Below are 142,499 nucleotides of genomic sequence, written 5' to 3'. Positions count from 1 at the left end.
TAATTATTAGCAGCTGTGAAACTATGGAGTTACATAAGCATAGCTAAAAGTCAGTGGAGCCTTGCATCATTCAGCAGATCTATTCATCACAGTAACAGATCGGTTTTGTAACCCACTTGACATGGGTATCTAAATGCTAAGAGAGCATCAACAGGCATGGAAAGTTGGGAAATCCTTTAAGTCATAGAAATCAGATATGATAATGTGTTACTTGATTGTCGCCACAACCTGTTGTCCAACTATACATGTGTATTGCTGTGCTGTGAAGAGAGCTGTGTGTCAGTGATACCCTGTAACAGCTGAGCCTGCCAGCTACATAAAACTGAATTGTCTGGGCAGCTTTGCTTGGAAGATAGGTATGGGTGCTATGCCTGGCTGCAGAGGAAGCAAGACAAGTGTGAATGCTTGTGAATGTATTCCAAATTAGCCATGCTCAGTGATATGGCTGAATACAACACACTGTCTTAAACGTTAGAAAAGGCATCTTTACAATGGGACATGTGTAGAGCTGAGAGCTTGGGATTTCTTGGCAAGGGAAATGCCTGCAGCGCACATGAGAGCGTGCTGGCATGGGCAGCCTGAGGCTGGCAGGTCTAGACTCTGCCCCCAGGTTTTTAACACTGGCTCAGTGCACCGCAGGATTTGGTTACCAGCATGAGTTTCTTCCCACTGAACCTTGAGGGTATATAAAACTTAATCTCCTGTAGTTCTGAGTATTAAATCATAGACTATGTAATGAATTTTCTGATCCAGACACTGGTTTTGTTTTCAGATTATTTTTTTTCCTTGTCTTCTCTTTTGCTGATGTAAAGATCTCCATAGGCAAGAGAGACTGTGAAAGGGTAAGTGCCGTGTTATCAAATGTGCAAAATATAATCCTTAAAATACTTGTTCTTGGGAATTAAGAAGGTAAAATGAGTTCCGGCGGACACAGTGTACCTCCAGACCAGTCTGTGCACCCAGTGGCTCAGATCTGTGCCCTGGCCCATTTTTCAAGTGAAAGAGGAGTTTGCCTAAGCTTCCATTTTTTTCCCTCCGACTCTTTTCTTTCCTTTTTTCTTCTTTAAAACAATGATGTGAACAGTTAAGTTTGAGAGCTGCTGCCCTAGATCAGTGCTGTCTTTGCTATTTCTGCTGGGAGCAACAGATGGTGCCTTGTTAGTTCACCTCACCAGCAGGCTCTGGAAAAGGTGGGACCTTACAGCTGCCCTAAAATTACCATGGTCCCTGAGGAAAGATGTAGGTGCTTGGAGGCAGCTTGCCAGCTCCAGCTGCTGAGGTAGCACTCCATAGCTGTAAGAGGGTGGCATGAATTGGGAACCTTCCTTTCATGAGTAGCCTAAACAGGATGGTAATTGGTTTTGTAACTAGCATCAGCTAGGTAGTTTTTTAATAGAAGGACATGGATGATGAAAAATATTTGGTGGGGAGAAGGATTGCTTATTCTCCCCCCTGCCTCCTACCTCAGGAAATGTTCCTCAGCTAGTAATTCAAGGATACTACTTTGACACACTTTTGGATCAATCTGGATTGCAGTTTGGCAAACATGGACAGCATCAGCCACGCAGTACTAAGCTCTACAGTCCTCTTATCAGTTTGCCCCACCTCATCAGTCCTCCTGTGGCCATTGCATCAGTCACTGCTCTCCTCATGTCCCGATTTACCCAACATCGACTGTCCCACTTTGCCTAACATATTTCCAAAAGGTTTTCTTTTTTTCTGGCATGGAAATGCAAAATAGAGAATTTTCACTCTTACTTTCATGTTTGAAACTACTGAAAATAGTTTTTAAAGGAAATATTAAATGTAAACCATAAAACATATGCAACACACAGCACCCTTTAAGTAAACAAACCATATGCTCACGCATGTAAGTGAGTTTGCATGACTCAACGCATTGATCTCTTTTATATGTATCTCTGTTTGGTCAGGTGTTCCTTCTTGATTTTCATATGGTCATACATCTTGTCTTTGATTTTTAAGAGCCCTGAGATAGGGAATGCATTTGACCAATGCCCGGTAGAATACATTTTCTGTTCCAATGAGATAAAATAAAAAAACAAATGATAGCAATGTGATGTTGAGCAAGGTATACAAGCATGGCTATTTTGGTTTTTTGAGAGACTGTTATTCATCTGAGGCCACAGAGGTAACACCTACCAGTATATTATTGTTCCTGTCTGCAGGTTACGTTTTCAAAGCACTCCACACTAATGCTACTTTGGGAGAAAGATATTCCTTAAACATACAACTTTTCAATCAATAGTTCTGGTGGTATCTTGGAACCTGAAACTCTCAAATGACAGCAGACAGCCCCAAAACTCTAATACTAGGCAGCAACAAACCACAAGGAAGTAATTCTCCCTTGGACCTTCCTACTGTATTTTCAAATACAAGCTCTGCATTTGATCTGAATAGGTGGCTTAGGGCGGGACAGAAAACTTGTTTCATGGCACAACTTTAAATAGATTTTTCTTAATTGAATTGACTAGCATCCCTTGGGTGTAAATGAACAACTCATGTTCTTGTCTTGTTTAGTTTTAATTTCAAATAAGATGATGCTTTTCAAAGTGAAGCATCTTACTCTTTAGGGTTGCTGTATACTTACTTGTCCCCTTAAGTGGAACCAGAACAGTATTTATTTCCTCATTTATTGGTTATCCTCTTCCTAGCAGCTCTCTGCAGGATCAGTGTCTTCAAGTTTTATTATAGCTTTTTCTTTTTTCATTTGTGCGTCCTTAAAAAAAAAAAGTGCATGCTGACTGAAGTCAAGAGGAAGACAAATTAACTTGAGCTGCTATAGGGAACTAGAAAATGAAGTGTTCCATAACTGACAAACAGTTTGACTGGACAAGTTCCCTCTTTATTCATCTAAAATGTGCCAGTTGTTTAGCAGAACATCCCTGATAATGCAAGTGAATTGCAGGGTAAAACCCAGTTGGATGTCATCATGTGCAGTACTTAAATGAGAACACTGAGGGATTTTTTTCTTCCAAGGGAAAGAACTGTCATTGTTGTCTTCTGGTTTGTGTTATTTTAAAAGTTCCCCAAGAAAGTTTCCTCTTAGGAGTAATAATGGAGTTTATAGTTGTTTACAGTAAGAGTGGTATATGACTGCTCTTTTTTGCTTAGACTGAAAGCTTGTATGCTTCTCACAAATATGTTTGTTCACCATCCATTTGCTAATCAGTGAGACTGATGAGGCATTAAAGAAACTATGGTAATGATGCCACATGGTATATAATATCACAGCATTTACAGCTTCCAAGGCCTTTGCTCCAGGCCATCTGCTGTGAGGTAAGGACAGAAGCAAATGAAAATAGAATGGAAAAACCCTGCAAGAAGGGAAAGTTTAAAACAAACAAAAAAAACCCAACAAAAAACCCCGCTATATTTTTCACCTTCTTCCCTTTATATAGAGATAAGGAAGTGTCTCACTGCCATTTCTTAGACAGGTGTGACTTTATGCCCTAGGAAGCGAGCGAGCACAGACACACATACGCACACACACACACACAAAATCACTCTGTACTAGCAAAAGGTCTGGTAGGTGCAACCATGGGTCCAGTCCTGCCCTTGATGTAAGGTTGCTGGGGCGCATCAGTGTTGAGAAGGGACCAGTGGAGCAGGATTGCTCCAGGCAGTGTCAAGACAGCGTTTCCCAGGGCTCTTCTCTGGGCTGTGTTCCGTTAAGCTTCTGGAGGTGCTCCTTCTGTTCTCTGGTGGACACTGCTGGTTATTTTTGGAAATCACCATCCTGAAGGTAGGATCACTGTTCCGCTCTAAAGCTCCAGTGCCCTTGACATCTTTCTTCTAAAGTTTTGGGGGGTTGCTGTGATGTGACTGTGCCAGGGAGGAAAAAAGCCCAGAATATCTGCAGGCATGTTTGATGCAATAAACCTCAGTTCTGTCCAGTGAAATTGTCACAAATTGCAGTCTCACTTCTCTGTATTTAACTCTGCATGTTCAGGTCCCGGTTTCTTCATTTCTCAATGGAACACATGACCCTGGTATCACTGTCATTTTCTGTAATGTGCATCAGTGCAGGATCTCAGACCCTGTCACTAAGGAATCCTGTCTGGTACGAGGGCAAGTATAAAATAAGGGATTTTTTAAATAGTTCTTAAGGATATAACTATGGAAATAGCCTCATGGACAATTCAAAATTGGAATTTCCAAGAGCAATGCAAGGTGCTGGCTTTGGCATTAGAAGTTGAGAGAACCGCCCTTGTCCCATTTAGCAGCAAAAAGCCTGAAGTTAAATATGTCACAAAGTTTACTTAAATCCAAGTAATCATGAAACCTCAAGTAGGTATAAACAGCCTGTATCACAGCTGGTGCAGCCGAGCCCCCACTGGCAGTGTGTAGCAACAGGGAAGCGGCTGAAGAAACACCTTTAGCCTCCTGCAGTGTGTGGGGATGCTTCGAGGCATTGCCGATGAGAGCCGTAGAGTATTGGCTCGCAATTCATCCTCTGTGAGGTACCGTGCCGGGACATGCTGGCTCTGCTGGGACATGGCCCACAGACCAATTGGAAGCATTGGGCTCTACTGAAATGCCCGTGACTAATCTTCTCACCTCCCCCAAGGGGGCTCGTGCTGTAGTCATCCCCCTGTACTCTAGGGCAGCCATAATTTTTCAGGCTGAGCAGGAGGGTTTTAGGAGGCCCCTGCCACTTCCCTCTGTGCTGTTCTCTTAGGTCCCTGCTGTGGCACAGCCTTGCAGGGGAGCCAGCCAGCTTTGCTGAATAGTCTAGAAATTGGACTGTAAGGCATTTCTGCTCTGTTAGCAGCAACTTCTCAGACAGCCATGCTTCAAAATACAGAGAGATGCAGTTTTCTGTTGTGCATAGGTAACGCCCTCAGAGCCAGAAGCCACATACTTTGCTATAAATTTAATTATTCTGTTCTGTACTGAGTACCTGGCCTTCTGCTATTGGGAGAGGAAAGAAAAAACAAGATGCATGCAGAGTTGGATACAGACAGATGATTGCATGTTCTGTTACGTTGTTGTGTGGAGCTTCTGCTAATAGGGAGACCTGGTGCCAAGCTATTTCAAGCCAGAATACCAAACTGCTGCCTCCACTCTCAATCTCAACGTGTACATTCAGGGTAACCTGAATGCCAGTTCCCAAGCGCATTGTGGGTACTTGCATAGTCAAGGCATAGGAAGCCAAGCTCCTTTTATTTGGCTAGCTGAGGGGACAACAGCATGTCCCCATGCTGGTTTTGAGGTAAAGGTGTTGCTATGTCCTGCGAGTGCAGTGTCCTGTTAACTGATCCAGTTTCAGCAGTTGATGTTGGTTTTGGTGATTTGCAATATAGGGCATTTTATTTCTAAACCAGCAGTTTATCTCTAAGCGAAGTGAGCTATGACTAAACATTGCTTTCTATCAGGTTTAGCATAGTCTAAGTGCAATGAGTTAGTAATCCCAGGTCTACAAGACAAAAGTTTCTGCTCAAAATGGCATTGAATGACTTCCATGCTGAAAACCATCATGAAGTAGTCAGATGGTGAACAAGGATCAAAACTGTTCCCTGATGGCTAGCGAGTGATCCTTTCAGATCAGGGCCAATACCGGGCACAGGGGTGTGAGCAATCTCGCTTGGATGTAGCTACCCCTTATGTGTGAATGAGATATAGGATCCTTCAACGGGGATGCATTTTTCACTGTCTAAGGAAACGGAGACCTTTAGTCTCCAAGGCTGTTATCTGTATGCTTTTCATGGACCCTGCAATTCCCTGTTAGTTTTTTAACTACTGTTCTTCTAATTCACAGTAATAAACTCTCCTAATTCATAGTAATTGCATAGATAATTAAATGAGAATGTGGCATGCAGTAGATATACATATTCATGTACTGAGCCTCCCTTTCTCCTGTTTATTCTTGGGAGAATATTGTTTTCAATAAATATTAATGGAAGAAAAATGCATGATCTTATCTCTCACATGATCTGATCTTGCTCATCTTACTTGGGCGTTGTTCCAGTCAGTATGGGATTGCTGGGACTTGTACCTAAGCAAGGAATAAACGATCTCATCTGTTACACAGCAGAGAAGCTGCTTCTATTTTATAATCACCCAGGAAGTATGCACAGACTCTGATCTGTGTGTATATTTGGCATCCGAGTATTCCTGATGTGGAATATGCCACCCATGGGAAGAATGCAAGAAATGGACTAAAGTTCCCACTGGTTGGGACTTATTTTCCCTTTAAAAAAAAAAAAAAAAAAGAAAAAGTAAAAGGGTATGAACTTTGGATAGGATGTTCCTACTATAAAATGGTGCACAGCTCTTTTGACTCCACTGAAATCATGCCAATATATGCTCCTGTATTATCCTACTTGTAGCTAGCTCCCTTTCTATTTTCTACCTAATAGCAAGTTTTCGGTGCTTCCAGCATGAAAATTCAGAGTGTAAAGGGGAAGTAGCAGCTTGAAACTATGGCCTGTGTCAGATGAAAAATTGCTCTTGTCAATGAATATTGTTTCTGTGGCTTTAAAATGTGTGGATGTTGTGGTAGGTCATGATTTCTAAGGTGCAGATTTGTTTAGCTTTTTCCACCTGTACATGTATTTATGTATATATATGTACACAAATGCTGATGGGAATTTTGAATATAAAGTATCTCAGCTTTAAGTGTGATCTTTTAAAACAGTCGATGCTTTCTACTGAAATAAGCAAGTAATAAAAACTCTGTCGTATTGTTCATACTTGAAACTTTGTAGACTTTAAGACTTATGCTAATAGTTGAAGACAAACTGCTCAATAATAAATATCTTTTAGTATCACCATCATAGCAATGCTCATATTGAAAAAGATACTTGAAGACTAGGCATGCCATTGGCAAGGTATAACAAACATTGCTCTATAAAAACAGCTAGGCAATTTTTACAGAGCTTAAATTGTTGAAAATACTCTTTGGAAAGATAGCATACATTGTTTCTTATGTTTGTGGACCTGTTGAGTAATCCTATATTCTTTGATCAGGTCAAAGAGAAACTGTGTCTCAAGCTTATTGTGTAAAAAGGCTGCAAACCAAGAAATTAGGCTTTATGTGAAATTAAGTACTGTAAGCAATGACCAGTGCCATTCCTTTTAATAGAAGTTCTTTTTTGGTTCCTGAGAACAAATTAAGGTTGTTTGAAATATCTATAATGATATGAAGAGACTGCCACAAAGATAGATTTCTCCTTTTAGAAATATATGTTGTGATATATTTCATAATATATGTGCAGTGCAGGACTTTATGAGTCTGTTAATATCTCTATTATTGGGGCAGGAAGGACAAGTAACTTTCTGAGAGCAAGGTTTGTCAGTTCAGCAGTTTTCACTCAAGTCAAGAAATTTGTAGTCATTTCTAGGCATGTTTTCTTAGTAATGGCTTTTACTTACATGGCTGTCCTCTGAAAGGGTAACCTGTGGCTAAAACAAAGGGAGATAGCTGAAAAAGTAATGTCTCATACGCACATAGCTATGTAAAGGTTTTTGTCCCATAGTTTGTTTTTTCTTGTTTCAGACAGGAATGGAGCAGTGTGAAAACTCTTCATCAAAACACACATGGCTATAAAGGGGGGATTTTCCAGAAAATTTTTGACCGTCAGATTTTGTTCATATCCCAGATGAAGGTCAAGATAGACTGTTTTATCTGAAATGATTCTCCCACCCCCAAGTAACATGCTAATATTTCATTGTGCTGAAGAAACGTAGTGGGCAACATTAAATATTTACATCTCTCTACGAAGTCACACGGATGCCACCAGGGTACCTAGCTCTACATCACACATGCTCTAATTCACCCCAAACACCCACTGTTTACTAATCTTCAGCCCCCATCTGTGCCGATAATGAGCAAGAGGAAATGGAAACAGCAGGGATTATATGCTACTGAGAAGTCCCAGTTTCCATGCCTGGTTGTAATTCTTTCAACAAACTCTTGCCGACTGTGCTCCTGCTTTGAAGTTTGAACACCTCTGTGTTAGTGCTTGGCCTGGTGATTTGGCAAACAGATTTGGGGTGGTGGGTTTTGGGTGTTTTTTTTTGTAGTTGCATATTAGCAGCTCCACACGACGGCTTACTCTTGCACTCACACGTGTTGTGCCCGCTCAAGGTCAGGAGCAGTACAGATTGTTTTGCCCAATCACTGAGATGTTAATTGCTCATATTTGCTGGTGACAGGTACCAGACAGAAAACAGTCCCCACTATATCCACTATTCTCTGTGTGTGTATAGTCTTAGCCATATTGGTGAAGGTGGTGAGTTTCCATATAATGAGTAAATAGGGCCCATTTTTATAAGGCAAGTGGTACGTGTGGGTTTTGAATGCTGGGATTCAGCATGCTCTGTTAGCCTGGATTACCATGTCCAGTATACTCAAATGTGTGGATGTAGGGTAGTGCACATTTCTAATCTAAAATTCTAACCTCAGAGCTCATGATTGCCTTTTTATACCCATAGCACAGGACAGCAAATTATTTGTGTAAATGGCTTTACAGCTGTGTCTATTAACATCCCTGTGTAGCTTATCTGTCAGGCCACTGTGCAACTTGTTATTGCTGCCGGGGTGGTCCTTTATCTATAAATCAAATGCTGTTTGGCCTCGTAGCAAGTGAGGGGAAGTCAATTTACAGCCTTAAAACCAACTTGTGCCATCTACAGGGTTACTAGCATGTCTCCATTAGGTACCCAGGTGTACATAAGGAAGAGCTTCAGGTATGCTTTCCACTCAGAAGATAGAGATGGGTTTGTCTTGTATATATACAAGGTGAGATACAACATTAGTTACAAGCAGTTGGCTTATCCTGTAAGATTACTGCCAACAAGCCTGTCGAGGCTCGGTCCTCTAGAAGGTGCCAGTCAACAGATTCCTCATTTGTGACAAGGATGGAGAAATAAGCGGTTTGTTTACAGAGGACAGAATTTATCAGGCTTCAGATGTTTCCCTTCATGTCTTAATGGTCCGTGGTCAGAGCTGACAGATCCTCTGGTGGCTCAGCAAACCCTGCTGTGTGAGAGCTCTGTGGACACGGCGAGTCCCCCCGGTGTCACACAGCTGCCTTTGCTGTCCCAGCAGTGCCTTCTCCTGCCTTTGCTGTCCCTGCAGTGCCTTCTCTGTGGCCCCGCTGAAGGGCACACCGAGGTGCCGCTGCGCTCTGAACTTGGCTGAAGCAACACCCTGGGAGGCTGTTTTCCTTGGGTGTAGCTTAAAAGCGGCTAGGAGACTGCTGTGAGTTACCTGCTGGGCGAACAAATTCCTCCTGTCTTGAACAACCCGGAGTATCTGGGGGGATATAAAAGTACATTTACCCCCACCAGCGACTCCAGGCACAGCTCTGGCATGGTCCAATGTACGCAGCTAGATCCTCACCTGGCGGCTGACACGCTGAAAGTGACTTTGTAAATGTAGGCTCTTCTTAAAATGGAGAGAAATAACCCGTCTCTTGTGAGGGATTCAGGCTGTCTGAAAGCCCCTGGGTGAGCAGCTGGGGGAGGACAAAGAGGCAGTGTGCTGAGAGCAAACGTGGCCACTTCCTGAACTCTTCAACTTCCCCTCGGCGCCTCTGAAGCTTGGGGTCCAGCGTATCGTGTCTCTGCACGATTACCAAGGGGAAAATGCTTAAGCTGCGTGTGTCTCGCAGTGCTCTCGAGTGCCTTCCAGTGTAAATAATACCTTGGCCATTTGGCCCAAAACTTTAAATGGGGGCAGAGCAGGTGCATCTGTGGACATGTGCTCGCACATGCACTCCTGCTACAACCGCAGGAGCTCAGATGTGCATGCACACGTAGGCGTGTGTGTGCCCAAAAAGTCCGATGCAAAAGCATCCATTTTGTGGACTAGTCTTTTTGTCAGTCGTGCGTGTATTTCCTTTTGTGTGGGTGTCTTCTGTATGTTTACACTTAAAATACTTATATCTCTTATTAGATGGGTGTGATTTGTTCAATGCTTAGCTACTTTGGAAAGGTTGGTGCTGGTCTCACCTTGTCAGTCTGAATGGGTCCTGTCCTTTTCTGAGCTTGTCCCTTTAGCCAGCATCCTTTTATACTGTGTCTGCCAACTTCCAGGGGAGGTAGGATTATCCTTGTGCAGTTACTCTTGCATAAGCACAGAACTTGGCAGCCAGCGATCCCGGCAGCAGGCGCGTGCTGCTCTGTGAAATCCCGTTGTTTGTTGCTGCCTCTTTGCCAGAGGTCACTACCCCCACATCTCTGTGGGTAGGAGGGATCCTCAAAACCATTGCCGCTTGGTTTCCAGCGGGATCAGTCAGATTACTTTAACCCACTGGTAAAAATTATTGGAGCTAATTTAGATTGTTTGATTAATGAGCAGTCATAGGAAGCCCCAAGGCAACAGACAGGGAGGTGATCCCTGGCTGGTGGTCACTGGGAAGCTGCTCACGACACTGATGTCTTCATCTGGCACAGTTTAATTTAAAATATTACTTTTTTAGTGGAAACCTCTTAATTTACATAGAAATTACACAGAGCGCATCAACCAATGGGTAAAGAAGCAGCTCCCATTGGTTTGCTCTGGGCCTCTCACTGTAAGCTGTGGTTTTGTGTTACAGCCTGGGTAGAAGCAGAGCCAGCTTCATGCTAGCAGTTGCCTCCTGCTGCCTGATAAAAAAAAAAAAAAAACTAAACTTTTGAACACTAGATTATTCCTCAATATGGTCTATGGCACAGGCTGTAGAACCACTGTGCCAACACACCTGAGCGAGCAGTGGGACACAGTGGCAGAAATGAATGGTGGTGGGAGGACAGCCATAAAGGAGTGTTGCTGCTGAAAGCTTTGCATCCCAAATGTGCAGCATCACTGTCTGTTTGTTCACTCTCTTACTGCCTTCAGGGTCTTCACACCCATGCTTAGGTGCAGCTAAGACCAATCAGTGCCCCAGCACATATGTTTGCAATCAGTCTCCAAGGGAACCCTTCTGGCTGTGTAACCCATCTGCCTTCACTCAGTCCTTGCCAGGCTGATCAGTGCCCCAGGCATTGGCTGTTGTTATTTCAGCTCCCACTAAATAAAGGGACATTTAATTGATCTCCACCCTCAGCCTAATTGAAGGGTGTTTAACGTGCTCCACGAGGAGCATCTTCCAATAAAGCAGTATCTCCTTACTGACCCTGGTAAGACCATTCTGCCTCTCCTTTGACCTGGGAGTCTTCAAACTTTATCTCTAGGCTGTGGTCAGCATTTCTGGTGTTGGTACCACTTAGGATTAGATTGCCTTTCCAAAATTCACGTGTCATTAAAAAAATTCTGCTAAAGCACCACCTATTGACTAATCCTATAAACATACTCTTCTAATCCAGAACTTGGCTGTCCTTCCTTTTGTGACATATGTTCAGGCCTGCTTGTCCCATCACTAGATGATAATATACGGATGCACGCTGCTACAACTGAGAAGAGAACGTCTACTCTTCTGAAGTTATAAACTATTTTTCATAGGACTCAAACTCCTGTGAAAGCTGTTTGCCATGTTCCAATGAAAAATATTTCTGAAAATTGCAGATAACTACATCTATTCAAACACATCAATTTGTTACCGCTCTGAAAATTTGATAAACAAATATCCTGGAACTGAAATTTCCCACGCCTGCAGCATAATTGCATTCTCCAATTGTTGTATTTGTTTCCTCTTTAAAAGAAGGGGGTGGGGGGGTGGGGGCCACTGAGCATACTGTAACAGAATCACATTCAGCGTTTGGTATTAATACAAAGAAATAATACAAAAAGGTCCATTGAATCATGGAGTGACTCAGAAGGCGATAGAGGAGGGCGCTCTGGCTATGCAGAAATGTCAGTGGCTCAACATGAGAGCAGAGAGTTCTTAAACATGATGTAAGGGACAGTTTCTTCGTCTGGTTTTAAAAAGTAAGCAGAGCAAGCCTAGCAAGGTGCGGTGAGGAAGTGTGGTGTCACATGCCGCTCTACAGGAAATGAGATTGAAGCTGCTGGGGAAGTTCAGAACCGGGTGACCTCCAACGATTCAAATAGCACAGGTTAGTCCTCTTAAAATGTCTCTTTAACCATCCTACAATGGTTCTGCATACATATTTTTATGTATTTTTGATGGAGGTGGGTAAGAAATGGTCCGTATGGCCCTTGTGTTAGCAGCTAGCAAGCGGCGTGGGCTTTCAGAGCAAGACCTTAGGGGCAAAAATAGGAAGTTCTATGAGTTAGCCCGCTTTGTGAGAAGCTCAGAGCCAGCCTTGCTGTACAACAGCAGTGTGGACCTGAATCACCTGTGAAAGAAATCTCTGTCTTGTTCAGACTTTCTTATAAGGAGCAAAAGGTCTGGATTTTTAATAGAAGTGTTCAGTGTTAATAAATACCAGAAAGTGCTTTTCCAAGCACAGGTTAAAGCTATTGATCATAGTGAGAACTTTACTTTGTTTTGGCTGAACTGAGTATATAGCTGTTCTATTTGATTTTATTGGTATAGTCTCTTGTAAGGTTTTCTCTCATTCCTGGTGATTTCTGTTGAGGAATTCCATCCCAGCTTTTCTGTGCTGGAGGGTTGTGGCTTGAGAACATGCCGTTATCAGGAATGAAAGTTTAGTGCTGGAGAACTTGGAGCTCTCAGAGGGAGGCTGTTTAACGGGATGTATGTTTTGTAGTCCTACACAAAAAAAAAAATCATTATTTTTAAATATTACCAGACAACCGTGATTGATTAAGAATTTTGAATGCAAAGTCAGAGTGAAAGTTAAAATAAACATCAGGATGATAAATGTAGAATATAGTAGTAGTGCTTCACAGAATCTGAATTAAAACTAAAATCCAGCGCAGGGCACACGTGGTGCTGGGAGAGTGTGGGGAGAAGAGGAGGTGGCGGCTGCGCAGCCTGTGTGGCAGCAACGGGGGAAGGCAAAGGTGCTTGCTCCATGCAGCGACTCCCTGGCTCACTAGGCAAGGTCACAGCTTGCCAGGCAGGGGGGCTTGGACTAATGGAAGTGGTCATGATCTAGCATGAAATGCAGCTGTTGGGGATGACAGATGCTGCACCAAGGGCATGCCAGAGATTAAAATCAGAGATTTGAGTGTCAGGCAAGTATTCCTAAAACTGTCTATACTTCTCAAATATTTTAAAAAATATTTCCCTGAATCTGCAGAAAAATAGACTAAGTTGCACTGCTGTTTTACCCTCCTCACATCACCTAGTGCATTCATCCTGATCTCAGCATAGAAACTTCTATGTAAAATGAACGCAGCGGCTCAGGAAGGACCACGCCGAGCGAGTGGGGAAGTCCTCACCTCCTCCTGCCCGGAGAGGTGGATGCTGGGTCCGGCTCCGCCATGGGGTACCGAGGGTCTCAGCAATTTGGAAATAACAGGGCCCTCGGCAGTTTACAGCTCTGCAGCTCTCATTATCTGCAGCCTTGCAAAGCTTGCTCTTGGGTTTTGCGCTTTGGAGTTCCACGTGCAGAAGGCTCTGACCTTAGCTGGCCTTCTCTGCTTCTGTAAAACTGGCAAGTTTTGCAAAGAGAGACAGAGTTCTGCCCCAAATCAGCCTTTCTGCTTTATTAGGGTTTATAGCCTTTACCAGAACACTGTGAAACTCAACTCTTTTTAACAAAGAATGTGATTTAAAAGGAATTTAGTAAAATCCTGCTGCAGACATTTTCATTTCAGCCTAATCCTGACTTATAGCAGCTCATCTCAAATAGATGAGTTGTTTTAAGCTAAATATAATGGCTCATAAATAATGTATTTGAGCCTCCACACAGTGGTTTGCAGTGGGTATTTGAAATTGAATTAAAAAATAAACTGATACAGTTTCCTAAATAAATAAACCTAACATTTTACTCTGCTGCCAGGAGTGAGCACAGACAACCCAGGACTGAAAGAGGAGGGAAAGAATGGGAGAGGGTGTAGTAGAGGGGGAATTTCTGAATGGGCCTGTTCTACTAGCTTGCATTATGAAAACCAAGGAAAGAATGTTTCTTTCCCGAACAAATTAAAAAGGAAATCTGCAAAAAGAGGAAAGGGAATAAAGAGTACAGACTAAACAAAAGGAAATAAATATGGATTGGAATGAGAGAGAAGGAAACCAAAAAAAGAAAATAGTAAAAAATGGAACCAGATGGGGACAAACTCTGTGCTCAGGCAAAAAGCTGCCTCTTTCACTGAACTTCAGAAGGAAGGGAGAAGGTGTTGTATGTGTTTGCACATATTCATAGCATCTATGGAAGAAAATTTTATTTTTCTGTATGATTTTTTAAAAATTATTTACTTTGGTTTCTTTCCCTTGGGCAGTATTAGTGTAAAAGATTGTAAGTTTGAGAGAGCTTCAAGGTTAGATGAAAGCAACTTTAAAGTATCCTTAATTCTGTAAACAAACAGAATAAACCACTCGGAATGCCACTTTAATCACTGGCCAGTTTTGCGCCCCAAAAGCTACTCGGCTGGACTGCTCTGTTGGCTTTGTGTCCGCTGTGCACTTGGATCTACAGCACAGGGTTGTCCTACTCTGTGCAAGGGAAAAAGTAGGAGTTAAGATGTGCAACACCAACTAATGCAAACCTGAACTGCATAGGCCAGCTTCAGAGAGTTTATAGCAGGATCCCCTTGTGGGTTTCATTTCACCACATAGTGTATGCAAAGGTTTCATACCAGGGAGGGATTGGAGTCTTGAGACTTTGATCTCTAAATAGAAGTAGATCCATAAAATGCTGAATGGTTACTGTTCTTATATTTTATTTTAAATTGACTTGATTGTTAAAGACATTTTGTTATTTTAATATTAAATACATCAAATGGACAAGGGTATCTTTTGCTGGGACATTATTTGCAGCATGTCTCTGTCACGTCTTGCTGGCTGTTCCCTCCCCCTTCCTTCCCCCCCACACTTAAATGCAAGTTCTGCAAATCATTTCTGCAATTAGCTGTTAAAAGCATCTAGAGATTGAAGGAAGTCGGTTTTACTTTTTAGTTGATTTGTTTCAGCTTGTGCATGCGTTTTTCTCTAGCCTAAACTATAGAAACCTCCTTATTACAAAGCTGGTCGGTGAACCGTGGCTCTTTTAAGAGGAGCAACTGTAGCAGTGGATAATTCCATTCAGTCTCACCACCACATCGATCCACACATGTTTTTAGGCTTTTCTGCTTTCATTCCACCATTTATATTGGCTTTTACTATGCTATGCTGAAGTCAGGGGAATTATCTTAAATTTGTTTGAGAACAAATTGGGCCCTTTGGCCTCAGGGACTGATACGGAGAGCACAGTCAGTGTATTTCCCTGTTCTGATTCCTCTTTAGATGGAGGCGGGCTCCTCTTTACACGCTGCCAATTTCTCGTGCAGAGCTTCTGCTTACGCAAGGAGATGCATCAATAGATACGTACCCAGGCTCTGTGGTCCCCAACATTTTGGTTTCGCAATTAATAGTTCTTTCTTTTTTTTTTTTTTTCCTTCCTTGCAGGAATGTGCAAGCTGGGCAATGTTACTGAGATCTAATTGACTTCAGCAAGTGTATTCTGGACCGAATTTGCCAGGCTTCCTATTCTGTGCAACCATCTCTCCTGGCGGTGACAAGGTACAGAGCCCACGGAGTTTGCGCGGGGAGAGGGACGGCGGTGGGGTGGAGTTACTGTGTGAGCAGCAGCACGGGGAAACACGTCTCCGGCATGCGTCATCCCCGGCCTGTTAACAGTCAGAAGGCATAGAGCCATCTCCTGTCTTGATTTGCAGTGTGACAATATAGGAGTCGTTCTTCTCCAGGGCAGGATTAATGGCAATGCCAGTTTACCGACATACTCTGATATGACACACCTTTCCTAATGTCATGTTTAGGTGCCTTAGGTTAAGTCAAATTTTCTGCCAAATCCACAAGCTTTTAACGTGTGTGTGTTTGTGTGGGTTCATTCCAGTAGCATGGGGCTAACAGTGGAGGGATTTAAGACTTCACAAGTAGGTCAGGAGACCTAAGATATGATTTGACCAAGCACTGTGAATTTGTAGTTTTCCTGACTTAGAGCAAATGGCGTTACACTTGAGAACTGCACAGTGAAGGCTGCAATGTTTAGAGTTTGGTGATAATAAACAGAAGTAGTATGAAAAGGTCCACTGAGACACATAGTGAATCAGAAAGAAGTAACAGCAAGTTTACTTTTAAATTTTTTTTCACTGCAGCAGAGGCTCAAGCAGAAAGCATGTGCTGTAGATAGGCTGCAACTTGCTGACCTAGAACTGGTGCAGTCCAGCAGATCAAATATTATTTCCTACCTCAAATGCACTGTGCTGTAAGCCCTGACTGTGGCTTCTTTGTGATTAGTGGGCCAGGTAGAAACTGATGCTGGGAGGGTCCCAGAGGCACTTGGGATTTTGGTTCTCTGTATACATGAGCACAAAACCATTCTGGGCTTCTTGATAGGGCCTATTGCTGGCCCGTGTTGGTTGATGCTTTGGTGTAGTTTCAGCAGTGCACTTCCTTTGGAAACCACAGCCTGGAGAAATCTGAGTGCCAGGCTTGGGAGATGTGAGAGGGAGGAGTTAGCCCTAGGAGCAGACAAACGCCTCACTTCATTTGTGGCTCCACAACTCATACCGAGCATGATGAACTGCTGCCAGGATGAGGATTGGTGTCAAAGCCTAATGTTTGGAGAGTTATTCCATATTAGAGGACCAAAAAAGATGGTACTACTGTATGATCAGTAGCCAAACACCTGTTTGGACAATGTGTGTTACAAAGGATGGGCTGTTTGCAGGAGGGAGACATGCGTATAGGGAAAATATGAGTATTTTTAAATTGGCATTTATATTTTATTTCAAATTAGTAAATTGGATATTGCAAAAGAACATACAATGCAATACTGAGATAAAAAGATGGTGGATTGTATCACCCTCACCCATTTCAAATAGGATGCGGGATTATGGAATGTCCTAGGAACAGCAGTAATGATGAGAGATGGACCAAATACAACCCATGAGGAAAGACTGGAGGAAATATGATTGCTTAGCCTAAAGAAGAGAAGATCAGAGAGGCATGTAAACAGTTTTCAAATAGCCACAAAGAGGAAAGGAATAATGATGTCCTCTTCCAGCCCTGCTGTCTAGCATTCTGTATATCAGTCTCTTTGTTTGACAGTGACTTTAATTTTTTCTGGTTATTGATGAAAGCTGAATAGTTATTTTAAAGGCAATAAACATTTCCATATGTATGGTACAGTATGTCCCGTACTCCGCTTTTCAGGGAGGGAAGGTGACATGCTGTTCCTGAGTTTCCTGAGGCGATTTTACTCTTCTAATTTGGGAGTCAACAGATAAAATGAGTGCATTACACTGTGCGCTGTGGGAAAGTATTGAGTTGTTATCATTAGCAGCTAGTAAAGTAACGATCAGGTCTGCTCACGGCGTAAGAGGAAGACCTGAAAAGGCAGGCTGTGCTGCTTTCTCAGGTGAACAGTTGTGGGAAGACAGAAAACTGCTCATTTTTATCATGGTTCTCAAAGCTCTGATACTAATGGCAAAGTTCAAATTCACGCTGGCTGTGCAAAACCAGTTTGGTCTGCATTGAACAGTGTTTCCTAATAGCAAGTTCAGATGGATCAGGGCTCGCCTGAAGCAGTGTTTGGCTCCAGAGTTCAGGCTTTGTTCACGCAGCAGCCCTGGTGCTCCTGTACCCCTTCTGCGCAGAAACGGGGCTTTTTCTCTGTGCAGTGGTGCCTGGACCGGCACGACCTGTAACCACAGGCTCACCCCTGTGAGCCAGCCTGCTTATGAAAAGGGCCTTGGCAGACACAGAAGAAAACAGTGATCCTTGCGCGATCATTTGTTTGAGGACTGCCAGTCACCAGGACTGCAGTTTAAGAGAGAAAGTAGACTTCGTGAGAGCGATGTCTTATGATCTGATAAAACCAACACAAAGCTTCCTTTCCGCTGTGGGTTTGATCCCGATACAACGGCTTTCTTAGTTCGGAAAAAGTTTTCTTTTTATGTGGAAGCTTGTGGCCTCAGATATGAAGTGGTTCTTAACTCGCCATTTAATTACCAATTCTGGTTTTGAAAGCAGAGATGTTAGGAGCTGTATTTCAGTCTGCCATATGCTAAACTTAGTCTTCAAACTTACTTAAAATAAACCCATGCAAGCTAGCCAAACCGTTCAGCCAGTTTGATCAGGGTTTCAGCTGTATTTACAGGATCTTGCAGATGTGATGCTAACTTTAGGGTTTAACAACTGCGACAACCACTCTTATTGCAAAGATATTAAAGGGGAAATTGGGTGCCAGCCTCCAATACCTGCTGTTTCAGGGCACCTGCACTGAGCACTCCAGCCTTCAGTGACTGATTTGTTTTCTCCTCTGAGTGTCTGGTAGATTGACATTAGCAAGGACAAATTTGAGCAGTCCTGTGGAGTAAGAAGACTTGGCAGTGAATGTTCTAAAGAGGAAATGCAAGTGTTGAATGATGGTATGTGGCTGCTTTTGGTTTTGTGGGTATGTTTTTTTCGTGGCAGTGGTATGCCATGCATACTTTTTTTTTAGATTAAACAGCGCCAAAATACTACTTTTTATGCAAAAAGCTGCATTTGGTATACCAGCAGGAGCTCAGCTAGACCTGCTGTCTTGCATGGAGGCAAATAACCTCCAAAATCACTTGCTCCCTGGGCTCCCAATGAGCCCCTGCACGGCCTGTGGAGCCCGCTGTCTCAGAGCTGCCAGCTAAAACGGAGGTGCGGTGCTGGCTGGGCACTGCTTCCAAAAACCTGTCAGGAACCAGGAGCCGCTGCTGGCCCCAGAGCAGCTGGCCGGCTACCTTGTCTCTCCTCAAGCAATGACTTGCAGCTCCCACCGAGTTTAGGCAAGATGTGGATTTGTCCCTCTAGTGCATTCACCTGCCTAGCGTGTCTGCCTGGGTCTGACTGACCTGCACAGTCAGCTAGATATGACCTCATGTGTGATGTCACTAGAGTCCCCTGAGCCTGCTGGTAAACACGTGCCCTCCAGGGCAGGTGCCAGTATGGCACATTGCCTTTGGCTACACTTGCTGCATGGAAATCCTTGGTTGTCAAAGGTCATGGAAAATGGTTGGAGATATAAATATTTAAAATAAAATGCAGATAGCTGAATGGAATCTCTTTCTTTTCATTAACAATGACTTGGGCAAATGCTGTCTTTTAATATGTGTGGACTCAACCACCTTCCTAAGTAGAAAGTGGGGGTGCTGCCAGTTTCCACAGGGTCCAGCCCGGGTTGCTGCAGAAGGTGATGCGGCTGCACTGTATTTCTTCTTGGGAGGGCAACACAGGACATGCCTCCTGTTTGCATAGGGGAAGATTGACTAGTTCTTGTGCTAAGCCACAAAAGGCTTTGCCCTGCCTATTTTTTTGGCAGAATCCATTAATAATCATTCTTTCCAGCTTCTCTTCTTCGCTCGCTAGCTAAGTACTTGCCATATGCAGCTGTAAAAAGTTGTTTCCAAAGCGAAAGAAATTGGAGCAAAGACTTCTGTAATCGGAGACGTGGAGGAAAGCAGAAGGGCGTTTTCACTTTGTCCTTGGTTGCTTTTGGTTTGATTTGTGCCATGCTTTAAACTAGTCCCCTTTACAGGACTTCGGGCCCCTTGCTTGTCCACATCTGTGTCCTCCCAGTGTTGGCTCTAGTGGCACCGACTTGCCCCGTGTCCCTCCTGGTACCAGGTGATGATCAAGGCAGTCAGGAGTCACTAAGAGAGCCCTGTGCTGGGTCAGCAGCACCATGTCAATACACTAGCAAAGCTAGGAAGACGTAAGCCTCTATCAATAGGATTTTGATGCATAAGTTGGAAAATTTCTGTTTGGATATCAAAGTTAATGATCACAATTATAGTTTTTCAGGACGTTTTTATTGAAAAGCTTTTCTAATTAAAACCACCAGTTTATCAAAACCTTTTTTTTTTCCCCCTGAGATTGAAGGTGAATTCAGTACAAAATTTAAATTTTAGAAAAAATCTCTTCATGTCTCAAACTTTGACAGGAGATAAAATTAGTTTCCAACTTCTCTCTATTTTTTTTTTTCTTCTTAATCCCAAACACACGTTATTAAATCCTGTAGTATACCAACATACACAAATTTTTAGTGCCTCTCCCCGTAGAACAGGGAATCTAAATTCCTAGACTGAGTTAGTCTTTGATATAACATTAGAATTGCTTTAAGTCTAAAAGACCCGTAGACTGATGCAAAACAAAACTTGTACCTTGCCATATATTAGATAATTGCCAAGATAAGTTGAGAAGGATATTTCATAAATGAAATCTCGACAAAATGTCTTTAATTATAGGGCTTTCAACTGGACAATGAAAACACTAGGTTAAGTGTGGACAGCTTAACTGTGTGCCCTTACTGTGGTTGTTTAAATTGGCATCCTCTGCTGCAGATGGGTACTGTGTACTCAGATGCATATGTGCAAATTTCGTAATCCCAGTATCAAGACTGAGTCTTCAGTTAAAATGCCAGCTGTAAAATCTGAACCCTCTGTTTCAATGTTAGCTCAGCTATATTTCATAAATATCTATACTTCATAAATATCTAGCCCTGCTGCAAAAGTAGACAAAATTCCAAGGTGTATGTAAAAATGGCTTTACAAAGCTATTTTGAGTTGAATTGTTGTTGTAGCTCTACTGTAGTAAATGAAATAAAATGTAATTGTGGTTGGTCAATACTCTCATCTCTGCCTAGCTTATAATGGTATAATTATGAAGAATATTAGTATTGCCTGGATTTTACTCTTTGCATTTTGGCAGCTTTTTTATGAAATAATTGAAACATGTCTTAGCTGTACCTTTCTTTTCCAAGTGACTTTTGACATTTTTTCTTGCCAAAAGGCAGTGTTGGAAATACTTAACAGAAAAATTCATCCTTGTATTACTCAGGATGTTTTCCAGATTGGACCAAATGGAAATTGTCAGTGATAGGAACAGTGCATGAGCACTGCGGGTGACTTGCACACATGCAAACTCAAATGCTGAAGGCTAAGGTCTCTCCTGTTACGCATGGAGAGGTATTCAATGCACCGTGGATTAGATTTTTACTGCTTTGCAAAAAGCTGAACTAAATCCAGAGGAAGCAAAATTTCAGGTCTGTCCTTCCACTGCTCCAGCTCTGAGATAACAACCACTAGGACACCAGGCTCCTTGCCTGGGGATCTCTCTCAACACCAGTCCACCAGTTCCACCTCCCTCTTGTGGTTTCAATTCATGGGGTTGATCTAGAGCTCGTCTCAGGGCTGTCCAAAGAGTGAGGGTGTCTCCAAGCACCCTCGCCTTTGCTCTTCCACCCATCCCTCTGGTTGGTCCCTGGCTTGGAGGTGACCTTCTGCAGGGCGGTCACCAAACCACTAATTTACTCTGGAGCTGCTCTTCCCAAGAAGCAAGCTTAGAGCAGGAGATCCTCTGCAGGGTTTCTATACATATTTCCATTAGGTAGCAGTTTGTTTCATCCAGTAACTGGTCTTGGAGGTGGGGAAGTGCTGGTCAGCTCAGAATAAGGCATGTGATGGATTCAGTGGTTCAGTATCGTAGGAAGAAAAAAGACAATTCTTCGTCTTCTCTGCTGGTAGTCTGCTTTAGCCCTAGAGCTTCAACTGGCAGCCCTCATCATTTATCATACAGATTTGCATTACTACTTTTGGACCATATCTTCCTCTGGTAGAAGACTTCATAGGTCTGGAGTGAAACTAGAGCAGTTTCTATCGGCTAAGGACAGCATTTTTTAATTTTTATTAAAAAAATAGACTTTTAAAATTAAGCTTTTCTTGACGTAGCGATAAAGGTGGTGCATCAACACAGTTAATATGTTATATTATATATATAATATATGTTATAAAATCTGTGTGTTTTAAAACAGAGGAAAAGATGGTCTGGTTTATTAGATTTTATATATGATACAAAAAACCAAACAACACAGAGATAATAGCAACCTTCAATCTACTTAATCGTTATCTGGTCTGTTAGTTTTGTACAAGCTACCTAAAGATAGCTTTCGAGTTGTCTTATTGGACAATTTTTAATAGCAATAATGTGTTGCTTCCTCTATCTATTTCTCTGAAGTTGCAGGAGAAGTTTCTTGCTGGATTCCGACCAGGCAAATAATCTGGTGGTGCAGGAACATAACATTTTGGGCTTGTTTTTAATATGGATTAGAAAAAAAATCGTTTGCCAGTTCTGCCAGGATATTAGGTGATTGTGTAAATTCGCATGTGAAATAATGTGTTTTCAGTAACGCTGTTGCGTTTCTTTGTTGTTTTTAAATGAATCCATTTCAAACCAAAGTATGTACGGTAGGATATTTAAGATTAAAATTAATCTCTTTATCCTTAATTCACCTTGGGTTTTGGGGTGGGTTTTTTATTGCTTTGGATGCAGTTTCTAAAGTTTTGTAGAGCCTTTTGAAAAGATGATCACCTTTTGGCCACAGTATCTGAGAGGTTTGAGGTGAGCGAAGGTTGGCTCCAACATGAAGAAGGGGCGATTGAAGTCCTAGAGTTTGGGGAGGGGAGAGGTTGTTTGCTGAAGCAGACCCTCTGTTTGTTTCAGATTACTTTTTGCCTCCTCTTCCCACCCCCCCTACTCCCTTCATTATTTCCATCCTGATTTTAAAATCTCTTCCACAGATTTGTTTTTACATTGCCGAGAACCTTTAAAAATAATTACTGAAACCATAGCAGCCCATCTGAAAGCTTTCTGAGACGCAGTATGAACTACACAGCAGGCCAAACCTCAGAGGGCAGAGGCCCTCTTCCAAGCAAGCAAGAACGGATGCTGCGAGTCGCTTTGATTGCTTGTGCAAATGGACACTTTGTCCAACTCTCTGCATGTGCAGATGCCCAGCTTCATATACGTCAGGGTTTTCAGGCTTTGAAAGTGATACTCATTTTTAATTACTGTAAGCTAGTTATTATATAAATTATGTAAGAGAGTGTTTCATTTTGTACCTATTCTCAGAGGAGGATCTATGATAACGTACCAATCATAGTAAATACTAAAAACTCTTAAGCGTGCAAAATAACGGTGTATTTTGTGTATACTCATTTATACCTCAGTACGCTGAAAATTTTCCATTGCTTTATTTGCAAACTTGCATTAATTCCTTTGGGAATGTGAATTATAAAAAAGTAATTGTTTTGTAACAGCCCAGCAGAGTCTACAAAGAACTTAACTTTCCCTGGCCGTGTTACTGAAGTAAGCGTTTAAATGGCAGATGAAATGCTATTTTATAGCTTTTTGCATAAGAGGTCAGAGAAGGTTTGTGAACACAGGGGATACAAGTCATATGCAGAATGAGTCCTCGTTTAGTATCTAGGCAGTTTGTAAGGTCTGAAGTGAGTTTCTATTCAGTTTGTGGTCTATGAGCAGGGCACAGAGGGGAAGTTACAGGGACTTTTTCAATAGGTCGTGGTCCTTTGAGACAGATGACAGTATATCTTTCTGGTTGCTCTCCCCAAGTTCATGAAGCAAGATGCGAGCAGTGCTGAACACAAGTGATGGCATCTCTGTGCAGACTGTGGCTGTGGTCCTTGCTCCACCAGCCTTCTGCATCCAAAAGATGGTGGTGTGGGAGCCAATACCAACCGTGATTGCTGACTCCTCAAATTCATTACTTATGTGCAAATATGATTCAGTGCTCACAAATTATCTGGTTTAATTGACTAACCCCAAGCTACAGTGCAAATCTCTGCACAGCAGAGAACATCAAGGGACTTCGCAGGATGCACTTTTCTTAATCTTTAAATCTGATCATCCAAAATAATTCAAACACTTTCAGCAAAGTCATAAGGTACAATGGGTCTCATCCAACCCCCTTCTGAAAACTGGCCTGAGCCTTTCCACGAACTCTAATGAGAGTAAAATGTGACTATCCATCTCCACCCATTTTAGTGGAAGTTTGGAGTCTCAGCACTTTGCAGCCTCAAATCATCCAAAATTAACTTTTGGAATGGAAAATAAGATTTTTTGGGTTTTCTTTTTAATTAAAATCTCTACCAGACCTGGTTGCCTCTTTCTCACAAAACTGATTTATGGGGCTTGCCGCACTGAACCGAGGCTTTTATTGACAGTAACCTGGCTCCGAGGTGGTATTTGTTTTTCTGAACTGTCTTTGGCAGAGCAGGCTGCCTTACATGATGCAGATCTGGGGCTGGGTTTTGTTTTGTTTTTCCCACACTCTGGGCAGATCAGTCTTTGATTGCTCCTCTAATGACAGGTATTCAAGTTACTCTCTAATTCATGTCGACACCTGGGCTGTAAAAACTCTAATGCACTCTTGCTTGTGTAGCTGCTCTTTCCCTGCTGACTGCCCAGGCCACTTAACTTTTTGTTTGGGCTTTTGATGTGAAATCTGAACTAATCTCTGTGCACTGTAGTATTTCAACATTTTTATAGGAATATTGCAATATTTACAAGAGAGAGGGATTGGAAAACGGTGTTTTAAATACATTCCACATGTCTGGCCCTTATATGCCTCAGATTTCCCCTTTAGACATAGTCGCTATTTTAATAGTATTTTATAGATGCTGGCTTTAGTAGACCAGTCACAGTTCACTGCAGGTTTAGGAAGACTTAGTTGATTGTGATGAAGATAACACTTCATGTTAAAAAATCGAATTCTAAACTTACGCCTACTGAGAAGTAAAATAATCTGACAGTGAGTGAGATCCTTGATCCTTTTCTGTATGCCTTCATTACAGTAAAATGCTTTCAACTGCAGCTTCATGTCGTCCTACTAGTCAGAAGAGAAAGGTGAATGAAGACAGCTTCAGAAATGGCGTTACGCAGGTCACAACGTAATTAATTTTGTGCCCTGGGCACGGAGAGGATGCGGTGTGAGGTGTCGCAGAGCTCCCACAATGTAACCTGTGGCTCCAAACAGGCTCTTTTCATCCCAGCCTCAGGATTTGCAGAGAGAAGCCCCTCTCCTTATAACCCCTGCTGTGAAGGGGACCCATGGCATGCCAGTGGGCAACTGTGGTCAGCAGAAGTCCACCAGCAAAATCCCAGGGCTTGCTCACCAAATTTGGTTCCTATGACTTCTTTCCACGCTGGCTGAAAGTTGCAACAGCTCAAGTGTCCAGAGAAAACATTCAGACTAATTTCTGACACTTTTTAGCCTGTTATGCCATAAAACAGTGGAGAGAAGGGAAAAAAAAATCCTCCAGACTTCTGTCAATTTGATTCAAATGGCAGAATTGCTTTCATGCCACACAAAGCAAACAAGTGGTCAGATCTGTAACATCCTAAAAAAAAAATATGAGGCAATAGGTGGAAAGGCAAAAGGCGGAGATGCTAATGTGAACAAAAGTTATTTTCCTGTGGTAACAAGCTGGGGGCTCCGAGGGCCAGCCCATGCCTTTCTGCCTCTGGGTCACCAGGTGCGGGGTGCAGGAAAGATCCCTTCCTGCCCTCCGCCTGCCTCTCTGTGCAGGCTGCCAGCCGCTGTCAGGCCACGAATGACCCTGTCTGGTTGGAGAGCTGAGCAGTGCGTTGGGAGGATAAGCTGGTAGAAAAAGTCCTGTTCTTCAGGATTTCTTCTAACTTAATGCAATGCTTTTTGCTCTGATTTAGGACTGAAGAAGCTGCAGGCAATACTCCGAAATCCTTAATTTCTGAACTAGCCTGTTCACCCTGCCAACAGTTCCTAGAGCCGAAGACGGCTCAAGTTTTGGGGAGAAAGCTGTGCAGCGAAGCGCATGCTGCTGAGCAGCCACATGATGCTGAGTGATCACCTCTGCAGTAATGAGGCACTGGAAAAAGCAGCCCCATCGGAGAGAAGCTCTTGGGCTATGCATTAGGAACAGTGTTTTGTGAACACAAAATGTTCACAAGGAGGAACAGGCAAGGAAATAAGATGGAGATAGACATCAGGTCCTTGTAGCCCCGGGTATGTTGTCCCTATGTGGAGAGGTTCTCCCTACAGCCTCTTCAGAGCACGGTAACAAGGGTCCCTTTCTTTAGGGCTGCACGCTGAGGTCGCCTCCAGCCTGGGTGAATCCCTCGTTGGCTGTGTTGGGCAGCATGCCTAGGATAACACAGCCTCGTGCGTTGTTTCAAACATTTGGGTTGACTAAAGGCTGCCTTGGAGGGTAGGTGATTGAATATTGCAGGCAGCTGTGCTCTGGACAGCTGAAGTAAGAGCTTGGTCACAAACAGCTTGGTCCTTAACTATCACTTCTGCCTGGGAGAGAGGATGAAGCTGTTTGCTGTGGGGCTTTTCTTTGTGGCGGGGTTGGGGAGAGGGCTTTTTGGTTTTTGGCAGGGAGGCAGGAGCGGAGGGGGAGCTGTAGGAGGTTGCAGTGTCTCAAGTTGTGTACTCCTGTCCCAAGGGCTGGGATACAGCCCAGTAACTGTAGATTTCTCCGCTGCATTTGGCCCCGACCTCCTGCTGAGGAATGACACACACGTGCTTGTTTTAAAACACCAGCAAGACTCCCTTCTGCGGTGCCTGGTGCAGGGGCTTTGCTCCAGGCGCCATTTGCAGGGCTGAGGTCCCACTCCCCAGGGCAGGGTCGCTGTGGCTGGGGGGCGGTGAGCCGACTCTCAGAGTCTGAGCAGACAGGAATATTTCTGTACATCTCCTCTGAAAGCACTGGCTGAAAGAAATTGTAGGAGCATGGATTGGATGGAAGCAATTTCTGTTTTCAGTGAGTCAGAGATACTTTCCGCTACAGTGTATTTGCTCTCACATTATCAGCTTTTCTCAAGTCAACATCCAAACACTTAAACTGACCAAAAGCTTTGCTGCTTCGTCCAAATAGTGACTATATTGGTGACTGGGGGCAGTCTTCCAAAGCTAGCCATTGCCTGTGATCCTCTGCATATCTTGAAAAATATGTCACTGAAAAAGAAAAAAGTTTTTAAAATACTTGGATTAAAACAACATTCTGACACCATAGTGGCCTATTTCTTAGCTGTAATTTTCCATGGATGCAGCACCACTGGATTTTTGCCATATAACTCCTGGTTGCCTTTGACAGATGGGGTTTGCTGGATGCAACTTGCCGTGGACCATGAGTGCATCTGGCTGTTACTGCTCTTGGCACCCCACAGTCATGTGCTGGCTCAGTGGTCTGATAGTTCACCTGTCATTGACACCCCACAGCAACCTGCTTTGTTACTGTTTTCCTCTGATGGTAAGAAGTAGATTCAAATTGTTTAGGTAGTTTTAAGACTATGGAGAATTGCCCAGTGTGAGCTGCAGCCAGTGCTGCCTGCAGGGTCACTGCACTTGGCTGGGTACTCAGGGATGAGGGAGGTGAGCATGAGGGGTGGAGATGCCATAGGGTTGGCAGGGCACAGGTGCCTGGGCTAACACCCACAGAGACGTGAAAGCACCTCACTGCATCCTCTCATTGTTTTTTCTGACTAGTCTTGTACTTTGTTTGCTATTGTGGTTATTTATCTTACTGCTCCTCACTAGCCCTGCCACACCTGCACCTTTCATGTAGCTCGGTTATGCTGTTGTAAGAGGTAAAAGATTAGAACTCTGCAATTTATTGAAAAGTGTATATCTAAAACAAAACAAAATAAAAAATGTATCATCTTTCTGCAGCCTAAGTAGGGCTGAAAAAATGCTCACTGTGATACTGGCTTGACATGTGTTTCTTCCCCAAGAACTGCCCTGTGCACTCCTGTCAGAGACTTCCAGGCTCTGGCTTTCCTCTTCTCTCCTTTTTGGCCCCTGACTGCAGCAGGATAATGTTGCAGCCCCCAAGTCAGTCACTGCCGAGTTTGTAAAGGTGCAGTTCCCCGTGGCAGATCTTCCTGTTATTGCCAGCTCCTGTGTGTCATTCAGGCTGGGCTACGTCCTACTTCGGGGCCACATAGACATCATCCACTTTACGCGTGTGCCCACTGTCCTGGTTTCGGCTGGGATAGAGTTAATTTTCTTCCTAGCAGCAGGCATAGTGCTGTGTTTTGGATTTAGTAGGAGAAGAATGTTGATAACATGCTAATGTTTTTAGTTGTTGCTGAGTACTGCTTATGCTAGTCAAGGACTTTTTCAGCTTCCCATGCTCTGCCAGGCGCACAAGAAACTTGGGAGGGGGCACAGCCAGAATAGTTGATCCAAACTGACCAAAGGGCTATTCCATACCATATGACGTCATGCTCAGTATATAAACTGGGGGGGGTGGCCGGGGAGCAGCGATCGCTGCTCAGGAACTGTCTGGGTATCGGTCGGCGGGTGGTGAGCAATTGCATTGTGCATCACTTGCTTCGTGTATCATTATTATTATTATCATTATTATACTGTTACTATTAGCATTACTATTTTACTTTATTTCAATTATTAAACTGTTCTTATCTCAACCCAGGAGTGTTTCTCACTCTTACTCCTCCAATTCTCTCCCCCATCCCATCGGGGTAGGGGGAGTGAGCGAGCGGCTGCGTGGTGCTTAGTTGCTGGCTGGGGCTAAACCACGACACCCACGAATGAAGCCTATCGTCTGTCACCTTTCCCAGGGCTTTTTGTGGAAAGAGAAAGGAAGCTCTGACTCGGGGTCCAGGCAACAGCTCTCTGGCATCGCTGGTACCGGCCACTTTTTCTGCCCTGGCATTTTGCATAGGGGATGGCATTTTTCAGTCTGGATGGAAAGTCATACTCATACCACTCATTTCAGGTACTGTGGAGCATTTCTTTGAAATGCGAGAAGTCCCCCAAAAAGTTGGCTTCCTCTCTGGCAGCGGCAGCTCCCCAGAATTTCCCTGGGTCTCATGCATCCAAAGTAACTTCTCTGTTGGTCTCTCTTTTGGCTGTCTGGTTCTCTGCAAGTGGTTTTAAGGGTGAAACATTAATGCCTCCTTTCGCTATCACAGCTTCCTCTGGAAAGGGTAGGACAATTTGCATTCTCACACCCTTGTGATGTTCTTTCTCAGGCCACAAAGTCTTGTAATCCCTGCATGAAAAGGAGTGTTGTTTCAGGCAGAAACCATCCTTAAGAAACCCGTCACTGATGTTAAATGACCCAAAAATACTGAGAGTGACATTTTAGGTGTCACTTTCTTCCTCCAGAGCTGCTCGGCTTCAAAAGGTTTATCCCAGTTAGGGATGAGGAAAGTCCAGGCTCTCCTGCTGAGTATAGGGTGGTTATACAGCAGCCCCCCTGTGTCTCAGTTAAAACTTGTATCAGGTTACTTTAGCATCTGTCAGGCTTTTCACTCCTCTGTGTGTGAGTGACTGAGGCCAGAGTCTCCTAAATATTCTTTCTTCACCCTGTAGGGGAATTCCTCTTCAGTATATTCAAGTAGCTTCATGCTGTACTGGCTTTGGTTTGGTGCCCTTGTTGAATTCTTTAGGGGCTTAAAACCATCTATCTGTATATTTATTTATAGGTTTCTACATATTTAGAAACTTCAATAAAAAGAGAAGAAGAAAAATACCTGATTTTTTTTCAGATGAGATTTACTGGCATGGTGTTGCATGGGAGGAGTGTCTTCAGCATCCTCTAAAGCTCTCGTTCACCCCTTGCCGCACTCTTAATGCAGGCAGCCCCTCTGGCCTTTGGAGGGTACAGCAGTGGAATGTTGGAGATGCACACTAATGACTCAGGTCCACCAAGGAAAGTGGGAGCGGGGGGACTTGAACAAATTTCATGACACCATGGTAACGTTTTGGTTTTTTTTTAACAAATGGTTTAATAGTTCTGTACTCTCTTAAAAAAAACAGCTCATGAAAAAATATTGTGGTCTGTTTGAAACTGATTTTAAACCATTTTCCAACTACTTTGAAATGTGTTTACAGTTAGTTGTCCTTTTTGTTTTGAGAGCTACCTTACTAAAGTGCTTGGTAACCTAGTGCAATTTCCTCAAATTCAGATTTTTAAAAATTTTCCCTTCTTTTATTAGCAGGAAGTAATGCACTTTGAAAGAACCAAATTAATACTGGTTTGGAAGTTAGGTCCTTTTGCATAGAGGGCCAATCGGCATTTTAATTGGCAACTTCGGGTTTCTTTCCCCTTTAAGTTCTATCAATTCTATTTTATTTCTACAGTTGTTTGTTCCTTCCTCTTTTTTTGCGTGGAAATTAATCATGCAGGAAATGATTAACCACAGTGAGCTGTCTGTCTGCCTCTGACTCAATGTGTTTAAGAGGGGGTGCCTCGAAGCAGCTCAAAATGGCTGACTAGATGCAAACAGCGCACTTGCTGTCCAGTTGTTCATACCGTCCATCCCACGTTAAATGTCACATTTCTTTTTAGCATTTGTAATGCTTCTGAAATGATCTCTGAAGTACCAAATTACGTCTGAAATGCCCAAAGGTGTGTTTCATGGAAGTCAATTAGGGCCACTTCTGCTTATTGCTCCTTAAGGATTACTTCACAGAGCAGAGGGCTCTTTGCAGAATGCAACATATACTTCCTCTCTCCTCTCTTTTGGTTTTTAAGTGGAATTAGTTTTTATCAGGATGTATTGCATATCATAATATTTTAATACCATTTCTGAGAGTGACTGCTGGGTGTGCCCGGTAGCTTGCAAAAATCAGAGCTTCCTTATGCAGCTCTGATTGCATGGTTTACCTGGGATTAGGCGGGCAGCTCCGGGGCATCTCGTTTGCTAACGGCTGGGGTGGCTTTCTTAAAAGGCAGCGGATGCAGCCTGTGTGCACACCCCTCTGGAGAAGGTTGCCCGTGGTCTGCAGGGAGGCTGCCCTAGCACCCGGGTTGTAGCTGAGGCGGTGTGGAGCACGTGTGAGGACCGCGGTGGGGTGCGTGCTCATGGCGATGGCAGCCCTGATTGAGGCTGGACCTCCAGAGGAAGCGGCGGTGTGCACGGCGCTGCTGGCGCCTGCCTCGCAGCGGGAGAGCAGCTGCCGCCGCTGCTCCCAGCTGTGGAAATCCTTCTCTCTTGCTGACAATACAGACCTTTGTGTTTGGGGCTTTGTGGTGTACGCGTGTGAGTTAGCTACCGTAATCCTTTCTGCTGCGCCACCAATACTCATCTAGATATAACATTTCCATATAGCTTCTTAAAAGCTGTGATAACTTACACTACTGCCTAGAAAATACGCAAGGACGTGCATCCTGGGTTTCAAAGTACCGATATGCCTTCAGCCTTGGCCTTTTGGAATTGGTTCCTTTTCAACACCCTGCAGGACCGAGTGTTACAAGCAACTTGGTTGTTAACAGATTTGGTAGGTAAAATTTATTACTGGGTGGGTTGGTTACTATTTCAGGTATTTTATAGTGTCAGCTGTTAGCAACTGAACATAATGTCCATTTCTTAAAGCCAGCTCTTTCCCGCCAGCAAGCAAATAATGAACTGAGTCTATTGCTGAAGTGTAGGACAGTAACCAAAGCTTTCCTCTAATTACAGAGTTACGCTTAACATCTTAAGGCATCTCTATACTCTGCGCAAAACAGCGGTCCTGTGAATTAGTGATGAACAAAGCAGCTGCAGAATTCAAGTTCGGCATTGTGCTGACTCAGCTGCTTTGCTTCTGCAGCCCAAGAGGTGCTGCTCATCCCAAGGGTCAGCCCCAGCACTGCACTATGCGGTGTGGGCAAGCCCCCAGGTTGCTGCATCTCTTCAGTACATTGTTACTCTTCATACAGGCTTATAGTGATCAAATTTAAAAATCCAGAGTGCGCCATTTTTTTTGCTTACAAAAAGTCAGACACAGAAATAGATTCTACAAAATCTAACAACCGAACAGCAAGGATGAGTTAGAGCTTCAAAGACAAAGGTGCTGTTTCTTGCTGCAAAGTTTCAGCTTGAGTTTCTGAAATTCTCCTTCTCAGCAGCAGGAGCAGAGTCAGAGAGTGAGAAAAGTAAGTGTGAAGCAGTGTCGTAACTTACGTTTTAAGCTAAATTTTGACAAACTGGGGTGTTTTACTGGCTCTGTGAGTGTATGCGTTATACTTTTGTGTGTGGGCATGCAGGTTTCTGAGTCATGCCACATGATCTCTTTTCTGATGGCTCCTAAAGGAAGTGTGTGCTCTAGAGCATCACAAGTAAACAACTGCAGGATGCTTGCATTAAACTTCATGCCAGGTCTGCCTGAGTTTGGCCTATTACAGAAGCTTGTCCTGTGCTTCCAAAATGCCATTTCCCAGACCCCCCCCCCCCTCCCCCCCCCCCCTGCCAGTAACTGCCCTGGGGGCTACAGGGCTTGTTCAGCAGTAGTTAAATGTGCTCACCAGTGTGCAGCTATGTACTTCATTTCCCCTTGTGTTCTGTTGAGAAAGCCCTTCAGTACCAGAAGAGGTACTAGCTAGTGTGCAGCTGGTGACTACAGGTACATCAGAGGATGTTATCTCTCTGGAAGATGGGATAGGGAAAGAGGGGGCACCCAGGGCCTTTCTCCCCCTTACCTCCTTGCAAATAATGTGTGCAGTGAGGGTTTTGGAGAGGCTGGATGTGTCCGTGGGTAGTGGCTTCCCCTTAGAGAGCTGAGGCTTCGAGCATTACCTTGCTTTCCCTCTTTCCCCACCAATTCCTTAAGAAGCTGATCTAAAACAACCCAGCTAAAAGGAAAAAAAGTAGAACAGACCAGCACAAGCATGCAGAAAGTAATTGCTTAACTGACAGGGAGGTAGACAAGTTATGGCATTTGCAAAAATACTGTTTTTTAGAGAAAGCACTTCATAGACCAACTAGCTCGCTTGCTGCATTTAGGTCTGAGCTGCCTTAAGGAATTCATTTAAAAGTCTGATACCAAACCAAACTTTATTCTGCCTGCTCAAGAAGCTTTCATAGACATGGAGTGCTGAGAAGACTTACAGCACATTCTCCAGACTGCTTTGGCCTCTTATCAAAGCAGTGCAAAGAGCAGAATTTCTCTTTCTCTTTTTAAATCAGCTGAAGGAGTTAAAAGCTTGGTGAAATAGCCTAATGGCACAGTTACGCTAGAGACAACTGCAGCTGTGAAAAGACTGTGTTAAGAAACAGGATGGTTGTGGTCTGCTGTAAGAAATAATTTTCCTGTTGACTATTTTTTTAAACAGGAAGCTGAAGAACAAAGCAGCATTAGTCCTGGTGCTTTTAATAGGCTTCAGATTTCAAATATTGCATTTAGGATAAGCAGATCGGGAAAGGATAGGGCTTTGTGCAGAGTTTTATGTAACAGCTGAAAGCTAGAAATATGGAAGACAGGAATATAACTGAATTCAAGCAGATGCTCTGAATGTGAAGCTGGCGCTTCTGTGGAGACGCTGTAAGATGCGCAGTAATGCACCAGGGGACTGAGGAGAGCACGCCGGTCCGTTTGCAGCACTATGGGAATGCGTGTGTTTGCACAGTGCTGTGTAAGCTCGGCTTCACACAGTTTCCTCTTTGTCAGTCTGTCCATCTGCCAACTTCCCCTCTGCTCTGCTTGTTCTTTCGCAGTAACCGGAAAGAGAAACAGTTTCTGCAGTACGGGAGAAGAAAACCTGCAAACACTAGAGGCAGTGGTAGTGCCTCATGCCACTTTGAACTCCATGTTTTTTTCTAGGTAGTCAGCCAGAGCTAGAGGTGATGTGTCTGACTCCTTTCCAAGCCCCTTCCTCCCTAAAGATTTTAGACAAAATCCATTAAAATCTTATTTCATAGAAGTTTTCTTCCGAGGAAGGTAGCTCAGCAATTTTTTTTTGGGGGGGGGGGTTTATAGCTGTATCCTAATTCTTTTGAAGCATGAGCATCTGACAAGATAGATCTGTACTGCTAACCATTTTTTTCTCACACAGATATCATGGATCATCTCAGAGCCGTTACAGACTTTGTAGGCGGTGACTCGCCTCAAACCCTCACTGCAAATGCCATTTTGTTCTATTCAGAACATTTTCCTAATGGTCATTTAAACTGTAAAGGGTACTGTACCTAGCATGAAGTTGATTTGGCAGATACTGTGCTATTACAGTTCTCCTTGGTTTTATCAAAAACAATTAAGTGACTTCAGAAAGTAAGAGTTGTGTATTCTTGTAAATAACTGCCCTGGGGACCTCAACAGTTAGCCTGAGGTTGTCTGGAGAATAACCCTTATTCCTATTCCCACTGTGTTTACCTGTCTTGTGCAAACATTATACAAATGGTGGCAAATGACTGTTACTAAAGCTGACTCAGGTGAGTGGGCAAGAGCAAAGGACATGCTGAAATGCCATAGCACCATTAGAAAAGCCCTGGAGCCTCCGATGAGCATAGTTCCAGGGAGCAGTGTGCCAAAATGCCACAAAAAGCCCTTGTGACTTGAAAAAAATTCCTTGATGCTTGTCCTTTCTTTTTTTTTGTTTAATGTTTTCGTTGTAATGAAGATCTACATCTCAAGTGTGACCCTCCTAGGAGTGCCCTAGGTTGGAAGTTCTGCTGGGGGTGGGGAAAAGCAGGAGCCGGGTCTCCTGCAGGGAAGCTTGGGGAAGGCTGAGCTTTGGCAGCCAGGCTTTTCCCTCTGCGGCTGAGAGGCCGGGCCGCCTGCTTGCTCTTTCTCCTCTGGGAAAGTGCACAGAGCATGACTGTGTGCTGCTCCCGAGGAGGAGGAAGGTGCATTCAGAGGTGATGATGGAGCTTGGAGCCTTCAGAGCAAGCAGGGAGAAAGGAAGAAGCATGAGTCTTTCCTAGAGCTCTGCTGTTCCACCCTACCCATAATAGTGTGCGTGTGTATCTTCCAGCAATTTAAAGACTTTAAGTCAGCATCTCTTTCGTAGTATGATCTTAAAGAGATGATGCCTTCTTGAAGTAAGGGTTGATGCCATAGCTATGGGATTATCCTGAAGTACTTCCACAGGAACAAGACTGTTGGATTAAACAGAGTTTGATTTTGTTATTGCATTTTTGTGTGTTGCCATAGCAATGCATGGGTTGTGTATGTGTGCAAAACTGGATATGTATGTCTGTGAGTTTGTATGGCAGTGGGGATCATGTAGGGAGCCCCCATTTAAGGATGCAGCTGGTTTCCATATAATGAAACATGAAGTGCTTTTTACAGATTATTTAGACTTAGAAAATGTATCAGATAAACCTGTTAGCTGCAAGGATGTTTTTTAGCTGAGTAGAAATTTATTTACTAAGATTTATTAATCTCTGGGCCTTGTGTGTTTCTGTGTTCTGCTGTGCAGGTTTCTTAGCAAGACCTGACGGAGCTCAGCCTTCCACCATGCCTGTGCCTCCCCCTCCAGCTCCCCCTCCGCCCCCAACACTGGCCTTGGTAAGTTTTACAGGAGGTAAACGTACTGCATGCATTGTCCTCTGTTACTGCTTGTCATATTGAACGGGACATCTGGAGGCATCGAGGTGTGGATGAGGGTGTGTGTGGTATTTGGGGACAGCTCTCTGACTTTTTTTTTACGGTTGATGGTGGATCCTACAAGAGGGACCATCGCTTCCACTCCCTTCCAGTGCCCATATGGATGTCACTAGCCACACTGACTCTCCATCCTCCTCTTCCTCCCACATTGGTGGCTTGATCTGGTGTAGGGATCCTGGGTGGAGAGGCACAGCTCCTCAGCAGCTTGTCTAAGTCAGCAGAATTCAAGTCTTGCTCTTCCATTGGCTTTCTCCAGCCAAGTACTCTACCTTCTCCCTTGTTCTACTCTAGTACTTACATGACCCAAGCTGGAAAAAATCAATCCTATTGTTTAAATTTGGTAAGGATAGTTCTTAGCTAGCACAGCTCCCTCAGCCAGCCTGTGGTATCAGAGCACAGGATCCACTGCTGGCACAGCATGGTGGGTGAGACTACATCAGACCTGACTTAAATCAGCCTAAGCTGGAATAGAGCTTGTGCTGTGTTTGTCCTGCAGCAGTCACCTACCTCACTGACACGGAAGAAGAGGCTTCTTGAAATGCCGTTGTAAAGTACTCGGATGTTTTCATAGCAAAACTGTAGCTAGTTACACAGATAGGTTGGGCTGTACCACTGAAGAGTCTTTCCCTCATTTTCCACGACAAGCAAGATATGGACTCTGTGCTTGGTCCCTCCATGGCAACTCTCACCACCTTTCAGGCAATTTCCATAACACTGATCTGATAAGTTAGAAAGTTTTTCAGGAACCACCATTTCCTAGAAGAAATAACCATATATACGTGTGTGTGCATATGTGTATGGGTGGTTTTTTTTTTTTTTGTTCTTCCTTGAAAAACTGTGTCACCAAAACATAAAAGAGAGGACGATGGAGACCAACATCACGCATCTAAAGGTTTTATTTGGTCTATTTGAAGAGGTCTATATTGTTGAAGTGGTGATTGCCGTTTTAAAGTATTTCTATTAAAACTAAAATAGTAGATAAAGCTCCATCTTTCTTCTGATTTTTCCAGAATTTCTATATTAGAAGTTTTCACTACAACTTGCAAGAATGTCCACCTTTCTGTGTAATCAAATTATGTATGTAGTTTGTTCTTGTTTGGTCTCCAAAATGGCAATTTGCCACAGGTGTGCCTTGGCTTTAACAAATCAGAGACTCTAAATCTTGAGTTTAAAAAAAAAAAAAAAAGGGAGTTCATGTAAAAGCGTTCTGTTTCCAGTGAATAGTGTGGGTTAGAATAGCAGCAGCATTGGGGCCTCGAGTCAGTAACAAGGCCGGCTACCTGTAACGTCATTCACAAAATCAGACGCAGCATGCTACCCGCTCCAGTGCTGTTAAAACAGAAATTGAGGTCTCAAGTAACTACTATATTTGAGCAAAGCTTTTGCAGCTAGAAGTTGAGGTTTATTTTGCCTCCTCATTTTTAATTTTATTTTGCAGGCAAATACTGAAAAGCCATCCCTAAGCAGGTCAGAACAAGCAGGGCGAAATGCTCTATTATCTGATATTACCAAAGGAAAAAAGCTAAAGAAGACTGTTACTAATGACAGAAGTGCTCCGATTCTAGACAGTAAGTATAATTCTGCATGTTGGAGTTTCTGTGTGCGTGAAAGTTCCACATATCTGAATGCAGAAAATTATTTTGTATATTGTCAGATGAACTGCCATGAGAGAAGTAGGTAAAATAAAATGCGGGAAGTTGGCATGCATGAAAATAAGTTCTGTTCATCATGGATTAAGTCAGCTGAGAAATCAAGTACTGCTTATGAAATGTGAGTGTTAATTTGTTTGCTTACTCTCATAAAGCAGTTCATTTTCTCATTTGCTTAAATCAGAAAACTATGTAAACCCCCATCAGGACTGAGGAGAGCACAGAGAATCAAGTGGAATTTCAGACTCTACTTTTGCATAAATAGTATAAAAATAAAGGCCCCCCTGGCATGACACCATTGGCTTGTTAATGGCCCCAGTACCACTTAAATCAAAAACAGAGCCAAGGAGCCACAGCCCCACATGTGTGTCACTCTGCTGCACGCAGTTTTGCCACTCCTGGAGTGACTCAGGGGTGTTATCTTTTTGGCTGAACCTTGTTGCTCAGCCTGCCCAGTGGTGCTCTGGCACAAGGCAGCAGCTCCACTTACCTGAATGGAGACAAGGTGTCCATCCAGCTGTGTCTCACTGTTCGTCTCGGCAGGTGCTGAGAGGAGGCTGGAAAAGCCCATGTAGCAAAAGTATTGGGAAGACATAACAGAAATAGGAGAATAGCAAGGAACAAGGGCCTGCTACGTCAGAGGAACAGCATTTATTGCCTAGGGAAAGAAGACACTTCTACAGGCTGATTAGCAAGTGTGATACAATTCAGTCCAGATCTGGCCATGCTATTAAAGGCTAGACTGTGTGTGATAGGAAGATGATAGGGAAAGGAGGAAATGCCCAAAGGAGTGTGGCCAAATAATACTAATTAAAAAAACCAGATACAGTCCTGCAGTCAGCCAGGTACTTAGTTTTTAAGCACTTGAGTATTATCTCTGAAAGCAAAGTTACATGTTCTAGTTATTGTAATGAGCTGGAGAAAAGCATTAAGGGGATTAAAGGGAGGGGTAAACAGTAAGATTAAAATGATGCAGCCTATTATCTTGTTTACATGAATTAACAAATCATGATGAAAGACTAAACCATAGTAGCAGAATTTCTCCAGAGGTTCACACCCTACGTGAGTCAGAGCTGAACAGAGCTAACATGCTTAAGAACAGAGAAGGATGATGTGAAACATTCCCCCATGAACGCATTCTTCCTCCTTTTTTCTGGGTGGGATTATTAGAAGTGCCTTTCATCCACAGGTTTTAATTACTTTAAAGTTAGTGAAATTTTTACCCACCCAAAGCTGTGGAAATCGAGATGCCAAGAAATTAAGCAATTGATCCTCAGCCAGGTAGCCTGTCATCTGAGAGCTGATCTCCACAGATATCCCAACCTGTGGGCCTGCTCATTTTGCAGCGATGCTCTGAATAGCGCTCTTCTCTGTATTTGCAGTTGTAGAAACACTTTCATTTTCCTTTTAGCATCTCAGTGTTGTCACAGCAGAAATAATGATGTTAGAGAAATTGCAGAGGAAGGGGGCGCTGATAAAATAATTCCTGCCTACTGGAAAAATTAGCAGCTAATGATCCTGTCACTGCATTTCTGGACCTACAGGAAAGTGGCCAGAAATGAAATCTCTTTCCCTACTAGGCTTTGTTTAAGTAAGTAGGTATGTTGCAATGTCATCAATAGTGACAGAGTTCTGTGCATTCCCAAAATTGATCACCAGAGACACTTCCAAGAGGAGGGACACCTCTGTCTTCCTCCTTCCTTCTTCATTTCCCATGAGATTGCCCTGTCTCTTGGTTTGCTTATGGAGAAGTGGAGGGGAAGGATAAGAGAGCAAAGGCATGAAGAAATGGAAAGCAGCTACAAAGATGCTAACAAAGACAGCGTGATATTCTCAGAGGTCCCATCCATGCTCAGTTCCAAATTCTCTATAGTAACTGTTTCTCTGCTTTCCAGTCCAGAGCAGACTAAAGGAAAGTGATGGCTTAATAAAATACAGTGGCTATGTTTATTGCACCACCTCTTCCATGGTGCAATAGTGGTGGTGCTGGTATCTGTGATGATCCAACCTGAACTCGTGTGTTTTGAAAGCTCATCCATTTTTCCTCAGCTGCAAGAGTTGCTCTAATGGAAGAGATGACTTTGCAGGATCAGTCTCACTTCTCTGCCTAACGTGGGGGATTTTTTTCCCAACAGAACCCAAAGGACCTGGTGGAGGTGGCGGCGGTGGTTTTGGAGGAGGTGGTGGTGGCAGCGGCGGGGGTTTTGGTGGTGGCGGCGGTGGTGGTGGTGGACCACCTGGCCTTGGAGGCCTTTTTCAAGCAGGAATGCCAAAGCTCAGATCTGCTGCGAGTCGAGATGCCGGTAAGAAAGGCCTTGCAGTTCCAGTGTGAAAAAGTAAATGAAATGTAATTTTCAGCTTGAATCTTCTTTTATTTTTAATACTAGGTTTTATGAGGGAGAAGTGAGACTCCTCTTTCCACCCATCCTCCTAGTTATTGATGAAAACCAAAGAGCTCAGTAATGTTGAATTGCTACCTGCAAAGTACAGTCAGGCAGACTAGGTCCTGCCTTAGCCGTGGGTGTGCAGGACCAGAGGGGAGCATAAGAGGATTCCAGGTTAATACTGCCTTGTGCACCAGGAAAAAGGATCTAGTTTCCAAATGGAAAGTCCATCTGCGTCTGTTCCACAACAGCATGATTTACCACTCGGGGAGCGCATGAGGCATCCCAGCCAGCTGGTACGCACACTGCAGTTGGAGGCTTGTCTGGGGCACACACTGTATTCTTCTGGCTGGCGAAACAGCTGCCCAAAGCCTCGTGCCCCTTGAACCAAGGGAGATCTGGGGCCAGTGAGGTTTGTAAGGTTAAGGACATAGGATATCACAGTTGTTGAAGGAGGACTGGGCAAAGGGGGTTGGAGGGTATTATGAACCTTACATATTTTATAGACTAACGTAATTTTTCAGCACATGTACAAAACAATCTGTCAGAGCGGGTGTTTTCTATTGTGTCATGGTCTGTTTTGGGAACTTGTATTAATACAAAAGTTCCTGGCATCACAGAACAGTACTTCTTCAACTGCAAGGCTGGCTGCCTTCTTCCTGACGTGCACAAGGACATCCTTAGATAACAGCTACTAGAAAGGGCTGAAAAGAGCCTTTTGCCAGACTGTCGTCGTTAAATACCATTTAAAAGCTGAGATTTCTTTGCTTTCAGGTTGATGGTACCAAATACTTCACCATTTTTTCCCCTCCCTGTGTCACTGCTTGCTGCGTGACGGCCGCATCGGTTGCGTTACCTTGCGGCCGCTTTGGCCTCTCACAAGTAGTTCCTCGTAAGCGCTGTCAGGATGTCACCCGCTACTCCGGGGCGGCTCCCCGATGCTGTCAAAGCCGCTGCTAACTCTTCTGGGTGCCAAGCCCCGCAGCCTTGCGTGCCCCGTCCCGGGGCTGACCCCCTTAGTGTCTGCAGAGCCCGCCCGGAGGCCGCTGCCCGACGCACGCTAATGCCCGCTCCTCTGTCCGCAGACGCCGGGGGAGGCCGCCCGCCCGCCCTGCCGCCCGGAGGCCGCTCCGCCGCCGCCAAGCCCTTCTCCGCGCCCAGCGGCCCGCCGCGCTTCCCCGGGCCGCCCTCGGGGCCGCGGACCTCCGCTCCCGAGCCGCAGAGGAGCCGCATGCCGCCGCCGAGGCCCGACGTCGGCTCCAGGCCCGAGGCCGTGCCGCCGCCGGTGCCCAGCACCCCCCGGCCCGTCGCCTCCAGCCTGCACAACCGGGGCTCGCCGCCGGTGCCGGCCGTCAGCCGCCAGCCCAGCCTGGGGCCCTCGCCCCCGCCCTTCCCGGGCGGCCGGAGCGCGGGGGCGGCCGGGACCCTCCGGCAGCCCGGCCCCAGCGCCGCGCCCCCCTTCTCCGGCCGCCCGCCGCTGCCGCCCACCCCGGGCCGGCCGGCGGAGGACAAGCCGCCGCCCCCGCCGCCGCCCGCCGGGCACAGGCCGCCCGCCGCCCGGGAGGCGGCTCTGCCCCCGCCGCCGCCGCAGAACAGCAAGCCGCCCGTGCCCTCCGCCCCCCGGCCCGCCCTCGGCGCCCCGGCGCCCCCGCCGCCCCCCAGCAGGCCGGGGCCGCCCCCCGTCCCGCCCGTCCCCGGCGGCAGCGACGAGATGCCGCGGCTGCCCCAGAGGAACATCTCGCTGGGGTCCTCCTCGGCGCCCGGCGGCGGGGGGGGGCCGCTCCGGACCCCTGCCCCCCCCGCCCAGCGAGAGGCCCCCGCCGCCCGTCAGAGACCCCCCCAGCCGGTCAGGTAGGGAGCCGCGGGGCGAGGGCCCCGCTCGAACGGGCGGGCGCGGTGGGGTGAAGCGGCGAGTCCGTAGGGAAAGGGGGAAGCTTGGGTTTGCCCAACGGTGGCGTCGGCCGTGCCCCTTGGAGCGTAACCCAAAATCTCCGGCCCGCCTGCCCCAATGCAGGGCGGCAGGTGCTTCACCTGCCGTGACCCAGAAGGAGCAGCGTCCGATAGCCTCGGCCGGGGCGTCGCTTTTCGGCCACCTGTGATGCGCAGAAGCGCCGGCGGAGCGCCGTGCGGCGTGGGCGCCGGCGGGTGCTGCTGGGCACGAGGGGTTCTGCATTTGGAAATGAGGGGTTACGGGCACCACGGCGGCTTAAGGAAAGTCACTGCGCATCACTAGCCCGCTCACGTCTACTTTTGCGGATCTCAGCAACTTTCGTTACAATTACCGGAATTAAAATAGGTTGCGAGCGGGGTTTCCCCATTATGTTCTTTGATGCAAAGAAGCTGTTTTATCTAGCTTCTGATAGGTGACAGCACTTGCCTTCCTGAGTCAACCAGCGTCACGTTAATGGTGGCGTTCTCGTGAATGGAGGTTTGCAGAACCCGGCCTTCTACGTGCTGGGAGACACGAACGCTTACAGCCAAATTAATAAAAGACCTAGCCAACAGCTGTTAAATATAATGGCAGTTGTTACAGCGTGACTAACTGTTGTTACTTGCTGTACGCAGATTTCAAATGAGGCTAAAAATAGAATTGTCACCTTTGAGTTACTTCATAATATACTTTGTCCTCTGTGACAGCTGTTGTTCATAACTTTTAAGAATTGCACATCGTAACTTAGCTCTCAATAGCTGATGGTTCTCCCTTTGGAGGTGAAAGAATTTAGGCACAAACAGCCAGGCCCTGTAACATCGGGAAGGGAGAAGCGTTGCACAGGAGGCAATGCTGGGAAGCTCCATAGAGTTGCCTTTCATTTCATCTTCTGGATTAAAAATCTGGAATCGTATCAAACCCTCTCAGTCCTGGACAATAGAGATGAATGTCAACGCAGGCGACAGCCATCCGTGTTGCTTTCCAGCTCCTTGAACCAGCCTGGATCTCCTATAGCACAGCACCTGCAGCAGCCGTGCAGCTACAGAAAATACTGGCCCCGAAACCATGCTTTGTGGAGCCGGTTGCCAGCCCAAAGGATGGCACAATGCCAGCGCAGCCTGCAGTAAATAAATCAGAGAAATCTTGTCACGTTTGACTGGGAGCACGGATCAAAGTTGCAGAGAGGGTCTGAAATTATTCAGACACTTCCAAAAGCTTCTTCCGTGATGGCCTCTGCTTCCGCTGGTGCTTTCCTGGTTGGCTCTTTTCTGAGGCACATCGTTTAATAATTCTGCACTACCTTTCTGCTGGCTTAATAAGTAGAAGGAAGTTGCAGCAATAAATTACAAATGTAAATACTCCTATTCTGTAGCGGTTCAATATAGATGCTCGGGTTTAGGTAGGTTTAGAGAGAGAGCAAGCAAAACTATTTTGGAAGTTGCTAAATGCTTCTTATTCTTAGAAACCATTCCCTGAAGGCAAACTTTAGTAATTTGTAAAAAAAGAAGGGGGGGGAAGGAAAAAAAAATCCAAAGTACAGCATGTTTCTTGAAGCATGTTTCAATGCTTGTTGTTGGAGACACAATATCTGCAGCTCTCTTTTTCAAAATGCACATCTGTAGCTAGATTTCATCAGGACAAGGAAGCCATTTCATAAAAATGGACATAATTGTCAGTTGCCCAACTGTGCCAAATGGAGGCAGTGAGACCTTTGAACAGGCACAGCCCTCCACACCCTCTGGTTCATCTCCTCATGTCCTAAGCATGGGTACCTCTCTCCCTGGCAGCAGCAGCTTTCTTGCCTTTATTTCCTGGTTCCTCTGGCAGAAGTGCCCTTCCCCTGCCCTCAGGACAGCCCTGGTCCGGTGTTACGTGGGCTGTGCCTTCATATTTGACCTGTCGTATCACCATGCCAACTACTCGGATACACAGACACTGGGAATGCCAGTCTACGTGTGAGGTCTGTTTCCAGTTTTAGCGGGAGGTGGATATGCTCCAACTACCGAAAAACCTGGCATGCAGCACGTATGTTTATAAATGAGAGCGCTGATGCCATGCTGCTTAATGCTGCCACTCCTGGCTGAATGACCCTGTGTGCCACCACAGACCCTGGCTGTGACACTCAGAGGGGACCACCCCTATGGACAAGGAGCCTCTGAGGGTAGCAGAGCTCTTCTGCTACACGTCCTCTTGCCTTGGAAGGGAAATGGGCTATGGTTTGGACCTCCACAGTACCCTCAATTCCAGCTGTAACTTCTGCTTGTTGTGGCCGACATGATTTAGAGTGGTTTATAAGTGGCTTCAAGGGCCAGCAACTCTACAGAGGCTTCTGTAATTGAGGGAAATGGGAATATGGGCGCTGAGATATATTTATGCGTAGATATACCCTGCTCCCCTGATCTCTACTGTTCAAATCAGCACCAACTCCCTAGAGAGCCCCGGAGGGCAGGGAAGTGGGTGCTGAGGGCGATTCGCCCTTGGGGTCGAGGGTCCCAGGCCAGCCCACCCCCTCTGGTTTGTTAGTGGGAGGCTGTGGGGCGCAGGCAGTGGCTTACCACTGGCAGAGTAACCCCTGGTGCAAATGGTGTTTGTGCGCTTGCCTCTTGTCTTGCTCCAGGCCCCCTCCCACCACCTCCTCCCATAAGCAGGAATGGAAGCACTTCAAGGGCTTTGCCCGCTACTCCCCAGCTGCCCTCCCGGGCAGGGCTGGACAGCCAGAGAGGTGGACCACGACCGCCGCTTCCCCCCGACCGGCCGGGCTCAGCAGCACCGCCGCCGCCACCGCCGCCTTCATCAGCCATCAGAAACGGCTTCCAGGATCCAGGTGATGGTAAGCCATCCTCCTAGCTCTTTGCCTTTGACAGAGACTGTGTAGTGGCTCTTGGCCTTAATATGTCAAAAAACGTTTGGGGTAGAGGCTTTTTTTCTAGTGTAGACCTTTGATTTCTGACCAACAGAGGTGTCATTTGAGTCTTGATTAACCCTGTAAGAACAGAGTAAATATGCCATTGTTGTGGTTTAACCCGGTAGGCAGCTAAACACCATACAGCCATTCACTCAATCCCCTGCTCCCCAGTGGGATAGGGGAGAGAATCAGAAAAAGAAGTAAAATTCGTGGGTTGAGATAAAGATAGTTTAATAGGACAGAAAAGGAAGGGGAAATAACAATAATATGCAAAATAAGTGATGCACAATGCAATTGCTAACCACCCACTGACCGATACCCAGCCAGTCCCTGAGCAGCAATCTCTGCCCCCCAGCCAACTCCCCCCAGTTTCTATACTGAGCATGACATCATATGGTATGGAATAGCCCTTTGGCCAGTTTGGGTCAGCTGTCCTGGCTGTGCCCCCTCCCAGCTTCTTGTGCACCTGGCAGAGCATGGGAAGCTGAAAAGTCCTTGCCTAGTGTAAGCACTATCTAGCAACAACTGAAATACCAGTGTGTTACCAGCATTATTCTCATACTAAATCCAAAACACAGCACTGTGCCAGCTAGTAGGAAGAAAATTAACTCTATCCCAGCTGAAACCAGAACAGCCATACATAGAGCCGAACTGCGAAGTCATCAATACAGTCTCCAAAGTAACCCTTTGAAAAATAGCCTGAAAAAAAGAAATACATTCACCATGGTTTGCTTTGCTACAATACAGAAATAAGGCCTAAGGGGATTGTTCTGACTGTAATACAAATTCAAACCATAGCTACACTAAGACTCTTTGGAAGTCAGAACAAGTTAGATGATGACTCAAAAGCTGAAAGCTGAAAAACAGATGAGGGAAGAGATTGTCAGAATGCTGCTGAAGATGTCAAGTATTTCTCTTTTTACTAGTGTTTATTGAAAAGGTGAGGTCGAAGATTGCTGTGTTTTAAAGATTCATTTTGGTTTTCTTTTTAATTGTTTTCTATTTGCAAAGGACAGATAAATCTTTCAGCTAATTGTGGGAGGCCAAAATTGGTATTTCTGACATTTATAAGGTTAGAAAAAAAAAGCAGAAAATAAAACTCTTAACTCAGGCTTTTGAAGCATCTTCACATATCAGATAAGGCAGGTGGGTCACAGATGCATTTTTTCCTACACAAGTCATTTGCAGGGTTCAGAACCTGTAGCTCCTTTACACACTGGTTTCTAATTGCAACCATTGGGAGTAAACATAGAAAAACTGGATCCCAGCAAATAACCACATGTACAACTGCCAGGCAAAACTTACTCAGCTGTTCATTACATTATGCAATAAAATATAACAGTATTGCAAGAAAGTTATGGTTGCGAAGTCCTGAAGCAACCAAGTGAAGAAATGACGAAGTTTAAGATAGTCCACACTTTCTTCCTTGAGCCTCCAAATTCAAGTGCAGAACAGAGCTCTGTAAACATTTCTTGTTATTTCAGTGAAGACACTGATCAGCTTGCTTTATTCTTTAGAATCCTATAGACTCGGTAAGTACATCAATAGGGCCCGTGTAGTCTCAAGAGATAATAGTTTCATTGATGTGTTTTTCCATTTTTGACACTAGTTATATACAGGTTTCTCTGTCATCAAAAATTTTATCGTAATGGCCCCAAATCTTCTTTTTCCTGTGTAAAAATTAAGAAAGAAAAAACACCACTTATAAGTCAGTGTGCTTTTAATGATGCTTTTGAGCTCTCTATATCAGCAAATATACGATATATCAGTACGAATATCAGAAAATTCTATACCCAGGAACAAAATAATGTTCTGAAGTAGGATACACTATGCATTTCTGGTAACACGTATATATGTATGCATGTGTGTGTTAAAAAAACAGATCTGTTATGCATGGAAGGGAACATAGCACTTATTTCAGTGGAATTATGGCCATTTTCTTGATCTGTGATTTTGCATTAAATTGGCTAAGTGATCAGTGAATAAGTATTTCCATTCTCAAACTAACCTAAAGCATCTTCTTCCCTGACTTCCCAATAGGATGCTGCTTCAATACTCAGCTATGTAAGCATTTTGCAATATAAAACATGTATTAAACATGATGTTAATGTCAATTTACTCTCCTAAAGCTGTGTCACAAAACTAATGGGTAAATCGCATGGGATTTTTTTCAGATGAATGGGAAAGCAGATTTTCTTTTCATCCTATATCTGATTTGCCACCTCCAGAGCCATATGTACCTGTGAACAGAAGTTACCCCAGTAAACTAGCAAGAAATGAAAGCAGAGGTAAGTTTGTTCCACTTCTGCTGTTGGAATTTCAGCGTATCATCATCAAGAGACTGGATGCTGAGGTTTCAAAACTTCTCAGACTACCAGCCTGATCACCCTTCCCCACCGCACAGAAAAAGCTAAATGCAGGTTCTCAGGCACAAGCCCTCTTAAACTTGTATTTGAGGGGGGGAATTGTTTGGGTTTTAAGTTGGAATGTGTACTGTAAGAGACCACCTCTGCCATTATAGTCAGCCCTTCTGCTACAGGCAGCCAGAACCACATCTAAATTCATGCACAACTAATTTATTCTTGTGCCAACACCATCCTTGAGTTTAGTTATCCTCCCTCCTTGGTGTGTTAAACCCCTAATATTTTTTAAGACAACAGTCATATTCTCCTCTCAGCTTTTGTTTTGCTGGGCTGATTAAATCAGGATGTACTACTACTCTCTGCTTCCAAGCTATGTTCTCTGATCATCAGGGTTGCTTCTGTATACATTTCAGGTTGATTTTGTCTTTTCCAGTCAGTGTTATGTGCTTTTCCAGTGCAGGTCTCAACCACGTCTTCTACAGCAGCATAAATGTTTCCTATCTTCATTAGAGGTATTTTGCCTGATACACCCAAGGATCAATTTACTTCTTTCACAACCAGTGACATCGGTGGCTCACAGTTATCCTGTAATCATCTGTACACTCAGATGTTTCTCTCTTTCTCTCCTGTTTCCAAATGATGAGGTTTTGGTTTGGAGCAGAAATTCCTGTTTAGTCTCTGACCCTTCACTTTGTCCTGTTAGCTTTCATCCCATTCATATTACTCCACAAAGAAAGGCAAAGTAATGTATGCATTTTTTATGTTTCCCTTCATGAGTTTGCAGTGAAAATCTTCATACAGGGAAAAACATGAAGAGCTTTGAAATGTTACTGTACTTAAAGCTTGCCACTTTCATTGAAATTTGCATGTGTTGCAAGTAGCATGGAGAAGGTATGTGTTCACATAAAATAGTAAGGCTAACAAGAGCTATCAGTTTGTTTTGAGAAGGGGACAAAGGACTGAAATAAATATGCTTTCCAGACATTTGGGGATAGCATTAGTTAAAAACTTTCTTTTACACTGCTTGAAGTTCTGATGATGTTTAGCAAACCAGAAACTCTACAAAGATTTTCTAGTAAAATGGCTAGGCAAGAAAATGAATAGATCTGCACCAGTTACTGAATTAATGGCTTGGATATAAACTCCCCCTTTAAAAGAAACCAGGAAGAGTAACGTAAAGAACTTTCTTTCTCTTTTAGGTGGCTCTGGCCGAAAAGAAAGAGGTGCCCCCCCGCTCCCCCCTATACCAAGGTGAAATGGGTTCTGGCCTATCTTTGGGCGACGTCTGTTTTCAAGTTTCCTTCAAGTCAGCTCTCCTGTCCACATCATTGGAAAGTTGTCTGTTTTGCTTTATTTCCACTTTTGGCTTGTCAGCTGGAACAAACTTCAGTCTCTGTTACAGAAGTAATAGATGCAGCTTATGAACTATAGTTGCCCAAAGCTATAAATTTTATTTGCTTATACTGCAGGCTGTCATGAAAGGCATTTTGTGGACCGTGCACAACATACATGCATCATGCTTACCATGTCCAGCCCTGTCCCCTTGAGAGCTCCACGGGAGGTCTGGCTTTGAATTTAACAAGAGCTGGAACAAAGCTGTTTCATTCACTTCGGGTACAGTGGCTGTATTATTTGAATGATAAAGTACGATCTATTTTCTGTTTAAAAACAGTTGCTGGGGAAAACCGTGTAGCCAAGAGTCCCTTGGATCCTTCTTTGCATGCCTAACTTGGCCCATCTGCTTCTGCAAGCCATAGACCTACTACATGGTGACCAAGAGTTCATCTTAAACCTTTTCGCTTCAGCTTAGCCAAGAAAATGTTATTTTAAATAATAGATAGCGCATCCTGCCCCGAGGATGGAGTGTGCCTGGCCTTGTTTTTATCTGCAGAGAATCTTCCAAAGAAAAGCACAAGTGAAGAATTCAGCAGCATAAAAATAGGGTTTTTTTTAATTCCTCTTTCCTTGTTTTTTAATAGTGTTATGCTTTTAGTCACCTAATTCTTTCCTACTCTGATGTGGACTAACCCACAGTCATCCATGTCCTGGATTATTGTAACACCCTCTACCTAAGACTTCATGCAGAGAGTCCTCAGAAAGTATTCTTGGTGCAAATGCAGCACTTATTGTAGTTGCGGGCTCCTTCTGTAAAGCGTCGCTAACATCAGTGCTCCACAGACTGCTTTCCAGTTGTTTCTTTGGTACAATTAAATTATGGGTTTTGACTTAAAAAGCTTCCTGGGGCTTAGGTCACAAGTCTGAGAGAGACTGTGTTTGACTTAACGTTACAGTAGAGCAGCTGAGGTCAAAAATGTGCGTAAGTGAAAGCCCTTTGATGTAGTGAAAGAGGTCTGGGGTTTGTGCGTTCAGGTGACAGCATCAGCTCCAAAATTTGCTGTCTGCACTTGGTTCAAGAGAATGGGAAGATTTGGCCTTCTGAGTTTACCATGAAGTTTGTCCTTTCAAACTTTGCTGAAAGGAGTCTCCGCAGAGAGCTGCAAGGTTTACGTTAATAGAAGAGAGAGTAAAGTATTCTAGCATTGTGACAATTGGTTAATATGCTTAATGGCTTTTGAATTTTGTGTTTGAGAAATGAGTTCATTGTATGAGTGCATTTTACAAAGGGATCTAAATGTATATAAAATACTGTTGGAAATTAGAGGAAGATTATAATTCTGGATTTGAAATATTGCTGGATGATAGCTCTTTGTTAATTGGACTTCTGAAGGTTAGCTCTGAAAAATTTCTCCTCTGTCTCCTCAACAGTTTCTGTTTCTTCAGTGTACTCCTTGGGATCCCTACCAAGCCTGTATCAGCAGCCATGCTTCACAGGATGTTGCTCAAAAAGAAAAAAAAAAGAAAAACTAGTCATGTAGGTTAAGAAAATGTTTCTCTAGCATGGGAGACACGATCCTAAGTACACTCTGCGGCTAGAATGAGGTCAGTCCTTGAAAATCTAGGGAATTTAGCCAAAGAGAGTCTGGACCCCACTGAAGTGTTTGTGAGTAGGGCTTTTTGCTCTGTCAGCGGGCGTGCGGGGGCAGATCCCCTTTCCGCCTGACAGCCTGGACAGTCACAGTGAATGGGATGAGACAGAGATGGACTTGGCCAGATCAAATTTAATTTGGCCTTTGCAGTGTTTGTTTACAAAAATCTTGTTAGCTGTGATAGTATTTGATTATGTACCTGTTTTTTACATTTTTGTATCTAATGACCTATTTTAAGTTACAATTTATGGTCTTGAACCTGCAATTAATGCGCAGGCGCAGGGATGTATCTACATCTAATTGCAGGATCGTGGCTGTAAGAGTTTCTTAAACAGATATTAGTGGGACCTCCATGTGACAGGTGCACCTTGGGATCAAACCTAGAGCAATACTGAATTTGTATATGTATTTTATGGATGTCACTTAAACGAAGTGCCTCTCCCTTTGGGATACTACTATGTGACTAGAAGTCCAAATAAGATTTTTAGGATAATAACTTAAAGGATAAATTATTGCATTCATGTTTTTAAACTGAAGCACTTATAACTTTCTAAGGAACAAAATACAATATTTTCAGTGCCTTGACCTGCCAAATCTTTATTAATATCCAAAAAGCTATGCAGCCAAAAAAAAAAAAACCCTCGAGAAACTGTACCTTTTTTGTAACTTACCTGCTCCCAACATGAGTGTTTTACTTCGAGTAAGTCAATGAAAATGCTGTACATTGTTCTGCCAACTCTCTGCATCGTGCAAAATATCCTATATTAGACCTTCTGAGCAAGGTTTTCTGACCAGAAATTCCGGACCACTACCAAAGACTTGGCAAACCAGCTTCAGTCTCAGTTTAAAATATGCTGTGCCGAAGGCCCTCATTCAAAAAGCCAAGAAACCTGAGGTGCTTTGGTTTTAGCACTTCTTTGTACTATAGAAACTTCTTCAGAACGGATGTTTGGCATATATGTAAAATAGCTTAACAATGCAGAAAGAGGTATGTTTTCACCTAACAACAACTCCAGTATTTATATCTTTTGCTGTAAAAGTCCCTGGATATATTCCGGAACAATTTTATCATTCATTATATTGCTTCATATATGAGTAGCTAATTAGAATATGATCAGTATTAAAGTTATTTATTTCACTATGAAGTGTTAAAAAGGAAGAATGCAAAACATACTGAATCAGTGGTGCCTTATGACTTTTTTAGTCAACTTTGCTGTGTCTCACTAGAAAAATTCATAGGCGTTACTCTTCCAGGTCCTAATGTAAATAGTGCCAACGGTAGCTTTTGCAGTGTTTGAGCCAAGTCCTGCTGTTGTAATGTGCTCAGTCTGCTAACTTCAGATTGAGCTCAGTGTATGGAGAGACTGTTGGATCAGTCTTTAGGTGAGATGTAGGTGGGCACTGGTTAACCTCACAATCAATTGTCGGTATTGCTCTGGAAATTTAACCCTTTCCCAAAACCAGTGTCTCACTGCTGTCCATACAGCCCAGCTGACTTCAGCATGGTTGTGTAGGTTATTAGAGGACTACATTTGATTCACTGCTTGCATGTAAGATGTAGTGGGTTTGTTTCAATGGCACTGTATTAGAAACCCTCACACCTCAGACTATCCTTTTATGTCATCACTAAGACTCACATTGTGTGACAATGGCCACAGATGTTCTTTTTTGTTTAATTCAAGTCAGTAAATAAAATGGGAATAACTTTCGTACCATGTGGCAATAATTTCTGCTCAGTATTTTTGGAAGAAAAGCACATGTTATGTCTGTTATGACTTTCTGCACCAGCCATTGGAAGAAAAGGTCACAGTGATTAATGTTCAGAATTGTTAAAGGAAACGCAGCTTGTGATTCAGGAAGCGTGTATTTCTGTAAATTAAATTCTTAAATAAGGTCGCAAAGTTCTTGTTTAGAAGCCAGCATTTCCCAACACTAAAAGAATCATAGGAACAATTTTTTTTTTTTTTTCTGCAAGACTGAACTGTTAAAGAAGTTCTTTAAATTACCACTTAAAAAACTGGGCAGTAGTTTCTCCTTGCAGCAACAACTGTTTACATGTCACTGGTAGAAGTAGGTCTCTGTTGGAGCAGAGGACGGGGGAACTAAACTGCTATCATGCTTCACATATATTGCAACACAACAATTTTCTGTGCAAATAGAAAGGGTACTTTTTGCCTTGGAAGCGAAGAATGGAGTTGAATGATCAAACTGGGATTATTTCAAGCAGAATGTCAAGAGACCTAGTGAGGGCCCCTCAGCCACAGGACGCCGGAAAGGAGAAGAGTGCTCAAGGAAATACAAACCAATTGGCTGAATGTTGCTATCAATACTAGAGTACAAATCATGATATAAAATGTGCATGTACACAATACCACATCACAATAATGTGAACACTGTTGCCTCACAGTCAGGTGCACACAACCTGTTATGGCGGTACATTGACTCTGTATAGCATATATTGTATGAATTTTAATCTTTCAAACGGTGTTCACCAGAAAATAAGGAGAATCTCCTACCCAAGATATCCAGTAACACACTTAGGCGTAGCTAGTTCATGGAATGGTTCTTCATGTACATTAGGAGAAAACGGGGATCTTTTAGCCTGTAAGGTGGAAGCGTCTGGACCATTCAGTTAAAATGTATACCTGGAGCACTGGCAAAGCGGGGAGTTGTTCGAGTTACTCAACAGAAGCAAGGCAGACATATATGTTCTCAGTGAGTGAGTATGCAGCAGGTAGGTAGGCAGCCTAAAAGAAAAAGATGGAAACTGCATGTCTTAAAAAAGGGAGTAACCCTTCAGTATGTTGCCATTTTGAAATAGTTTGTCTGTGATGTATGTTCTTTAGTGTGAACTAATGCATGCAAAGGAAGACCTCTAAATTTGGACTTCCAAAGCCATGAAGTTCCAAAGCCAAGACTATGAGAGAGAGAGAAACGTAACTTAAAACATAGGCTGAGCAGAAAATAACATGTTTTTATCAGATGCTTAAAGTCTGAGCTTTTTATAAAATATTAATCTAGTTTTGTGAATTTTTTTGCTTAACGTTTATTTTGTATATGATTTTGTTCTTATTTTTCTGTCCTACGCCAAATAAATTTTACTTTTATTTAATTGGTGGCGCAGACTGTTACATTGAGAACAACCATGGTTGCTTCCTTGACAGAAACACACGTCGGCTTTAGCAGGAGCGTAATGGTGAGCCTGGCAGGAGCTGGGGCGGGTTGTTCTCCTCCCCTCCTGCCTGCCATTGCGCAGCAGCACAGCGGTAATGCTCAGAGGACTTTGGGCCTCCATACAGTGAAGATTAGACACCTGCAGATAAGGAGAAATAATGAGTTTAGTTTAGGATAAAGAGTGATTGTCAATCTGTGGTCAGTGACGCTGTACTTGTAGACAGCTGTTGTGTGAGCTATGGGCAGCGGCTCGTGGCAAGGCAAGCGAGGTACTTGCCACAGGGAGGTGGCATGGAAAATCACTCTAGTTAAGCACAGATTTTTGTTCCTCTTACCTCCACTCGCTAGGAAGAAGGCTGCCAGAGAATATCAAACAAATGAAACTCTCCTTTTGACTTTGGAGCCCTGTTCTTGATCTTGGATGTTAACCTTTTTAGATAATTTGGACCAGGTTCATTGCAGAAAAGCCCTTTGATAGAAGTCCAAAGGAGGCTCAAATTTAGGCTGCAGTTCCAGCTTCGCAGAAATTAGAAAGGTCACTTAAAATGCCGAGTTAAAAAGCTCCGTGCTGTAACTCATCTATGTTGCAAAGACTTAAGCAGCAGGTTTACTCTTACACAGATGGTGGATCCTTTGACATCCATGGGGACTGCTTGTTGATACTTTCATTTTACAGACTGACTGAGACAGAGCTCTCCACTTTCTTAAAAGGCCACAGACACTCATGGCTCAGATGTAGCCTTGAAACCCCCCTATCCCAGTGCCTGGGCCATATAAATAGAAGAGCCATGACAGAGGGCGGAGGCTGGGAGTTTGTGAGCTTTAGTAAAGGAGCTGGCTCAGCAGGCTGAGAGACCTTTGTCTGCAAATCTTAGTGGCAGCAGCCTTGAACAAGAACTTGGAGGTATGAATCTAACGATCAGCTAGTAGGACTGTCTATCTCATGTTTTACCAAAGGAAACATGGTTCTTTCTGGTTTTCAAGAAATTAAATGACTTGCTTGACTTCGGGAAGAGGGAACTGAACTGAGCGTGCTGTGACCTAGTCATAACCACAACATAGTCCTTCCTCCATTTAACCCCAAAAAGGCTGTTGCTTTAAAATAAACCCACAGACTACGCTGTGAAACAGTTCTGACTGCTCCCTGCAGTTGCAGGAAGGCTCACGTGTTGCACGCAGCACACACAAAAATATCCAACTCCTTTGATCATGGTTCAACAATTTCCAATGACCTTCCTGCCTTGTATGCGCAGGCTGCTCCGTCCTGCCCTCTCACCTAGTCTGACCCCATTTCGCTTTGAAAACAGTAAATTGGTCCTAGCCAATTATTGATTTGGGGGCTGAATATTGGCCCATACATCTCTGTACAACAATTAATGTATTATTTAGGTTAATTGACGAAACAGATCAAGAGCCTGCAGGATTTGTTTTTCTCTGGCTAACAGCAAGTATAATGAGCAATTCTTAACAGCTGTTTCTGCTATCTTATTGTTCTCTGAGAATTACCCAAATATGTAACATGACGTAAGCTGGATTCTAAGTTTCATTTTCTGTTACACTCTTAGAGGTCCTATACATTTTATTTTATACATAATGAAACTGTGTGGTTTACACTTTTAAAAGAGCTCATCCTTTTCACTTGTTGAATAGGACTTTCTATAATCCTCCTCAAAAGTTTATACTTACTCTTCTAAGCTGTGAAGGTCTGGTGCATACAGTGGCATGCCAACTTTAAAATCAAATAATTTTTTTTTCATAAGGAAAAATGTTTCTCCCCATACACATTAACTTCTATCTACAAACAGAGCTGTGCTGGGCTCCACTCCCCCTTTCAATTACATCACAATAAAAATTTTGCAGAGGACGTGAGGGCCTTGGTAACCTTTTTCTGTACCCTGCTGGTTGTTATGCCTTCGGGGTATCTGTGCTGCTTGGTCTACATGTGTTTATGGAAATACAGACTGCTAATGACAAACTTTGGTGAAGCATAAAAGTAAACAGGATGGCAATTTGTCTCCACACTGTATATTTGCAGCAGTGCTGGCAATAAAAAGCAATATGAATAATTTCTTTTTCTAATGTGAGCTAGTAAAAGCCTCTGAACACACAGATTACATCCACTGACTAATGTCCAGTTTTATAAAGACACCTCTGAGCAGAATGATTGTTTCACATTTTAGGATGATGTACTTGACTTCATCAATAATAACTTGTCTGTAGCTCCTGAAAGCATTCCTCTAAGAATTAATTAATGCTGCCATAAGTTTCAGAAGGTGCTCATCTGATGACTCCCTCCCATTGCCTTTCTTGTGCCTAGGAAATCTCCCAATACAAGCTTCATTAGTCCAGTCATTTGCATCCTAGCAATGTAAGTGCACTCTTCTTGTGTAGCACACCCATGGTAAGCAGCCCTGCTATCATCCCCCAAAATGAGGCAAAACTGCTTGTTGTCTGTATTGGGTTTGCGTGGCAAGGTTTTGGGATGGGGGGGTGGCTACAGGGGTGGCTTCTGTGAGAAGCTGCTAGAAGCTTTCCCTATGTCCGACAGAGCCAATGCCAGCCAGCTCCAAGACGGACCCACCACTGGCCAAGGCCAAGCCCATCAGCAACGGTGGTAGCGCCTCTGTGATAACATATTTAAGAAGGGGGGCGGCGGGAACAACCTGACACAAAACTGAAGCTGGAGTGAGAACATGTGAGAGGAATGACTCTGCAGACACCAAGGTCAGTGAAGAAGGAGGGGGAGGAGCTTCTCCAGGCACTGGAGCAGAGATTCCCCTGCAGCCCATGGTGAAGACCATGGTGAGGCAGGCTGTGCCCCTGCAGCCCATGGAGGCCCACGGTGGAGCAGATATCCACCTGCAGCCCGTGGAGGCCCACAGTGGAGCAGATATCCACCTGCAGCCCGTGGAGGCCCACGGTGGAGCAGATATCCACCTGCAGCCCATGGAGGACCCCATGCTGGAGCAGGTGGATGCTCGAAGGATGCGGTGACCCTGTGGGAAGCCCGTGCTGGAGCAGGCTCCTGGCGGGACCTGTGGACCCATGGAGAGAGGAGCCCACACTAGAGCAGGTTTGCTGGCAGGACTTGTGACCCCGTGGGGGACCCACGCTGGAGCAGTCTGCTCCTGAAGGACTGCACCCCATGGAAGGGACCCACGCTGGCGCAGTTTGTGAAGAACTGTAGCCTGTGGGAAGGACCCACGGTGGAGAAGTTCATGGAGGACTGTCTCACATGAGTGGACCCCCACGCTGGAGAAGGGGAAGAATGTGAGGAGTCCTCCCCTGAGAAGGAAGGAGCAGCAGAGACAACGTGTGATGAACTGACTGCAACCCCCATTCCCTGTCCCCCTGGGCCACGCGGTGGGAGGAGGTAGAGAAAAGCAGAAGTGAAGTTGAGCCTGGGAAGAAAGGAGGGGTGTGGGGAAGGTGTTTTAAGATTTGGTTTTATTTCTCATTATCCTACTCTGATTTGACTGGTAATAAATTAAACTGATTTTCCCCAAGTTGAGTCTGTTTTGCCCGTGACGATAATTGCTGAGTGATCTCCCTGTCCTTATCTTGACCCACGAGCATTTTTGTTATATTTTCTTTCCCCTGTCCTCTTGAGAATGGGAGTGATAGAGCGGCTTTGGTGGGCACCTGGCATCCAGCCAGGGTCAGCCCACCACACTGTCTACCTTACAGCCCCCAACTGCTGTAAGATGGCACCTTAATGGAAAACACAATGTCTCAGTTGTGTTAAACTTTCAGTTTCAATGGTCAAAACTCTCTGGGAAAGACTGCATAATGGATTCCTTCTATAGTGGATTTTTCAATTGTTTAAAAAAAAAAAAAGCTACTGGTTTATTCTGTTCATTATTACCTATTCACAGGTAATGGAAACAGATATTTATATGTTAAAATTTTGATACCCAAGGATGTTCATTTCAACAGAATTAGGACACAATCATTTGAAACAGTTATGATCCTGCACACTTCTGTTATTTCCTACATTGGCAATCAGGTTCTTAACCTACCTAAAAATTTCAACAGCAGTCCAGGTAAAGAAATAATCCTGAGGAAAGGATGACTGACACAAAAATACTTCGATTAAAACACAGAGAATAAATTGGGTAGCTGCTGCTAATGGATGCAGGCATCCAACATCAATCTGTCTATGGAACAAAAACATCAGTTCAGATAATCACTACTTCAATCTTAAAACATGTATTTATGGCTTAAGATACAGCTTTTGCAGAAGCTACATTCAAAATGTAAAACAGAAATCAATCATGAATACTGTCCGTATGATATTGTCGAACTTTCTACTCCACTACAATAGGGCACTTTTTAATTGTCATAATTTTTCTTGTCTGTTTTTACCATTCTTTTTTTCTTGCTCAAATAAAAAAGTTATTTCTTCAAGAATGCTAGGGTTCAGCCTACATAAATACCTTTGCCATTTTGAATATGGGACTGCTCTTGTTATTTAATGTTTTGCTAGAATACAGCAGAAATCACTGCCTAAGCACCTCTAAGGTAAAGGCTGGCAGAGCACGGAGGGGCTGCTGGTTGCTGTTCATCCTTCCCCTCACCAAACCAGGATCCCTCCTGCAGCCGGGGCAGGGCTTTATCACTGTGCAATTCCCTTTTCAAAACCATTCCCTTCCCAAAGGGGACCGCTTTGGCTACATTTTACACTTACTTGTTTGCACAATTGTTTGGCTCCAAGGTTGTGCGAACACCGCACCCGATAAAGCGCATAACCAGTTCCCTTCTGAAAATGTTTTTGTGTTCATGCGAAGATGGGTGTTCAGGTAGTTCTCACATCCTACCTGACTTGAAGTAAGCATGTGAAAATGAGTCTTTCCTGTCCTCCATTCTAGCAGAAATTTTAGTAAATTCAGAGCTGGCGGCGAGCCCTTGCGTGCCCTGCTGAGCAGCAGAGGGCACCGGGAAGCCCACGTGGCTGGAGGCCGAGCGCTCCCAAGCTGCGAGAGCAAAAGGCAACTGAAGCACTCGGAGCACTTGCGAAGAGAGCACGGTAAAGGCTATGCGTGAAAGCCTAGGCTTAAAACCCAGCCCCTGTCATACGTATGTTGACGCTGGAACTGGTGTGCCTCATAAATAATATCCATTGTGCTGCTTGTCAGAGAGTGCAGAGCCCGTTAGTACGTTCTGTGCTGCCCGAACGCCAGCCCTTGCCGCAGACTGCTCAAATCCTTCTGTTGACTTTTTGGTTTGTCCCTATCTGAAATAGAAACTTTCACTTCTGCTATTTGGCTGGTAGCTTGGGTTACTTAGGAAACTCTGGGACGTTTGTTTGAAAACATACAGATAGCCTGTTCGTTGCCTCTCAATATATAGTTTATTTTCCACTGCGCCTGCAGGACTGCTGCTGCGCCTTCATCCAAACGCCTATCAACTGTGGGGTTGGTGTGTTTACTCCAGATGATTGCCGATTTAAAAAAAAAAAACCCAGTCGTGTGCTTTAAGAGAACCATCACATACCCTCCATGCTGGGACCTTAATTCCTCCCTCTTGTACACATACCGGCCACTTGTGTAGCACGGGAGGAAGAAATTATAAATTCATTTTTTAGCTGCAAACATTTCTAAGGTAAGTCCAAATAGAAGCATGCATCATAAAAACGAGGAACTTTGTATGTTTGTGTTTGCTTTTAACTAAGCAGGTGGGAATAGGTATGATGCACCTCCAGCCTAGGAATTTCTCTTCGTGCTGAGAAATACTCCGCCTCTGACGCAAGAGCAGCTTTGTGCCAAGTTATCTAACCTTCGCATTCTAAGCAATCAGAGGCTCGATAGATTATGGAAGAGCACATTAGTCAATTAACAGCAAGAACATTCCCTGCAATCGTCTTGTGTAACCAGCTTTTATTTCCCCTCCTCTTTTCACACAGGAAATTATTTATTTTTACAAAAGGCTCGAGTGTCCACAGCAGATGACAATTAGGAGTCCAAATGGCGTGGTTTGCCAAGCCCTGCTGAAGCAAAGGGGTGGAACGAGGGCTTCCCTGAAGCCGGGGGCATTGCTCACCGGCCGCAGCTGGACGAAGGCAGCGGGCGTGGGCCGAGGGCAGCGAGCGCTGCTGACTCAGCTCCAGCAGCAGCACCAGCAGCTCCAGCAGCTCCAGCAGCACCAGCAGCACCAGCAGCACCAGCAGCTCACTTCCAGGCCGCCTCGCTCGCTCCAGCGGCCGCTCGCAGCGCGAAGGCAAGCCCCCTCAGCTAGCCGGCTGGCACCTTTTCCTCCTCTTCCCGCTCACTTCTGGCTTGGAATCCCGGGCTCGCGTCGGAAGCCGCACCAGCTCCTTGGCGCGGCGGCTGCTCCGGAGCGGGGCGGGGCGGGAGGGGCGGCGGGCGCCGCCGGGCCGCTAGGGGGCGCTTTCCGCTGCTCCGCTTCCTTTTGCGCTTCCCAGCCAGGAGAGCGTCTTGGGCACCAACGTCAAAGCTTGGGGATTACGTCAATTAGAAACGTTTCACTCCCATGTCATTGCTTGGTATGATAAGCAAGTCATAAGCTGCGGTCCCAGCGTTTACCAGCAATTCTGCTGGTATGGTTTGGTTAGGAGCATGAGGCAAGGCGTAGTTCCTCACTTCAGCAACGCTACGCGCCGCTTTGCTGCGGCTAGGGCAGCGTGTTCGCTCCAGATGCATACGGCCCGATCCTCCACGCAGTTGCACAACTCCTAGGCAAGTAAAATGCCAGTATTGGCATCAAAATGGTGCAACAGAATAACATGTCTGACTCTCCTCTGTTTCAGTTCAACCAAAAGCAGCATGCTATTGGACCGAAACAAAAAAAAGTCTTTAAGAAATAAAGTTTAACTGCAGCTGGAGAGGAAGGTAAGAATTAAAACAAAATACCTTTTTTATTGAAAATGTCAAGTGGATGTAACAGGTTAGCTCAGTTGGTTAGAACACGGCGCTAATAACGCCAAGTTCGCAGGTTCAATCCTTGCTCACTGCAGGGGGCTTGGGCTCGATGATCTCTCAAGGTCCCTTCCAACCCAAAGCATTCTATGATTCTGTGATTCTATGATAGTTGTAAGAAAGCCACTCTGACAATATTGCAGTCTTAAAACCGGTATTTACTCAAATATTTAACAGAAAAAAGAAACTCCTTTGTATTGTGAGTCAAAGAAATAGAAAACACAATCAGTCTGGCAATCGGTATGAGATTAAAATACTGGCCGTGAATTTAAATGAAATGCCAAACTGCTGAACATAATCAGGAAAAGGGATGAGGAAGAAACAATGTCAGGGGAGAATCTGTAGATTACAGAGGGAGAAGTATGAAAAAAGTATAGGTACAGTAGCTTTATGCAGAAGAATTCAGGAAGAAGGTATATTAATACTCTCCTGTGACAAAGTAACAGAAAGGATTGAAGGCTATAGCAGTGGTGAAATGAAGAAGAAATAAATGAACAAAAACCTACTGCATTTCTGCCAAAGACAATACACTGCAATCAATGCATTTGTTGGATAACATTTAAACTGTGTTTGTGTAAGTAATAAATAGTGGCTTGAAAAATGGTGGGATATGATGCGATCACAAATGGAAACTTAGTAAGTGGAGAGCGTTTACAGAGATTTGGGTCATATTCTGAAAATATTTCCAAATTTGTGATGCCAAAATTGGTTTTGTGGTTTCTTTGTTTTGGGGGGCTTGCTTGTTTGTTTGTCTGCCAGTCTTTACTAATCACTTGCTTGCTGAATAAGCAACAGGTGCAGCAGATCACACATCAGAAATGGATTATTTAAGCAGTGCAGCTGGCTTTAACACAGTTTTCCTGAGCAAAGGAGTATTTACTAACTTGTGTCTAATACTGATAACTTTCCTGGGTGGTTTTTTTTGTTTGTTTTGGAGAAACTGGGCTGAATTTGAGTAGTCTTACAGTGACTGAGTAGTAAGAGTACTGAGAACACGTAAGTAACAAGTTGCCTGTGTCAAAATGAATGAATGGGTATTCCTAGGTCACGAAAGAGCTGTAACCCTTATGGCCTGCTCTTAATAATTTTGCCACATACTGTTAGTCATGTGGGTCTGTGAAAATGTAAAAAAAAAATTTAAGTGTCTACATACAGTAGATACAGCTCCAACGATAATATGAGGCAAATGGACAAGACTTGATCATGATTTTCCAGATAAAGCATTGGAAAGTGCTACGTTAAAATAGTGATTTCTTTGCCTGACTTTTGCATACTTCTTTTCTCCCCCTGCCCAGTCAGCCTGGTTAACTTGTTAACTCATCCTTGAGTACTTGTATTTGACTTCAGCAAACTTCTTGCTGAGCTAGGTAAGGGGTTGATACCCTAGTACCAATGATGGAATTTATACATTTAGGAGGTCTCTGCAACATTGTTTCATTTCCCCTGCAAGCAATTTCAGGAAAAAAATCTTGTAGTATTGAAAGCATATGGGACTATTCTGAACTACTGAATTCAGTGCATTCTAATTTTAACTTTTTTTCTTTACTTTTTGGTTTAGAGAGGTGAATTTCGCCATGCGCAACACTTACTGCTCTTGCTTACAAGAGCAGTCCATTTCAGCAGGCCTGAATATACTTAATTATTGCTGAAGTTTTAGTTTGACTTTCTGCAAGCTGACTGTATTAGCTTCATGTATTTTCTTTTGGCGGATACAGTATTTTGAAGACTATAATTGCACCTGCAGCTCTGTGACATACCAGTAACACATGCCCTTGTCTCAACCACAGAACAAAGTGGAAGTGAGTGAGTACCCTACGGTAAACATGGGCTTTGCAAAACTGGCTTGAACATACACTTAGTGTTACAAAAGATGCTATACCAAAAATACCAATTAAGTTCTTGTAACCAACGTAGATAATGAGGGGTACTACTGCGAAACTGTAGATGAGCAGATAAATAGCTTTCTTCAGAAGGAAGATGTTTTACAAAAGTGTTCCAGGACAATCGAACTGAATGTAAACATCCAGTGCAACCCTCATCATTTCTGTGTTAACAAGCTTCAAGCTTATGGGTAACAACATCTGGCTAGGCATTCTCCCAGCCTCTGGGTTAGATTGCTCTCAGGGATGCAGATGCTGGATTTTTCATGGTGTTTAAGCCTCAAATGTTTGGGAAATTCTTTCATGGGACTGTAAGCGCTTTCCCTTTGCCACCCCGCTGCAGAGAAGAAATCTAGGGGCCTATTGCCTGTCTACAGATTGATTTTCCTCAGGTTTCCCTTGTTGCTTAACTGCCTCATCAAACACAAGTATATTGTAATCTATAGTTTATTTTCCAGTAACCATGTGAGTCAGTGTAAGTGATCAGACACATCTAGATACAGATAAGCACTTCAGGTTCTTCCTGAACATCCTACGCAGAACTACAAGAGAACAGACACTAGAAACCAACGAACTTTCTGAATCCTGAACTACATTTTTAGATAACCAAAGTTAGACATGCATTTTCAGATGGAGTCAGCTAAGAAAATTTAACAGAGGTTGAGCACAGGTCCCTGCCTTATGTATTGTATCATCCATTTACCTGGTAAGCAATGAGCTGTACAAGAACAGTACTTCTTCCAGTCCTAGAGTTACAAGGCCATGTTGTCTGTAGGCATAATTCCAATTTTCATATAAAATTTGGCTTGTTGTCAATAACCAAGAGCATTGAGTAAGTATTTTTCCTGTAACTGAATATAAGGAGGTTACCTAAGAAATCCTAGTCTCTCCACCCATTGTTGTAATTATTGTGTTAATAAGATATTTAGATTTTTCCATGCTGTTGAAAACTAGCTGCACAGCTGTCTGGAAATCACACTGAGATTATACCTGTAGATTTCTGGACAGATTTCATCCTAATGTGTTTGCTAACATTCTTGCTGTCTGCTGATCCTCTGTATTCTTATTTCTCTCTATTCTTGAACAAGTCACTTTTTTGTAATATCCTACTGAGAGATTATTTAGAGAGATGTTGGTGCTACATTTTCAATCAGTAATGCTGCTTTGAATCTCACCTGACACCTCCTATTGTAAGGCAGTGTTGTCTTTCAGTTATCACCATACCCTAACAATTTGTCTACAACTTCCATGCTAGCTCTGTCTTTCCAGAAACAAAACACCGTTACTTTTAGCATTTTCAGAAACAAACTGGAGAAATGTACTTGCTTACAGTAAATTCCTGAGGGCTTTTCTGCAGAATACTCCAGCGTTTCAGGCTTTGCAACAAGTGCTTGCAGTTTACCAGTAAAGTAGCCTTCACATCAAGTACAAAGATACATTTGTAATCCCTTGAAAATCTGTCCAAATTGGCTGAGTTGTATGCCTTTGAAAAATAATGTTTGCATGTGGTCACTGCTAGATCTTAAAAGGTAAATTATCTGAAGCATGCTCTCATTGGGAGGGTTAAGCCTCTTGCAGCTCCTGTGTGAGGCCAGCCTGTATACGTGTCATTGTCGTAGGTAAATGAGTATGATGAAAGCCACAGGTCAGCAGGACAACTCATGTAATGGTTGCTTCAGCTGCTTTTCACTGGTTGAGCTGTTGCCCAGATCAAAAAGCAGGAACTGTCTCTCCCATACGCTTGGTTGACTATTTGGTGGCACATAAATGGATGGAAACATCTGATCTGAGTGAAAACAGAACAAAAATCAAGGGGGAAAGCAGTTCATGATTATGTAACGGGTGGTATGGGAATGCTCAAGAGGATCAAATTAAGATTTTGGGGACAACTTTCAGTTTTATGTTTATTTAGTAGCTATTGGAAAGCTTGGCTTTGGAACACCAGTAATGGTGTTTTCTGTGATCTACAGTTAAACTACTGAAGTTGAGTTGCCAGTAGTGGAGGATAGCTGTGATCAAGAGCTGACGGCCTGTATAAATCTGTCCTCTCAGTAGTTTGTAGACAAAAATCTTGCCTCTCCCATACATTAGTCATGCTATTATAGCTATGGTCATTGCTAGTCCAAATGTTGGGGGTGTTTTTTATTAATGGGGGGGTGGGGTGTGATATTTCTATGGGTTGGGTGAAACTCCATGAGAATGGGTGTCCATGACTGTCACTCTTAGTTTACAAGCATCTTAAAAAGAAAGCAAACTCTCTTATAAACCCAGGGTGCTGGAACACAAAGAGGCTCCACCCAAAACAAAGGTACATTCAAGGCCAGAGAAGAACATGTGGCTCAAAGAAAAAGTCTACAGAGCTTCGATTAAGTATTGGGTGAGTGGGGAGGAAGTGTCAAACGTGAGAAGATACCGTCCTTTGCTGTTCTGGGAAGCAGGACTTTGTACAGTCTTTGGGAATATGCAGGAGTATCCTGTGTATTCAGTACTGCTTTAGAAAGAACTCTTGACTCCAACATTAAGTTATCTTTGCTAATTATCCAGGTCAAAACATGCTAGCAAACTGTGTTCCTAACAGTTCCCAACCAAGTGGAGAACTGGGCCTGTAATCCGCTGTTTTAGTTACTCATGGTGCTGTTCTGGTGGTATAGTCTGCTTAATAAAGATTTCATGTTTCTTAACAGGGTATGGGGTCAAACCCTGGTGCTATTCTCTGTTCATCCCAGAAATGGTTGCATGTCAATGACAGATAGTTGCTAGGCTGCTTATAATATGTTTTAAAAAATTAAAATCTTCAAGAGGAAATATGTTATATTAAGTCCTAATTATTTATTTCCTTGTATATCATTTTCCCTTATCTCTTCTCAGACAACAGCTATAATTCACACAACTTTCTTTAAATAATTACTCTAAATTCTAAATTGAATTTTATTGTATTTTTTATTTCATCATGTACCTTTGGTACTACAATGTCATACTTTTGAGTATTTCCATTCCTCGGTGTTCCCCAAAAGAAAATGCAAGACCCAAGTCAAGTGCACCTTCCTGACCTAGGAGTGTGTACATGCTAGAGCTGAGATGGAAATACAGCCCTCTCTCCTGTAACTGCTCATCCCCTGGAAAATCATGCTGTTGGTTGGTGGATATCAATAGCAATCAATGAGCAGTCTATCCAGCCAAATGTATGCTCTTGTAAAATAATGCACTGAAGGATGATCATATTTTAAAATACTTTATTAAATGCTGAATGACTAGTGATCATTTTTAAGAGAAAGAAATGAGTTCAAGAGAAGGGAAGGCATAAATTCTTACCAAGATTTCTTAGTACAGTCTGGTATGCCTCCCTTGCTTCTCGCCAGAGCATGTCCCTCCAAGGCATGTCATTTCTACAGAGAAGAATGCAAAGCAGAAAGCCAAAAAATCTGAAAGATCCCGTTATACTGTACTCCCGAAAACTAACCAAATCAAAGTGCCCTTTGTCAGGTGCCAAATAGAGAAACCTTAACACTGAATGAACTAACAAAAGAGTCGTCTTTATTAGTGTTTGCACAAAAAAAAAAATCTCCCCTTAATGTTACAGCAGGTGAGTGTTACCTAATGGGCTGTACCACCTTCTAGCAATAAACGTGCATTTGTCAGCACAGCTTTGGTACAAGCCCTCACTGATCTTTCGGCTGGGCTGTGTTGGCCCAAGGTAGAGACAGGATGGGGCAGGAATGAGAGGCAGAGAGGAGGCAGCTGCTGACTTCTGCATCAGCATTGCTGCTAAACGTCAGTTGGGGTCTGTATTAAGTATATACATTTTTAGTGCAGGAACACGAAAAATAACTCATTAAGCATCAGTACCTTTAAATTAAAATGAAAGCAGACATACAATATCAACGAATAGTACCTTCTGAAAGCTTCCAACAGTCCTTTTTATCCCCACCAGTTTCTATCCCTGTCTGCATTTTTGATGGGATTTTCTTAACCCTTTCCTGGCCTCTCATTTAATTCCCTTAAGGGTTATTTGCGTTGTTGCTGATGATACTGCTCCTTTTACTGAACAGTATCTGATCTGTTTCTGGTAAGGTTCCTGTAAGTATTGTGCCAATAGACCTTGTAAACTGAACTGACTATGGGCAACCTTATTAGATCATATCTGAGACAGCTCTTCATAAATTGTCAATCACATACATCTTTTTTGGTTGAGATAGTTCTCCTTGCCCCTCTGTTTCGGTCTCGTCTGGGTGTTACATGAAAGGGGAAGAGGAGCGGTTCTTTTTTTGCTTGAAGTTCCCAGTTTGGGGGGGAAAACTGCTGAGCACACAGACTCTGGATGGCATCACGTCCGCCAAGAAAGCTCACTTACTCCAGTTAGGATTCCTATTGCCATGCGTCTGCCACACCTAACAAGTAAGGCAAGCTGGTTTGGGTCAAATAAACTATGGAAGAAAGTACACAACAGACAGAATTTCACACTTGCTCTCTTTGCGGCAGCAATATCTAGCTTAGTTCCTAGAAAATGGGCAGCTTGAACCGCTGTCTCCTCAATTGTGTTAAAAATGGGAAGCCGTGAGAAAGCTGGATCCTCTTTTTCAGCAAGAAAATCTTTGGCTATTACTAGCTTTTCTTTTTTACTGGGAAAATCATTCACTGTCTGACCAGCCTTGAGGAACTGACGCCACGTGGAAAACATGGCATTTTATTTCTGTTTTTGTTTCTAAGCTCTCTAACTGCTACAAAAGCTGAAATTAGCGCAGGAAGTCCCGGGATCGGGGCTGCCCTCGCAGCGGCCGGGAAGGCCGGGAGTCAGCTCTGTTATCGGCCCATGCCGGACTGAGGGCGGCGGCCCTGGCCCGGGCAGATAAATGTCGGGGAGCCCCGCGCTGGTCTCTGCTAAAGCCGGGGGCTGCGTTTTGCCGCACATCCGTGAGTGGAGGCTCTGCCCCGAGCCTCCCTGCCCCCGCGACAGGCAGCGCCTCGCCGCCAGGCCGGGCCCGGGCCCGGCTGAGGGCAGGTGGCAGCGGGCACCTCGGTCTGCCCTGGCTAGAAGCCGGAGGCGGCGGAGCCTGGTTCCGCTCCCGCCAGGGAAGGCGGCTCCCGAGAGCGGGAGAAGCCCTCGGGTACAGGACGCGGCGGCGGCCTGCAGCACCCGGGCCGCCCGCCGCCGCGGAGGGCTGCGCCCGCCGGCTGAGGGGGCTGGCCGCGCGCCGCCGCCATCTTGCGGCTGATCGCTTCCCTCCCACCCGCCGACGTCCGCCGCGCAGCCCGGCGCCCCTGCCCGCCCGCGGGCCCTGCACGGCGGGGCCGGCCGCCGGCCCGGGCCTGGCCTCCGGCGCACGGGGCGGGCGGCGGGGGCGGTGCGCAGCGGCGGCGCTCCCCGGGGCCGGCCCCGCCGGGTGCTGGGCCGGCTGCGAGTGCCGGGCTGCCGCTGGCGGGGCGGGGGCGGGCCAGGCCGGGCCAGCCCTGCCCTCCCCTCCCTTCCCCTCCCCTCCCGGGCTTCGGTACCGGCGGCTTCGGCCTTGGAGAGGTTCTCACCTTGGCAGAGTACAAATCCTCTATACGTACCCTTGTGCGGAGGCGCCTGCCAAAAGCTAAGTAGGTAAGCTGTCCGCTCCTTCCCCCGACTTCTAGCTTTATTTTCTAATGAGTCAGCTGTCACACAGGACGGTGCTGTTATTTTTTTGTGTCTCGGGTGTTTGGGAGTGCAAATGCTGTGTGTTCGTAGCTGGGGTGACCACGGAAAGGAGAGCAGCGATGGGCAAGGAAGGGGCAGGCGAGAGGCACTTGTTTTGTTGTGGCTTTCTCATTGCAAGTCAAAAGATGTTTCAGCCGTATTTGGCAAGTGGGGTGAGGCACTTCTTAAGGGGTGCCGACAATAAAATATAATCTGTATTTTGAAAAGTGTTTTGCCATTTGCTTCAGAAGTATGTATCTATCTGTTGACAAGCCCCAACATGAGCCTAATTGAAAATTAAGGGAAGGTATGTTTTCCATTCATTTTTCTGGCTTGGTATTTTGTGCTGTTGGCAACTGTTGCTTCCTTTGGTCTTGTCTGAACACCCACACAGACAAATTTTGATGTAGCTTTAAGTGTTGCTTTTGTGAGCTCTGCCAGTCGTGCGCTCACGGCAGGCCTTGGCTTCGCTGGGCTTCCTGTGCATGCGGCTTCTCCGCTGCCCAGGTGCTTTCTTGTAATGACAGCATAGAAAAAAACTGAAAAAGGAAATGTGATCTTGAAGAACAGCTGCTCAGAAACATTTAAGGTCTCATATTTCTTGTCGTGTTGTCTGGATTTCAAGCTGGTGGTGGCTCACTTCTGGGGTTAATTGCCATTACAATATTATCCTCTATCTGCTTTCTTAGCCCAGTAGAGAGAAAAGTAAAAATTATGGTTAACTTGCAGGAGCCGGAACAGCAGTAATCACTTCTTCACACTTTTATCATTGTAACTCTGTCAGGTTGCTTCCTCTTTGACTTACTGTACAAACTTTTACATGAACATACGTATGTTATATTCTTATCTGAGCTGAAGATGAGGTGGTAGAGCTGCCAAAAATGGTAACTCTTCCTGCCCCGATTCTACTTTCAGCCTCCTGGATAAAATAATGTGTCATCCTTGGGTTGTTTCTACGTTGCATTAAAGTAGGAAATGAGGCCACATTGTGGGACATAATTTATGAACAATGTGCAGAGCCTAGCCAGTGTCACCAGAATTATCCTGAGAGTGATTATCAGCTGAAAGCTTGAGAGTGGGAGACCAGAGAGATGTACGTATCTCTTCTATTCTCTCATACCGTCCTTGACTTTCATTAAAAAAGATGATGAAAGGGATTTTCCTGCTGGAAAAGGAGACAACTTCTCTATTTCGGTACTCGGAGAGGAACCTGATATTGCTTAACTCACAGCTGCTGGAGAATTGAGTTTCTGGTCTGGTGAATTTTAACACTTTACAAATATTGACAGCCTACGAGAGAAGTGGGCAAATATCAGTGCTCCAGTTTGTTTCAAGGGAATTGTAAACTGCACTTGTTCCTTGCTCTCTGTCTATTGTTGGTCTTCATACCAGGCTTCCTCTCGTGCTGGCTGCTCTGTCCTTCCTTACGAATGCAAGCTGACAGTCTGGCTGCAAGCAGCTACGCTTGACACAGTCAACAGCAGATAAGGCCGCGTTATTCCTAAAAGCTTTGTTTTCATTGGCCGGCAGTTCCCAACAGTGCAGCTGTGTCTGAGTTTTCAAGGATTCAAATCTCAATCCCTGAAGGGATAACCACAAATCATACATCCTATGGAGTCAGAGCTAAGGGCTTTCCTTTGGGACTGTGTTATATTTTCTTATTTTAGTGTCATTTGACTAGTTAATTTATTACATCTACTGTAAGAACAGATGAGTTTCTGTGCAGAATATGTAAAGTTTTGGTTTTGCGTCATCTTCAATTTCATTAAGTACTGGGAATTGAAGACATTTTTGCTCATGTGAGATGCTAGTTTGAGTTAAGCCCAGGTGTGATAAGGCTGTGTGTTAAATCTGTGATTAGTCATTACATAATCTCATAACAGTTGTGTAAATGTATGTATCCTATAGAGCAAAAGGGGCCGAGAGATGTATTCACTGTGCTAAGCAGCATGCTCTGCAAGAGCTTGCGGTTCTGGAGAATACCCACAGCTCTGCATTAGATAATCTGTGTTAAATGTGAATATTTTGGGACATGCACATCTCTGGAGCTGAAGAGATAATGTGCACTCAAAGCCCTCTAAGGAGTGCCAGTAGCGGTTTTACTGTGATGCAGTTTCTCTCTTTGAAACTCATGTGGTTCACCAAAGATTTGGCATGACTGACTTTACAAGGCCCCTTGTAATGAAGTTCAAGGTGAAGATAGCCTGAAGGAAGGCTGCAGGAATATTTGTGGCACTCTACAAAAGATGGTTGTAGGATGTGTGGGCGTATATCCATGTCAGTTTTGATCTAGTGAGGAAGATAAAGGATTTAGCACATGCTGCTGACTGATACAACTAGAGAGTTAGTCTTCTGCATATCTATTTAAGTCCTGAACTATAAAATGGGAACAAGGGCACTCCTATATTTTGTAGTGATTTTATGAGGAGAAGTAATAATGTTAATACAGAGGGAAGAGAGGTGTTCAATTAATTTAGGCACGATTTTGGTTTAAAAGTATGGGCTTGTGTAGCTATATTGATAGACTCGCTTGTGAAGGCTTAGTCTGTGCAAACAAAAAGCCTGGATAGCTCAAACCACTTTTCAGGAGAGAAAGAGAGGAAGGAGATGTTATAGTGGTAAAAGTCTATATGAACTGTATGTAGACTGTGGCTTTGGTCAGTTAAGAATATCAGAAAATAAACTTTGTCATTAGTATTGACACAGTGTTAAAAGATACAGTCTTGGATAAGAAGGCATGGGTGATGAGAAGGAATGGCAGAATTTAAGGACAGATACAGCCAAAGTACGCTTCCACTACAGATCAAATGTTGCATTTGGTTAAAAAAGCTTCACGTTTATCTTATTGCTGAAAAAATACATTAACAGAGCAGGGAGTAGGTTGAATATGTTGCATTGCCAGGAGTTTTACCTCTATGCAGTACTGCAACCTTGAAGAATTTGAGGTGGGGCTGTGCCAAAAACCTGCTTTTCACCTTGCAGCTAGTGTAGAATGTGGCTGGCTGCTTTCAAAAATTCCGTGTTGGAAATCTGCCTCTGATCCTCTTTTGGACATTTTGCAAATCCCAACAACTTCCTTAAGTTTTGCTAGTAGAAGAAATGGTTTGTTGTCTGCTTTATTTATTGCAAATTTTTCCACCCTTCTATGGTAGATAATGCTTTGGGCTCCTGGTCCAAATACATCTAGGTGAATGTATCATCTATAACATAAGAAAAATACAACCTTTGAAATAAGCCCTACTTGGAGTGAGACTCATTTGCCTTGGGAAAAGAGGTAGCCAAGGCTACTGGACAGATTTGGATGGTGCAGCTGCTCAGTCCAGATAAAGTACAACAGCATTGTAGGATTGCTTACTAAAAGCCTCAGGCATAAATAAAAGTAATGAGTCAAAGAGTTTATGCTGCATGTGAATATGTGCATGCTGGATGCCAGGGTGTGAAATAGAGCATACAAGATCTCACCTTTGCTCTGACTTGATTTACTTGCTTATTTACCTGAGTGTTAGGACTTCTCTATTCCCTGAGGATAGGATACAAAGAGGCTAGGAAGACTCTTAAACCAGTCATTAATTTGCACAGATCTAGCCATTGTGCTGTACAAAGCACTGGTTGGGGAACTGGGAATCTCAGTTTGCCACTGGTATGTTAAATGGCTTATGGCAAATCAGTCCGCTTTTGCCTTAGTTTCTGTCTATACAAAATGGGGTAAATTATCATGATTTCCTTTCCAGAGTACTTTAGGACTTAAGTCATGTCAAAATTTTGTATGCAGAGTTAGCTGATGGACTGCACGTGTTTCAGAGCTGTATCACCAAAGCCATATCTGTTTCTGGCAAGACGTTGCTATTGACCACTGAATATTGGTGTTTGATGTCCTCTCTCTTCATCTGATCTGCAGACTTTACGTGTCTACTGGCATATAGAACCTGCTATGTTATAGTCAGCCCTTTCAAAGGGGATCGCTGGTAACAAGTGAAGATCAGGAGTTGCAAGACATATCTGTTGTACATAAATACTTAATGCATACTTAAATGTCAACTCTTGCAGGCCTAAAGAATTGTATGTAGGAATATGGGTAAGCAATAGCGTGACGAATTAGATCATTGGCCACTGTGTCATATGTTGATCGCTTGCTAACTGGAAAGTGTATCATTAGCCCATGATACTGAAACACTGGGAGAGGTCAAAGTTGCGCAAAGCTAGGTACAAGCTTGAAGGGTGATATGATGATTTGATCTCTCAATCTTTCTCAAAGGTAGAGAGGGCCTTGCCAAATGTTTTTGTGCCAGGGTGGAGAAGCGACACTACTTGGTCAAATTTATCTTCCTTGCCTGGTACTCATGTTCTTATAAGGACCATTCGTCTTGTTATTCTGTGATAGATTAAGAGGGCATAAGCTTAGACTGTGAAATAATATGAAACCAAGGTTTTTTTGATGTGCGGAGAATGAGTCTGTAGAATAATGTACAAAAAAAAAAAAGAACTGATACTGATAGACTATGAAGATTTTTCCTTGCAACAGAATTATAGATGAATATGAGTTCAGTACGTTTGCATTTCCCTGAAATTAGAGGATTTTGTAACCTTTGTCACTTGTCTCTAGGAAAACAGATACACGGCACAGTAACTGAGGGAGTATCTGTTGGGGAGGAGAACAGTTTCAGGCTCATTGGACTTGAATTGACAGCAGGATATTCATAAAAGAGGTTTTGGAGACGGGCTGTGATGATAGTTTTAACAGAAGATAGGTCTGGATTAGGAAGAGCGCTCTATTTATTATTGAGTAAGTGCTTATGAAAATACACAGGCAGAGGATGTAAGGAGACAGAAGAGGAACAAGCCCTATATGCACCCACAGAAACTTAGAGGAATCTTCCCATGTAAATATTACAGGAACAAGTAGAGATGGGAGGAGATGTATGGAGTACAGACGGCTAGGAGGAGCTGTAATTACAAAAGATATGGGAAGGGCAAAATTTGAGGAAGATAATGATTACGATAAAGGTGTATGATGGTCACAAAGGATGAAAATGGAACACCAGTTCTAAGAGTTTAAGAATATTTTGGCCTCTCGGGATTTTGCTAAGAGCTGTTTTAGGGGCAGAACCTGGATTAAATAGGATCTAAAGATGGAGGTGAAGGAGGACTCCCGACCATGCGTAAAGCTGAGCGTGTGGAAGCAGAGGTGAACAGCAGCAGTTAAAGGGGGGTCAAGGATGGGATTTAATATTGCAACTTTAAAGTGTATTTTTATTGTGAAGGAAAAAGAACCAAGGAGGACATGGTTTAGGGAGGACCTGAGATAAGATATCCTGGGGCAAACAAAAGGAGTTAGAAAAGAAAACTAACAGTTTGATAGTTGAAAACAAAGAGTATGTGAGAATTGTAGTTGGGAATTGACAGTGAGTTGAGGAGGTAAGAAAGGTTATAAGCTGCTAACAAGTATGTAAAGAGTCTCATGCTTTCCTGTTAGAGAGTTAACTAGGCTTATAATGGTAGTTCAGGAAAGCAAGGAATGCATGCGAAGCATGCTAGAATAATAGCAAAAAAATCCTTGTTATACGGCTTTTCCTTCCAGCGGATTTTTTGCCTTTTGAATGCCCAGTCTACATTTAGTTTTAATATTTCAGTGTTACCCTCAAATTTCTTGGGGAATTTTTAGCCTCTATCAGTTGTCTTGTTGAATTATGTGGACTTGTGAGAAGAAGTGTGAAGATGATGTGTGTATGGAATGATTTTTCATCATTCTTCATTCTCAGGGTTGTTTCTCTGTAGCTACTTATTATTTGTCTCATTATTTATTTGTAATGCACTTGTAAGTGTAAATTCTTCTGTCAGCAAGCCTGATTCCATAAATATTCACAAACACAGTTTTGGAAGCTGAAGTAAATACTTTTTGTGTTTGTTTTACAGATGAGATCATTTCAAGCTCTTTTTTTGGAAGACGTGGTCAAAGGAAATGGATAACTATTCAGACTTCAATACACAGAACCTCTCATCTTCAGCTAATATGTCTATTTCTTTGCCTGGACAAGTTGGACTCAATACCACTGGCGGTACTCCTTCTATGTCAATAAGCAGGCTTTTCCCAGCCTTGTTAGAATGCTTTGGAATAATTCTTTGTGGCTACATAGCTGGAAGAGCCAACATTATCACAACAACTCAGGCCAAAGGACTGGGAAATTTTGTGTCCCGTTTTGCACTCCCAGCTCTACTGTTCAAAAACATGGTGGTACTTAACTTTTCTAATGTGAATTGGTCCTTCCTGTACAGTATTTTAGTTGCCAAAGCTGCTGTGTTTTTCTTAGTCTGCGTTTTAACATTGTTGGTAGCCAGTCCTGAGAACAGATTTAGCAAAGCAGGTTTGTTCCCTATTTTTGCTACACAAAGCAATGACTTCGCACTGGGATATCCAATAGGTAAGTAGTTCCTTATGCTTTCTTCTTTAAAACTATTTTTCAGTGTTCTAGACATGTTTGCTTTTATTTTTCTGTAATTTGAAACTGAATTCTGAACTGAAGTTATGAGTTATCTAAGCCATTTCTCAAGTCACTTTTCTTGACCTCAGGCCATGTAAGGGAAGAAAACTGTCAACTGGTATGAATGAGGCAGAATTTAAAACAATCCAACTACTATGGTCTATGTAATCTTGTAATGTTAATCAGATCGGGGTGGGGGGGAAGGATTTAAAATATAATTTCAAAACTGGTATAAATTACCTTACATTGCCAAAGTTTCCCTCAAGACCAAAATGTCTTGCTTTGCAAAGTGTGAGCCGGTACCTGTGGTCTCTGAAATAGCTGTAGTGTGTTTTTTACTCATTTGGCATTACCTCTTGGCTTAGCTCAAAGAAAACATCTGTCCATAATGTTGATGCCTACTGGTTGTGGAGTGTGTGACAAACTTTAAATCTGTTCAGAAGAAACTTCTCATTTTTGTGCCACTTAATTTATGTAGCCAATCATATTTTATCCCTTAATCTTTATTCTGTTGTGGCCAGTAGACATGCTTTAGGATATAGTCTTGGAAGAAGTCTGTCTTTTAAAAGCAAGGTTGCTGCGTGATTTGTGGTAACTTGCATTTGTGTATCTCAAATCGGAATTTTATGCAGCTGTGGTGCCATTCTTGGGATGTGTAACTAACCACTAGTCCAGTGAAGCTAAGAAACAAACAAACAAAAACAAAGAGGCATTCAGAGTATAACTTGTATAACTGTGTACTCTTGTTCTTGTAAGCCTAGATTCTGAATTTCAAGCAATATCAGTTATTAAACTTAATTTTATCAGAATCTGCAAGACTATTACTTTCTTTCGTTTTGGTAAGGAAGTTGGTTTTTTTTTCCTTTTTCCTTTTGATAGGTTTTCTTAATGGTATGTTAATATGCTTTTAGCCATACATACTATGATACTTAGGAAGTGATTGGGAGCTGTAGCAGGCTTCTCCCACCTGCTACCATCTGAATTGCAGTGCTTTTTACCTGCCTTGAGAGGCTCTTGTGTGCCAATGTAGCTTTCATTCCTGCCTCTCCCCAGGCTGACCCATGTGGCTGGTGTGGGAACACACACTGCAGGTATCAGGATCTTTAAAATACACCTCAAGTGGAAGGCATTTGGAGAGGATGCCTGGACTATGTTTTATTTGTTTGCTGCTCCCTGAAGAGAAAGTGCTCTGTGCCTCTCAAATTCTCTTGAGATCACTTTTATCACCCAGACAAGGTTAAGAACAAAAAAGAAAGCAAGTTTGTTCTAGCAAAGCAAAAAGCAAGATACTTGATTACTGAATTGAAAATACAGTCACAAAAAGGAAGCTTAAACATGCAATTCCAGATTATATGTAACAACAGGTAGCTCCATATTTTAGATGGAGGAGTTGGCAGTTTTATTCTCCCTTTTCCAGGGCAGCATGCTCAGGAGAATCTTGAATCTTTTTTACTCTCTTCAAATTTGCTGGATGTATAAAATACAGACAAATGCAATTGCAAACTTTTCTTCCCTGGGTGAAAATACCTTGTTTCCTTCAGTTGCATCTCCTGAGGTTTATTCCTCTTGAGAGAAATCAGAAGTGTATCACACAGAAGGCTGTGAGGACTGTGGTGTCTTTGTTTCTTGCTACTGGATTAAAATGCCAATTAGGGTTTCTCTTTTTTTTTTCTATTTTGAGGTTGTCTGGACATATTTCCATTGTATCCTTCTAGTTAAAACATTATTTCTACTTCGAATTACTTTCTTGTCAGATTGCATTTTTCTTCAAATATTTCATGATTTACAAAATATTTCTTCTATGTACAATGTAGCCAAATTCACAACACTTAGTTCATTAAGAGCTTTACTGGAATACTTAATGCAACAGCAAGACTGTAGGCGCTTCAGGGTTGTTAATTTCTCAGAGCTGTTTATTTCCTTTCCTGTCCTTTCCCTTGTCCCATCCCCAAACTTTCAGCAATGTTTGGTTCATGCTGTCAGGTGTGCAAACTTTTTACTGGTAGTGGCTTCTCTGAAGTGTTTGCAGGACTAGGCAACAAAGAATGCGTTGCTTATTTCTTTTTGTGTATGACAGTAGGTAGTGTTTTGAGCAAAAACTGATCTTTTGATGGAAATATATTTTTAAAGGCTGCTTCAGTTGAAATTTGTAAAGGAAAAAAATCAGTATTGACAGATCTGTGTATTACAATAATGCTATTTAAAAAGGCAGTTTGAACTCTTAAATAGATAAATAAGGTCCTGAGTTTTCATCCTGTGTAATTATTTTTTTCTTTAATAACCACTATGCTATTTTTTGCTGTTGAGCAAAGATTTGCACATAGGAAAATTGAAATATAGATTAAATTTTCAAACATCACCACTGATTTTCTCTAATCACTGTTATGACAGTTCTACACTACAAACTGATGTTGGTTTGGAGAGAAAAACAACTGGTACGGAGATTTGCTAGCAGACCTCCTGATACAGATAGAATTACTATGATAGCAAGCTTTGTCTTTTTGGTTTTTATTACTAGGTGAGATGATACAACTCTGACAGAACAGCTTCATCTACTCTCCAGTGCTGTATTAAAGCATAGGTGTAGCAGAAGTGTTGTGTGGATGATGGCTCAGTTACCATGACTAATGGTGCTAATTGTATTAAGCATAAACAACTAGTGTGTGATTTATATGTAATTTTAAGCAGCTGGGATGTGGAAATTTGATTTCTTTAAAAAAGTATTAAAATATCTTTTAATTTCAATCTTCTGTTATGATCAGCAGCAGACACCTTGATTTAAATAAAAAGAAAATTTTTTCATTGGAGATAGTTGTGGATTATTTTCACTGTCTTAATGATTCCTTAAGCATGATTTCTGATTTTTTTCCCACTGACTCAGCAATCTACACTGGTTCCACTTTATGCTACCCAGGAAAATGCATTGTGACTTCATACCTCAGTTAAATTATTTATAGAACTTAATATATTGTATTAAGTATACAGTTTCACTTTGCCAAAAAACAATGGTTTACTACATATTTCACTCAGACATTATTTACATGTGACTTTTGTTGAGTTGCATTTGATTGAAATGGGTATTCTGTGTAAAGCAGCATAAAAGCATTGCTCTAAGGTTTGGGGTTTTAGAAAATTTTTACTTACATAAAAAGTGTCCAGCATGTTTAAAGTGGTGTTATTTATCAGAATATATTTAGTGTTTAAAACTGGCTTGTTAAATGCAGTAACTAACTACAAACTTGATAGTTCTGTTCAGCAGTTCAGTCAGGATTTTAGGACAGGTAGCTCTTGTATATGTACTTTAATCTTGGTTTGTAAGAGGAAAAGCACCTTTAGTGCTCCTTCTTATATAATGGAAATCAAATAATTGCAAATGTCAGTTTATTCAATCTAAAGAGAAGGCTGTTTATAGTAAATGCTGATTTAGCGCTTAGTAGATCCTGTCATTCCAGATGCTTAACTAATATGAAGGTAAAAATCTTTTGGATTTTGAAAAACATAGTCACGAGGGAAAACTTTTTCAGAACAAGAACAGGTTTAGTACATGGGGAAACGGAAATACCTGCAACAGTTGGCTGCTTAGTGATCTTAAACTTTATTTAGTACTTTGAGTGCTAAGTTAACCCATAGAAAGGTCCAGTAGGTATATTTATGCAATAGTCCTTCCTTTTTTTTATATTCTTTGTAGTACAAATAGAATTGCATCTGCATATTAAGATACTTTTGCCTGGGGAAGAACAGATAAACTCTGTATTGTTAACCAGCTAAACGGCAATTTTGGTAGATTTAATTCATCATTTAATACATGTATAGGAAATACAACAGTATAGACCTAGAAGTTTTAAAATAAAGTAATATCACTTGAACTCTTTGTTTATAAAACACATTTAAAATGCAAAAATGAAGCAGTGATGGCACTTTAAACATTATTTTACTGCTTAGGTGAGAAAGTGCTTCATATGCATAATTTCTCCTTTTTCTTTTCCGTTTTTCAATATGAAATAATGAAATTATAATAGGGAGACCAAAAACATCTGCAGGATTCTAGACCTTGCAGCTTTACAAGTGACTTTCCTGGCCTTAGTATAGGCTACTGTAATGAAAAGAGAACAAAATCCTACTTTAAAAATACTGTGGGTTATAATCTTATATGTCTTTCCAGAGTCTTTTCATGATTTTTGAATCTGTTAGCACAAACTTGAAATAAAAAGCAGTTCTACCTTGACTCACAAGTTTGTGGTAGCAATGAAAACAAATGCTTAGGATTTAAAGTTCCTTGAGGGACCAGAACTACAGCGATAACTCTTGTCCTGAGTAGCCCCAGAAAATGAACTAATAATTATGTGCTAATGTATTTTCTATTTGGTTGGTGCTTTGCTGTGTTGTACAGAATCGGCATAGAAAGATTACACCTGATTTACCCACTGAAAACTGGTTAAATTCCAAAGATGTGGGATTCCCCTGAGATGAGAAGCAACTTGTGTCCTGCAAAGGTGCATGTTATTCTCCACGACTGTCATGTTTCTGGGGAGGAAAAGCAATTCAGCAAAAAACCAACTTTTTTCAGCATTTGGGGTGACTCAAAGGGCGTGTGGGATTGTTATATTTCATTTTTTTTTTTTCTTGTAAACACTGACTATTCATAGAATCATTAAATAGTGTTAGGTGGTTAATCTTTGATCTTTAATGTGTTCATTAGATGACTGTGGCCTAATGGGGATTTGGCACACTTCTCTTACTATATCATCTTATATCGATTGTAAATGTAGTTACTTCTGAAGGATAATGAAATCATTTTTCTCTAGTTTTCAGACAACAAAACTTAATTTCAATATTAATGTGTTTTTGTACTGAAATGTTATCACTCATCACTTTTCATTTCCTGTCTTCTAGTTGAAGCTTTATATCAAACCACTTACCCAGAATATCTCCAGTACATTTACCTAGTGGCTCCAATATCTCTTATGATGCTAAACCCTCTTGGGTTTATCTTCTGTGAAATCCAGAAGTGGAGGGATAATCGCACTGTGTCACAGAGCAAAATCAAAATAGTGGGCCTAGCACTCCTTCGAGTTTTGCAGAACCCAATTGTATTCATGGTCTTCATAGGAATTGCCTCAAACTTTATTCTTGGCCAGAAAATTCCCGAATATCTTGAAAACTTCCTTGATGGACTGGGCAGTTCATTTTCTGGCTCCGCACTTTTTTACCTTGGACTAACTATGGTGGGACAAACAAAAAAACTGACAAAGGGTATGTTTGTTGCACTGATCCTTCTCATCACAGCTAAACTGTAAGTTCTATTTATGTACTTCTATAATTTTGTTCTCTAGACGCTTTAAGCTCTGAATATACTGGTCAGATGTCTTTTCTCTCAAAATCATTATAGTGATAGTATGTTTCACTTCCAGTATTTTGGGAGAGTGCTTCCCAAACTCTGATAGTATACAACTGTCAACTTCTTTTAAAAGAAGTTTTGCGCACCACAAACCTGTTGTTGGGCTCTGCAGAGACGAAAATTCAGGGGTGCTGTGGCTTCATGGACTGCCTGCAGGCCATCTGTCACAAATTGGATGTTTGGGGAATTACTAGCTTAAATTAAAATTTACTAGTTAAATAGTTAGACAAGAGTGAGTTTAAGTATTATTTTATTAGTGTTTGTATTTTCTTTGGATTACACAATACGTCTCAATTAGTTGGTTTACCTTGGTCTAGAAATCTTTGAAACTGCTATATTGGAAGAGCTTAAAAATGATTGCTTTACACTCTTAAACTGTCTGACTTTTAAGCATGAATAAATGACCATTTGTATTTAGAACTTATGCCATCATTATCTTCCCTTGAATATGTCTCAGTTACTGGTGAACTAAATATTTTATTTGCTATGGAGCTACAATTAACATAATAGAACAATTGTTTGGTGGTTAAGTTTATACTGTAACATTTGAAGATGCATTGGAATATCAGTACAACTAACTAGCAAACTTAAAGACCTTGCTTGTAAACCAGCTTAATGATAAATTTTGTAAGAACATGAGAAAAAATGGTTTTTAATGTTACCACTTTGCTTTACTGGTGAGTTTATGTAATTAGCCTGTGTAAGGTTTACATAGTGAGTCCGTGTGAGATCTGGGGTATTGCTAAAGGCAAACAGAATAGCATTGATGCAGGGTTTTGGGGTTTTTTTTGCTGGCCGAAACTTTCAGAATAGGATACTTAAGCTTGAGCCCTTGTTATATTTCACACAGATTGCAGAAAGGTGGTCTAAGTTTCAAAGCTGCTGGCTGCTTATAGCTACTGTTACTTTTACAGTTGAAAAATGAGGGGGGTTTTTTATATTTTACCTTTCTAAATCTCAGGCTTATACAAAGAACGTGTCTGCACAATCAGAGAATGTGCTTATTTCCCAGAGTTTGCTGTCTTTTTTAATGTTTCTTTTGTGTATGGGTTTTTTTTGTTTAACTTATGACATGAAATTGTTAAGCAGCTGGTAAATGTCATGGTAACAGTAAAGGCAATCATTCAAAGTGATGTCAGTATTTTGCTGTTCATAATTTAAGGCTTGTTTGAATACTATTTTCCTTTGGGTTCATTTTCTGAGTAAAGAAGAGTCTATTGCTATGGCCTGAGTAATTTTTTTTTTTTAATTACTTTTTTCCCCTCTCTTTTCAGACTTATGATGCCATTTCTCTGTAGAGAAATGGTGGAACTATTGGACAAGAGTGACAGCGCAGTCAACCACACCAGTTTATCAAACTATGCATTTCTTTATGGAGTTTTTCCAGCAGCACCTGGTGTCGCAATATTTGCAAGTCAATTTAATATGGAAGTAGGAATTGTATGTAGTTAGCTTTTCCGAAACATGTACTAACTTGGAGCTTATATTTGTTGATGAAATACTTAAATAAATAAGTAGGCTTGGTGAATTTGCTTTTCGGTAGTATTGACTCCTTAGATTTGCTTATAAGATTTACTTATACTCCGAAGATATCAACTATAAATTATATTTCAGGTTATTAATTAAGCAGAGTACTCTTTCCTAATGTCTCAAGTGTCTTGATAGTATATGTTCATTAATAAGTCCTCATACTTTTCCTATTCGTGACTCTAGTAGGAAGAGCTAGGATAACTTTAAATATAAAGAACTTGTATCTTTGTTGTGTTTTTTTTTTTTTTTTTTTTCAAAGATCTTATCTTTGAGGTACTGTTTTTGAAGGAAACAACAGTAATTATGTTGCTGACTTCAGTAGGAACAGCATTAGCTTAATGCTGAAAACTTATGGAAGAACTTATGCTTTAACTGATTCTGTTGTGTTGCCCTTCAGTTAAATCGTGCAATAGAAATGCATTTTACTTTTTTTTTTTTTTAATAGTAGACGGTATCAATTATCTTTTCAATTTAAAATACAAATTTTATAACTGTTTCCTTTCTTCCACTTGAAGTGACATTAAAACATTCCTGTTGACTTCCATTGTTTTTAATGTTATCTATTTTTTGTTTGTTGTTTTTTTTTTTTAAAGAAAAGGAAAAACAAAAAAAAGACCACTAAAGTAAACCTTACAAGATAGAATTTTGTGCCCAACAAACTCAGGAAATCTCTTCAAAACAGAGATCTGTAGTATCTATAGTATGAGTAGCAATTCACGCTTCCTTTGCTGTGCAAATTCTAGAAAGCAGAAAGACAATGAGAAGCCAAAATAAAAATCACTTAAATGCAAATATATATGGCTTCTTCTCATGAATTGGTGCATATTATTTATTTATTTATGGTGTGAATCTTTGCATCCAAAAGTAAATTGCAACATTGTAAATCCACCCCTGGACTGTAGTCATTAGTTTATTTGACACCCATGAAAAAGCTCTGTAAGAATTTGCAGTAGGGAACTCTCTATTCCTACTGTTTCAGAAGCTTGTTAAAATTTTCAGTTTAACTCTATGTATAAAATGGATACTTTCTGGCTCGAATTCTAAATAATTTGTTATAGAAACAACTCTGATTTGTTCAAGGTCTATGTATGTTTAATTGGAAGGTACAATTTTGTCAGTGGTTGTATTCGTGAACACAGATTATTTAGCTTGAGATCTGATTAACTCTGTTCTTGTTTCTGTTTGACTCTCTTTGCAGATTACCTCAGGCATGGTGATAAGCACGTTTGTGTCTGCACCTATTATGTATGTTTCTGCGTGGCTGTTGACCATTCCATCTATGGACCCCAACCCACTGGCACCTGCACTCCAAAATGTTAGCTTTGACATAAGTATTGTCAGCCTCATTTCTCTGGTAGGTGTTGATGAAGTGAAATACAAAAGTACACTGTCATGTCAGGGTAGCATTAGTACATAAGCAACAAATCAAGTCATGGTAAGACAACTCATTTCCCCATCGTATCCTGTTGCAGAAGGATGAGGAAGGAGTTAAAAATCTTCTTGATTTAACAGTGGGTGAGCTGGAAAGCTGCACTGTAGAGGAAGATGGGTAAGTGAATTAGAGCACTAGTGCAGGGCTTAAGAGTTTGTCCTTTTCATTTTTGGGGTTTTTTTTGTTTGTTTGTTTTTAAATAACAAGATGTGGGGGAATAACAGTACTAGCTTACACAAGGAATAATTTCATCAAGCCATGTGAGGTGCTTGGATATCACAGTAATGGAGGCTGTGTACAAACTTCAGCTCCAGAAATGTCAGCGAATATTTATTTAATGAAGTATTAATGAGTATTAATGAAAATGTTGAACTTGGAAGTTTTAATTTAGTTTTATCAAATTGCTTTCCTAGAAATTCTGGGTGCACAGTTCTTAAAAAGTGGGTTGATAATCCAGAAGTCCAATGTGAATTGTGTTTTGGCTTTATAGGCACTACAGATAGCGTGTTTATTTTGTTTGCTTTTTTAAAGTAAAAACATCCATGTTGGAGGGAGTTGGAATTTTCTTAACTTGTCTTACTGAAGCTGTCTGAACTGTGCCTCAGGGGAAGCCACAAGTGAACGCTGCCCCTTGCTGTCACAGGTCATTTTGGGAGATTCAGGGAAGGAGGGGAATTTTAAATTCTAAATTGCCAGGCTACTGTGTGGTCATTTATGTCCTAAGGAACAACCAGGCTTCTGCACACTAGAGGCAAGCTCTTGGTGCTTCCTGGAAATATTTTACCATCATGAGAACACAAAGATGCATTGCTTTCTCTGGCTATAGTTGCTGAGGCACAAGGACTGGCAGCAGATGGTGTGGAGCTGACTACAGTAGTCATGTTGCTAAGAAACTTTTCAAGAAGATTTGTTGTGTATTTAATTTCACCGTAGTCTGCCAGAATACTCATCTTGTTCTTTTGGGGTTTGTTTTACTCCTAAATTAAATTTTTATTTATGTGACAGATCTGGTCTCTTACTGTTGTTCTTCTGAGTAAGAAATACAAACAGCTTCCTCATATGATTACAACAAATCTACTTGTTGCTCAGGTGAGTAGTAAGAAGAATGCTGTTGCGTGAGGTTTGTTTTGTTTTTTTTTTTTTAAAGTCTTTCTTTTAACATTTTTACAAGTTTGGTTTCTACAGTGATATCTTTGTAGCCATCTATGGAGGGCAGGGGAATCTAATGTGCGACTTGTCTAAACAATTTCTGTGCCTTAAAATACACCCTTGAAGAAAATTATAGTTGATGCTGGTAGTGTGGTTTTCAAACAGAACTATAAGCAATCAGGATGGAGAGTGGCTTCTGAAATATATTTTTAGCTTTATAAGTTACTGCCTAACACTATTGAGGCACTTCTGTATCAGTTTATGCCAATCCAAAGTCAGGAATGCCAGGATCAGCCATAGAGTGTGTTTGACTCTGTGGTGACCTGATTCAAGGAGCTGAATAGAAAACTAATCCCCATGCTGGTTTGCCTCCCTGAAGTGGCTTGCTGAGAGATCAGACAGGTGCCAGTGCTGATGCAAGGGAGCAGTGTGGGAATGCATGGCTGGTGGCTAAGGAAGGGCAAAGCCAAATAGCTCTGGATGAATTTAAATTTATTTAAATTAAATTAATTTTATTTAATTTATTTTTAATTAATTTATTCAAATTAAATTGACTTTATTTAAACTGAGAAAACTATAGAGTACATGTTCCTTCTTCCCTTGAAGTCAACTGCACAACTGCTGTTAAATTCAGTGAGAACAGCCTGTGCTTGTAATATATCTGTGTGATAGAGCTTTCTGAAGTGTTCTGTAGTTTAAAAAGAAAAATATATAGTAAACTCTCTGAGGTCTGATTATGGAGTCACATTTGAAAAAAAAGTCATGTATGAGAGCTGCAGGTGCTTCTTGTCTATAACAGCAAAGTTAGTTTTCATCTTAAAATTTTGAACTACTGTATTACTGTTCCCATAATAATTCTGTTCAGATTCCTTCAGTACTAAAACTGTCATATATTCAGTATCACTGAGTGAAAACTTGTATAATTCTTGGCTGAACAAACATCTGTTGACTGCAGCTTCATGTCCAAATCATTTCAGATAAATGGTTTGTACTTAACAAAAGCTTTACTTTTTACTTATTATAACATATATAAAGATTATATATTTTTTCTAACTTGCCTTACTTCCAGTTTACCTGAACTATACAATTGCTGTCAAAAAACCCCTCCTGAAAATAGGGTACCGTAGTCAGTGACATAACTGTAATACTGAGTTTACTGCTGCACTGCTTTACTGCTATGAGAACTATCCTATTCATAAAATCACACTCCAGTGATTTTGAGGGTGGAGTTCTGAAGCTTATTGTAGCTATATTACACTGTGTTCAGTTTTTCTTGTCATCCTGCTTTCCCAATTTAAATGATGGCATCTTACCTTTCTTTCCAGTTTATTGCTTGCATTGGAATGGTGGCATGGAATTTCATTGTTAAAGAGAAAGACATCACCATGCAGATCCTAGTATTTATATTCCTCTACAGCTCACTTTATAGCACCTACCTGTGGACAGGTACGATTTTTATAGCAGAACCTAGGTACTGTAATAAAAGATTAATGTACCAAAATGATTTTATTATATTCTTCAGAGTAATTGCTCCTTTCACTTGTATGTAGTTCTACAAATATGCATACTTGTAAGCTGCACCAAGCTGCAGCACTGGCAACACAGGGGTTGGTGTCAGGCACTGCTTCTGCTATTGGAAGCTTGTACCTAGGCAGGTCATGTTTGTCTTTGCTAGATACAGCAGCCTTGCTAGCTAGTAACAAAAGACAAGAACCTGCTCTCAAGGCAGAAGCAATTACAAATGGAGCAATTGTGATGGGTTGCCCTTCAGCTAGTCAAAATCTTATTGGTGATTTTTAATCAATGCAGAGTTTAAGATTTTAATTATTCAGCACTAAGTAGATTTAAAAACTTAGTGCCTCAAAAAAGTAGGAAATACAGAATGAAGAGATATACCAAAGAAAGTAGCTTTAACATTTCTTTCCCGGGCAATTGTAATTTCTAAAAACAATGCGTGTGTTCTGCAGGTGTAGATGATTAATGAAGGGATTACTTGAAATAGGCGGGATTGAAAGATGCCTCAAGAAGCTGGGAGAACCTTACATGTATGATTATAAAAGAGACTTTGGGTATTCAGGAGACTTTTTATACCATTCTTAAGTCCAGAAGTGTAAGGGTTTAATTCCTGTGGTGTTTTTGTGGAGTAAGTTGTACTTGTGTTTTGCTGAAATAGGTAGCTCATGTTTAGTATAGCCTAACATAAATACTAGCTTTGCTTCAGCATGGGGAATGTTGCTGAGCTTCCGAGTTGTTAATAGAATAGGCAGTTCCAGAAGATGTTCCCGTGTATAGTTATATATGTAAAAACACATAAAACTTTTATGTTAAATTTATCATTGACTTCATCCTTTATAAAGGACTAGTCAGTTTTTAAAGAAATGTTACAACAGAATACAACATTATTTGTTGGTTACTTAAGATTGTCAGTCTAGAAAAACTGCTGTTGATACCTTAAGAAATTAGTTACTTGTGTCTTAAACATTCTTATGACGTCTTTTATACACTTGTGAACCTTTCTAAGCATTTAGAAGTGGATGTTTAACATAAAATGTCCTGGAATTTTTTCAATGTTTCATTAATATAATTTTTTTAAGATAATAGGTGTTTCTATTTTACTTCCTCAGAATACAACTATAAAAACAATTTTGGACTATTTGAAGGTCTGAGAAGAATATCTTAGTTATTGAGCAGGTTGCATTATAGAGTTTCTAGACTCTGTATTTATCTGTTCCCTTTCTAAGAGTAAACAAGGCTTTTTTTTTTTTTTTTTTTTTTTTTTTTTCCTCCAGGTTTTCTATCTTTCTCTTTGTTTCTGTTGAGGAAGAGAGAAGCCATAAAGATTCCCATTGGATTTATTATCATAGCTGGATGGGGGTAAGTTAATTCAAGTCTTTTCTGGTAGAATTAGTGGGAGCATGCTAAATATGTTACTTTCTTTGTATTTTGCTGTTCCAGAGTCCCAACACTTCTGGTGGGAATCTTACTAATTGTTGGTGAATGTAACAACACTAGTATTGACTCTGCCTTTTTCTATGGAAAATATCAGGTACGAATGTGTTCTGTCCTCATCACTTCTGACATCTGCCATGTTCAATACATTATTGAGAAATTGTGTTCTCTGTTTGCTTCTTATATAAGTAGCTTTCTGTCAAAGTACAGGCTACCGTAATAACAGTATAATTATAGAATGCTTATAAATTGATACAAAAATGTATTTCTGTAATGAACCATTAGGAAAACTTGTTTGAACAAGGACCTTCATGTTTAGGCAGGTATGACTAAGAAAAAGAGGGAGTAGGTTTCCCGAAAAGACTTACGAGCGGTAATGAATTGCAGAGCCCTTTTTCTGGTGACTAATTTGTAATCTTGCTTGATAATTATCTAAAAATGTTACCACCCAATAACTAATTAATGGCTTTTTGTCTGTAATAGATAGGATCTACATTACATGTATAGCAGTAACTGCTTGCACTGTGGGAGACTTCTCTGCACAATCATGGGTTGAAAGTCCCTGAGCCTGAACTACAGTTTTAAACAATAAATAGTTCCTCTTATCAGAGGATGTGAAGTGCACTAGCCTAGATGTTTGTCACATTTTCCCTCTACCCCTTATGGATAGAGGCTATGAGTCTCTCAGGGTTATTCATGTGGCACTTTCACAAGGACTAAAATAGCCTCACAGTGGACTCTGGGTATCAGTGTCAGATGATTAGAAAGAAAAGTTAATTACTGGGATGCTCCCCATTGGAGAAAGCATGGAAATTAGAGCTGTGCCAGAGGGTGACTAGAGCACATTCCTTTTTGGAATTAAAAGGTACTTGAACAGAACTTAAACTGGAGCGCTAATGGTCATGAGGGGAAAGATGAGGAGGGGATGTGTTTGGATTGCATGGAAAATAGGGGTGCCCACAAAAAAAAAAAAAAAGAAAAAGAAAAAAAGGTGGTGGTGGGGAAAAGCTGAGTTACTTAGGCAAGGAAGATCAGTCTCATGTACTGCTCGCTCCTTCAGTGACTCAAGATGCAAGAGCATTAAATACAGAAAAAACTGCCTTATTCAGATGCATTTGTAATTATATTTAGGAAAGTACAGAAGTTAGAAAGACAGATATATGCAACTATTTTCCTTTATTTTGTATTTAAGTGTATTTTCTTTGCCCTCTTAACAGGTAATTACCACAGCAGTGATCCTGTTCATCAGTATATTGATGTCAGGTATCTCACTTATGTGCATGAACAGAAATAGGCAGGAGTCAAACTATGAGGTATTGAACCCATATTCACCGCGTAGCCAAGTGGAGGAGGTTGAAGTGGAAGGGAGTGAGGGGAATCGAGTTTCAGCCACTGTGCCTCAGCCTTCTGCAGGATCTTCTGCACAGCCATCTGCAGAAAGAGGTAGGGAAAGTAGATTTGTAAAAGAATAAATGGCTTGGGATACAATAAAATAATGTTCCAAATTTAATTCTGACCTGGGGAGGACAGTTGTTTACCCCTTCAAGAGTTACACTAGGACGGAATCAAATCTAGATGTAACTGCCCAAGGATTTACATTTATGTTTCTAAGGAAAATTTGATGGTTATCACTGTAAGGGTGGGGAAAGTGGACAGGAAAAAAAAAGCATGTGTATGGTTTTTATGTAAGTAGTGGTATCTTGATAAGGATGTGATAAATGCAGTCTGCTAGGTGTCTTAGATTGTTTACCCACTAAACCTTCCCTCTAAGCATGAGTTATATGCCTGCAGCATTGCTACTCAATGTGTTTCTAATCCTCCTTGTTCGTATGTAGCCTTTTTGATGCATACCGTATGTTTTCTCTCTAGCTAAAAGTGCTTGTGTTTCTTCTATGGTGGTAATGCTGTGTTAAATATTTCTATATATTAGTGGTGTAACCCGTTTACCCTCTCAGCGAATTGGAAAAATGGTCTGCTTTCTCCTTTTGGTTTATTTTTGAACATAATAGTTAAAGCTGTATAGAATACATTGTAATAGGTGGAAAATAAATTATGGTAGTGAAGGAAGCTAACTGTCCTGTTACTGTATACGCTTCATAGGTTGCTGTTCTTGTCAAGCAACAAATGGTGAATTATCCTGTGCTAGAGAGAGCAAAGCAGTGTCAAATGCTGTTGAAAGCAAGGTTCCTCCAATTGAGACAGGTAAAACAGTAGTGTGTCTCCTTGTTTTAATACTATAAACACTTCCACAACATTTATGTGTGGTGTTCTCACAAAACACCTCTTTGGGCTGTTGTTCTCTCCACTCTACCTGAATAACTTGTATTTCATATTAAATTCAAGTATCAGGAAGTATGTTAGGTGTTTCTTCTCTTCTGTCTGATAGTTATTAGTAATCTTTCAGTGCTCAAGATGGACAGTTGTTTTGTGTTGGGTTTTTTTACCACTACGCTACTTTAAATGCTCAGAAAAGGACATGTTAGACTTTACGTCTCCATCGTTGCCTTGTTTGGACACTGGGAAGTTGAATGCATAACCGTAGTTTGCCTCAAGTTTTCAGTTTAAACACACGTTTTTACATGCTCATGTTCACATCTTGTGTCTTCTAAAAAGGCCTCTGAAACCTTTGTTGTAATTATGCACAGGTTTTTGAATTAGAAACTTTAGATCTAGCACTTACTGCAGATTAGATCAAATGTCCATGCTACTGTATTATCCATGTCTAGGGGAGAGAGATGGAGAAAATTGACTAAGGGGGGCTTAGGAGCCACTGAAACAGAAAAAGTGGATCAAAGTGACTGTTCAGCACCTGGTTGAAAACTGCAAGCTCAGCCCATTCTCATCGTACATCGGTTTCAATGATCAAAGCTAGCTGCAGTGCAACCTTTCTTTTTTTTTTCTGTTTTCTTTTTCTTGTGTGTTTTGCATCCTTAACAAGGAAGTTTGTGTCCTTATGCTTTGTTTGGGTGCAGCATAACTTTCAATAAATCTAAATATTTCACACTGAAACATACTTCTTTACGCTAGCTTTCCACCTATTTCCAACTATTTTATCTATTAAGCAGTTTAGACAAACATCATAAGAATGTCTTCCGATGATGGAGGAATGCCAGTTTAATTTTCTTGTTGTAAAACATAAGGTAGAAAATATCTTATGATTGAGTGGAAATTTTTTCGACCAATGGAGTGAACACTTCAAACTATAAATCAGTAAAAGCAAATTGTAGTGCATACACTTCTGTTACTTATGGCGCAATAATTACTAATCCTTCTACTATCCCACTGAACTGCTATGACAGGTATCTGGTGCAAATACTTAGATATGTCCTTGCCGGAAGGTTTTTCACTGCCATATAGAGGAAGATAGTCAGAATTCCTTAGAATGCTGTAGCTGGAAGACAAGCATCTATTCCCTGTGTGTTTGGCTCTTTTGATTGATAGAATTAGGACAGTGTTCTGATATACCATGTTAAAAATACAGTCACGGAACTGAAATAAATACAGTTGATTGTCTGATCTAGAGCTCAACAACACTGCAGAGTAAAAACATTAGAGCCGATGGTATATTTGAAATACTTATTCCAGAAATTTATTCTAAGTTGAAAAAGTGTTCTGAGAAAATGCTATTTTTTTCATTATTTCTAGTAGTGTTTTGTAAATGTTAACCACACCTTACGTTTGCATTAAACCCGTGAAAGAAGAGTTCTGTTGCAAAAAGTTTTTTCATTTTAGGAGCACATGTAAACTACTGTTTCATTTGAGAATAGATAGCTTTGACAATAACATGTTCAGATAATACTAAATTTTGTATGTGTGACCAGTACAGATAATTATAAGGTAATTTAACTCGGCAAGTTACATTAACAAGCTTGCTCATGGAGTTCCTAAGTTAGAAGCATAATGAAAAATTCTGGTTTGTTTTTCAGCTGATCAGTGTGTGAGTCATTGCAGTGCTCAAACCTGCGTATTGGCTCAGGAAGAACAGCTTCTACAGAGCGGAGACAAACAGCTGGCCAGACATGTGCTGCTGTGCTTACTTCTTATTGTTGGCCTGTTTGCTGTAAATATTTTTTCTCCCCATGTTGTTTAACTCATTGAGGTGGAATGATTTTTGGGAAAGCTATGTAGACAGTTCAGTAAAACTCTTCCAATTCCTCATGTAACAATTTATTCAATAAATTAGAGGCTTTATTTTGTCCCTTGCTGGAAGAGGGATATAATAAAACTAATTTTTCGGTGCCACATCGTAAATTAAAGGTAGGTTAAGATTGATGCTGTTAGGGAGCAAGCCACACTGGAGAACCAGAAAGGGGGGAAAAAAATTGAATTATCTAATTTGGTAATTAATTCATCACTACCACCCCTCTTCCTATTTTTCTCAAGAGCTAGTCTTATTCCCAAGACAATAATCAATTAAAAATATAAAGTGAATTCTACTTCTGAAGGAGACTGTACAAAAATTTTTTCCATCTGATCATGCTTATATTTGGAATTTGGATTTCTTTGAGGTGCTTTAGTAATGGATAATAATGTAAGACTCTTTTTGAAATGGGAAAATGCAGTTTTGTTGCTTTTAGTGGTGGTTTGGAGGCAATCTAGCAAAGTTGGTATTGCCAAGCATCATTATTGACTAGATCCCTCCTGTGTAAAAGTGTGAAATACCAGGATCTAATGCATTATGGATATAATTTGAATTTTCAACTGTGACAAATATGAGAAACAACTCTCTCTGGAGTGTAGTGCTCAAAGTGGAGCTTCTTGTAGATGACAATGAAATGGAAAATACTATGGCACAAATATATAGTACTGCAAAGCAGGACAGTGTGGCACAACTATGTAGTGTAATAGTTACTACTGTTGCTTTTCAGGTCCTGTTAAATTACAAACTGGAATTTTTCCCTCTCTCCTGTATTGAATTTTCCTGTATCAAATATTGCATGCTAATATATTTTTTTACATCTTCTATATTTAAGAGGTGTCCCAAATGTTAGCCTCTATTTTAGTTGTATTTCAGTGATTACCTAGATACTATGAAATGAGGCCAGTTACATTAAAGAATTAGCCTTTACACCCAAAGGGGTTAACTTTGGAGGTTTTGCCTTCTGTCAGGCATCTAAAATAGCTGAAGTGACATGTGCTTCAGCTTAATGCAATCTTAACTATGCAGAAAATATGTAGAAAGCACTGGTCTCAGCTAAACGGGCCTAAAGATAAATACTGCAAATCTGTCTGGGCTAATATTGTCTGTGTTAGGTTGAATACCTAAGTATGCTTAAGGTAAGTACCTTATGTAAACATGTAAAGGGGCAGGACCTCTACACTGGTATGTTTTGCATTATTTTGTTTAAAAACAAACAAGCTCTTCCCCCTCTCTCCACTATTAAGCCTAACTAAAATGAAGTTTAAGGTGTTTATTCCCTCTTACTTGTCTTTATCTGAATCATTTGTTAAATAAAGACAGTGAAAACTGTGCAAGAATCTGTTAGCATGTAAAGAGTAATAAGAAAGTGCTTTTGATTTTTTTAACAGTCTGTTTAGGTTTGTGGATTTGTTGTTGTTTGGGTTTTTTTTCTTAACAGAATCTTTCCAGTTGTTTGTGGTGGCTTTTCAACCAAGAGCCTGGAAGGCTGTATGTGGAATTGCAGTTCTTCTGTGCTGTGTTTAATTTTGGTCAGGTACTTATCACTGTTTGTTCTGAAAATTACTTTGTTAGTGGGTGTTGCAGCATATGCCATTACAAGCACTGTAAGTTGAAGTCCTCAAACAATGCTGAAGTCACTAGCTCCTTATGTTGTTTTGCCTTTTTTTAATCAAGCTTTTTCTTTTGATAGCTTTCTTATCATAATGCATGTCTTTCATGTGCATGAGCATGTTTTATGTGCATGAACACTTTCAAAGGTACAAATGGCAACTGAGTGCCAAATGCCTATGGAAATTGAGTAGGATTTTAGCCTTATTTGTGCCAGAAAGTTTCACTGGTGTTGCTTCTGTGGAATTACACCAGTATAACTAAACAGGTGCAAGATGGCTACATGGATGCTTTCACTATAAGGCTTTAAGATATTATCTCTTCAGTTTCAGTTACAACACCGTTACATGATAGCTCACAATCAGATGTATAATTGTTCCAGCTGCACATAGCCTAATTCAGTGCAAAGTGACACAAGGTAGCTTTGTTATCTATGAAGGTGAAAGCAAGGCAGTGTTAATACACATACTAGAGGAAAGTTTTACAGACCCCTGGACAGGTGTGCCTACAAGATGCACTGCAATATCAAGTAGTGATAGTAGTGTTGATATAAAAGCAGCACAGAAAAATGAATTAAGTAGAGAGCATTCTAGCATTCAAATTACTATAAGTCAGTTCTTTTCTTGACGTTAACAGAGACATATTTAAATGACTGGTTATGTAAGGATACTGATGTTTTAAGTGTGAGATGGCATATCACAGCATTAGGTTTACTGAACTGTTTCTTGAAGTTTCTTTGATGGACTGTTATGTATTAATCTGTCTTTTTAAGGCCCAAATGAAAAATCAAAGCAGAAACAAAATGCATTTTGAATGATATCTAGAAGAGGGGTACTTCTCACGTGTGTTTTGGCAATGAGTTTTTAACATTTTATTGCTGTTCCTTAGAAACCAAAGGTTTTGCCTGAAGTTGCTTTTTCTATATTTTTTTCCTGCAGGGCTTCATTTCCTTTGGTATTTTTGGCTTAGATAAGCATTTAATCATTCTGCCATTCAAGCGAAGGTAAATAGAATCTTTACACATACACTATAAACTTAGATATTAAAGATAATAATTTTTAAAGTTTATTGAGTATTCAGTGCCATTGCATTCCATTTCCTGTCTGTTCGATCTTCCAATTTTCTTTTCTCTCCCAGTTGTGGAGAGCTAATTGCAGTTCACTGTGCCTGAGTTTTTACTGCTGTCCTAGTGACAATCCTGGAGACAAAAATCCCACAGGCTCCCTGTAGATAAAATCTTTGGCAAATGATGGAGAAGTGAGATGATGGATCTTCAGAAATAATTTCAGCTGATAAATGAAAACTTAGATGCAAATGCTGAACCAGATTCTATCATCGCTGTTTTAAAGTCCTGTATTCATAACCTCATGCAAGTGCTTTGTGTGGATGGACACTTTCATTGATACCTGACTGTGGAGGAGTAAGTTTTGCAAAGCCATCTTTAACTTAGAGCTAGCTGGCTGCGGTGTGAATCCAGCAGCTAAAGCTGGCTCCCAAATGCTCTCTGTCTTTCCTTCTGCCTGAGCCTAGAATAAAACCTCTCAGTGTTCAAAGTCCATACAAGTTTATTAGGAAGATTGTATATAAATTATTGGGCACAAAGCCAGTAAAACAGCTGTGATAAGCTTCCTGTGAGTTCTGTTCTAGTATTTGCACTTTTCTTAAAAATGCCTCTGGTTCATTTGCTGGGGTTTTTTGGTTGCTTGCTTTTTTTTTTTCCCAAGACTTGAATTTCTCTGGGGAGGAAGAGAAGCAGCAGGGCATACAGATCCCTCTGTACCTGAGGAAATCAGGATGACCTGTCAACAGTTTGTTCGTTATCATAGAGACCACTGTGTCAAAAGCATTGTCAGAGGCAGAAGGTAAGGTTCCTCCCTGCATGTATAACTTGTTACAAAGGTCATAGCTTGCCTTTTGGGAATTAATGAACTGTAGTTTAATCTGTCTGTGGGCAATTCCTATTGTGGCATGTTTATTCAAACCTCAAGGTGAGGATTAAGAATTTAGCAGCAACAGAGAAATGTTTCTAGTCTCAAACTGAAACATTGCGGTGTAAGTTATCACATTATCCCATCCAGGTTTTATATAAATTATAAGTAGTTTTATATGATTAAGGCATGGCCCCAGTTTTTGCACTTCGCTGGAGTTCGGGAGAGAAAAATCTTTCCTGAAGAAATGTATATGTTAATGCCTGTAATAGAGTGCGTGTGTGTATGAGTTTTGTCAAACTTGAGACCCTTCATTTGTTTTGTTTTGAGGTTAAGAAGGTGTCAGTATTTATGTGACTGAACATTTACTAATAAATAGCTTTTACAGGAGGCGAAACCATGCAACTGATGTCAGTGTGTACTCAGAGGCCACTCAATACATGAGATTATAGTGGGTTTAGCACCTTTACACCTTCTGAGTTCATACAATTTCTTTTGCTCATTCTTCTCGTGAGGCCCAATCCTCAATTTGTGATATCAGCAAAGCATTCAGTTGCAAATTATGGTACCCAAATCAAGGGTTATGTATTCAGGTATGTGTAGGTGGATGAGAAGAGAAATGCAGACAGAAGCAGCGGGAACAAGGAAAAGATTCTTCCTTTATTTAAGTATTCACTGTATGAAATGGAGACACAAAGAATTGTTCTAACAGGACACTTCTACTTTTCTTGTTATGTGAGCTTTTAAGTAGGACTAGTTTGGTGGGATGGGGTGGTCTTTTAATGGTCAAATAGTTTGAAATCACATTCCAGAATTGTTTTTTGACAGCATCATGATTTCATTCAGTCTCCTCAGAAATCAGTAATGTTGCATAAGAAATATAGTAATAAAGTTATCCATTTAGGAAAAATGAATTATGGCAGTTCAAGGACTTGCTTCTTTCACGCCAGACAGAAAAAAATGTATCAGAAAAATGTTTGTTTTTAAATAGGACAGGTTTTACAGCTGTGTTTCCTGTGCCTCCGCTGCTATTGTGGTTCCTTGGGTTTTGGGCTTTCCATTTGGCTGGGTTCTGTGGGTATTTTTAATCATATATCACCTGAGAATACATCAAAATCTGACATTTGTTGCTGCATTGTTTTAATATTATATTTGTGCGGAACTAGTTTCATGTCTTACTTCTCTCTGCGATTTAAAAGAAAGCATTTATCTTCTCATTTTAAATATTCATCTGACTTGATCCTATCCTCTTTGATTTAAACATACTGTACCTGAGACCTTGTAATCATGGATTTTTATTTATTTTAATTTTTGCTTCTTTGATAATAGATGTTGACACTTGCTCTATGTTACTGCTGCTTTTAACTTAAAAAAAAAAAAAAATAGAGAAAGAAGTTTGGTTTTTGCTGTGTAGCTGTTAATCATCTTCAGAAACCCTGCGCTTGGGTTCCATAGAGCAGATTTTAGATAACCAGAAACGTTCATTGCTGCAGGTAAATTTCTGAACGGTGTTTTTACTGCAACTAGGTAGATGTTGGTGGCATTGCCTCATAAATATGTAAAAGAAAATCAGTTTAGTCGTGTTGTAAAGGTTTTGTTTATTCCTGTGTGGTAATTATTTAACCAGATATGCAAGTTAAATGTTTTTTGTTTACAATATACGTAAGCATTTAGTATCTGTTTAAAGCTGTAGAGAATTTATAAAATGGAATTAAAGTGCAGATTGAGTTCCTGTTGCAGCAGGCATGCTGCACTCAAATCAGATATTTTATTGCAGAAATGGTCACGCTAATGAGTACATGTGAAGTAAGTATCCAAGAAATAGAATTACATTGTGTGTGTTTTTAGGAAAATTGTTACTTATGTCCACTGAAGTTTATTTGCACAAGCTTAAAATAACTTCATACCTACATTTTGCTTCTCATTGAAGTGTCTATACGAAAAGGTAGCAAACGTTGGCATGTCCCTAATATACAAAACTTACAAATTCTCTTCTAACATGCTCTTAACTATCATGATGTCTTTCCTTGTTTCCTGCTATTTTTCCTTGCCTTTCCCCATCGTGCAGTGGTGATACCAGATTTACAGAACATGTGGGTGAATCATTCCTTTGACATACAGGTGTGGTGCAAAGATCTCCACTGGCATCTTCTTTGGCTGTGACCTGGTGAACTGGCTCATGCAAGTTGGCCTTGCCTCTGACCGTGGTGAAGCTGTGATGTATGGAGACAGACTGATGAAAGGAGGCATCATCCAGCATATTACGAACGAATTTGAATTTCGGGATGAATATTTGTATTACCGCTTTATTCCAAAGAGATCGGTTGCAGTTGAGAGCCATTGACCTGAGCATGTAGGCAGAGGACAGGCAGTTAGGAGTGCATGTGACCATCTCCTCTGTCTTCACCACTGAAAACTGGAAGTATTTCTTTCTCAGGGCTCTCAGAGAATTGTGTTATTCTCTCTTGTAAAGTTAAGAGATGTGGTTCTACTTGGGTCTATTCTGAAGGAAATGGTAGCAAGTGATATTTAGTGAGCGTTCCAACCAGAATGCAACTAGAACAAAACAAGATGCTCTGGATTTAGAGCATTTTTTCCATTTTGAGCAAAACAAATAGTAAAATGATATGTGTCACTGTCGTATTATAGAGGCATTATAACAGCAGCTTTAGTGACTGGTGCCGCAATGGGGGAAAAAACCAAACATGAATGAGAGGTATTTTTCATGTCGCTGTATGTTTTCCGTATTTCAGTGTGATGACATACTGATTCCTATTTATGGTCAGGCTTCCCCCTGGCTTCATAGAAGTAGGATTTCTTCTACCTTACCCCAGTTTTTACTACTCTACTCTTGTAGAGTACAGGAACTACACCAGGAACTTTTTCTAGCTGTTTACACCTCAGATCAGGTGGTTTGTTTCTCCCTTAAAGATAAAATCCTCTATTTGTAAAAGTAGAATTGTTATGAAGATGATCCTGATGTCAGAGGATTAAAGCTGAGGAAATACTGAGTGGAATAAATAATGCTTTTGTACAAACTTACCAAATCTTAAAAACATATAAAAATACCCACCACTCCCCCAAATTAGGAAATGATATAATGGGATTTTGTATAAACAATTGGTTCTGAAGTTTTGCCTTGTGGTGCTAGTAACAGCTTTGTCAAGTAGATTTTTACCTTCTGAAATTAGCCTTCCCAGTTTAATTCAGAAGTGCCAGCCTTAAATAAAGATGTTATGGAAGCCTTGGATGCCTGTGCAAGTTAAGATGAAAAATTTTATCAAGTCATAAAACCTTTTAAATGAAATACAATGACTTTTAAACCTATTATATAAAGAATCCTAACTGAACATCCAAGCTCGGGTTTAGAGTAGCTAAAGATCCTAAAATTGTAGTATTGGTTGCCTAACACAGGTTTCTAATAAGCCTCAGGTATCCCCCTACGATGTTTAAATAGTTACTCTAGTGTCACTCAGATTCCTGTGCACTGAAGGCAGAATCTGAGAATCTGTGTGTCTTCTGCAGTATTTTGAAAAGGTTAAAGACAAACTGTCGTATGAGATAGCCATTATGCTGCCCTTTTAAAACTGCAAGAACAGCATTTATATGGCTATATAAAAATTTTATATAGTGAGGGAAAGGAACCCAGGTATTAAAAATTATTTGCTCAAGCATATGAATAACTCTTCTCATGTTTTTTTTAAAAAGTCTTTCCCTTCTTTTTTCTTTTTTTTTTTTAGTACACAGATTTTTATTATAGCTACTTATGCATCTACTTTGTATTAATAATGAAAAGTGATTTTAGCAGCATAAACTGCTCTTCAAGAAACAGTTGTTTTATGGTAGCTATAACTCCATGCAAGACTTATATTGGAAAAAATAGTTCCTTTTGCTGTCAGTCTTATTGCACATCCGCAGTGTGCACAGAAACATAACTGCATCCTACTGCATATGTATGCTGTACAAACTGACATATTTTGATGTTTTCCAGCAACAAAATAATTGACATTTGTATCGGGCTGTGGTCACAAAGGAAAACAATAGTGTGTTTCCATTACAACTGCTGAAGATGGCTACATCAAATATTTTCGAATAATTAGATACATGTGACTTAAGAGTAGAAGCCATGAGTATGTCTGGCTTCTAAATACTGTAACTTGTCAATAAATTGATTACTTGATTTCAGAGTTCTGAGTTTTGATGTGATATGAGGTGTGGGAGGGTTACATGTGCAAGTCAAGATTTATGACAAATGTGTTTTTCTGAGAGATTTGTTGAAGTGGCTCATGGGTGTCAAGTTTGGTATTTCTTAAATCCACCGTTGATGCTTTTTAAGAAGGCAGAGGACTTGTTAATGGGTGTTCACACAAAGATACCAGTTTTCGTCTAACAGCCTAAACAAATCTTTAGTAACATTTCATGTTATCATCTACTTACCAAATACAATTTTTTCTTTTTTTTTTTTTTTTTTAAATTTTTCAAATGTTCAAGAAGTTGCTCTTAGGTCAGCTTCACAGTCCTATGCATAGTCATTGTTCTTGCACTGCTGTCTTTCTCATTTTCATCATAAAGTCATGCCCTTGCCTCTGTTTTTATAATGGCTCTGCTATTCCCTAGATTTGAACATGTGTCTGGTTTAACTAAGAAATTGCTCAAAATTTCTGCATAGAGAAGGCTCGCCATTACAAATCTAATGAAGGTAACACCTTTAATTGACAACTGACACCAAATTCTGTTAGATTAACCGTTAACAACATTGTGACTGCTGGTATCATACACATTAGTCCGGTAAGAGTCTATGATGGTTAATAAATAGACTAAAGAAACAAGGAATGAAATACAGGATATGATAATCTATTTCTGTATCACTGGGTACTTCTGGAAGCTACAAATAGACTTTGAATAGCTTTAGAAAGTTTAATAACTCTTTTTATCTGATAAATATTTGCTTCCACCAAGGAGCACTGGCAAGTTTTAAAATAGTTGACAATTTGATGTATGTCAATAGTTGGATCTACTGATGTGTGAATTTTTGGTGGTTAGAAATAGCTTTGCTTTAAAGATGTGGTCAGTGGTTCAATGAATTCTTTTATTGTGAAGGTGGATTAGTTTGGGAGAAACCTCAGTTAACTTGGACGTTACAGTTCCATGAAAACACCCACTGAACAAGTCCAGGGGAGTCTCCTGTGAAACACTGGATCTTTTTTCTAGCACTAATCTCAAAATAATTGTGATAATGGACAGGGTGGATATCAAGCTTCTAGTTTTCTACGTAGCAATTTTAGTACTTTTTAAATAATGATCCTTCATAAAACTCTAGACCTTTTAAAATAAGCTGTAAGATGTCTTTCTAGATGAAACACATGCAAAGATTGCCCTCTAGAGGACATTCTGGGGGGTTTTTGGGTTTTTTTAATTAATGTATGGTTGTGGGAGGGAGGGTTATTTATTTCTCCTGACTTCATCTTCATTTTCTGTTTTTACACTGCATGTGTTCTAGTAGGATGAAATCCCAGGGAAAAAAAGGTACGAAAATATCCTATACTCTGTTGGCCATCACTTGATCTATCTCCACACAACATGTTGTTTTTACTTTATATCGTGTAGCACAGAAACTAGGGAAACAGTCAGACTGTATCTGCCTATATTACAACCAGACCAATATGCTTAACCTGGTTAATTGCCACCCCATGATTAAGTGGCTAAGAAGTTCACTTAAAGACCTTCACTACTTTCATTCCTGTGTAACTTCACTACATTTGCGTTGTAGCATAAAATTGTTTCTCTTGTTTTGCTATGCTAACCTGTAAATTTGACTCACACCTTGGTTTCCATCACAGTTTTACCTGGCATTTATTGCTGCTTTGAAGTTATCAAAGAGCTAATGTGGAACAGCTGATGATCCAAAATAGGATAAAGATACACAATTGTCAGATATAGACATTCATGAGGAAAATGGGTTAATACAGCAAAATTTTATTAAATACATCTTCCAGTTCATGAACATCCACTGTGCTATTGAACTTCTAAGAAATTTTGTTGGCAACACAGGCACAAAAGGTTCACAGTCAACTCAAGCTTACTTCCAGTCTTACCTGCTACTCAAGCTTACTTGCTACTGCCACTTGGTACACATAGGATCGCTAGAACTAGAAAGTTCAAGAACCTTTCCTGACCCATTAATTTTTTTGCTGTGGATCTGAACACAGTGTCCCAAACTAAGTTCTACTTTCATTGTAGGGTCAGGAAGAACAAATTCTGCCAAGCTCTTAATTTTCTTACTCATTACTTCATTGTATATGTATTTCTTTTGTTCGCCTATACTTTTTTTACCAGTGGGGGGATAGAACAGTTTCTAACATGAGAAAACTGCGTATGTGTAGTGCTGTCTTTAGCATCTGAGATGATTCTTGAAACTGACTAAATACAGAAATATGATCAAAGAATGGTCTTTCTGTGGTCTGCTGTGTCTTTCTGTGGGGATGCTCGGTCATGTTACATACTGCTACTGCAGCTGTAATGCTCCATTTCATGTTACATGTTCTCTTCTGAAGGTTTGCAAAAGCGCTGGTGGCTTTTTTTTCCTTCCAGTCATACTTTTTTATCCTGCTTGATCATGTAGCGAAGTCAGAATCTTCTTTGTTGTTTGCTCAGTTTGTCCCTTGCCACAGATAATAAAAGTAGTCACATACTGGTCATTACTTTTAAACAGGATCAGGGAGGAAGAGTTCCTGGCAGGGCAAAAAGCTTGATTAAATCAACTCCATAGTCTAGTAATTTTGGCAAGACAAGTCATGGTTAAAAGACTTCATATGAAGTGAAAAAATGTTAAAAGTCCTTTTCAGTGTCCTATTGAGTACATGTATATACTTGTGTACCCCAACCTCTTCCTTTCTAGTTGCCTCATTTTAAAAAAGTAACAATTCATGAACATTAAAAACTCCCACATGATGTTATAAAGTGTATTGCAGAATTAATTTGACAATAATCATATTGTATGTAAATAAGTTAATTTATTTTTCAGTATCAGGGTAGGGAAGATAGACAGGGAAGTGAAAATTGTGTGGTAATGTGCAGGATGCTTGCATTGTTGAATCCATGTAATCAGATTTCACAACAAATCATGGTAAAATTGTAACTGTGATTTGGTTTTAATATACCTTAAACTCAGCCTCATTTTACATTGAAAGAGTAGAAGGTTCATATATGAAACTTATCTTAAAACGGTTTTATCAAACAACTGAATATTAATCTTACTTGACTTGCATAACACACTCCTTTTTTTTCTTCAGTGCAAGTAATAGCTTCTACACTTTAGAAAGTCCTTCAGCATGGCCATTTTAATTCAGGCAATGTGAAATTCTGCTATGATTATCGTGACTATAAAAGCTACATGTGTGTACACTAGAAGGGAGTTCTCCAAATCTGTGTTTGTATTCTTCATCCAGAGGCAGAGTTGTTCTGCAATGAATCCGCATCTTTAAAACTGTCCATACTAACCTGGTATAGTGAAAACAAGATATAATCTATATAGCCACTTCATTCGAAAAGTTAATCACAAACCTGAATTTTACAACATTTTAGTAGTTTTAGCTATATATTTTCAGTTCTTCTTCTACGCACTGTGAAAAAAGGTTAACCACTTGGTTAATGTCAAGACATCCGGTTTGCAGGATTGATTCCATTTCACTTATCTTCCGTTTCTCCAACTCCTGTATCTCTTTCAGCATCTCTTTACCTTTGCCCTGCAAAAACAAATGTCTGTATTTCACTAAAAACTATAGAGTACGTAGTGTTCGCTCTAACAAAATTCTGTTCTACTGTCCTTATTTTAACCTCTTCATAGCTTCTAGGGTACAAGGTTGTGTTGGTAGGAGTTAGCACCGTGACAGGTTTTCTTAGATATCTTTCCTAATATCTAGCACTCACTTCATCTCCCTGCATCCTTGCCTGATGGATTGAAAATAAACAACATTAAAGCTGCTCTAGGTATTTGTACTACCAAAACGTAAGTGGGCATATGTCTTATTTTTTAGAACACGGATCTGTAAACAGGAGAGATGTAAAAAAGTAAGCAACTACCTCCCTGCTTCACCTTTGTGTCCAGCTGTCTTTGTGATCTTGTTTCCTTTCCTGCCCATACCAAGCAATGATAAAAGGCATGCCCTCCTTACTGCCTGAGCCCAGGGTCCTGAAGAGTTTTAAGTACTCTAATCAGGAGCTGTATATTTGCCTGTGGCTGCTCAAGCATTTCCCCAATGTCTGACTAGTGCAGGAGTATGTGTGACCTGCTGCTTTGCAAGATGAGCAGTACAGATACTTGTCTGGGGCTAGGCCTGGGGGTACAGCAAAGTGCTAGTTGTAATTTTTAGTGTTTGAAACATATGCCTGCCAGATGCCAAGACAGTGGGCTTCTGGTGCACTACAGTGTTCTTCACAATCCATCAAAGGGCATTAAATGGTATCACATTAACAAAATGTGAGCAAGGAGCTTATATAAACCACCTGCTTGCACTGAAATCTAATTTAATCAACGTACCTCGATAGTTTCCATAACTACAGCAGCACTTTCATGTTTTTTATAGAGCTCATGTCTTCGATCTGGCTTATTCTGAAAACGTGGTTGCTTCTTAACTGGATCATTATGACCAAATGTAGGGGAGCTAGTTTTTAATAACTGAGTAATATTGGGCACAAAAATGAAAGGCTTGAATACAGACCTAGAAAGAGAAAATAGAACAGAGATCCTTTACTGATACAGTTTTGTTAACATTGTCGAGTCAGTAGATTGCTGTATTTTTTTCCCCATTCTTAAAATTCCTTCTTTTAAGAAAGAAGTCTTAAAAAAACAAACAAAAAAATCTCGTAACTGATGTTTAAGTCAGTGTCATAGCAGTGTTTCACTAAGTAGGTTGGTAGATAGCATTAAGGTACATGATGTACGTTATGTTCCTCCTACTTTCTGATTGTGCTTTTTCAGGAGAAAAAAAAGAAAAAAGAAAAAAAGTAAAGCAAGGAGGAATATAATTAGACAAATTGCACCGCTTTTCATTTAGATATTTGCAACTTTTTATCATAATTACTTGCTGCTACATCACCTCGCAGGATCTGGAGTTCCAGTAAAGAAGTGAATACATGGCAGATTAGGCTGCTGAGGCAATACAGACACCATGCTTCCAGTTGTCATAAATCCACCTTCCATATTAATGCCACTCTCTTTGTCACGAAGAATTTCCATCATTATTTCAGAAGTGATAGATCCTATTTAAGATACAATACAATTATTTACACACAGCGCTACTTAGAACACCGACTAAATGGTATGCTCTCTATAACTGGCTGCTTTTTCCTTTAATAGGCAATGCCAATTTTAGTTTGTGTTGGCAGAAGAAAAAAATGATTCTAATAGCATACTTCAATATACTTTAAACTATTATTGTTTTCCCCAAAGAATTTATTTCAAAGAGTAGGTGATGATGAGCTATAACATTTATGACTTAGAAGAGGGTGAGGACAACAACACACAATGTTTCCCAGAAAGGTAAAATACATATGGCTAGCAAATGGTCGTTCACACAGTAACTTTTCAGAATCAAATTAGTAGCTTGGATTGAAGGCTGAACTTTCTGAGCACTGAGTGTAAGTTAAGATAAATAATAGTTATTGGTATTGGTACACAGTTAATATCATTAGGTTGTTTTGAAAATTTGAAAATGACAACAACTGTGCATGGATTTTGTGTGTAACTTTGAAAATGAATAACAAGACTATTACTACTTTTTCCTTTTTTTTAAAAATTTTAATCATCTGACCTTCCAATGCACTTAGGCTTCAAGCTGACAACTGAAAAGATGCACTGGAGTAACAACATGTTCTATACTCAGAAACATAAACTACAATAGCACATCCATTGGTAAAGAAGTCTTAATCAGCTAGCTGTGTGAGGTATAGTGCCAAGTGTCTCTATGAAAGTAATTTTCTTCTCAGTCAGGTGAAACAAAACCCTTTCCACAGATGCCTCTGCATCTAGTGTTGAAATGATACTGCTGTTCATGTTGTGTATGCTGGAGCTTAAATGCTGGCATGGCATCACTAGGCAATCCAATATTCTAACAGGCAGCACTTGCAGTAATTTTCTTTTCAAACTTGGTGTACCAGTTGAGTGTATGCTCGTGGCAGAAATGCATGAGTTCATTCACTGTTTTTTTTTAACTTGAAGGTATCATCTACCATTTAATCTTTTCGTGTTTCCCTCTGTGAAGTTCTAGCTGCATAAAGATTCTTTTTACACTGCCTTGCTGTTCCCTCTCAAAATAATCACCCTGCTGCTAATTCAGATGTCTCCAATTTTATTTTTTATACACGATTCAAATTGCCTGTAGACATGCATGCAGCACTACATTTCAGCACGGAAACACTCTTAAGTATTCCCACAGTTGCCTGGGAAAGTCAGACAATTCAAAAAAAAAAGCCAGATGAATCAAAGAAATTCAAAGAAGCAACATTCAGTTTGTTGACTGCAAGTTGACAACTTGTCTAGCAGGAAAGAAGGTATTGCATATTTTCCACTAGACTTTTTTATTACTTTGTATTCCTGAAATACATTCCCTATTTTTCGACATATAAATAATGTTTATCTAAAAATGGTCTTCACATGGCAGGCAGCCTGGAAAAAAAACTGTAATGCCACTGAATGAAAAAGCTGGGAAGGGTAGATGAAGAAACCAGTGATTTTACTGATGCTGTAAACCAAATAGCTTTTAGTTAGGACACCTATTTAAAATAAATCTAAACAAACTGAAACCATATGAGGCTGATAACCTGAACGCCTAGTGTGATTCTTAAAATGGCTCAGGTAAATGCCTCAAAATGGGGATTTAGAATGAAAACACTGATAGAATCTCAGCATTGTTGTAATGCAAGTAAATACAGGTATTATGAAAATGCTTTCAGTATTCAGAATCCGCAATTCCCAAAATGAATGCAGGATTTACGTGATCACTAGAGCAGGATAGCAAAAGGTAATTCATTCTGATGCATTAACTAAATGCTAAACCTGACCTGGCAGAGCTCAGCCAAATAAATAAAAAAACACAGGGGTGCAGTGTAATTTTGGTTCAGATTAATTACTTCAAATGAGCAAGTGAATACAGATGCAGCAAAAACCTGCCAGGTGGATGCAGTTAAAAGAGAACTAATAGCTTCTTTCTACAGAGGTCTGAAAAATAAGTGAATAAGTTAGTGATTAGGAGCACCTGCTTAGAGTACAGAAAATTATTCTGTTCTGTTCTCAGAGTGTTTTATTAGACTACACAGGGTCAGAGTAGCACTTACAGTGAAACTACAAAGATTTAAAAAAATCAATCTCAAAAAATAAATGCAAGATAGATATCTGAATGCTGTGCTGTTGTTTTAGGCCTATATGAATGGTACCAGACTGAAGTTGTTCATAAGGTTCTGTCTGTGGCTGCAAAACACTGGGAGTCTATTTTAGTCTCTTTTTTTTTTTTTTTCTTAGGCTATACATTATTAACTGTACCTCTGTCTAAATGTTTCAGAGCTAGGTCTTATGAAGTATTTAGCTGTACGGTCATAAAGTGTCCCCTTGGTGTTGTTACTGTAGCTGTGTGTGTTTGGTATTTGACCCTTGTTTTAATTTTTCCTCATCAACAAATTGGCAAAAATGGATAGAAGACTTCAAGTTCAGCATTTCTCCTTTAGGCAAAAAATTATTCTAATAAGTTCTGGTTCACCAAATCATGTGAATGATTGCCTGCATCAGATGTCTAATCATTTATGATTTAATGTAGCTCACAAAATGCTTTGCATATCATTAAAAAAATTATCCAAAATTATACCTTCGTGTTTGTTCAGAAGTTTATAGCCTTCACAGTATCGGCCTCTGGATGTGGTCATTCTGGCAGTATTTACATAAGAATATGTGGCAGCAAAATCAAATTCCTTTTCCCCATCCCACCAGCCCTTGCTTTTGGCATATTCCTTCAATTCTGGGTGTTCTCTGTCAATCTTGGTTGTGATGGAGAGCTGGTTGGAAATATTCCGTACACCTCCTGTTTGCAAGATGAAGAAAGAATCATTTTAATACATCGAATGCTTTTTCTTGGTATTTTATTTACAGTTAGCTTACTAAAGCAAATTATGCACCAAAGAGTTTCCTGTAAGATCTGTGAGTCCTGTGGTTTATTTTTGGCCCTCTCTCCCTGGCTGTATGTATCCTTCTGACTGAAATTCCACTGCCACTCAGTTCTGACTCATTTACTTCTATTGCAAACACCGTATTTCAGGTTCTGTCCTGATTATTTGCATCTTTACATTCTTCCTCTTAGACCTCCAAAGACATAGCTTGTCCTTCTAAGTCCACTGGTGGAATCAGCCACTTCAGGGCCCCCGGCACCAGTCCTGTCAGTATTACCCTGTCGCCAAATGAAATTGTCATCGACTGCCACCATCCTTAAGACCGTACATACAGCTGTCATTCTCATGCTGACCTTGCTGTCCGCTGTTCTCCAAGTGCGGAGGTGGTCATCTCTGACTCTGAGAAGGCCCCCTGTGACTCACCTCCTGTGAAACTGCTAGCCTCTCCACACTGATGCCCTAGGAAGCAACTCCTGTTGTTTACAGCCGCACGTACATATCTGGAAGGTAGTTTGACGCTTTAAGGAAATGGTAAATGAAAAGTGGAGAACCGCTAACTGTCATTGCATTTGAAATATTTAAAGCAAAGAGCATCACCCATACCTTCTACTTTTTCTGCTGCCCAGTATTTTCCTGATGTCTCCAGCACCCATGCTTCCTTTCTGTCGGCTATCAGAAAACTGTTATGGTATGTAAATACCATGTGGCTCTCCATACAGTTTCCTCCCTGTCCATATTTTTCTAGCAAATCAACTATGACGGTAAGAGCCTTTTCAGCTGTGTCTGCTCTCTCGAGTCCAAGCCTAAAACAAAAGGAAGATGTTATTGTATCGAACTGTAAACTTGACATACAACTATTCAGCCTGAGTATTCAAACTGAATTGGAATGCTATTTCTGTATGTACCTGATGCTTATATGATGCGGTCAGAGAAAGAAGCAAGCCATTTAAAGGGCTTGTTTGAAGTAGGTCCTGTATGTCCTTGACATGGGGAAAAACAACCAAATGGAAATACAGAAAGGCAGGGAGAGGGCTCCTAGGAAACACCTCCAAGTCCTGTGTGGGTACTGGACTAGGGGGAAACACTACCAGGAAGAATTGACTGACTGCTGTAGGTTAATGAGAGTTACACTGGCACCCAGTAAGGCAGGCAAAACAAGCTGTCATTATTTACGTGGAGGTGCATGGCTAAAACTGAAACTTGAAAGTATGTGTGTAAAAGGCAGGGGAAGTGGGAAGCGAGAGCAGACCCCAGAAAAAGGCCCAAACACTAGTTCCTGAAGGCGAGCTGTGCTATAGTTAAGGGTCTTGTTTCAGTTTAGTACAAACTTTGTAGAGAGAAAAACATTTGGTGATTTCCTTCACACATTCTGTTCTAGCACCTGATACCTCGCACGGGCTCCCAGCTCCTGCAGAGATCTAATGCCTGTGCCAAGAAACACTTATTTTTAACCACGGCCAGAACAGCAGAAGAGACAGAGGTGTCTTCTGAAAGTGAAAGCACGTATTTCCCCGCACCGCTCAAGGCAAACGTTTTGACATGAAACTGGGAATTCACTACCATCTACCGAAGCAGCCCGTGCAAACCTTACGAGGTCCATGCCGAGGAGAGCTTCATGGTCGCAGACCTCCTCTCTCCCCCACACCGCTTCGTTCCCGATGCACACGCCGTGTTCGTTGGCCCCCATCTCTGCCCCCCAGAGCCAGGAGGGGCGGCTCAGGACCACGGCGTGGGTCTTTTCGACTTGCTCAATCTTGATGTAGGTGCACTGCAAGAAGCCAGAGCACACGACAGATGAGCTGTCCCGCCATCGCTCTGGCGAGCGTCTCCCTCCCCCCCCCGCGGCCCAACGGCGGGCTCAAAATAAAAACAGGGTGAAAGGGGTTGGGGGTTTTGCCGCCTCCCGAAGGACTCGCCGTGCCCCGCGGCGGGGCCGCCCCCGCGCCCTCACCTCCAGCGCGGCGCCGGGCGGGTGCGCGGCGGCCGGGAAGTGCACGACCTCCTGCACCTCGTCCGCCGGCCGGTCCGAGTTCTTCCCGAAGACGACGCGGCCCCCCGCCGCGGCGGGCGGCAGCGCCACGAAAGTGTCGCAGGAGCGGGGCGGCGGCCGGGGGGCCATGCTGGCGGCGCGGGGGGCGGCGGACGCTCCTCAGGGCCCGGCGGCGGCGGCGGCGGTGGCGGCGGGGCGGGTCTGAGCGGCGGCGGCGGCAGGAAGGCCCGCCCGCCGACCCGGAAGGCCCGGCGGAGGCAGCCGGCGGAGGGCCCGTGCCGGGAGCCGGTGGCTCCCTCCCCGCCGCCGCCATGGGGAAGTCGTTCGCCAACTTCATGTGCAAGAAGGATTTTCACCCCGCCTCCAAGTCCAACATCAAAAAGGTGAGGGGGGCCGGGGCGGGGGAGGCGGCGGCGGCGGCGGGAGGCCTTGCGGCCCTTGCCGGCCGGCTGGCGTGAGGCGAGGCGCCGCGGCCCCTCAGCCGGCCGCCGGTCGGTCAGGCCGCGTCCGCCGCGCACCGTGGGGGCCCCGGTGGCGGTGGCGGGGCCGGGGCCGGGGCCGGGGGGCGGCCCGGGCGGGTGTCGGGCTCCCCGCGCCGCCGCGGTGTGAGCGGGGCACATCGGCCTTCCCGTGGTGGGGCCGGGGTTGGGGCAAGGCGGGAGGAAGAGGCAGGACAAAAAGTTAAGAAATATTCGAAGCTTCAGGTTTAGTTGCTCACAGGTGTGTATAACTATCGCCTTTTCTTGGCTCCAGCTTTTCTACGCCTGATTCTCTGGGTAAATAGTGTGTGTTTGACACTACGCGCCGTCCAGGAAAACCCTCATTTGTCACGGTGTGCCCGTGTTTTCCCAGTGTTTCCCACCTGCCTCGACCAGCTTCCAGGCCTTTCTTTCCCAGAACCCCACCATTCCAGGAGCTCCCGAGAGACCCTGGGATTTGGGGTCTGGTGAGACCCGGGTGATGAAGTGTCGCTACGGGGAAGGCAGTGGCACAGCCAGGGTGTTTTCTGAGGCTGCCTTTCCCTTTGCGCTGCTAAGCTCTCCCACGTCTTTTCAGTTCTTCAGCGTTGTTTGGAGTTGTAGCCTATCAAAAATACTGTTTGTGTGAAGTTCATTTGTTGAAATACTGGATGAAAATAATTTATTTGATGTGATTAGAATGGCAGTTTTCCCTTGTTAAATATTTTCAATAGATTAAGCCAGTTAAGTATTTACACATAAATACATTTTGTGGTAGGTTTCGAGTTTGTTTATAGTAGAAACTTGTTTTAACTAGGTATGGATGGCGGAACAGAAAATATCATATGATAAGAAGAAACAAGAAGAATTAATGCAACAGTATCTTAAAGAACAAGAATCCTATGATAATAGGTGAGAATTAGCATAAGATCACATACTTCTTCCTGCTGTCTCTTGTTTTCATGGCAATGAAGGACATCTCATTGTGAGCTATTTGAAATAGTCTCCCACTGACCGTAGTAGTAGGAGAGGACAGTGACTCCTAAATTGATGTCTCATTAAGCAGAAGTCACGGTAACTTCTTTCAAATGGCTTGTGTGTGCCACGCAGTTAATTTCAAAATATGTGACGTTGCACAGAGCAGCAGGTAACCTTATATAGCAACATATATGGATCACACAGAAATCCGTTCTCCATAATCCTGTGGACGTGGAGTTATGTTTCAGTTATGACTGAAATGTGTGATTTTTGGTACACAACGGGATATGCAAAAGTATTGACTGATCTCTTGGGTTTTTTGATATTCAACTTCTGGTACTCAAATTAACAAATGAAAAAAAAAATGCCAGTTGTTATCACAATTTCCTGCTGCACGCTTCTTTTTTTTATTTTAATAAGTAATACTAAAGTGAATGTTTTGTGTGTAATGCCCCAAACTCTGTTCTGTTTATTTAGATTGCTTATGGGTGATGAGCGTGTGAAGAATGGTCTTAATTTCATGTATGAGGCCCCACCTGGAGCAAAGAAAGGTATTCTGGTTTCCTGATCGTGAGCAGACAGTGCTGCAAACCTCTGAAGAATTAAGCATAGTGTCTTTTATTTTAAAATAATGTGTTCATAGTGAGGTAATGCTAGAAGGTATGATTTTTAGTTCTTCTTGTACAAATATGCGGAGAGATATATAGCGTGTAATAATTTTGATCTCACAATTTCTGAGAATGGTTTGGTTTGGGGTTGTTTTTTTTTTTTTAACGCAACAGTTCAATGTGAAGGGAAAAACAGATAAAATACCTTTCCTGGCAACAGCAGAAATTCTGTCCTTGACCAAAGGTGTTTCTTTAGCCAATTATAAAGCCATTGGGTGAGGAGGACTAGACCTTACCAGGGCAATGACTCGGACAACACAAGCCTGTATTTTGGCCTATTGTCCTTTTTTGAAATAGTAAGGTCACTTTTGCTTAAAAGTTCTGCCCATAATTCAGCTTGATGCATGTCAAGCATAGGAAATACCAAAGCAAGACGTTAATTAGTGGAAGTTTTATAAATAATAAATACTGAGACCCTGTAGACAAAAGTGCTGGCTGACCTGACTCTGGTGGGTCTGACTATCACTGTATTTGGTAGATTCATAATCGGAAGTTACTAAGTACCTGGCGGATACTCGTATCAGTTACTTAGTTTTAGCAAAATCTGAATGTAAGTGCAGAACTAAGAAAACATATTCCCTTTAAAAGAAACATGTTCCCTTTAATATGCATCTTCTCCATTTGCACAAAAACCCTTGGAAATGCTTGGATGGGCTCATTCTTGTAGAGCAAATTTTGCAATTATTGAACTTTAAAAATGCATTTGCTCTAAGCTTAAGGGATTACTTTAAGAGCTTTTAAACTAGTGCATTTTGCTAAAAATCTTTTTTTTAAGATTTTAAAATTAAGTATTGTTGCTACTTTTTGCAAAAAAAGTTTAAAGTGTTTTGTATTTGTATATCAAATCAATATAGTTTTAAAGGTGATTCTCATTTTACCAGATTTGTAACCACGTACTAGAGGCTGATTATTTATAAGTGCACTCTATTTAAATAAAGTTACTTTCTGAGTATTTGCACTATTATATTAGTATAAACTGTGAAATGTTTTGCCTCCAGCTTAGACACCACCTGCATTTCACATGTTTAATTACTGTATCATTTCTTTTCTTTCCATGATTTCTGAAAATTCAAAGAGGAAACTAAAGAGGTATTTCATTACATCATTACTTTATGTTTTCTTCCTACTTACTTAAAAAAAAAATTCAAACTTACCATGTTTTCTGTTTTATAGCAAGAAGGAGAGACTGAATACAAATTTGAATGGCAAAAAGTTGCCCCTCGAGAAAAGTAAGATGTCTGGATTTTATCCGGATACATTTTTTTTTTTTTCTTCTTCTTAGTTACCTTTCATATCCTTTTCATGTCCTGGCAGTTAATTAGTAAAACCCATAAACCTGGAACTAGTTCCTTGATCAGTTTAGTTTTTGTTTGAATTTTACATCCATATTTGAAAACACATTAAAACTAATGTTTACCGGAAGTGTTTCTCTGAAGTGGATACACACTTACCAATAAAAAGTACTTTTGTATATGATGGTTTTAAAAATAGTAGTGAATTGAGTATTTGTTTTCTTTTGTGTTTGTGTAACAGATATGCTAAGGATGATATGAATATCAGAGATCAGCCATTTGGTATCCAGGCAAGTTACATAAATTTCACTCTGTGGATGTCTTGGGTATATTTCAAATATTGTCTAACTGCAGAACATTCACATGGACTCTCTTAATTTTATCATCTGTTTCTCAGTGAGTTTAAAAGCTTCTCACATGCCTAATAACATAAGACATTTCTGTAAATGTTAAGCCATGTTGTTAACTAAATTATGTTTTGTTTCCCCCCCCCCCCCCCCCCCCCCCCGCCTTTTAGGTGCGGAATGTGAGGTGTATTAAATGCCACAAGTGGGGTCATGTAAACACTGATCGAGAATGTCCCTTATTTGGCCTTTCTGGAATTAACGCGAGTTCAGTCTCCAGTGATGGTTCAGGTAGGCAGTGAATGTCTTTTAAAGGTGCTGGTTAGAAATTTTGGGGAACTCATCACGTTTAATTTTAGAAGGTTTAAGTTTATCATACTTCAAAGAGTGGATGAAATGGGGAAAACGCTTCTTTATTCCAAATGTAGGATCCACAATTTCAAGTTAATTATTTCAAATGAGAGAGACTTAATTTTCTAACTAGTAACACATTTAAAAAAGATTCCATAATGAATGTTGCTTTGATTCTATCTGTGGCAAAAATTCAGAAGCTGCTATGAGATTGTTTGTATCAGAATGACAATATTTGTGTCACCAAAAAAAAAAATTAAGGTAATGGATTGTCAAAGACTGTCCCAGTTCAGATTCAGTCAAACTGCTTGGAAAAGCTGGAACATGTCAGTATATCTTTGTTAATCACTTGGGAAAAAAGGAGAGGTTTGGTTTTTTTACATATATAATCATGCTTCTATAAGTGGACAAGCAATCGAAAGCTAGATTTCCAAATGCCTGGTTTCCTTTCAGCTGGCTTCTTGTTGCTTCCTGAACTACTTTTTTTTTTCCTCTGTTAGCTTTCCTGTTACTTGAAGTCACACAGCATTTAGTGTTAGATGAGGTTTAAAGAAGTGGATATAAACATTCAAATTTAATAATTTTTTTGCCTGCAATACTTTGTTTTCTGTAAGTTGACCCAAGTTTGTAACACTTTTAAGATTCTTAAATTGTGGCACATTAAAGAAACACCTGGTAAGATGGGTGAGTCTTCAGACTTGCTGTACTGTGCTTTAAGATCATGTGCCGTGTTGCGTATTCAATTTTGGAGGCACACCATTACAATTGCACACTTGATAACATCTGGTTTTCTTCTGTCTTTCCTCAGGTTATCTATTTTATGTAGTAGCTCTTAGTTTTATTACATATTCAGCCTACCAACCATCTTGCTTTTCAGAATTAGATCACCTAGATATGTCATTGCTTTGAGATGAAGCCTAGAAGACTTAAGTTAAAGCAAATAGTGCCTTTTACAATCCTCTGCTTTTAGGCACTGTCTGATGATTAGACCACTGTATTAGCTATTCTGTAGTTGACATTCTCAGCCTTTCTATTCAGTAGCTTATAACATTAAATCATTTTCTTGCCTCATTCTTACCTTAGAAGAAATTGTGCTTGGAGTGTTCGTTGGTGGTAGAATTATATTGTGCAGCTCTTACATGTCAGATACACTTCTGCGCTGCAGAACTCACTCACTCCTCCCCACCCCCAGTTCAAATTATGTGGGTAAATTTTAGGAGTGTTTGGCTGGGAAAGCGGAAAGTATTTGTACATGCTTGCACAGACTTGAAAATCAACTCCTCATTATTCATAACAGTGTAATATGGACACTTTGCAGTGCCAATATAAGACTAACTGCTTGTTTCAAACCTAAATGAACTAACTATCTAGGTGTAGGCAACGTTTGACTGCTGTGGGTGTTCACATATGGTGAATTTTTCATGAAGGAAAGTGCTGTAAAACTACTTAGATGTTCTCAGACTGTGTCAGTGCCCTCTCATTTTCAGCTCTGGATCTCAGAAGACAGTATGCTATGCTGAGCACAGACTTTTTTATAGGCTGAGGAAGGATTTCAGGGAGTAGGGGTGGGCGACAGATCAGGGTTTGTATATATAATTTGTAAGACACTGTTCTTGGATTTGAATAGTCAGCTGTAATGATACTGCTACTTTCCTTCAGGGAAACTATATGTAAAAACACTCTAGGTAAAGTTTAAAACAATTTGAAGTTCTTGGTTTAATAGCAGATACAAGGCTTATAGGAAGTGGTAATATCATTAATTAGATCATCAGATAAAAGGTTGTCTGTTTTTTCTAACCTCAGGAATACAATCCTTTCATCAACTTTTCTAAAACTTCATCTGATTTAATAACAAGCTAAATTATGCTCCTTTGACGACTTCTGGAAATTCCATGTATGTAAATGAAGCACTACCATTAAGAGAGAACACAAGTTACTGAATTCACTGATTCTCTTAAGAATCATAATTCATCCATGTGGCGTGTTAAAGCTTACATCACATTAAAAAAAAAAAAAAAACCCAAAAAACTGATTGGTTTTAACTAAAACCTGACACCAGTCCTGTGTTGTCTGGGATGGGAGTAAGTAATTGTCTTTGCATTGCTGAGAGTTCTACCCAACTTGTTACAGTGCTGCAGATCTGCGGTTAGCTCTGTAAAATTAACCTGCAACAGGTTTTTACATTTCCTAACAAGACGCTGCAACATTAAAAAGACAAATTCTATCATGTTCTGATCAACACCCCCCAACAATGTAATCTCGTCTTGACCATTTCTGTCTATTGCTCTTTGTTTCCTCTCATTACTTCTACTTAATGCTTTGTTACTAGCCCTAATGCTGAATTGGTATCCACCTCTAAGAACCTTCTTCTGTTCCTCTGTACAACACGTCTCCTCAAGCTCTGCTTCTTCCTGCTTTGCTTTATCAGTAGTTGCATGCACTGCTAAGCTGCTTTTGTGTCTCTAGACTAAATTCCTAATTATTTTCTGATTATTTTATAGTACTGCAAAAGTGTCTGTTGTCACACTGTTCTTATTTAAATTGGCTAGAACTGCAGAAAATACTGCTTTGTAAGGGGCAGGGACTTTTTATGATACCATCTTTTTATGAAACCTTCTGTGTTTCATGAACTGATGATTAGGTTTAAAAAAAACCCCAAAGCACTTCAATTGCTTCCCACCCACCCCCACAGACCTCCCCCCCCCCCCGCCATGTGTCACAAATACAGTGTCTCCTTATGCTTAGAAAATTGGTAAAAAACATGTAAACAGCCCAAAGTTTTCATTTATTGTGATTGTTAGCACCAAAAAAAAAAAAAAAAAGGACAGAACCACTTGGCTTCTAAGGTCTGAACTCCAAAGAACAATTTTCAGAAGCTGTCTGTTTGTTTGGAATGTAGAAGAAAATATGTGCCTCTGAAGAGAACAATGAATAGGGATTTCAAGGATAGCGGGTGATTGCTTATAGTATACGGCAAGTCTGGAACGTGTATTTAATTTATTTGACTGGGTTTTTTAATAGTTAAATGTGTAAAACTGTGTTTGCAACCAGCTCTGAAGAAAGAGTTGAAAAATGTTGGGCTAAATTATTATGGCGAATAATGCTTTTAAAGGTCAGGAAGTAATTCCATATATAGAAAGCCATCTTCGAAAGCTTGTTCCTAGCTGTGTGTCAGGAAATTGAAATATAAATATTGTCTCATAAATGAAAGGGTACATCTGAGAAATAAAGATATAATAAGGAATAAAGGTGAAACCAGAATAAAATAGTATAATAGTCAATATATCAGGACTCCAATTAGTTTATGAAATTAATTGTGTTGGAAGGACCAAATTTAGGCTATAAATCATTGAAACTTTCTTTTTTTAAAAAGAGCAGATCTTTGGAATTTTTTTATAAAGTCTTTGAAAAGAGCTCTGTTTCTTCAAAGTGATTTACTTGGTAGCACTTTATTTCCTCTGATTTATAGTCTTTTCGTCCTAATAAAAGATGGTGTTGCATCCTTTTCTTGCAAACTGAACTGAATAATTTTTTTCTAGGCAGTGTGTGGTAGTTACAGTACCTAAATTTAGGGTAGGATTCTTCAAACTTCGAAAATACTCTCCCTTGTTAGAGCACACTGTGCATCAGCACAGTATTGGAAGATGGTAGTCCCTGTACTGCAAAGCATCCTGGCTGGTAGTGAATCTCTAAGTAATCGCTGCTTGGGAACCCTTGGCCTCATGGTTCTGAATCTGATATTCTAAGGACATTGGCATCACTAATTTCTGCAGAAGTAGCTTTTGAGAAATGGCCTGGCTTCCCTGTAGGAGACTTTTAATAGGCCTTGTTCTTCTGAACCTTGTTGTTCTTTTGCTTTAGAGAAGCACACTTAACACACAGGAAAATAGATGACTTTGTTTTGTTCTGCTGTCTTCGTGCGTTTATCCAAATGTGTTTCTATCCACAGAATAGTAATGGTAGCAACTTCAGATGCTCTGCTGTAAAGAAGGACTGAAACATAAGTGCAAGTTTAGGAAGCACAGGAGAAGTTTATTACATACTAATTAGACTCATGACTGAATTCCATCATGTAATAACTATGAAGTCTTTAAAAATCTTTAGTGTCGAAGGGTAGCTGCTCTCAGGAACATTACTGAGCAGAGTTAACTAACCTGGAAAGGAAACAGGGTGGTTTAGGCCAGGTAGGCAGCTCAGCCCCACACAGTGCTTGCTCACTCCCCACAGCAGGATGGGGGAGAGAATCGGGAGGGTAAAAGTGAGAAAACTCGTGGGTTGAGATAAAGACAGTTTCATAAGTAAAGCAAAAGCCACGCACACACACCAGCAAAGCAAAATCAGGAATTCGTTCACTGCTTCCCATTGGCAGGCAGGCGTTCAGCCATCTCCAGGAAAGCAGGGCTCCATCATGCCTGATGGTGACTTGGGAAGACAAACACAATCACCCCAAATGTCCCCCCCTTCCTCCTTCTTCCACCAGTTTTATATGCTGAGCATGACATCATATGGTACGGGTTATCCCTTTGGTCAGTTGGGGTCAGCTGTCCCAGCTGTGTCCCCTCCCAATTTCTTGTGCACCCCCAGCCTACTCAAAGGCCTTGATGCTGTGTAAGCACCGCTCAGCAATAACAAAAACATCCCTGTGTTATCAATGCTGTTTTGGTCACAAACCCAAAACATAGCTCAGTACAGTTTGTTTTGTTCCGATTTTTTCCTGCTTCAGAAAGAGAGCAAAACAAAATGTCTTATTTGGCCTCAGACTATTTTCTCAGCCTCAGGAAATGTTTGAGTTAAAATGAATGAAAATGAAACTCCTGTATCTGATTTAGTTGCATTATCTAAAGTTCATGCTCTGTTTCTCCATGAGGAAAAGGAAGAGTTATTGATTGCCTACGTACATTTTTTTTTTTTTTTGCATCATAAAATAACCACCAACATAGGCTTTTTCTTTCCCATAAATTCTGTAAGCTGTGATTCTCTTATTACAGTAGAAGGATACTTGTCTTTGAATCTTATGTGAAGATAGCATCGTAATCTTCCTCTTTGCACATAAACTGATTGGCAATTGCTGGTTTGGATTCAGTGCTGAGTATCTTGTATGCAAAGACCTATCATGGACTTCAGTTTACTCCAGCGGAGCTGCTGCAGGGCGAAAGCACGTCTGTGGCGCAGAACTGTGTTCTGTGAGAAAAGACTGCTGTCTTTCAAGATCTGACATACACTGCAGCGCTCCAGCAAACAAAAATAATTGCAATCGGTAGCTTAACTTAGGCATGGTGGCTTGGTTTATTTTGCTTCTGGGACCATTTTACTACTCTAGCTGGTAATTCGTACAAAAAAAAATAATAATCTTACCATTAAAAAAGCGCCTATTGAATAATATCTCACCAGTGAATAGAGATTATTTTTGCAATAAGGCAATTTCAGTGGATGTGGTTATCATGGGATAATCACACCCCTGGGGTACAGCCTTGTCTGTAATCTCCCAGGAGTGTAATTATTTCATGATAACTGCACCCCCTGGTGTTGCATTATTTCCATTATGAAATTCTTAGTTTTAGATATAAGGTAACTTACTTTCATCACTGGAAACTGCAAAGTAGTGTTAGAATGTTCCAGCTGTGAGGCTTACAGAGACCAACTTATAAGATTTACTTCTCCTTTACAAAGCTAAATTAGGCAATCAAAATGCTTCTTTGGGCTAAACTGATTTACAGGGGGTTTTACTGATAAAATCCTAACTTTCAAAGTTCAGACAAGATGAAAATATCAGTTGTGGTTCTGACTTTATGTGCTGCTGTGCACGTATGCACATATATATGCATGTATAAAACATCTAATATATACCAGCAAAAAAACCCAGGTCACTAGCATCTAAAAGTTTGCCTGTTTTTACAGTCCTTTTTTTATCATTAACCAGCAGCATCTGTTGATTTTTGTGCTTTTCAGTGCTTTTTTTTTGTGAAGCCTGAAAAGCCTTTGACTTTACTCGAACAGAGACTGGTAGGTTTTCTGTGCAAAATGTTTGAAGTAATGCTGCTATTTGACTTAAATTGCCTGCAACTTTCTTGGTCAGGTAAAGTTAGGACAAACTAAATACCTCTCCCTTTTTTTTTTTTTTTTTTTTTCCCTTTTCTTTTCTTTCCCTGCAAGCAATCTGTCTTATTCAGTGAGGGTTGGGGAGGGGATTGCTAAAAAGCTATGAAAGCTTAAATGCTTACAACTTTTATCATATGTTTTTAGAACAAATAACCTGCTAGGAATCTATTACTAGGTTATGAAGAAAGGTATTACTATCTTAAGAAATAAGGTTAGTGTCTCAAATGGGGAGGTAATTTTATGAATGGTGTAGTTAGAAGTGGGATGCTAAGATTAAAAAAGGTTCTTACACTCTTGGCCTATGAAACCTAAGCCTGGAGGGTGCTGGGCATCCTTCTTTGCTATGGACTATTTTGAATGTTTTAGAGCCGACTGGCTCCATATGTGATCTCTCCAGTGAAATTAGTGAGAAGAAACAGACTATTTTAAAGCAATGAGCATGTTGTGGAAAATTCAGGCAAATAATGTTAAAAATGTAATGGAGCAACATGTATATGTATCTAGTGTCTTATGGTCTTCAAAGATAAAGAAGCTCTAGGTATGTCTATGCAACTGCAGCCTATCTGAAGACTCCTAGAGTTGGCATCCTCTCTTTTCATCACCTGAGTACCTGTAAACTAATTGTGGTTGTGGTTTCCCTCAGTCTATCACTTAGTGTGTTCAACTGATCTTTCACTTTTGGGTGAAGTTCCTTTCCATAGTAATCATTGAAATGATCAGTCACATGGAGACAGCAAAAAAGGAAATCTATGTTATATTATGTCTATACCTCACTGCATTTTTTCAGTGACAAATACAGTACTTTTTTGTTTCCCAACAGATAAAAATCTGCATTGTATCAGGAATGCAGGAATTAATTTAAGTGTTGTCTTGAATCTGTAATAACAAAGAAAAGGTATTTGAATATGTTAACTGTGAATATTTGTATAAATGGTCATCTGTAGAAACATACAGTGTATGAAACCTTCCTTTATGATGTGCAGCTGAGACCTTTGATTGTGAACAGTAGGAACTTCAACTAAATCTTCACATAGTTTAAGAACTGTCACATTTTATAATAATCCTCAATTTATGTTTCAGAAGCCTCTATGCATAAAATGCAGATTTCTATTAGAAGTCTTGTGCTTGGCATTTAAGCAATAAACATGGATTCCTATAGCAGTTTGATAATGTTCAATGTTTTTTAGTACTCAAAAAAAGTAAAAAGGAAACTCAGGATTCTCTGAAATACCCTATGACAAAAGCATGGCAAATTATACTGAAATTCTGTGCTAAAGTGTTAAATTCAGTTAAACTGCAGACCCTCTGAAGAAGAGCTAATTAAAAGCCAGAGTTTTTTTATTCATTGATTTCTCTCAATGCCAACTGCAGCAGTTGCTTTGAAGTGTAAATATGGTATGAATGCAGTCATCTCTGAAATAGATGAAAAAATTATTAGTAAAAAATTATCAATTCTGAATTGGTGGAGCCAGCATAGATTTGCTACATTCTCCATGACAAGGATCATGATCACATAATTTTGATAATAGCTCTTTGCCCTTTAGATAAATAAGTGTATACTCTTATCTCTGTCACAACCGCAATAAAAGTTCATGGATGGTACGGTGTGAATTGGCTCAGTCTGTAATTTTTTTTCCATTTTTGTTTAATTTCCTTTAAGCCAAAAAAAAAAAAAAAAAAAGAAACTTTGTGGAGAGCACAAAAAAAAGTATGTGGATGTATTGACAAAACTGTCTATGCTAATTCTAAAGTCAGTTTCTCTTTTAAAGCAAAACCTAAAAAGCCTTATATCATATGTTATGCCTTTGCTACCACCCAGAGAAGGCAGCATTCTGAATTCAGAGTACATTCGTCCTTCATGTAATGTGTGCTAAACTAAAACCCACCAGCAGAATGGTTTTCTAAAACCTCGTTCATGTGAAAGAGCTGTTTGCATGCTCCCTGGAGCATTTATTTATTTATTTTTGAACAGCGGAGCATAGCTTTAGTATCACTGTTACATAGAAAATCAAATTTTAATTTGGAAGAGTTATGGCCTCACATTGTCCGAAATGCATATAAGAAAGAAGGAAAACAACATGCTTTAGGCCTACTTTGTTAAAGGAAGTTGTGTAGTAATAAAGGATAAGCCTTTGAAAGTATCTTGTCCTTGATTCATAAATTCATTTTTAAACATGGTAGAGTGGAGCGCAGAGTGTGACGTGTACTGACAAATTGATAGCAGATACGCCACTGTGGTTTGTTTACATTTACGTTCATGTAAATTATCTCTCTATTACCAAGTCAGATGTCTGATAGTGATGTTTTTAGATTAAAATGATCACATCTGTAAACTAAAAGATGTCCCGCACCAGAACACATTCTCAGGAAGGGGAAGCTCTAGAAAAGCCCTGTTCTAAATATTCTGTTTTGATGATGCACCAAATGAGCATTAGTTAAGATAAAGGTTAAAAAGTTGTAATTAAAATGACACCATGAAGAATCTACTGCCTTTTTCAGTAACTTTTATACTGAGTAGGCTATTTCATTTCATAACAGTACATAACTGCAGCCACTATCTAAGTACAACTGGTTACTGTAATTTCCCCTGCCACAGGTGGGAATAGTAGTTGCACTATTACTGCTTCCTATCTCTTTGCTTTCCATATGTATTCCACAATAAAAATCAATTTAAAATTTAATTTAACGTATGCATCATGAGTAGATAGAAGTAAAACTGCTACTTTTGGTGATACTGGCAATCATAAAATTATGGTCTATCCTTACTGCCACTGAAACTGTTGCAGAAAAAGTGGTATTTGGTCACAGTCATTATAAAAAGAGGTTTTAGCATACTGTTCTCTAATATTGGAAAATTTGAAAACTGTGCTTTAGATGTTTTAATGGAGGCCTGCTAGATGGTGTGTTACAGCTAGCATTGTTCTCCTAAGAGGAGTCCTGTGCCCATGCCTCTTAGAAGAAACGTTCTGGCAAATACAGTGTTGCATACACTCCGCATTTGTAGTTTCAAGAGAAGTACAGACAGAATCAAAAATTAATTGCAGCTGTAGGTTTCTCTTGTTTCTGGGACAGGAGTGGGGGTAGTAATATGGGGTGGGAGAGCCTGCTGTAAGCTAGGTGTTTCAGTAATTGAAATCCAGAATTATATTTCCCCCCCAGTCTGTTTAATAGAAACAACTGATTCTGTTACATTGATCGCAGTTAAATGTGATAAAAATTGGAGTGCTCTTTCTTATAAAAAAGCAAATTAACAATATGTTGTAGAAATCCTAGTATGATAGCCTTCTGCAATCCACTATGATTGATGCTCTTATAGGCTTCAGAAAAAAAATCTATTTAGCTCTTCTGTTTATTTAATTGTACAAATATTACAAAGATGCACCAACAGCTGTCAAGCTAAGGTTGCACTCAGGCCGTACTTTGTGAAGACTAAAATCCTTCTTTTCACACTTCATTGAATGGTTTAAGTTTCCAGAGTTTGTGCCCCAACTCTTTGAGTCAACTGTGCTATCTGGATTTTTTTCCTTAAATAGTATCTTAAACAGAAGATAGCAGAGAATTAATGCAGCAAGAACTTCTGTGGCAAGTAGGAAGCAGGAAGAAACTGTCGCCTATTTGCTTGACAGCACCATTTCTTGAGAATTATAAGGGCCATGAAAAAATATTTAAAAAATCCTTTGCTGGGTCTTTAAGTATGGAGCCTCTTTTGTACAAGCCCTTAATATAATTTTAACTACCTGTAGCTGTAGAAAACTTAACAAGTTGTCAGTCGTCTTAATGCATAAAAATAAGTATGATATCAGCATGCAATTAATTCCACTATATGGTAAAAAGCTTTTCTGAGACTATGAATTAATTTTAAAGCAGATAAATGTTTTAGTTTTAAACAAGTGTCATCGGGAAAAGTTTTAAAGGTTTTCTTCTTTTCTTTTTTTCCCTATCAGAATGTAAATTCCAGAAAATAAGCTTGACAGTCATATTCAAAAATAGCAAGGTACTGCACTTGACTTGTTTCAGAAAGAATAAGGAACAGATGATGAAACATTGTAACTTTGAACTTATTTTTAGTTTGCTGATGGAAGAATGCTGAGAGACTAGTTGTCAGAAGTTGTAGCAATCAGCTATTTTTACAGGATTCCTGTATCTAACGTTCGTTCAACTCATGGCATAGTGTCATCTCTAGATGTTTTCACCTGCCTGAGATCATACAAGTAGCTTCTTCACAGACTGTCTCATAAGTCCATAAGGAATGCATGTATGAGGACATTAGTTTTCATAGTAGACGAAGTGTTTTTCTGTGCCTCATGTAGGAGTGACTTTTTGCAAGCTGATGGGTGCTGTTTGAGAATACTTAGCTAACATTGGCTCCCAAGATTTTAGGCAACTAAGAGCTTCTCAGCTCAATCTTAATGTCTGTTTTACAGCTTATGACTTCATCTGGTTAAGTTCCAATTAAGGTATGTGGCTGTTAGGTATACTTAGTACTGTTTTGTGTGAAGACCTTGGAGAGTGATGACATAAGTGTAGTCATAAGCCAAAGACAGGCTGAAAAGATTTACCTCTTTGGCTTACCAGGCAAAGCAAATTTGATCACGCTGGGCATAGTCGCGTCTCCAGCAAGCAGGACTCCACAGTCGGTTCACACCAAACAAAGGAAGAGGCCCTCTACCAGCCAGTATACTGGTGGCTCCAAGATTTAAGCTTTAGCTCCTAAATAAGGAAGCCAGGGACGCTTCTGAGAAGTTGTATTTTTCAAACATCTGTTAAGTGAGGTTTAGTGTTTGGGGTTTCTTTTACAGTTGTTGTCTCCCTCATTTGTGTTAGCCAGGAGAAATCCCCTACTTAATTTTATAGTGTGGAAATGGCAATGCGATTGTTTGCTCACACATTTAGGCATCTACGTATTTTAAGACTGTGAAGCAGCAGCCCAAAAAGTAGTGTGATACAGGTCTCAATGCTGTCACATAAAATAGCTGTGCCCAGGAATCCTGGAAGATCTCAAACTGTCACTGGTATTTCAAAGAAAATTAGATCTGCTTACCAAAATCATTGAAGTATAAATCAAAAGCAGTCTTTGAGGCATGGATGGGAAAAGAAAGTCACCAAGCATTTGATTCCTTTGATTCCCAGCAAAGGAGTTTAATTATGAGAATAAAAATTTTCTTGATTCTCGTTGTTGTGCTGCAGAAAGTAGATAGTAATAGAGGTTTGCTATTACGCTGTGCAGCCATTGTCAAATATAGTGTCTTAATTGAACTTCTCGGCCTGGACTTGTAACCAGATAGAAAACAGTCTCTTTGGACTTCCCAGATCAGATACTGTTTTCTCCCTGTTGTGGTCTAGCATTGCTACCTGAACAAAGGTAGCAATGCGGTCTTGCTGTCATTGGGCAGCAGAAATTCAGTGGCATCAGCTGTTGAGAAAAAAAGCGTGAGCAGGTTTGCCTGTATCGTCCTTTCAAAAATGTTAATGATTTTTAAACAGCACAAACTGCAAGAGTGTCCTCCGTAATCAACCATAGTGGACAGCGTGCTTGTGCCGTGCCTGGCTAGGGTCTGCACGCAGAAGAGTTGCGAAATAGGACTGTGTTTTGAATCTACTTTCATTTATGGGGTTGGTTTATTTTCTGAATCTCATTTCCTAGTGTTTTCTAAAACCTTTAATTACAGTAAAAATAATGTATGTGATAAAACTTTGTGGAGATGCTTGCATCTCCTTACAAGCTAGACTGAACCTAAATTACTGTTTCCCTCACCACAATTAAAGGGAGACCAAACCAGGAATAATTTATTTCATAAACCACTCTAAAGGTTCTGTAGGTGCATTTGATGTAACTGGTATACATCCACAAAACAGGAATAAGAGTGATTTGGTAACCCTCCCTGTCATGGTAATACCATGTTGCAAGTAAAATATTGTAGATGGAGCTACGAATGTCTCCTTGACGTCATTAATAAACAAGGAAACAGGAGCCATATAAATTTAATTTTAGCCTGGCTTCCTTTCCTTCTAAGCTTACCTGTGGTTTTATTTTTTAAACCTAATGCTGATTTCACCTCTAAAAAGCATACGGAAGCTAACTCAAAAGTTTGCCTGTGGTCGTGTGTTGGATCCCAGCTTGAGCAGCCACTCTGACAGCCCCCTTGCTCACTTGTATTGATCGGCGCATTACAGCACAACTGACGTCCACTGGACACGAATGCACAAAAATCAATAGTCTTGTGCATTCATTATAACCTTTTTTAAACAAAAGAGGAAATTATTTTGCTTACCTCTTTCCAGTGTTATGCTCAAAGAATGCCTGAAAGGTTTGTTTCTAGAAAATAATTTTGAGCTATGCTTTCGAAGGCCAATATGCCTTCATGCCTCTCTGGTCTCGATTCTGCCCGTAGTCCTCGTATGGAACCATGAGGTTAGGGCTTCTGTCCTAGTTCTTTTGCAAATCTCCTGTATAGATTTGGACAAGTTGTATTCCTCTATTTGTCTAATCACACTGATGAGAATAATCAGGTATCCAATACACATCAAAATGTGTACAATGCTGAGACACTGAAGGGGAAATAGCTGGTAAGTTAGTTAGGTTACTTTGTTAGGCAGTGGTTCTTACTGCCTTTGAATAACGGGGATTCTAGGCTTCAGTTGGGTCACATGTTCTGGTTTCTTTGGTATGGTGAAATCATCTTTCATGCCTCTATACTTTGTCTCCATTCAGCCTCCTCATACAGGGTATTTGACTGAATTGTATGGCTGGTTTATGTATGTGGCCTTTTCAAATCAAGACATCAGCGGGTACAAAGTTCTGTTGTTAGGTTTCTGCCTAATGTCGGTTTCTGTTCCAGCCAGAGTAGATTTGGGCAAGCAGAACAAGGTTTTAAATTTGAAATAAGCAAAAGTGTAGACACTGGAGCCCATATACAGTCATTAACTATCAGTGAGCTTGTATTTACACTGTAACACGTAAAAAGAAAAACCACTTTCAGTAAAATATAAGGTGGGGGGGAATAACCCTCCACTTAATCAAAATTAAGAAAGACTAAAAGGTATCTCATTAGAAAATTCTTTTGCCTGGCAAAATAAGGAACTTGTGAAAAGAAAGTCAGTAATGCAAGGGCTCCATAAACTATTTTCAAAGTTTTATCTTCCTTCCTTCTTTACACATAGGCCTCTTTTGTTTCTGTAAGCAGTGTACTATACAGGAAAACTAAGGAGAAGTTGAAGTTGACATTTTTTTGAGAAAGTACTATTTTACTTTCCATATATTTTCCATAGTAAAACTGTCCCTTCACTTTCCATCCTTTTCTGTGTTAAAAATGTATGAGTTTTGTACATCTCCACAACCAGGAAACTCTTAAAATCACAAAGCAGGATCAGTATGTTTCGTAAGACTAGTTAATCTTATCATTTACAGTGAGTTTACTGTAGTAATAGTAATCATGTGCTCCATCCTCTATTTTACATTCCTTCTAATTTAGATTTACCTTATACAGTAGTGCTGATTCATTGACAGTAAGGTTAGTGAATGAACTGGTATGGAAATTCACTGAAAGTGACCTAACAAAGGAGCATATGTTTAGGGTGAAGAAAAAGTACCTGATCAGGCAAGTACATGAGGTTTTGATGATCACAGGTATTCAATTAAAGCGAAAGAGTGAGTTACAGGGTTTATAAATTATGCAGTCAAGTCTGAATGATCCGAAATACATCCCGTTTTTTTATTCCTTAGATGTTTGCAGAAAGAGATAACATGTGCCAAACACCTACTCTAATGCGATATATATTGTGTTTTTTAAGCTGATAAACCAGAAATCCCTTAGGAGATAAACAGCCTAGAGACCTGGCATATCGGGGTTTCCCTAGAATAAGTAAGGACATAGATAATTTTTTTCATGTATTTATTTATTTTCCATACGTAGACTGAGTTTCTAATAACGGTTACTTTTTACATTTAAGTTCAAAAATTTGTGTCACTATGAAAAATGCCTTATTAGTGACATACTAGAAGTGCATTTTCCCATTGTTTTAAGGGACCTAAAAGTCTTACTTTATGTGCTTTCTTTAGGTTTCCTGTGCTTTTTTACTATAATAAAAATATATTACTAGACTTACCTAAATACATTGTTTTCAACATGACAAAGTTACATAAGAGAATCCCCTTGTACTTAAAGAAAAATGCAATTATTTTCTATTCTGAATCTCCAGACTGCTGTTTTAGAAAATCATATCTGATTATTTGCTCAGCAGAAGATTATTGAGTTGATTTAGCTGTGATTTTACTTAACAAAGCTTCAACTGAATTCCTACTGTGGAGTCCAAAAAAGGTAGAGAGATATAAATGATACATTCAAACTGTGATTTTTGTGAACAGGGCCATCAATGCACCCCTCGGAGCTAATAGCGGAGATGAGAAACAGTGGGTTTGCACTGAAACAAAATGTACTGGGGAGAAACTTGACCGCAAATGATCCATCACAGGTAATGATCTTTTTACCAGTAAGCTGAAAATGTCTATAAATCTAAATGTGATTGCTTGTGAATTGCTACTTAATGTTTTCAAATATGCATATCCATAGGAAAGCTGAATAGCTATACCAGTAGAAAAGCGTCCAAAAACTTAGTTTTCCAGCTTTGTTTCAGTCAGAATGGTGAATCATAAATTACTTCTTTTATAACCACATATAATAAATTAAGTCCCTCCCCTGGGTGACTAGAAATTGAATTTTTCATCAAGGGGATGGTTAGGGGTTTTGCCATGTACTTCTGATGCAATGCTAGCCTTTGGATGAAGTTTGAGGAAGTATGCACAAATAATTACTGCCAGGAATGCTATACCTGAAGATTTTTTTCCTTGATTGACTATTGTTACACCTAGTAGTTCTGGGAGTAAAAACATTTAATTGCCTTTACTGAGGCTGCACAAGGTACATTTTAATGAAAATGCAAAGTGAAAAATTCGTATATGCTCCTTGAGTGAGCCACCGTGAAATAACCTTTGTTCATATGGCAGGATAGTCAAACCACTAGTAAAGAGGGGACGATGGCCCTCAGCTGGTCTCGAAATCTTGAGTAATTCATTGTGTCTCCACAGATGGATGTACCTTTGTATTTAAAAAAGCTACGTACCCCAGAAAAAACGTAGCATATGGGCACTGTTAAATGAATCACAGTGATATCAGTATGTTTGGTTTATGTTAGGTGTGGTGGGTTTTTTCTGGAAGAACTTTTTAATCTTTATTTCTTCTTTCCCCTCCTGAGTGTGGCTAAAATTAAAAACATCATGGTGGAGAACTCTTTTGTACCAGATGCACATAATTTGAAGAATTCAGGGTCTTCAAAGTAGCTATGCTTTACTGATTGTGTTACTCTATGTAGATGATATGATTACTGTATTTTGCATTGCTAGAACACTTCATGAACATTTAAAGACTAATAACACAACAGTAAGGTAGATGTGTTAATACCCATTTTCCTAATGACTAAACTGAGACAGAAAAGTAATTTGCTTAAATTACTCTGGGTTCGAGCAGGACTAGCATCTTACCTATTCATCCAAGCGTGATAACAATGGAGTGACTTATCCTGGGAAATCATGTAGGCTCCAAAATTGGCTCATTTTTATTAACTATTTCAGAAATGCTTCTTTCCCTAGCAGTGATTTTTTCATGTTACTAATAACTCCTGTTGTATAACACCCACATTGTAACACCTACTCAGCTTCGAGACAGTATGTGGGGGGTTTTTTTTGCTTTGTAGCGAGTATGCAGCTCTTTCCAAAAAGTCTTAAGCTGACTTAGTAATACAAATATATTTGTGCCTGTGCAAAAATAAGGTACCTAGAGGCATCACTTTTAATACAGAAATCTAAACGAAGATACTATTTTTACATATAAGAACTTAATGTCTTACCACATTTTCCTAGGAATTTGTGGCAAGTGAAGGAGACGATGATCCAGAAGTTGAATTTTTAAAATCACTGTCAACCAAACAAAAACAGAAACTTCTAAGGTAAGCGTGGTACCTGTGGAGGGGATCTGTATCGCCAGTAGATCTGACTCCATGATTGTCCCTGTAACTCTTCTGTGCCATTGAAGAACTTAGCACCATCAGTACAGAAGAAAATCAGCTTAGTTTAACATATACTTGACCACAATTGGCATTATTCAGCATAGTTTTTTAATCTGGTTGTTTTGTTTTAATATGACTGTTCTAATCTAGTTGTGATGCCTTTGCACGGGGGCTCGTTTCCAATTCATCTGGGATACTGAAATAATAATAATTGTCTCACTGAAGATGCTGTCGGTTGCTATTTTAAAATGCTATTTTGCACTGCATTGTTTACAGTATCTTCTTCCAGGATTAAAAATTCTATGTTCTTGTTTACTGGTTTACAACTTGGCAAAGTTTGTTACCTTCTCCTGTGCAGCTAAACCGAACCTGGCATTGCACCCCAGGGCTGAGGTTAGCCTAGCTCCGCACTGCTCTCGAATCAGGGGTTATAGTTTGCTACTGCAGCAGAGGGAGCTCCCCATCGTTTTGTAGTTCTAATAAAAGGTTAATGAGGTTTTCATTCTTTGCTTCTGTCCTACTGATTTCATGTGTCAGGTGACTTACAATTTTTCTCTGTTAATTTGGAACATTATCTTGAAATTACCTGAAAATGTTTAAAATGAAAAATATTAACTACTGCCTGGTAGATCCCATACAGGTCTCACTAGTTAAAACAGCCTTTGAGGTTAAAAGACGTTCTGAATATGGGGAGTGGGAGGAGGGGAGAAAGGTGAATGGCTGAGCAGGTGCATGAGTAGGTAGGTACATATGGTATTTGCATATATAATAAATCATTCTCTGAAAATAGTTGGCATATTTTACGTTCCTTTTAAGTAAGGAATGTGTCTGTAGTTTGAGTAACTTCAAACAGTATTTTGCTTGAACTTCTGCTGGCCCAACACAATGAAATGATAATACTTTATTTTGAAAGTTGAAGTTCAGTAAATATTTGGGTCCTTTAGATTTTACTAGTCAGAAGGGATTTTTTTTTAATACACTGACAGTAGTTTCACTATTTGGTCTCTAATTTTTTGAGAAGACTAAACACAGAAGCAAAATAAAAACTAGGTGAAAGCAGTCAAATGGCAGTGAATGTATGTGCATGATGGAATATTGTACTTATGACTAGAAAATATAAATTTCTAGTTGTGACAGAAGAGGTTATTGAAAAGATCAGTATTATTTGCCCGGAGAGCTCAGAGACGTAGGCTTTAGAGCCTCAGTTTCCATCATTAATAAAAAGAGAATGCTAATTGCGTTTTTTCATTTTCAAAATCTCTTATGAAAATGCACAAACAAAAGCAGCAATGATTTTCCAAAGTTGCCAGAGCAGGCTGACGAGGAAAAACAAGCACTACTGAATGTATTTATTCCTAGTTACGAGGCCAAAATTGACATATCTGACTTGCCTTTTTTAAAATTAAAGAATTAAAAAAAAAATCATATTCCTGTGTTTTGAGGGAGCAGCTGTGGATTACAGCAGGATTCTTACTATGATCAACGTCAGGTTAGAATTTTAAAGGTAATACTTTGCTGAAAGAGGAGAGGAGTTCAACATGTTTGTATAGAAAATAGTGTATTTACTGTGTAGGTCATCAGAAGTAGTGAACTTTAAAAGACAGGGACTTTGTAATTTATCTTAACACATCTGATTGCGCTCCTCTTCTATTTTGAAAATAAAAGGAAGTTGGATCGTCTAGAGAAGAAAAAGAAAAAGAAAGACAGAAAGAAGAAAAAGCAGCAAAAGAAAAAAAGCAAAAGTAAACACAAGAAACATAAGACGAGATCCTCTTCCTCATCCTCCAGTGAGACTTCAGTAAGCAGCAGTGATAGCGAGACTGACAGCAGAGATAAAGCAGCACAAAAGAAGATGTATTCTAAGAAAAGAAAAAAAGACAAGTTTTCAGAGGCTAGCAGCAGCAGCGATTCAGAAGGAAAGGCAAAGACGAGGAAGGAAAAACTTTATGAAGATCTCTCCAGTAGTCACGGTAACAAGGACAAAGATAGGGAGAAGTACAGACTTTTAAAGCGAGATGGTTCTGCAGAGAACAGCAAATGGAGCTCCTGTGAGGGGGAAAGAAAGTCCAAAAGCAGATACCATAGCACCAACAAGAGAGAGACTGAAGGAAAGGAGGGGGATAGTAGAAGCCGAAGTATGGATGAGGGGAGCAGGAGAAGCCCTTGCACAAGTCACAGCAGTTCCAGGCAAAGGCAAATACGAAGAAGTCCAAGTCAAGGCCCTGGTGAAGAGTGGCACAGGAAAAATGAAACCAGAAGCCCCAGCACAGATGTGCACAGAGAGAAGAAAAGATGTAGAGAGGGCTATGGGGACAAGTGCAGTAAAGTGGAGCACAGAGAAAGGAGCAGACGCAGTAGAAGCAGAAGCAGGGAGAGGAAAAAAACCAGATAGTGTAGGGGACAGGTGCAAACGAGTATGTCTCCATTTTTTGATGAATACCTTTAACAAGGGCTCTATTAGGCATTGCTGTTCATTTTCCAGCCTCTGTAACTAGCATTTGCTACATAAAGCCAACAGCATCATTTCTATAATGTTGGAATATTTGTAAATTAGGTATAAATGTTACGGTATTTTTCTTACTGTGTAAATATACTTGTTGGCAAATACCCCTTGTATACACGCAGTAATTCACAGACCTGATTTTAGGGTTTTAAAGTATTTCAGAGCAGTATGTGATATTCTTGGTTTTGTCAATGATGATTTCTGTTTAGGTGCAGCTGTGAGGGGAAGCAGAGAGTAAATGGGGAAGAGTCCTGGGATATGTTAAATGATAATAAATGTTTGAGATAGTTCTGGATAAAATCACTGCTTCAGATATTTAAAAAAAACCCATTGTACTGTAGGGGGGGGGGGGTTCATACTGATTTTTTTCATACTGAAGCGTTTTTCCTAAAGTTCTCTGTAAGAGATCAATTTCATGATTTAAAACAACAGAGCGACATAGTTCATGTAAGTGTGTAGCAAACATTTTTTGACCTCCTGCAGTGTGCAGCTTGGTCAAGGCTATCTAAACATCTTGAACCCCTGTTGGTATGTGTCAGTACAATGTCAAGTTATTGTTCAATAATCTCTCAAGACATGAAAAGAATATTTACTGCCTCAACTGTTTCAGGTATTTCATTGTTTGTGGTAGAAAGTGAATGTAAATAGTCATCCTTTTGTTTTCATGAAACAAACTTTTTTTTTTTTCGAATGATTGTTGGTCATTGTTATGAAGACGAACTTCCATAATAAAATACCTTATTCTTTAAAAACAGTAAGAATTGCCTTCTTCTCCAGAGTCCTGAATCAGTACAAATGCACAAGGCAACACTTCACAAGGTTTTTATTGCAAAGGAAATGCTTCTCTGCCATTTCAGGGTGGCAGATGGAAGTACATTAGCTAGTGGGCAGGCAAAAAGGCATCACTGCACTCAGTATTCTGGCAAGGAACTTTCTTCCTCTCCTCACTCACAGGACAAATGGGACTTTCTTTATTACCAGTCCAGTTCTACTTCTTAAAATGGACACTCAAAAGTTTTTCAATATCACACAGAGTATAATATACGGCGGAAGCGACGTGGCTTATCTTTTAAGTGCGTGTGAATGAGTTTGAAAGGGTGAGCCATTAAGAGATGTCATCTGCTTCTTTTAAATGCGATTGCATTAGGTTGCTCCCAGCGTTCTGGCCGTAGGAGCTGGGAGTTAGAGGGCGTGCACAATTCCGCAGAGTCGGGCCCTATAGTAATGGGCGCGTGGAAGCTCTGATTTAGAAAGAACAGGAGGAGACTGCCAAAAGACCCGCACGAACAATTTAAACAAAACCTCTTGTGAAGAATTTATTATCCCTCTGTGTAAGAGAGGATAGAGAATTGTGACAGTGGAAAAGGCATGTTCCGGTAGAACATTTTCGTGTTACCTGCAGCGTGAAAGATATGAGGAATAACCGGTAAGTACTGGAAGGTGCCTCTTCTCCAAAGGAAGGTCTCGTGCTTGCAGGTCTGCCTGATTGTTGTGTGCGCAGCACAGGAATCTGCCCAGCAGTGTCTTGCCGACTGCAGCGCAACCGAGTTCTACCTGTGGAAGGAAGGACAGCTCCACATCTACAGTTGGAGGCATTTTTGTGGGCTCTGCGTTTTGTTCGTTTGCACGTAGTTAAACTGTGCGCTATGTACATCTTGGCTGTTCGCAGAGGAAAAGACTGGCAAACAGCATGGGTTTATTGTGACGGGTGGCCATTGTGAATGAAAATTAAACCTGGAGGTTAATGACGTTTTGGATGTATCTGTCGCAAGGACTGCCAGGTGAAGGAAGAGCTTTGAAACAAAACGCTCGTCCTTGCGACAGCCTTCCTGCTTTCCTCGCAGCCCTCCCAGCCTTGGGGAAGGTCGGTGCGGCTTTGGAGGAAGAGGTCACGGCCCTCGGTGCTTTCCTTAGGCCGGCCTGTCCCACCTCGCCGGCCCGCCGAGCGGCCCGTAGCCTCGGGCGAGGGGCTGGGGAAGGGCTGGGCCTCCTCCACCACCCGCCGGCCTGACAGCCTTGCGCCGGGACAAGGCGGCGGCTTCAAAACCCGACCAGCAGCAGAAGGGCGAGGGCGGCCGGGCCGGCGTTCCCGCCGCTCCCCCCCCGCCAGCCGCGGGGCCCCGCCGCGGGCCCTCCGGGCGCCCCCCGCAGAGCGGCGCCGCCGGCCCGGCCCCGCCCCGCCCCCTGCCCCGGGCAGCCCCCGGGGCGCCGCCGCCCGGGCCCTCAGCGCGGCCGCTCGGCACAGCGCGCCGGGGCCCTGTAGGAGGTGCTGTCGGTTCGCAGATGACGGTAAGAGCATCCCTACTTGTTTTTTCTTTTTTTCTTTTCCCTCTTAAAAGACGCGGAACGGGGCTGCCCCTCCGCCGCACGGCGGGGCTGCGCGGCCGGCGCCCTGGGCGCCGTGAGGCGGCTCCCTCAGCATGGCGGGGAGGGAGCGGGGCCGGCAGCTGGGGCCCCCCGGCGCCGGAGCGGGAGAACTTAGAGCCCAGGGAGGGCCGGCGGCTCCCCGCGGGCGGGCGGGCGGCTCTGGCGGCCGCTCTCCCGCCGCCCGGCCCCGGCGGGCTGCGGCGGGGGCTCGGCCCCGCGCTGGGGGGCGGCGGGGCAGGCCCCCCCCCCCGCCGGCTCCGTCGAGCGGCCCTCGGGGCGGCCGGGGCCTCGCCCGGGGCCGGGCGGCGGCTCCCCGCGGGCGAGGGGGGTCCCGGGCCGCCCTTCAGCGCTGCCGCCCCGCGGACCCGGTCGTTTAAAATTAATGCGGAACCGTCAATTATTACTGTTCCGAAAGTAAATAAACAGGTGACTTCCAGCTCAGGTTCCTGCTTGGATCGTTACAATAAATATCCCTGAAGGAAGCTCTCTATTTATGTTGTCATTGATTAATTCTCGCTACCTCATTTGATTTCGATTTAGAACGATTTGATTCTAATTTAATTAGCATGTAATTTGGATGTACATAATTACTGTAATTATGACATTCAGGTAAGGCAGCTTTAGGCTGAAAGGCAATTTCAAATTTTCTAGCAGCCTACTTTGTACTAGGAAACGGACAAGGACTTCGCGCCCCGCCATCCAAGTAGCAATTAGCGCATCTCGGAAATAGGCACTGCCGCGGGTTTGTGTTAAAACAGCGGCGCGAAGGCGGCGGCGGTGCCTCGCCCGCTGCCCCGGCGCCGGCGGCTGCCCGCCGGGAGCCGCGCCCGGCCCCCCACCCCCCCCCCCGACGGCCGCAGGTGCGGGGCCGGGCCGCGCGGTGGGCGGCGAGCGGTGACACCCCCCCCCCCCCTTAGCGTTCATCGCTAAGGGCCCCCCCGGCGCCCCGTCAGGCGGCGGCCCCGGCGGAGCCGCAGAGGCGGGCCGGCCGCCCCGCCGCGCCCCCGCCGCGCCCCCGCCGCGCCGCCGCCGCCCTCCCCTCAGCGGGCTGCGCGCGCTGCCGCCGCGGGCCCGCCCCGCCCCTGCCGTCTCCCGCACAAGTTCACCCCAGCCCGCCCGCCCGCCCGCCCGCTCCCGGGGGCCCGGCCCCGCCGCTCCCGCCCCCCCCACCCCCCTTCCACCCCCCGCTCCAGCCCCCGCGGCCGAGCCCGTGCTCCCGCCGCCGCCGCCGCCACCTTCTCGCCGCGGCCCGGCCCCCGCCCCCCCCCCCCATCCCCCCCCCCGCCGCGGGCTCCGGCCGCGGCCCCGATCCGGCCGCGGGGCGCGTGGCGGCGCGGGGCGGCGCGTGGCGCGGGGCGCGCCTCTAGGTGGCGCCCAGGAGCCGCCGTGCGGCACGCGCGGGGGCCGCGCCAGGCGCCACCGCAAATCCCGGTGTTCGGGCTTTTTTTTTTTTTTTTTTTTTTTTTTTTTTCTCCTTAAATGTGTTAAGAATGTTATTCCTTGAGGAAATTTGTAGCTAAATTATTCTCACTTAAAATAAACACTTCGCGCAGCAATTACCCGAAGGGGCGGGCTCGCCGTTAGATTCCCTTCATCTGCGTTTTCGGAAGGGTGGGAGAGGACCCTGGCGAACGGGTAATGGCTGCAAATAAATCACAGCTCCCGCACCCGCAGATAAAGTTTCCATTTGAATGGAAGGACGCAATTAAGAAACTGTCCGGGCACGGGATCGGGTGTTTATGTATTATCTCATTAGAACAAAAGCATGAATGTTACCTTTTAAGTGTAAAACGAGCCGTTAGGGCTGTCATTCGCCGCGGGGGGCAGGGGACACGCTTCCTGCCCAACCGGGGACCCGGCGATCGAATGACATTTGCGAAATCGTTTCTCCGGGCATTGCACCGTGTCCCGTCGGTGGGCGGCTGCCGCCCCTGGCTGGCTTTCCGCCGCGTTTCAAGGGGCTCCTCCGGGAGCCGGCGTGGAGCTGCCGCCCGCGAGGCGTGGGAATGGGAAGCGATTGCTCGAGCGAGCCGCAAACGGGAGCCGGGCTCCGCTCACGGGCGAGCCCGGGGGCGAGCGGGGCCACGGCGGCGGGGAGCCCGGCTCGCCGCTCTGCCTCCCGCCCCGTCGGAGCCCGGGAGGGCGTCTCGCCCTTTCCCGGTGCTTCCCTGCGCTCGGGTTAGCGTCTTCCCCCCCTAAAGAGCTGCTGCTGAAGTAGGCATTCAAAAAGTGAAATCGGATTTCTTTTTCGGTTCTCGCACCGGCTGGTCTTTAGTTTTCCTTTGTGTAAAAGTTCCCCAGACCATCTAATTATCGCCGACACGTACGAAAGGATGGCGTCATTTATTTTTAAAAAGGTGACATGCTTGCTATTTTCCCGGTTAAACGAACCGGCTCCGCGGCCCGGAGCTGCTCCCTTCTTGGTTTCTGGGGAGTCTGCAAGTGATGGACGTTTTCTGACCCGAAGGGGCAAAGGCAATGCGAGGAGGTCCTTGATCATTGAGCTGAGAATTGTAACCCCGGCCTGGCAGAAACTGGACCTGGATGGTTTCCTTTGATGTGTTTTATTATAAATCGAAAACAAAGCTGACTTCTGCCCAGCACCCCGCGCGGGTGCATTCCTCCGCAACCCCACGCCAGCCGGCGGGGAGGGAGCCGTGGCCCGCCGAGCCGGCCCGCTGCTCATTTTAGCTCTGCCCGAGCACGGCCCCCTCGCCCGCTCCCCTCGCCCGCCCTCCCCTGCCCGCCGGGGAGCCTGCCGGCGCCCGGCCGGGGGCGGGAGAAAAGGGACCTTAAGGGCCGGGATGCTTTCGGCCAGCCAAAATTCCGGCGCGGCGCTCGGGGAGGGTGCTGCCGGCAGGCAGGGGCGCGGTGCCGCCACCGGGAGCCCCCCTCGCCCCCGGCCGCCCCGCGGGGCTCCCGCCGCCGCCCCGGGCAGAGGCGGTGTCGGCGCTGCCCGGTCGCTTTTGTGCAACAGTGGCGGGGAGGAGGTGGGACGCGGTTATTAGTATTCACGGCAGATGTATTTTCTTTAACGCAACGTCTTTATTCCAGTTGGTGGCCGACAGCAGAATCCGCCGTTTCCCGATGTTATTTGCATTCCCTGTTTTAGGGAGGATTAAAATATTTGTATTCCTCCAATCTGTACCGGGCAGACTAAATTAACTTTTTTTTTTTTTTCCCCCCCTTCACCCCCCCCACCCTTTTTTTTTTTTTTAATAACACAATTATCTCATTTAACAATTTGCCTTTAAAAAAATACTGTGGCTGTTAGGTTGGTGGTCAGGAGACAAAGGGAGTGAAAATAATTTTCATTTCAATAATTGCCTTCTGGTCAATTTAACTGTGCCTTATTTTGAAAGAGCCTGTCTAAATGAGATTCCTGTCCCAAATGTGTTCCCAGGCCTTAGCCCAGCCTTTAATTATTCCTGAGTTTTTTTTCTTCAGAATAAGACGCTGCACTGAGTAATCACAAAGAAGTCAGAGAGCATCCTTGAACCTTTTCAATAGCAGAGCCACTGATATTCAAATAACATGCAAGGACCATTTGACTGCATGGGGACATAAGCATTTCCAATTCACTATTTGCATAGATCAACTGTCTTTGAAAAGGAAAGGAGCAGTTGTCTTCCATAACATTAAAAAGCCTAGTTATCAAATCAAGTGCTTAGTTTGGGGCTTTTAAAACGTTTACATTTTATCTCAGGTTGCCCTTTACCGTTTGACATGCAAATTTGGTGCAGTTAATTTGGACAATTAAAAGGATCTTCAAGGGAGCTTTGTCACCGAGAATATTCGGAGTTTTCCCCGTGGACCAGCTGAGATAAAGTTGGCCAGAACAAATGATGTCTAGGAGATTAATTAGATATTTGATAAGACATGAATCCCTAATAAGGGAATACAAGGCACAGGGGGCTGCTGTGTGCTCTAAGTCAAAATTAATAACATTTAACAAGATTTTCATTTAGGCATGAAATGTCTTTTCCGGAGTACTGACTCTAGCGATTTATTCCCCCGAGATCACCTCCCAACCCAGGCAGCCTTGTGGCGCTAAAGGCTTTTTAAATTAAATAAATAGTTCCTCAGCACAGTTCGGTTGCACTCGATTTTGGGGCCGGTTTCACCAAAGGCGCTTAGGGCTCGGCGTGGGTCCCGGTGGGGGCTCGGTTTAAATTTGGGTTTTTTTGGTTTTGGTTGGTTTTTTTTTTTTTTTTAGGAAAAAAAAAGAAAAGGAAAACAACCCCCAAACTAAGGCAGTTTGAAAAGAGCGACCGGAGCGCCTCAGCGCGCCTGGCTCGGGGGCCGGTTCCTTCCCCTCCCGGCGGTCAGTGCCTGCCGTATTTTTAATCACGGTGGCTGTGAGGAGGATGGGGAGGGGTGCGAGGGCTCCCGCTAAAAACCTGAGCCCTGCGAGGGCTGGGCGGGGGAGAGGAGGGGGCACGAAGAAGAACAAACCCGCGAGTATATTGTTCAGAGTCCTTTAATAATACCAAAATGAAAATATGTCAAGATTTTTTTTTCCATACAGATAAACGCATTTAATTTCTTTAAGAGACCTTAACTTACGTGTGTTTGAGTGAAATGTTAACTCAACATTTTAAATATCTTTTACATATATACTGACTTCCACAAAGTGCATCAGAAATTTAAAATAATAATAATAATAAAAAAAAAGAACCAAACTCCCAAAGCCTCCCTGAATTTCAGGAATTCACCGATTAAAAAAAAAAAAAAAAAAAAAGAAATCCCCAACCCCCCTATCAGATTAACATTTACAAGAAAAATAAGCGAACACGATCTGGTTTGTTTTTTTTTTTTTTTTTTTTCCGTTTGTTTCCTTTTTTGAACCCCATTTATACAGATGTTTATGAGACACAGAGGAGCCGCCTCGGGCTGGCAGTTCGATTTCTCACCTTACGCCTCTCCGAGGGTGCTTTCCTTCCAAGAGAGGAGAGGAGGAGGAGGAAGCGAGGGAAGTGTCACTCGGTGCCCAGCGGCCGGCCGGGCGGGACGGGGGGCCGCGCCTCTGCCCGCCGCCGCCGCCGCCGCGGCCCCGGGGCTGCCGGCGTCCGTCCCTGCGGCCGGCGCGGAGCCGAGTCCGGGCGGCTCCCCGGGGCCCGCCGGCGGCGCGGGGCCGGGCCGGGCCGGGGGCCGGGCCGCGCTGCCCCTAGGAGTCGCCGGGCCCCGCGGTAGGTTCCTTGCCCGGTCCGCGGGCGGCGGCGCCCACCCCGTCGTGCAGGATGAGGTCGGGGGACTCGGAGCGCGGCGTCTCCAGGTTGCTGGCGTCCGTGTCGCTGTCGCTGCCCTTTTTGCCCCCGCCGCCCCCGTTGTGCGTTTTGATGTGTTTGCTCAGGTGGTCGCTGCGCATGAAGCGCTTGTTGCAGACGGGGCAGGCGAAGCGCTTCTCGCCCGTGTGAGTCCGCAGGTGCCGCTGCAGCTCGTCGGAGCGGGTGAAGCGCTTGCCGCAGAAGAGCCAGTTGCAGACGAAGGGCCGCTCGCCCGTGTGCCAGCGCAGGTGCGCCTTCAGGTGCGAGGTCTTGCCGTAGACCTTGCCGCAGCCGGGGATGTGGCAGCTGTGCAGCCCCTTGCGCCGCAGGCTGGCCCCCGCCGGCCCCAGCCGCTCGGCCTCCTGGCAGTTGGGGCAGTCGCAGGTGGCGCGGCCCGAGTAGCGGCGGGCGGAGCGGGCCGAGCCGCCCCCGGCGGCGGCGGCGGCGGCGGCGCCCGAGATCATGGCGCTGGCCGCCGCCACCGCCGCGCTGGAGTCCGTGTAGGAGGGCAGCACGGGCTTGAAGCCCTCCTGGGTGAGCAGGTGCTGGCTGGTGGAGAGCAGGTGCGAGGCGGCCGTGGAGCCCAGGCCGGTGGAGCTGAAGGCGGAGTGGGTGAGGGAGCTGAAGTCGGGGTTGTAGGTGCCCAGCTGGGAGTGCAGCGAGGCCTGGGGGGCGCCCGAGTGCAGCGAGCTCTGCAGCCCCCCCGCCGGGTTCTGCACCTCCAGCCAGGAGCCCGGGTTGGTGTGCACGTCCCACCAGGAGGAGGCCGCCCCGTTGGCCACCTCGCCCGCCGAGAGCGTGGAGTGGAAGCCCGACTTGTACCAGGACTCGTAGGGGTGCGCCATGCCCACCCGCGGGTAGAGGCTCTCGGCCGCCGAGCTGTGCACTTTGGAGATGAAGGCCGACTGCCCGCCGGGCTCCTGCGGGGACACGCCCGCCGCCGCCGCCGCCGAGTTGGAGAAGAGGCCGCCGTAGTCGCTGCTGAAGGCCGACGAGGTGGGCGAGGTGGAGGCCAGGCAGAAGGCGCTGTTGGCCGTGCCCGTGCCGCTGGCCAGTCCGCCGGAGCCCCTGCTCGTGGCCACCGTGAAGCCCGAGAGGCTGGAGCCCAGGTTGCAGCTGGAGGTGGAGCGTTTCCAGGGGTGGAAGCCCCCTTTGGCGAAGGCGCTGGACTCGGGCAGGGTGGTCAGGGGGCTGGTGTTGCCGATCTTGTTGCAGGTGGCGGCCAGCATGGCCAGGGGAGTCGTTCCAAACCTCGGCTCTTCCTGCGGGAGAGACAAAGCCGGCCCGTCAGCCTCACCCCCTGCCGCCTCGCCGGGCTCCCGCGGGGACGCGGCGGCGCGGGTGGAACCGCGGCGCGACGAGCGGCACCGCGGAAAAGTTTTTTTCTCGTGTTTTGGGCGCAGGCTCCAGCCCTGCCCCGCTCGGCACAGCTCGTTTTCCGCCGGGGACCGGCCTCGCCGCCCGAGGCATCTACACGGGAAGCGGATCGCGGCGGGGACGGGCGACACGCGTGTTCCCAGAGGGCGGCTCGGGACGCCCCGCGCAGCGCCGGGCTGCTCCAGCCCGCCGCCGGTGAGCCCAAAACCCCGTGGGAACGAAATGCGGCGTCTCCTCGGGCCACCGCGCGGGAGCGGCGCAAAACCGAGACGGCAGGAAGGCGAGCGGGGTGCGGAGCCTCCCGGCCGGCGCCGCTCGCCACGCCGGGCCAGGAAAAAATCTTGGGAAATTTACCGTAGCGCTTCGAGTTTTAAAAAGGAGAAGAAAAAAAAAAAAAAAAAGGAAAAAAATTAGAAAGCGAGACACAGCACAAGCAGCCCGACTTCTCTCCGTCCGAGCGAGTTTCCCGACTAAACTCTTTGCGAGCGACCCGATGGGAAGCCCGCGGCCGGGTCCCCCGAGGCGGGTCGGGGTTCCCTCTCGCCCGCGGGATTTTCGCGAGGGGCAGCCGCGACGGCGGCGGCGGCAGCAGCAACAGTTTTCCCAGAGGGCAGCGAAGCCGCTGCCGCGAAGCCGCGGGGAAGCGCGGCGTGCCGACTTACCCCGAGGATAGACGTAGCCATAGCACGTCGCTGGGCTGGGCGGCGGGGCGGAGGGGGACGGCGCTCGGTGTGCGCCCCGCGCTGCCCGGCGGCACTAAGGACACTCCGGCGCGGCGGGGCTAAACTCTGCCTAAGTGCGGGCAGCGCCCGCTTTGAAGTACCGCTGGCGGCGGCGCTCGCCCAATGAGGGCGCGGGCGGAGCGGGCCGGAGCGGCCCGGCAGCCAATCAGGCTGCGCGGAGGTGCCGGCGCCGGGGCGCGGGGCGCGTGCCAGTCAGCGCGCGGGGAGAAAACTCCCCGCTCCGGACTGCGGCGATCGCGCTGCAATTAAGCACGAACCGCCGGCTGCGGGGCGGGGGGGGGGGGGGGGACGGGACGGGACACACACGACACGACGCTGCCCCGGCCCCGGCTGGCCGCGGGGAGAGCCGCAGAGGGCAGGAGTTGGAGAGCGGGGGGTGAGCGGTGGCGGAGGGCTGGTGTCACTCCTGACGCCGCTCCGCCGCCGCCCGCAGACTGGGCAGGAGGTGTCGCATCCCCCGCTGCTTGCTCAGTCACCTGCGGTCCTGGCGCCCAGTAAACCGTCCCCGCGTTGCTTTTACTCGCCCAGGCCCTTCGCTTCCCTCACAGGCCGCTGGGCAGCTGTCCGTGCTGGACGCAAATAACTTTCACGGCGCCTAACGGCGCTTTCCGAAAGCAGGTTCATTTTTTGGTTTTGCTTTGCCAAGTACTAGAAGTGATTCCGGGCGCAACGTATTTCTTACTTGCTTTGCGAAATGGAACTGAGGAGGCTTTGTAGTTACATAAAGCGCCAAAAAATCCGAAGGCAGGGAACCGACAGGCATCCCTCTGCTCTGGTACCGGGGCGGGAAGGGGGGCGAGGGGCATATGACATCCTGTCGCTTCAGAGAGCGCCTTTTATTTCACAGAGTAATAATCCCCGGGCAAACACTTGGCAAGTCACATTCGCAGCCTGCAGCACGTTTTCATATAGCCCCGTGGCAACTGCTGCTAATGGCAGGAGGCTCCCTCCCTGCCAGCCGTGCTAGGGCGCTGCTGGAATGAGCCTCCCCGGCACTCGCCTGTGGCCTCTGCACTGTGCACGCTCCACACGCCCAGTGAGCGACAGAGACTTTACCTGCTCTCTGCATGTGCGAAATGTAAGTCCAGACCTCGGCTCCTCAAGGTCTTGCGAGCTAGTCCCTTTGATTCGTAATTATTGGAGGCTTCCTGAGTAATTGGCTAGAACTTGCCCGTACTGTGTCCGCGGAAGATCAGTAGGCGCGCAACTTTTCGTCATTGCGATCGTCTCTGGAAGGCTGGGAACAGGAGCTTTTTTTCCCTCAGCTTCTGCCGTCCCCAGTGCAGCTGGGTGCAGTTCTGAACCAGAAAGACGAGTGCGTTCAAGCAACGCCGGGCGCTCGCTCTGCGTTTGAGTCAATATTTCCTTCTCCTCGGTGCCGCCTCAGCCATCCAGTGTAAAACCTCCTAGCAGATGCAAAATAGGCATCGCTAAGGAGCAAGAGGGAGCAACCGCCAATTTGAGAGGATTTCGCTTCTCTTTCTTTACCTGTTCCGATATATAATTTTTTTTTTTCGGTGCTTAATAAGGCGGGCATTGCGTTTGTTGTACATGGTGTTATGCAATCTGCAGACGCCTGCCACGCTAGGGAAGGATGTCCCTGGAGATTACCTTTTATTTAAACGTCTAAGGCTATTTTCAAAGGGCGCTCGCCTTTTTGTCGCGCCGCGTATTAACCAGAGTCGGGACAGTAGGAGGAAATACAGTTCTGCGCTTAATGCTTTCCACATTGACTCGCAGCCAGCGCAGGGGTCCGGGGAGCGCATTGCAAAGCCTTCCTCCGACAGCTCTGCCGGGAGCAGAATCATAAGCGGCGGCTTCCCCAGGGGGCTGGACCGCTCGACGGGCGGAGGCGGCTGAGAGCGGTGGCGGGGGGAGCGACATAACCCCCGCGGGCCAGGCGAGGAGTCCGGCAGGGGCACCCGGAGCAATCGCCCAACAGGTGACTCCTTCCCTCCGTCCCTCCCTCCGTCCCTCCCTCCCTCCTTCCTTCCTTGCCTCCCTCCTTCCTTCCTTCCTTTCCTTTCTTCCTTCCTTGCCTGCCTGCCTGCCCTTCCTTCCCTTCTTCCTTCCTTCCTTGCCTCCCCTCCTTCCTTCTTTTCCTTCCTTCCTTCCCTCCCTCCCTCCTTCCTTCTTAGCTTCCTTCCTTCCTTCTTAGTTTGCTTGCTTGCTTGCTT

The 142,499-nt window shown here is 42.5% G+C and overlaps 5 protein-coding genes across 14 annotated transcripts; 3 read left to right on the top strand and 2 right to left on the bottom strand.

Moving 5' to 3' along the window:
- Nucleotides 1-15,442: 15,442 nt before the first annotated feature.
- WIPF1 (WAS/WASL interacting protein family member 1) lies at nt 15,443-49,268 on the top strand. The gene is given in 9 exon segments (XM_075710965.1): nt 15,443-15,539; nt 35,000-35,088; nt 36,626-36,755; nt 38,972-39,139; nt 40,306-40,979; nt 40,981-41,071; nt 43,768-43,980; nt 46,230-46,343; nt 47,618-49,268. Coding segments are annotated over 8 exon segments (1,497 nt in total). The 5' UTR covers nt 15,443-15,539; nt 35,000-35,037; the 3' UTR covers nt 47,674-49,268.
- Nucleotides 49,269-66,866: 17,598 nt separating this feature from the next.
- Nucleotides 66,867-124,299, top strand: GPR155 (G protein-coupled receptor 155). 6 transcript variants are annotated; one of them, XM_075710804.1, is made up of 16 exons: nt 66,867-66,974; nt 72,967-73,472; nt 78,426-78,825; nt 80,205-80,370; nt 81,659-81,814; nt 82,898-82,981; nt 84,367-84,487; nt 85,831-85,915; nt 85,997-86,087; nt 87,208-87,433; nt 88,091-88,192; nt 89,917-90,050; nt 91,570-91,665; nt 92,678-92,742; nt 93,464-93,601; nt 95,789-97,847. In XM_075710804.1, the coding sequence occupies exons 2-16, from the start codon at nt 73,013-73,015 to the stop codon at nt 96,009-96,011; spliced, it is 2,547 nt and encodes an 848-aa protein (XP_075566919.1). In that variant the 5' UTR covers nt 66,867-66,974; nt 72,967-73,012; the 3' UTR covers nt 96,012-97,847. The 6 variants fall into 6 exon arrangements, 5 of the variants coding, with proteins under 5 accessions (XP_075566919.1, XP_075566918.1, XP_075566921.1 ...); XM_075710803.1 differs by having other exon boundaries at nt 66,867-66,978; XM_075710806.1 differs by having other exon boundaries at nt 66,867-66,978; nt 95,736-95,831.
- Nucleotides 100,953-107,942, bottom strand: SCRN3 (secernin 3). The gene is made up of 7 exons (XM_075710855.1): nt 107,775-107,942; nt 107,410-107,591; nt 106,427-106,626; nt 105,526-105,738; nt 102,766-102,928; nt 102,207-102,387; nt 100,953-101,412 (listed from the first exon to the last, which is right to left on the bottom strand). Exons 1-7 carry the CDS (start codon nt 107,940-107,942, stop codon nt 101,257-101,259), a joined length of 1,263 nt encoding a protein of 420 aa, XP_075566970.1. The 3' UTR covers nt 100,953-101,256.
- On the top strand, nt 108,085-131,141 carry CIRSR (corepressor of RBPJ and splicing regulator). Of its 5 annotated transcripts, none has more exons than XM_075710808.1 (10): nt 108,085-108,196; nt 109,089-109,183; nt 109,727-109,800; nt 110,993-111,006; nt 111,091-111,146; nt 111,451-111,499; nt 111,727-111,844; nt 126,369-126,475; nt 127,920-128,005; nt 129,731-131,141. In XM_075710808.1, exons 1-10 carry the CDS (start codon nt 108,125-108,127, stop codon nt 130,455-130,457), a joined length of 1,398 nt encoding a protein of 465 aa, XP_075566923.1. In that variant the 5' UTR covers nt 108,085-108,124; the 3' UTR covers nt 130,458-131,141. The 5 variants fall into 5 exon arrangements, with proteins under 5 accessions (XP_075566923.1, XP_075566924.1, XP_075566926.1 ...); XM_075710809.1 differs by having other exon boundaries at nt 109,727-109,808; nt 110,995-111,006; XM_075710810.1 differs by lacking the exon at nt 108,085-108,196 and adding an exon at nt 108,494-108,589.
- A 6,961-nt stretch (nt 131,142-138,102) lies between these two features.
- SP9 (Sp9 transcription factor) lies at nt 138,103-140,262 on the bottom strand. The gene is made up of 2 exons (XM_075711349.1): nt 140,242-140,262; nt 138,103-139,464 (listed from the first exon to the last, which is right to left on the bottom strand). Exons 1-2 carry the CDS (start codon nt 140,260-140,262, stop codon nt 138,103-138,105), a joined length of 1,383 nt encoding a protein of 460 aa, XP_075567464.1.
- Between the last annotated feature and the right edge of the window lie 2,237 nt (nt 140,263-142,499).

This window comes from Pelecanus crispus, chromosome 5 (genome assembly GCF_030463565.1).
Source record: "Pelecanus crispus isolate bPelCri1 chromosome 5, bPelCri1.pri, whole genome shotgun sequence".
NCBI classification, from domain to species: Eukaryota; Metazoa; Chordata; class Aves; order Pelecaniformes; family Pelecanidae; genus Pelecanus; species Pelecanus crispus.
Note: the sequence above shows the minus strand (reverse complement) of the source record. Positions and strands in the feature narration are given on the sequence as shown.

Coding starts and splice junctions, on each gene's coding strand:
- CIRSR (XM_075710809.1), top strand. CDS start 108,125: ATGGGGAAGTCGTTCGCCAACTTCATGTGCAAGAAGGATTTTCACCCC. Junction 108,197..109,088: donor CCAAGTCCAACATCAAAAAG/GTGAGGGGGGCC, acceptor TGTTTTAACTAG/GTATGGATGGCGGAACAGAA. Junction 111,147..111,450: donor AAAGTTGCCCCTCGAGAAAA/GTAAGATGTCTG, acceptor TTTGTGTAACAG/ATATGCTAAGGATGATATGA.
- GPR155 (XM_075710804.1), top strand. CDS start 73,013: ATGGATAACTATTCAGACTTCAATACACAGAACCTCTCATCTTCAGCT. Junction 87,434..88,090: donor ACAGCCATCTGCAGAAAGAG/GTAGGGAAAGTA, acceptor TACGCTTCATAG/GTTGCTGTTCTTGTCAAGCA. Junction 92,743..93,463: donor ATTCTGCCATTCAAGCGAAG/GTAAATAGAATC, acceptor TTTTTTCCCAAG/ACTTGAATTTCTCTGGGGAG.
- SCRN3 (XM_075710855.1), bottom strand. CDS start 107,942: ATGGCCCCCCGGCCGCCGCCCCGCTCCTGCGACACTTTCGTGGCGCTG. Junction 106,627..107,409: donor CTCGGCATGGACCTCGTAAG/GTTTGCACGGGC, acceptor CTTTTGTTTTAG/GCTTGGACTCGAGAGAGCAG. Junction 102,929..105,525: donor ACTTCTGAACAAACACGAAG/GTATAATTTTGG, acceptor TATCTTAAATAG/GATCTATCACTTCTGAAATA.
- SP9 (XM_075711349.1), bottom strand. CDS start 140,262: ATGGCTACGTCTATCCTCGGG. Junction 139,465..140,241: donor TGGCTACGTCTATCCTCGGG/GTAAGTCGGCAC, acceptor TCTCTCCCGCAG/GAAGAGCCGAGGTTTGGAAC.